Source organism: Panthera onca, chromosome E3, assembly GCF_046562875.1.
Source record: "Panthera onca isolate mPanOnc1 chromosome E3, mPanOnc1 haplotype 2, whole genome shotgun sequence".
Taxonomy (NCBI): Eukaryota; Metazoa; Chordata; class Mammalia; order Carnivora; family Felidae; genus Panthera; species Panthera onca.
In genome coordinates this window covers 16,111,318-16,253,678 of record NC_138354.1, presented here as the reverse complement: position 1 = coordinate 16,253,678, position 142,361 = coordinate 16,111,318, and the positions used below count along the sequence as shown (strand labels likewise).

At 41.7% G+C, this 142,361-nt stretch overlaps 6 protein-coding genes, 1 long non-coding RNA gene, 2 other non-coding genes and 1 pseudogene across 22 annotated transcripts; 7 read left to right on the top strand and 3 right to left on the bottom strand.

Annotated features, from left to right (window-relative positions):
- The first annotated feature begins 5,103 nt into the window (after positions 1-5,103).
- Positions 5,104-7,935, top strand: MRPS17 (mitochondrial ribosomal protein S17). Of its 2 annotated transcripts, none has more exons than XM_060649102.3 (3): positions 5,104-5,186; positions 5,801-5,940; positions 7,513-7,935. In XM_060649102.3, exons 2-3 carry the CDS (start codon positions 5,818-5,820, stop codon positions 7,780-7,782), a joined length of 393 nt encoding a protein of 130 aa, XP_060505085.3. In that variant the 5' UTR covers positions 5,104-5,186; positions 5,801-5,817; the 3' UTR covers positions 7,783-7,935. The 2 variants fall into 2 exon arrangements, with proteins under 2 accessions (XP_060505085.3, XP_060505084.3); XM_060649101.3 differs by lacking the exon at positions 5,104-5,186 and adding an exon at positions 5,375-5,487.
- Positions 7,936-11,253: 3,318 nt separating this feature from the next.
- Positions 11,254-46,797, top strand: NIPSNAP2 (nipsnap homolog 2). The gene is made up of 10 exons (XM_060649100.3): positions 11,254-11,423; positions 23,973-24,112; positions 24,195-24,240; positions 27,662-27,756; positions 28,092-28,162; positions 28,954-29,094; positions 30,123-30,154; positions 39,743-39,837; positions 44,002-44,085; positions 45,667-46,797. Exons 1-10 carry the CDS (start codon positions 11,332-11,334, stop codon positions 45,729-45,731), a joined length of 861 nt encoding a protein of 286 aa, XP_060505083.3. The 5' UTR covers positions 11,254-11,331; the 3' UTR covers positions 45,732-46,797.
- Positions 46,798-54,780: 7,983 nt separating this feature from the next.
- PSPH (phosphoserine phosphatase) lies at positions 54,781-110,926 on the bottom strand. 10 transcript variants are annotated; one of them, XM_060649111.3, is made up of 9 exons: positions 110,817-110,926; positions 74,626-74,754; positions 71,623-71,753; positions 69,700-69,823; positions 62,542-62,700; positions 61,718-61,852; positions 61,118-61,263; positions 57,689-57,837; positions 54,781-55,256 (listed from the first exon to the last, which is right to left on the bottom strand). In XM_060649111.3, exons 4-9 carry the CDS (start codon positions 69,720-69,722, stop codon positions 55,149-55,151), a joined length of 720 nt encoding a protein of 239 aa, XP_060505094.1. In that variant the 5' UTR covers positions 69,723-69,823; positions 71,623-71,753; positions 74,626-74,754; positions 110,817-110,926; the 3' UTR covers positions 54,781-55,148. The 10 variants fall into 10 exon arrangements, with proteins under 10 accessions (XP_060505094.1, XP_060505095.1, XP_060505096.1 ...); XM_060649112.3 differs by lacking the exon at positions 110,817-110,926 and adding an exon at positions 110,110-110,336; XM_060649113.3 differs by lacking the exon at positions 110,817-110,926 and adding an exon at positions 110,131-110,336.
- On the top strand, positions 59,023-59,650 carry LOC144614769 (cell division control protein 42 homolog pseudogene; annotated as a pseudogene).
- On the top strand, positions 110,437-120,596 carry CCT6A (chaperonin containing TCP1 subunit 6A). Of its 2 annotated transcripts, none has more exons than XM_060649103.2 (14): positions 110,437-110,686; positions 111,133-111,196; positions 112,785-112,919; positions 113,714-113,887; positions 114,624-114,727; positions 115,423-115,533; positions 115,801-115,960; positions 116,054-116,136; positions 117,073-117,169; positions 117,458-117,605; positions 118,022-118,155; positions 118,661-118,763; positions 119,253-119,325; positions 119,570-120,596. In XM_060649103.2, exons 1-14 carry the CDS (start codon positions 110,550-110,552, stop codon positions 119,640-119,642), a joined length of 1,596 nt encoding a protein of 531 aa, XP_060505086.1. In that variant the 5' UTR covers positions 110,437-110,549; the 3' UTR covers positions 119,643-120,596. The 2 variants fall into 2 exon arrangements, with proteins under 2 accessions (XP_060505086.1, XP_060505087.1); XM_060649104.2 differs by lacking the exon at positions 110,437-110,686 and adding an exon at positions 110,836-110,948.
- LOC132689833 (small nucleolar RNA SNORA22) lies at positions 113,467-113,600 on the top strand. The gene has a single exon (XR_009615179.1). It is a non-coding gene; the product is annotated as a small nucleolar RNA SNORA22 (small nucleolar RNA).
- Positions 117,645-117,784, top strand: LOC132689832 (small nucleolar RNA SNORA15). Its single transcript, XR_009615178.1, has one exon. It is a non-coding gene; the product is annotated as a small nucleolar RNA SNORA15 (small nucleolar RNA).
- Positions 120,597-120,883: 287 nt separating the features above from the next.
- On the top strand, positions 120,884-131,230 carry SUMF2 (sulfatase modifying factor 2). 2 transcript variants are annotated; one of them, XM_060649107.2, is made up of 9 exons: positions 120,884-120,993; positions 122,714-122,870; positions 125,505-125,619; positions 126,070-126,114; positions 126,462-126,612; positions 127,463-127,518; positions 129,412-129,496; positions 129,686-129,830; positions 131,037-131,230. In XM_060649107.2, exons 1-9 carry the CDS (start codon positions 120,930-120,932, stop codon positions 131,119-131,121), a joined length of 903 nt encoding a protein of 300 aa, XP_060505090.2. In that variant the 5' UTR covers positions 120,884-120,929; the 3' UTR covers positions 131,122-131,230. The 2 variants fall into 2 exon arrangements, with proteins under 2 accessions (XP_060505090.2, XP_060505089.2); XM_060649106.2 differs by having other exon boundaries at positions 122,714-122,879.
- LOC144614775 (uncharacterized) lies at positions 128,838-129,627 on the bottom strand. The gene is made up of 2 exons (XR_013552914.1): positions 129,532-129,627; positions 128,838-129,364 (listed from the first exon to the last, which is right to left on the bottom strand). It is a non-coding gene; the product is annotated as an uncharacterized LOC144614775 (long non-coding RNA).
- Positions 131,231-131,485: 255 nt separating the features above from the next.
- PHKG1 (phosphorylase kinase catalytic subunit gamma 1) lies at positions 131,486-140,637 on the bottom strand. 2 transcript variants are annotated; one of them, XM_060649108.2, is made up of 11 exons: positions 140,466-140,637; positions 138,078-138,182; positions 137,425-137,603; positions 136,924-136,978; positions 134,379-134,444; positions 133,940-134,103; positions 133,463-133,553; positions 133,176-133,329; positions 132,874-132,999; positions 132,243-132,504; positions 131,486-131,538 (listed from the first exon to the last, which is right to left on the bottom strand). In XM_060649108.2, exons 2-10 carry the CDS (start codon positions 138,158-138,160, stop codon positions 132,259-132,261), a joined length of 1,164 nt encoding a protein of 387 aa, XP_060505091.1. In that variant the 5' UTR covers positions 138,161-138,182; positions 140,466-140,637; the 3' UTR covers positions 131,486-131,538; positions 132,243-132,258. The 2 variants fall into 2 exon arrangements, with proteins under 2 accessions (XP_060505091.1, XP_060505092.1); XM_060649109.2 differs by having other exon boundaries at positions 132,248-132,504.
- Positions 140,638-142,361: the final 1,724 nt, after the last annotated feature.

Below are 142,361 nucleotides of genomic sequence, written 5' to 3'. Positions count from 1 at the left end.
AAGACCATGGAAATACAATGCCCCAACCCTGTTCCCTTGCCTCATGAGCATCTACCATGGCCCACTCAGTGTTTCTGGAAAACTGGATGTTTTGCAAAGATATTCATGATGGCCAGGATGAAACATCCAAATTCGAGTAGAGGAGACTGAAGGAAAGTGTGGGTGTGCACGCATTCACCCGAACGTGTACAGAGGGAAACAACGGGTGTTTCCTTATCAACCTTTTAGTTGCCTTATCAACCTTTTGTCCATCCAATACTCTGGTTAGGTATCCTCTCTCTGTTCACCTTGGACAACAAAAAGGCAACATCATTTACAATCACTTTTGTCCTCTGCTCAATGATTCTTCCCTCTCTTACCTTGTTTCTCTGGGTTTCAGGGTCATGACTGGGCCTTGTCAGGGTGTGTGTGGGAGAACTACATATTTTTTTTGTAAAAATTTGTCACTTTTATTTTTTCCCCAAAGAACTGTTCGTCTAGAGATGAGGCCTGAATCCAAACAAAAAAACACCAAAGCTCAAAACTGATCATGAAGAGACATCTCATGGTATGATAATGCAAAGACTCAGCAGGGATAATCCATACCTGGAGAATTCTAGAATGTGATGATTCATCCAGAGTCCCAAGAAAACCATGACAGATTCTGGAATCAAGTTGCCTGGATCCACAGGAAAACTCTCATGCATGAGATGGAGCATAATTAGAATGAACTTAAATGACAGTGTAGTCTAGACACAAACCTTGTGGGGGTCTTTTGTTTTGTTGTTGCTGTTTTGTTTGGCTTTGTTTTGTTTTTTTTTACAAACCTTGTTATATAAAAGAGTATGACATGAAGGAAAAGACTACAAACGAAATTCACACTTAACCCACCATAAGAAATGTTTTAATGTTAACTATACTGGAATTAAATTAAAAAAAAAAAAAAAGGACCATGGTAAGCAGTCTGCATAGATGGCCCCAGTGGACCACATCTCCTGATATTTGTGCTTTTGTGTAGCCCTATTAAATCTCGATTGGTTTCTGACTTACTTTATCCAATAGAAATGCAAAAGAAGTGATGTTCTGGACTTCTGAGTCTAGGCATTAAGGTCTAGAAGCTTATGATTTTTATCATTTTTGGAGTTCTGTAGAGGTTATACACACTCTTGGAGGCTACAAAAGCCCTTACATACCACCCATAAAGGGGTATTTGATATACCAAGGTGTTTAATAAAGGATTAACCTTACCCAAAGAAAGGTTTGGCCCTTTGGCTTGGCTCCCGGGAGATAATCTTATAAGTCCTTAGAATGTCCTTCCTGTGGGGTGCCTGGGTGGCTCAGTCAGTTGAGTGTTTGACTTCAGTTCAGGTCATGATCTCACAGTTCGTGAGTTTGAGCTCCACATCAGGCTCTGTGCTGACAGCTCAGAGCCTGGAGCCTGCTTCGGATTCTGTGTCTCCCTCTCTCTCTGCTCCTCCCCTGCTCACACGCTGTCTCTCTCTCTCTCAAAAATAAATACAGATTTTTAAAAATTAAAAAAAAAAAAGAATGTCCTACCTGATAAGAGTTAGTCATCTAGAAGTGCCTCTAATGATTTCCTGAACCCCACAGTAATCTTGGGGACATCCTGAATTCATACTAGCTTTCTCCAGTCCAAGTCTCCTAAGCGATTTCTACTATATTCTATTACATATGTTTCCTGATGTAGTCATGTTACAAATACATACTTATCTCAGGGCATTATCCAGGGCTGAAAAGAGGCCAGGAGGTTGTTTGAATGAGCTGGGGTAGAGCCAGGCTTACTAATGTGGCCACTGACTTCCATTGTTTTAGTTCAGAAAAAAGCCATTCTCTTTTCTGGGTTCTCTCCTTTTGGAACTCTTAATAGACAAATGTGAGAACTTCTTGATCTACTGTCCACATTTTCCTCTCTGCTACATTCTAAATAATTTCTTCTGGTTTCCCTTGCAGTTTACTAAGTCTCTCTTCAGCTTTATCTAATATGCCATAAACCCATCTACTGAGTTTTTTATTTCAACAGTTACTTCCTCCTGGTGTTGTTTTTTTTTTTTTTTTTTTAATTTTTTTTTTTCAACGTTTTTTATTTATTTTTGGGACAGAGAGAGACAGAGCATGAACGGGGGAGGGGCAGAGAGAGAGGGAGACACAGAATCGGAAGCAAGCTCCAGGCTCCGAGCCATCAGCCCAGAGCCTGACGCGGGGCTCGAACTCACGGACCACGAGATCGTGACCTGGCTGAAGTCGGACGCTTAACCGACTGCGCCACCCAGGCGCCCCACCTCCTGGTGTTGTTTAACTCGTTCCTCTATCTGTTGTATTCACTGTAAAATGGGTGGTTAGATCTACAAAACTGATTAGATTCAGATTACTCTTTACACATTATATTTCATAATCAGTGCTATATGCTTTCTTTCCTTTTACATCAAAAGATGTATAATGTCTAATTGACTCATTTTTACTGATGATAAAATTAATTGATGGTTCAGGTAGTATTAGCCTTCTCTTTTTATTACAAAGTTCCACATTAATCTTTCAATGATTTTGTTAACATTGTTGATATTATTCATTATCCATTAGTTGTTGCAAAAAATGTTTTCCAATTCTGTCATTCCTTATGTATCAATTATTAGGTCATTCTGAAATGCACTGAAATCTGAAATCATATTTCATGGTATATTGATTTCTTGTGTTTTTCAAATTATTGACTTGGTGCCCTAGGACTCTCCAAAAGCAACCAGAGGATTTATTTTTAAGTACCATTATGAACTCACAGATTTTTATATGTCTTATGGTTTTCAATCCATTGCATTTATAATTCTTTTTAGCCTCACATAATCTCATGTTAGTTCAGTGAATACTCCTTCAGGTTGGCTTTTGACCTGACCTCATTCATCTTTAATAGTTTCCTTGATTTCTGACACAACATGTCCCAAGTTTAACACATACAGTTCTGCTCCAGATGTGAAGTCAGTCATTTTTCAAGGACCCTTGGTTTCTTTCAGGGAATGTGCTTGGTACTGACTGCTCCTAGGTTTGTAGACTCTCTTAGAAAGACTTTTTTTGAGAAAAATAAATCATGACTTCATACAATATTTCTAAATCGAATTTAAGACTACAAGGGTTGGGGTGCCTGGGTGGCTCAGTTGGTTGGGTGTACGACTCTTGGTTTTGGCTCAGGTCATGAACTCACAGTTCGTGAGTTTGAGCCCCACGCCAGGCTCCGCAGTGATAGTGTGGAGCCCGCTTGGGATTCTCTGTCTCCCTCTCTATTTGCCCCTGTCCTGCTTGCTCTCTTCTCTCTCTAAAAATAAATAAATTTTTTAAAAGACTGAAAGGCTTTTATTTTGTTTCTTTGATTTTATTATGTTCTGAATTGTGCCCCCCACCATGTATGCATGTTGAAGCCCTAACTCCCAATGTGATGGTATTTGAAGGCAAGACCTTTAGGAGGTATTTAAGATTAAATGAGGTCATAAAAGGGTGGGGCCCCAATCCAATGAGATTAGTGTTCTTGTAGAAGAAAAAGAATACACTCTCTCTCGCTGTGCACACATACACAGAGGAAAGGCTATGTATGTGAGGACATAGCAAGAAAGTGATCATCCGCAAGCCAGGAGAAGAGCTCTTACCAGAAATTGACCCTGACAGCTCCTCAATCTTAGACTTTTAGAGAAAATAAATTAATAAATTTAAATAAAAATAAATTAATAAATTAATTAATAATTAATAAATAAAAGAACTATGAGAAAATAAATTTCTGTTGTCTATGCCATACTCACACACACACACTTACCTCCTCTCTGTCCCCTTGCTTCACATGACCAATTTCGCAATCAAATCTCCAACCCATCTTCTCTCTTCCATTCCCACTGCTCCAATTTAGGTTTTCACCATCCCCTGAAAAAGCATCCAAACTCCAATGTCTCCAACCTCTATTCTGCCTTCCACACTCCTACCACAATGATGTTGAAAGCTAGCTAAAGTATTCACATTTTTCAAAGGCTTCTTATCACTTAGAAGAAAAAGGGAGGCCCCAAACAAGAAATGCTTCCTAGATAGAGGCCTATCCCTGAGCAACTTCAATCCCTGCCTTTATTTTCCTAACCCTATATCCTGGTGGTATCAGACTCCTTCGCGTACTGTCTCTCAAACCCCAGCACCCCTGCACATGCTCTCCTTTCTGCCTCAAATGTCCTCCCCACATCCCATGTCCCTCTATTCTCAAGCTATAGACCCTGGCCAGGGGCTATGTATTGATCAAGTCTCCTCTCTCTGCAAAGTTACACACTCTTTTCTCAAGGTTCCCATTACCTATGGTTGTTTTACTCACGGTTTTGTGGGCTTTTAGAGAGTGGAGTCTTCTTCGATTCATCGTTTTTCCTAGCACAGAGTCTTAGAAGTGTTTTATAACTATTTGCTAAGAAAGAAATGAGTGTTGGACAAACTAATGTATGGGTGAATTCTTATTTTCCCAGTCTTCTCTCACCAGTTGCTAAGATGTTTCAATGGTCAAAGACAATTGACCACACCCATATTTTGGTCTTCAAATTGTCTGTGCCAGTAGCCTATTGTTTTCTGTTTCTCTTAACTTCCTAATACATTCTCAGTCCTCTTTTTATCTGAGAAGGCATTATCAAGCAGTCTGCTCGTGGCCCATCTAACTCCTTCATAATTGTCACACATAAATATGTGCTGATACTGGACTTCTCTCCGTCTCACAGATATTGAAAAATAACACCTAAAATCATATTAGGCACAAAAACCTGCCGAAGTTTATCTTAAAAGCAGCTGTGGGGGTAGAATGCACTTAGTGTCCAATGTTTCAGTTTTTGATGAATGAATGAGGTTCCTCTGATTTGGAAGACCTTGTCCAAGCCTGGGAGCTCAGCTTAAAAAGAGGAAACCGAACAGAATAGTTAAATGAAAGACCGGAATGCTCCACGTTCCAGCCGCCCACAGCATGGAGAAAGAAGATGTACGTCTCCCCGGACGACCCGGGTCTACGGTTCTCTTTAAGGGGGAGTGGGCGGAGCCCTGCCCTTACGCCCGCCTATGGCTAAGGGAACACGCGGCCAATGAGAGGAGCGGTCCGAGGCGGAGCTACTTGCAAGGGACTGACGTCATCACGTTCCGACCGGCCCTCAGTAGGACGCGCGCTGTGAAAGTAAAGCCAGGAGGAGGTCGAGGTATGGGAGCCGCTGTTGCGGAGGGTGAATCCCGGGACGTAAGGTGTCGTCGGGTTAGAGCCTGGAAGCAAGGGAAGTTGCCTGACCCCGGGGTTGTGCGGGGAGGGAGGATCAATCACCCCCAGCCTACCCCAGGCGGGTTGGACTCGGCATTAACTGATCAAGAAGGCAGCCCCAAGGCAAGGTCTCCTTAAGTGGGGAGGACACCCCGGCCGCTCCGCCAAGGCCTTGTGCGCTCGTGTGGCCAGACTGTGAGCCTCTGGGGAGACGCAAGCCAGCGGAAGGAAAGAAAGGGACGCCAGTAAGAGCCCACGTTTATTCGCGCCATTTAGCTCCTTACAGGTTAAACTTTCAAAGCACTCCTGTGAGCAGACCCTGTTGTTATTCCCGTTTTGCACAGGGGGACACGGCGACTTAGGTTAAAATGACAGCTTTGTAAATAGTATAAAGATGGGAGGTTGGGTTAAGGAAATAGTGAAACGTGTAAGTATCTCTAAAGTGGTGATTCCAGAAGGTCAACAAAAACTGTTTCTGACCTTCAGCAGTTCTAGTAACAAAATCCCTTTGGTGAGTCATAACAACCAGAATGTTAAATTTTGAAATTTGTTTTTTAGGTGATCAAAGCCACATAATGTCAGTAGTTCGTTCATCCGTCCATGCCAAATGGATCGTGGGGAAGGTGATTGGGACAGCAATGCAAAAAACAGCTAAAGTGAGGGTGACCAGGCTTGTTTTGGATCCCTACTTATTAAAGGTGAGGAATATCCCTGTTTTCAGAAGGCATTGATAAATCACCAACATGTTACAGGTTCTGAACAGAGAAACCATTCCCTGTCAGTACAGATGCACTGAGCGTCTGCTGATCTGTGTGGATAACAAAGTGAATTAATCGTGGTTCATTCTCTGAGGACACATACAGTTAATTTCAACTCAGTCTGATAACTGATACAGTACTTCTGTGTGCAAAGTACTGGGAGCAGAAAGCAGGACAGCTGATTCTTTCTTTCCACATTGCTGAAAGAGAGCATCCTCAAAGACATTTGAGCTGAATCTCAGAAAGGCTTTTATCCAAAGGACCACATTTGGGGGAGTCATTTTGGCCATGGTGAGTGGTATATGGAAGTTCTTTTAGCCATTAAAGGGCATGACATTGTACAGGAACAACAAGTAGTTTGGCATGTTTGAGCCCAGAGCTTGATCCTAAGTAGGCATTGACTGTTGTTGAGTGAATACAAGAACAGTAGGAGCTGGGCTGAGAAAGGCCTTTTATGTAGTATTTTTGGATTTCATCCTATAAGCAAAGGAAAGACACACTTGGAAACATAGAGATGAGGACAGGAGGTAAGGAAATAGGTAAGAAGGCTATTGCAAAAGTCTAGAATGGAAATGATAAGAACCTGAACAGTCCTTGAAGCAATTGCAATGCAGTGGGAAAAGTAGATTTCGGAAAGAAGGGACAGAGTCCTTGATTTGTCAGATGTGCAAGGGAGGGAGAGGAAAGTGCCAAGGACAGTTCTGCATTCAAGACTGGGCACACAGGTAGGTAGAAATGTTCTTTGTTATCTAGGATCAAAAACACAGGAGCAGAGGTAACAAGGTTAAGGGAAGGGGAGGCCAGATGAGTTGAGAAGAATAAAGTTGTCTTTTATTAACAACAACACAGGAACAAGCTGAAGAGTGACGACAGCCTGATCATTGGCCTGAGTCAGAAGACCTTAGCGTGAATATTGACTGTTGTTTACTAGCTGTGCACATTACCTAACTCCAGAGCCTGTTTTCTCATTTGTAAAATGAGAGCACCTTCTGCAGCAAGGTTGTTATGAGCATCTGTGGCTTGTTTGCAGTACTTCGAGCCAGGCATGGAGCTAAGTGTGGTGTGTATATTTAGAACATTTAATTATCTGGATAACTTTAGAGATGCAGATAGTGGAGCCTCATTTTAGGTTGTGAAAAAAACTAAGCCTGGAGTGATTCAGTGACTTGTGCCAAATGACACAGCTAGTAGTGAGAGTAGCATGTTCATAAGGCTGGAGAGAAGGCTCCACTAGGAAGGAAGAGTTTAAATAGTATAGAGAAGGATGATGATTAGTAGACAAAGATACTGAAGGTAATAGGCTGGAGAGCTCAGGCACATGATCCACTCTGGGAAAGTCATTGCTATTTTCTAGAAGTTAAGCAGTTAATTTTTGTATTGGAAGCCTCCTGAGTGTATTATCTTTTTTTTCCCAAGTCCCAGCTTGTTTTCTGTGCATTACTTTTTATATTCTATGCTGTGTTGTCAGATCACAGATGGGAACTACTGATTTGTTCCTACTTCTCTCAACAGTATTTTAATAAACGAAAAACCTACTTTGCTCATGATGCTCTTCAGCAGTGCACAGTTGGGGATATCGTGCTTCTCAAAGCTCTACCTGTCCCACGAACAAAGCATGTGAAACATGAACTGGCCGAGATCGTTTTCAAAGTTGGACAAGTCATAGATCCAGTGACCGGAAAACCCTGTGCAGGAACTACCTACCTGGAAAGCCCAGTCAGCTTGGAAACTACCCACTTAACCAAAAATCTGGAAGAACTGAATAGCTCTTTAGCACAGTGAAGGACGATTGGAAGGAGACAAAGGGAAAGATTTATAAGTTTGCTTTACAGAAAAAGAAATTTTTCTAAATTTCATTACAAACTGTCCAATTTCTCTTCTGGTATTTATGGAATAGCTAAAAGTAAATGAAGTAAAGGCCTTGTTAAAATTTTTCATGAGTGTAAGGTCATGTTTGAAATTTCCTTTTCATTGGACATACTTTCCTCTTACAGGAAGTGTACCTAGTAATCCCCTGCATTGTTTTGTAAGCTCACTTTTTTAGGTATATCTTTTTTTTTTTTTTTTTTTTCCATTCAAAGGAATCTTGAATTTATCTTAGAACCCTTATTTGGGGAGGAAAATACCTTTTGATATCTTAAAACAGAAGACTGCATTAAGTGAATATTTATTTTTGGTGGTATATATTTGAAACTAATTTGAAATTTTTCTTTTTTTTTTTTGTTTTTGTTTTTGTTTTTTAATGTTTATTACTTTTGAGAGAGAAAGACAGAGAGCAAGCAGGAGAGGGGCAGAGAGAGAGGGAGACACAGAATCCAAAGCAGGCTCCATGCTGTGAGCTGCCAGCACAGAGCCTGACCTGGGGCTTGAACTCATGAATGGTGAGATCATGACCTGAGCTGAAGTTGGCTGCTTAACCGACTGAGCCATCCCAGTGCCCCTGAAATTATTTCTTTGATTTAACCAATTACAAATGGAAATAATCAGCAGTCTGGTTGGGGTCAGACCTTATAATAAGAATGTCGACACATAGAAAATAAAACTTGAAAATTCTGTGTCACTTTTCTTTCGTCCTGTATTCTAGAGTGTATTAAATATAAATAGGAGTGGATTCATAAAATCTGATACATTGATGAAATTGTAGAGTTCCTCATACTGTGCATTTGAGTTGGAGAGTTTGAGTTCTGTTGCTGTTTATTAATAAACTATGAACCTAGATTTTGACCTGAAGAAACATTGAGTTACATATTCGTTTCCTGGCTCCTAGGAAGAGATTTGGAGCATATTTCAGTTTCAACTAATACGTGTATTATACAAGTACAGAGTTTCAGCAGTAACCACAAGCACTGCCTATCCTCTCAATGCTCATAATCTAGTAGGGGAGGTTATGTACAGCTGCCTTCATAGCAGAGAAGCACATGGGTGGGGAGAAATGACGACAACTTCCCAGAAGAGACTAGATAGTGCTAGAACTGAATCTTAAAGGAACAGTTTCCGGGCTAGTAGATACGGGTTGTGGAAAGGGCATTCCAGGTAGAGGGAAGAATGTAAAATCCCAAAACTATGAGAAGAAGAAGCATAACCAAGGGGTTCTGCAAGCCGTGAGGACTGCTGGGACACTTTGAACATGAGTGGGGCTCAGGTAAAGAAACAGGTGGAAATTATACTGTAAGTGGTGGCAGGTTACATTTTTAAAAGAGTATGATATATTTACATAATGAACTGTAAGGGGAAAGATTAGAGGGAAAGAGACCTGTTCAAAGACTGGTCCTAAGACAAACTGAGTAGGGTGAGGAAAAGAGGTTGGATAAATGATGTTCCAAAGTAGAACTCTCAGAGCTTGATACCAGGAGAGTGAGCAAAAGGGAATCATCTAAGAGTGTCTAGGTCTCTGACAGGTGGAGTTAATGTGGGTTCCACCTTGCACCTGTACAAGCCATCGCAAAAACCTCAAATATTTAAAATGCTTACATATACTCTACTTTTTTTGAGAGAGAATTTTAAGCAGGCTCCATGCTCAGCGTGGAGCCTGACGTAGGGATCAATCCCATGACCCTGAGATCATGACCTTAGCCGAAATCAACTGACTAAGCCACCCAGGCATCCCTCTTAAGATATTTTTCCTAATAATCTTGGTGTAAAACTTATGCTCCAGGAAGATGCCCAATATTTCTTCTATGACATATACACCTGTGAGATACAAGTACATGTCCCCAGTAAAAAATATTGGAAGATAACAGTGGAGAAGAAAAATGCAGAATAAGTGGCCTAATACTAAATAGCACAAAAGCAAGGTCGACCAAGAAATATTTACCAAGTTTACATTTCAGGAAAATACATTTAAAAGCATTCATCTCTTCAAAAAAAAAAAAAAAAAAGCTGAGAAGTTGGGAGAATGTGTGAGAAAGTCACAAGGGCACAATGACACCACAGGCTTAAAGAGGCTTCCCTCCTACTGTGGAGGATTGGGACATGTCCTTTCTGCCCTGGGGAGAGCTCCCTTTTGGGTCGAAGTGTCTACAGGCTCACTAATCATAAGCCTGTTGCTCAGCCACATAGCCTCTGGACTCCTGTCCCCTGTCCCTTGGCCTCCTTTCCACTGGCCTCCAAGAGACCCGTATCTCCCTGATCTGGAGCAAATCCTTGTTGTCTCTCCTCCATCCACAGGACCCCTTTTTAATCCTTCCTGGTGGTTCCTTGCCATATTAACATGTTCAAATATTCCCCCAGTCAGAAAACTGCACCCCTTAAGCTCCAATGCTTCCTTTGCCTCCAAGATTACTAGCTTCAGAGAACCCCTCAGACCAAAAGCCCAGTTGCTGCCCTCTCCCCTCCTGCCAGGGTAACAGACCTCCCAGGTACCCACCCAGTCCTGAGGACATTTCCCTCTTGGCCTCTGCAGATTCTTGCACAGTGCTCCCCTTGGTGGCTGGGGTCTCTCCTCCCTGTTTCTCCCCCTTCTCTCACTGTCTAGCTCCCTTTCTGCCTACCTTGTCTCGGTTGCAGTTTTCAAGGTTACATTTGCGGCTCTTTTACTCAGGATACACTTTCCCTAAACAGTGCCACCCGATCCACGCCTTTGTTTAAGTTGTTTTCTTGACCGGAGATATCCTCCCTTCCACTGGTCAACTCTTCCTTTGGGACCGCGCTATCGTGCCAGGAACTCGGCTCTGTCCTCCGCTTCACAGCCACCGCCGGTTACAGTCTCGCCTGTCCGTGTCCCCTTCCCGTCTGGTGAACCTCTTCATTTCAACACTTGACACACTGGAGCCAATTATTTCACATCCTGCCCCACTAGACTGAGTCGGCTTGACGACTGAGACGCGACGAGCGCCCATCAGTGTTGATATGAACAGGGAACAGGAACAATGCAGTCCCGAGACCACCAGATAACTTGAGTTATGTTTTCATCTAGAGTGTTTTTATTAAAGCGTTGCTTTGGGTTTGTTTTCGGTTTGAAAGGCAATGTATTTACATGGTACAAAGTTCAAAAGGTTTTGGGGAGAAGCCTGAACTCAGTGTTACTCTTTTCTTGTGGATCTTTCCATGTACATTAAAGCCTTGCCCATGGTCCTCTAGTGCTGGACATTCAGCTCCTTTCGCTGGTGATTGTCTCGTAAAGCAGTCCTTTTCGCCTTCGCTCCTTTCTCGCAGCTGCAGGACCTCCTCGCGCCGGGACCTTGGGCCCTACTTCCCCTGGCGGCGGCGCCTGGCGCTGCAGCGGCTGCGCGCCCCGCCCCGCCCCAGCCTCGGCGGGCCTGGCCGGGGGAGGGGTCGCGGCGGCGGCGTCAGCGGCGGCCCGGGCGGTGGGAGCCCAGGCGCCAGAGCAAGATGGCGGCGCGAGTACTGCACGCCCGCGGAGCGGCTTGGGTCGGCGGTCTCCTGCGGCGGGCCCCCCCCTGCAGCCTCCTGCCAGTGCTCCGGTGAGCAGCGCCGCCCTTTCCGGGAGCGGCCGGGGAGGGGCCGCCGCGGGGCAGAGGGCGCGGGGTCCCCGGCACGGGTCTCCGCCCCGGCCCGGCAGCGCTCCCTCGGGGCAGAGCCGCAGGGGTTGCGGGGCGGCAGGGGCCGAGGCCGCTGTCGGCCGGGCCGGGCCGGGCCAGGCGGGGGAGCCTTGGCGGAGTCGGAGCGCCTTCCCGGCGGGCCGGGCTCAAGGTCACGGCGGGGACGGCGCTCGGCGCCAAGGCCACGTCCGCCTGCCGTGCGGGCTCGGCCTTCGGGACCTTGACCCTGCGCGACCCGCGCGGTGGCGGAGGGCTGGCGCGCGGCTGAGGCTCCAGGCCCTGGACTCGGCCTCCGGCTTCTCGTGGGCTCCCAGAGAACGCTACGTGCCCGCGCAAAGCCTTGATGTCCGCATCTGCAAATGGCAGTAGAGATACTACTCACCTCTTTCTTAGGTTGTGAAGAACTAAAATAACGCGTTGTCCCGTCTGAACCTTCAGTGAAGCACAGGGGGAGTGGTGGGGAGGTCTCAGTGCTACGAACAGCCTTTGACTTGCGTTGAAAAGTAGGTAACGGATCAAAAAGTATGAACAGTTACTAGCGCTAAGTAGGCGTTGGGTTCAAGTTTACACGTTTTTTCCTAACCTCATTGGATTAAGTATTCGGTTTTCTGAATTCATGCCTTTGATGTATCCATGTCCTATATTCCATGTTCAGAAACCAAGCTCATAACTAACTTACACGTAGATTTGCTTTATTGTTTTCTTTACATTGGATAATTTAAACGTTTTCTGTTTGTGGTTAAATAATGAGCCTCTAGAAAATTCAGTTGTCAGTAAAGGAACTGCATGTTTGTTAAACTCTTACTGTGGGCCAGAGAGCTTATTTAATTTAATCCTAGTAACAATTTTAAGAAGTAGCAGGATCTGCATTTTGCAGATGAGATGGAACCTCAAAGCAGGTGAGACACCTAGCTAGAAAAGGCATTTGACCTCAAGTTTGTCAGGCTTCAGGCTCAGCACCCTTCTTAGGACTGATGCCCAACTTGTATTTCCAAATTTGATGTTTATGTTTCCAGTTTGATTAACAAATCAACGTCCTTTTTTCTGTTGCTGAGCATCTACTGTGTGTCTTTTTTTTTTCACACAGGTGATATGAGCCTGTGAAATTCATATTTTCTTCTTTCCAAAAAAGACCTTTGAGGCTGAATGTATTCACCCAAAAGACTACTCTACTACTCTTGGACACTAAAGTGCCCAAGGTCACAAAGCTAGTAAACTGGAGATTTGGACCTGGGTCTGTCCAGTACCCCCACGTCCTGCTGGGGCCGAATGCTTTTGAATCTAAAGTCCTTATCTCTGTCCAGCTTGTTGGCTCTTGGATTACTTTCTCAAGCCCCCTGTACCGTTGGACCACTGCCCCTTCCTTGGTGCTAATCTGCCTCAACTGTAGGTGTTCTTTAGGACTCAATGTAGACCCAGTTGGTTCATTTATTGTACAAATACTGAATGTAAATGATGTCTTTGAAGTCTTGTGAAACTCAACATAATAGCCATGGTCACTATCTGCAGGAGGCCATGGCAGAGGTAAAAATTCATAGAGACTTACAGATTGAGGTAGGTGGTATGAGAGAAGATCAGGGAACCTACTACATGAGATCATGGAGGGCCTCCCCAAGAATGTGACGTTAAGCTGACATTTGAAGGGTCAGTGTGCAGCAAAGCCCTGACTGGGAAGGATGAAGGCATACTGGGAAACTCCAGAAAAGTCGAGGAAGAGAAGAGCCCAGGAGTGAAGGGAAGAGTGACTAGAGGACAGGTGGCAAGGAGCAGGAGCTGGATAATTCCAGGTCTCACAAGCCATTTTAGAGAAATTGGATTTTCTTCTGGACACCATGGAAACCATTTAAAGATATAAATTCTAGTGTGACATGATCTGCTCTGTGTTTTTAAAATATTAGTCTGGGGGCGCCTGGGTGACTCAGTTGGTTAAGTGTCCGACTTGGTCTCCTGGTTCTTGAGTTCGAGCTCCGCATTGGACTCTCTGCTGACAGCTCAGAGCCTGGAGCCTGCTTCGGATTCTGTGTCTCCCTCTCTGCCCCTTCCCCACTGGCGCTCTGTCTCTCTCTCAAAAATAAACATTAAAATTTTTTAAATAAATAAATAAAAAATATCAGTCTGATTTTGGAAAGGAGACAGAATCATAGGTAATGGCTAACTGATCAGATGCTGGTGCCATTTATGGAAAGTCATTTGTTCCATAAGCATATGAGTGCCCACCGTATGCTGGGCGCTGTTGGGAAATATCAGTGAATAAGGTCCTTGCCATCTGGGAGCTTGCTCCTAATTCAGAGAAGGAAGAACAGTTGTAGGGTGTGGAGGGGGGAATCCAGAGCACTTTTGAACCTGGTAAAGTTTGAGATGGCTGTGAGCTATTCAAATGGAAAGGCAGTTGGCCTGTTTGATCTATAGGACTCCTCAAAGGAGATGTCTGGACTACAGGTTACATTTGGGAGCTGCTGGTATATAGGAATGCTAAAAGTTGATAGATCCATGGGTTTCATTATACTGTTTTGCATTTAATTGAAATTTTTCATATAGAACATTTTTTAAACCCATAGGAATGGATGAGGTTGCTTGCAGAGAGAGTGTGGATGGAGAAGGGGCTAAGAAGCAGGCCTGAGATGTGTTCACAGGCTAGATGTAGGAAGAGGCAGCAAGGGAGACTGGGAAAGAGCAGCCGGTGAGGGCACTTTGTGGCAGTGCCCAGGGGGAGGTATTTCAAGGAGGGAGCTGGCAACTGTGCCAGATGCTGCTACAAAGTTAAGATGACAGAAAACTGGCTTTGACAACGGGGGTCTGTGGGTGACCTTACAAGAGGGGTTTCAGAAGGAAAGGAGGAGTCTTCCCAGGAGACTAACTTGCCAGTACCTCTTCTCTGCTCAGTGCCAGGCCTGGGGTCTCATTTGCTTAGTGGCCATTGCACGAGTGTCCTACAGGTGCTTGGGTTGCTTTTGAACCTAAAATTGAACTCCTCTTCCTCCTGTAGAGCTTGCTCCTTCTGGGTTCTGTCTCCAGTAGTGGCACATCTTCCCTGTAGTGGCCCCAAGCCCAGCCCCTCCTGCTCTCTCCCATCTAGCCAGCTACAAGATCTGTCAGTTCTCCCTGCAGTGTGTCTTCACTCAACCTTCTCTCCCACCACTCCCCTCGCTTAACTGGTGGCAACACTTGTCTGGAGTCCTGTGAAGGAAGAGTAAGGTCTTGAACCTGTTGGTGAAAGGGACAACTGAAGAATTCCGAGCAGAACTTTTTCCTGTTAAAAGTTCTGACTTGAACCTGCACTGGATCCCAGTGCCTCTTTTTCCCATACCACCCCACCCCACCCCTGCCAAGAAAAACTGTAAAAGACATTTTGGGAACAGTTGGGGACAGTTTAATATGGAGTGGATATTAGAATTATTCTTTTCCTCAGATGTGAAAATCATATCATGGTTTTGTCTTTGTTCTTAGGAGGTGCATGCTGAAGTTTTAGGAATAAAGTGTCACAATGTCTGTACTCTACTTTCAGATGGTTTGGTAAAAATAAAAAAGCAAATATGTATAGAGAGAAACACTTAAAATTGATAAAATGTTCATCATTCTTTCATCTAAATGCAGGGTATAGAGGCCTTCATTATACTGTCCCTTCATCTCTGTTCGAAGTTTTTAAAAATGAAGAGAATGGCTCTCTGTAGCAGCAGTGTGGAAGACAGGTTTATTGGGGTGGCAGGAGGCTTGGTGGTGAGTAGAGGAGTGACATTGTTACTACTTTAATGCTCGACTCTTCTTTGAATCAAGCCCTTCAGCTTCCTCTCTCCTCTTCATCTCTGGCTATATTCACAAACTCCTGGCTTTGGCAGGTATAGGTCTGCTTCCTCTCATGGGCGTCTGTCTACCTGACAAGTGTTCCTCATCTTTCAGGGCTTCAATTCAACAAGTACTCGTTCAGAGAATTGGTTCATCTCTTCCCCCACCTCTGCCCCCACCCTTGTCACAGCCACCACCTTATGTGGCCATCAAGGAGCTTATCTCATGTTGGGCTGTGATCATGGTTGCCTGTCTGCTCCCACTGACAAGTAGCTCTGTGAAGTCAGGGCCAGGTTTATTCATCTTTATATCCTCAGCCTGGCTTGACATATGCAGCACACAGTCAATAGATATTTGGTGTTCAAATGAATGAAGTGCATTTCACCACTGCTGCCTCATCCTGTGGTCTCAGCGCTAAATGCATTTCCCATCTATGGTTTGCTCCAACCAAACCACCACACTGTCTAGATACCTAGTCAGGGCCTGTGCCTTCTCCTTTTCACCTCAGGAATATCTTTTGAAGATATTCCTTCCCCTTCATCCCCACTGCCTACATCATAACCTAGAACCATCTTTTAGGCTATCTGGTGAGTATTGAATGCCTCCTGTGTGCCTGGCACTGCTGGCCTTGATAACCAGCAGAAAGCCCAGGAGCCACGCTCCCTGCCTTTATTGCTGCAGTCCACCTGCCACACCACTGCCAGGCTGCTTTACACACCTTGATCTTTTTTTGAAAACTTGCTAGCATCTTACCTGGTAGATAAGGTAGAATTCTACCTGGTAGAATCCAGCTAATGGGCATGGTGTACAAGGGCCTAACCCCACGGCCCCGCCCTTGCCTTCCCACTCTTTCTCTCACCGTCCTCCACACCCTGTTCTCCTGCCTTACCAAGTTCTGCTGTTCCGGAAATATGTCATCCAGTTTCATGACTCCGTGCCCCTGGACATGCTGTCCCTTTTGACTGGAATTCTCGCCTGCCTCGTCCACCTGTCTGTGTGGTCCTCCAAGACAGAGCCAGAATGTCTCTACTGGAGTTCCTCCACTCCTCACAGGCCAAGCCAGAGGTTCATTCCCACAGCATGTGTGTGTGTAAATCTGCGGTATCTGAGACCAGTCTGGGTGTTTACTGTGTTTTGGCATCTGGCTCATCTTTACATCCACAGAGTCTGGCAAATAACGCTAATTCTCTTTAAAGTCTGATGTTTTGGGGGGTGCCTGGCTGGCTCAGTCAGTAGAGCTTGCAACTCCTGATCTCGAGTAATTTCCAGTACCATATTGGGTGTAGAGATTACTTAAAAATAAAATCTTTGGGAAAAAATAAAGTCTAATGTTTTGTAGAACGTGCTGCCCCTACCCCACCCTCTGTTAAATGCCACACAACAGATGTATGATGTTGTAAAGACTACTGATCGTGCAGTTTGTCATTCTCAGTAAAGAACCCTAGCCCGGATCCTATCACCCTGACAGCTGTTGGCATAGCTCCTTCTACTCCTTTCCGTGATTCAGCTTGGACAGCTAGATGGACCGGGCACACTGGGCAACTTTGGTCACCTGACACTGAAAAGATTCCCGAGTTTGACAATCAACTGGGGGTAATGGCGGACTGGACTGAACTGTTTTTCATTTGTCAAGACAGTTGCTACCCAAGCTGACAAGCAGATACCCTCAGGTTCTTGTGTGTGTCCCATGATGCTGACTATTTCTTAGGCTTATCTTTATATTACAGTGTTTTCATGTCCCTTACCTCATTTTACCCATCTTAAAGTAAATCTCTTTGGTGTTATTAAAACCTGGGAGAATGCTCAGCTGGGGAGATTTATGTTTGGGAGACATCCCTTATTAGTGAGAATATTTTGAACTTTATAGTTAGATCAGATTTTCATTTTCATATTTACATCATATTTTCATAGGTTTATATTTTCATTTTGCTACTTCTTAGCTCATGTCATTTAACCTCTCTGAGCCAAGCTTTAAAATGAGCTAATACTTACCTTGCTAGACTGTACTGAAGATTGAATGAGATGACATAGACAAGCTGCCTAATTCAGTGCCTAACAGGAAGTATGAATTTATTAATTTGTAATTCCCTTTCATTCTAAAGAAGAGGAACAAAATTATTTTGGGATTTTCCCCTTCCAGATTTAATTTGCTAATAATTCTGTATCATGCTTTCTTATTTTTAGAGTATTAAATGCCATAGAAATTAAATATCTATATGTACACATGATAATGCATGTCTATGCATTTCTGGAAGGACCCATTAAAAACTGTTAGTAGTGGTTGCTTTGGTGAATATTTGTTATTTTAAATGAAATTCCCTAATGCTGATATTTTTAGAAATTTTCATTGTACCCCTTTCTTAATTATTCATAATAGCTTTTCCTAAGCTCTTAACATTTATTTAATACCCCCAAAACTTTGTAAACACTGTTTCTGTCTAGTGAACTTAAAATCTAAAATAAAGAAAAAACAGGAATTATATAGTCTCATTAACAAATCTTAAAACTTTCTCCTTTTTGTATCACTAATTTTAATGCTAGCCATTGTATTCATGATACTATTTAGCAAATATCCCAAAATGTGATATGTTTGAAACACTTTAAACAAATTAACAAATGTTTTCATTTTTATTGACATAAGTTTTACCATGACTGTTTGGAGAATTGCCTTCTTCAGAATTTATTTATATAATCTAATAGTTTTATGTATAATTTATTGCTTTTAACTTTAGGTTTGTTTTTATTGAAAAGGTAGTTTTAAAAACTTAATTTTTTAACCTTTCACTATATATCAGGTGCCATCCTAAGTGCCTTAAACAGTTTTACTATAGGGCTAGATATGTACTTAAAAATATACAAAAGTAAGGGATGCCTGGGTGGCACAGTCAGGTTAAGCCTCCAACTCTTTGATTTCCGCTCCGGTCGTAATCTCATGGTTCATGGGTTCCAGCCCCGTGTAGGGCTCTGTGCTGACAGTGCGGACCCTGCTTGGATTTCTGTCTCTCCCTCTCTCTGCCTCTCTCCCAGTCTCTCACATGCGTATTCTCTCTCTCTCTCTCTCTCTCTCTCTCTCTCTCACTCTCTCAAAATAAACATTTATATATATACATACACACACACATAAAAGTAAAAGCACAGCATAAGGAATATAGTTAGTGATACTGCAATTGCATTGTAACAGGACAGATGGTAGCTACACTTGGTGAAAATAGCATAATGTATACATTTGTCAAATCACTAGGTTGTATAGCTGAAACTAATGTAACATTGTGTGTCAACTGTACTTAAATAATAATTATAAAATACACACATGTGAAAAACACAATACAGGTATTACATGAGTAAAGCTGTGTCTCTTCTACCTTAACTCTTCCCTCCCTGAGAGATACCACCATTAATGCTTATTAATTCTAGGACATTTTAACATACAGGAAAAGAAATGTGGAAGAAATTCCAACTTGTTTTCACAAATGCCATTTAAACTATTTAATGCCATTTAAACTATATTTTTGTCCTATGCACTTACAAGAAAAATTACATGTACAGTACTAGTATAAACTTGTTATTTTACCTGTTAAATATGAGTTTGCTGCTTTTTAATCTTTGAATAATTGAAAAAGTACTTTTATATTTCTTGATCATTATAGAAAATGTATTGTTAATATTATATTTGTGTAATATTTGTTTGCATATTTGTAAGTTTAGATCATTCAGAAGTCTTTTTATTTGGTTTTTAGCTGTTTGTTTTTACCTGGTTTTTAGCTAATATACAGTGTTTTTAAATTAAAAACATTTTATGGAAAGAAAATTGCTGTGTAATGGTTGTTGATTTTTTTAAATTCTTTTTATTCTTTTATTTTTATTCTTTTATTATTATTATTTTAATCTTTATTTATTTTTGAGAGAGAGACAGCGTGTGAGCAGGGGAGGAGCAGAGAGCGAGGGAGACATAGAATAGGAAGCAGGCTCTAGGCTCCGAGCTGTCAGCCCAGAGCCCAACGCGGGACTCAAACTCACGAACCATGAGATCATGACCTGAGCCAAAGCCGGACGCTCAACCTACTGTGCCACCTAGGTGCCCTGGTTGTTGACTTTTTAAGCAAAAAAAGAAAAAGGTTGCTAATAAACATTTGAGACTTAGAGTAGTATTATTTCTAAAGCACCATAGTTGAATAAGAATAGTAATTTAAGGGCACGTGGCTGGCTCAGTAGAAAGAGCATAGGACTCTTGATCTCAGGGTTGTGAGTTCGAGCCCCGCATTAGGTTTAGAGATTACTTAAAAATAAAATCTTTAAAAAAAATAGGAATTTGTATTATGGTTATATAGAATATTCAAGTTCATCTCATGAAGCAAGGGGGAATTTTCATCTTCTGAGAGTTTTCTTACCTCTTATTTAAATTCCAAGTCCTCTTCCTTAACACCTGAGGTCGCTCTCTTTTCCTACACTTGCTTTGTGGTGTCCGCGTCCTTAAGCAGGCCTGATAAGCAAATTGAAAATAGTCCGTAGAAAATCATGTAGTGTTTCCATAGAAATCTCCCAGAAAAGCCTCACACCAACCTGTCAACATCTTGACCTTGCTTTGAAGCATTAGATAAGATCCTAAGCATTTATAGTAGCCATTTGGAATCCCAATACATTATTGCTCCTAGCATGATCTAGCAAAGGGCAGAAAAGAGCATTTATGTGTAGATCAGTTAAAGATCAGAATTATAAGGAGTATGCCATAATAACCCTGGCCAGAGATGATGGTCATCAGTTGTAAAAGGGAGTGTGCAAGAAGAATGGGACTGGACTCAAAAGGCTATATTCTGTATCACTCCATAAATAAGACATTTTGGAAAAGGCCAAACTATAGGGATATAGAACAGAGGAATGGTTGTTAGCAGTTGGAACTGGGGAGAAGGGTTGATTACAAAAGGAGTGGGAGATAACAGACTTCCGGTTATGGAATGAATAAGCCACTAATATATAAGATACTGCATAGGGAATATAGTCAATGGTATTATAATAGCCTTGTATGGTACTTGGTGGTGGCTACACTTGGGAGCATAGAGTGACATATAGACTTGTTGAGTCACTATGTTGTACACCCGAAACTAATGTAACAATGTGTATCACCTATATTTCAATTTTTTAAAAAAAGGGAGTTTAAGGGAGTGAAGGAACTGTTCCATATGGTGGTAGTTACATGACTTTATGCATTTGCCAAACCCCTGTAGAACTATGCCAAAAAAGTAAATTTCACTGTGTGGAAATTTGAATCAAAATGAAGAAGATAAAAGCACACAGCTTGTCATTGATTGGGTTTTGTGAGATTAGGAAGAGGATAAGTCTCATCCAGGTTCTAATTTTTTTTAATTGAAGTGTAGTTGACATACAATATTATATGAGTTTCACATATAACTTAGTGATTCAACATTTATATACGTTATGAAATCACCCTAAGTCTAGTTCCCATCTCTCACCATACAAAGTTATTACAGTATTATGACTACATTCCCTATGCTGTATTTTATATCTTCTTGTTTATTTTGTTAACGGAACTTTGTACCTCTTAATCCCCTTCACCTATTTCACCGTTTCCCCACAACTCCCGCAACTACCAGTTTGTGTACTGTATTTATGAGTATGTTTTCTGTGCTCTTTTTTAATTTGTGTTTTAGATTCCACATATAAGTGAAATTGTATGTTATTTGTCTTTCTCTGACTTATTTCACTTAGCATAATACCCTCCTGATCCATCAATGTTGTCACAAGTGGTAAGATTTTATTCTTTTTTTATGGCTGAATAATATTCCTAAGCATCTGTGCGAGTGTGTCATATATGTATAATATAACACATAGTTATATATGTATACAACACATGTTGTATATGCATATGTACACCACATCTTCTTTATCTGTTTATCTACCAATGGACTTAGGTTGCTTCCATGTCTTTGCCGTTGTAAATAATGCTGCAGTGAACATAGGGGTTCATATATCTTTTCACATTAATGTTTTCATTTTCTTTGGACAAATGAAGTGGGATTGCTAAATTGTATGGTATTTATACTTTTAATTTTTTGAGGAACCTCTACACTTTTCCATGGCCGCACTAATTTGCATTCCCACCAACAGTGCACAAGGATTCCCTGTTCTCCACATCCTCACCAAACTAGCCATTCTGACTGGTATGAGGTGATATCTCATTGTGGTTTTGATATACATTTCCCTGATAATTTGTGATATTGAGCATCTTTTCATGTGTCTGTTGGCCATCTGAATGTCTTCTTTGGAAAAATGTCTATTGAGGTCCTCTGCCCATTTTTTAATCAGATTGTGGGTTTTGTTTTGTTTTGTTTTTGTGGGGTTTTTTTTGATGTTTTAGGAATTCTTTATGTAGTTTGGATATTAACCCTTTATCATATAGATCATTTGTGAATATCTTCTCCCATTCAGTAGGTTGCCTTTTCATTTTGTTGATGGTTTCCTCTCCTGTGAAAAAGCTTTTTAGTTTATGTAGTCCCACTTTCTTATTTTTGCTTTTGTTTCCCTTGCCAAAGAGACAGATCCAAAAAAATTGGTAAGACTGATGTCCAAGAGTTTACTGCCTATGTTTTCTTTTAGAAGTTTCATGGTTTCAGATCTTACATTTAGATCTTTAACTCATTTTGAGTTTATTCTTGTATGTAGTGTAAGAAAGTGGTCCAGTTTCCTCAGGACCATTTGTTGAAGACACTATCCTTTCCCCGTTGCATATTCTTGTCTCCTTTGTCATAGATTCATTGATCATATAAGCATGGGTTTATTTCTGGCCTCTCTATTCTATTCCATTGACCTATGTGCTTTTATGCCAGTAGTGGACTCTTTTTTTACTATAGCTTTGTAGGACAGTTTGAAAACCAGGAGCATGATACCTACAGCTTTGTTCTTCTTTCTCAAGATTGCTTTGGCTATTTAGGGTCCTTTTGGTTCCTAAATGGAGTTCCTCAAAAAAATTAAAAAATATTTTAGGAATATTAAATAGAATATTTTAGGATTATTTGTTCTGGTTCTGTGATAAATATTCTATTTAAAAATAGAAATGCCAAGGGAAATAGGAGGTACAAGGTTTCCAGTTATGGACTTATTCAAGTCACAAGGATGAAAGGTACAGCATAAAGAATATAGGGAAAAAGAGAAGAAATACCATATGATCCATTAATTCCACTACTGGGTATTTACCCAAAGAAAATAAAATACTAACTTAAAAGATATATGCATCCATATGTTTATTGCAGCATTATTTACCATAACCAAGATACGGAAGCAACCCAAATGTTTATCAACAGATGAATGGAAAGAAGATGTGTGTGTGTGTGTGTGTGTGTGTGTGTGTGTGTGCATATATATATATATATATATATATATATATATATATATATATAATGGAATATTACTCAGCCATAAAAACGAATGAGATCATGAGTGCTTGGGTGCCTCAGTGGGTTAAGCATCTGACTTTGGCTCAGGTCATGATCTCACAGTTTGTGGGTTCAAGCCCCACATCAGGCTCTGCACTGACAGCTCGGAGCCTGCTTTGGATTCTCTCTCTCTCTCTCTCTCTCTCTCTCTGCCACTCCCCTGCTCGTGCTCGCTCTCTTTCTCTTTCAAAAATAAATAAACATTTAAAAAAATGAATGCAGTCTTACCATTTGCGACAACATGGGTGGACCTGGAGAGTTGTGCTAAGTGAAATAAGTCAGAGAAAGACAAATTTCACTTACAGGTGGAATCTGAAAAACAAACAAATGAATGAAGAAACAAACTTTTTTTTTTTTAATTTCATTGATTTAAGTAATCTCTACACCCAATGTGGGGCTTGAGCCCACAACCCTGAGATCAAGAGTCACACGCTCCTCCAACCAAAGCTCCCAGGCTCCCCAAACTAACAGTTGTTTTTTTTAATTTTTTTTTAACATTTATTTATTTTTGAGAGACAGAGACAAAGCATGAGCAGGGGAGGGGCAGAAGAGAGAAGGAGGCACAGAGTACAAAGCAGGCTCCAGGCTCTGAGCTGTCAGCACAAAGCCCAGTACGGGGCTTGAACCCACAAACCATGAGATCATGACCTGAGCCGAAGTCAGACACTTAACCGACTGAGCCACTCAGTCACCCCAAACTGACTCCTACTAAATACGGAGAACAAACTGGTGGTTGCCAGCAGGGAGGTGGGGGTGGGGATTAAGAGGTACACACTTCCAGTTATAAAATAAATAAATCACAGAGATGGAAAGTACACCATAGGAAGTATAGTCAATAATATTGTCATAACATTGTATGGTGACAGATGGCGACTATACTTAACATGGTGAGCACTGAGTAATGTATAGAATTGTCAAATCACTATGCTGTACACCTGAAACTAATGCAACATTGTTTGTCAACTATACTTACAACTTAAAAAAAAGAGCTCTCTTAAGAGAACCACAAGTTACATCTTTTACGCTTTGCTCCTGTTGTTTAGATTGCATGCTATTATAATTGAGAGTGAATATTTTGTGGTATTCCAGGTTCTGTAACAGTGCCTAGAATAGGTACTCAAGGCATGTTTGCTGGATGGATTGATTTTATAAAAATAATGTAGTATGTGACATTACCTGAAAACACTGAAATCTTTGTACCACTGATGAGACTAAAATTTTTATATTTGTTATTCCCTAGGAGATTTACGTCCTCCAATAGTAGGCCTCGAGAAGACAGCTGGTTAAAATCCTTATTTGTCCGGAAAGTTGATCCAAGAAAAGATGCTCACTCTAATCTCCTAGCCAAAAAGGAAACAAGCAGTCTATACAAATTACAGTGTGAGTGATGGGTTTGCTACCTTCATAGTTGACTTTTTTCCCTTCGTTCATAAGTTTATCGTTGAATTTTCTTTTGTTTCAGTTCACAATGTTAAACCGGAATGCCTAGAAGCATACAACAAAATTTGGTGTGTATACCAAACTATCCTTTACTTGGGGAAAAATAACAATTTTAATATTTGTTGGTTCAGCTAACACTTGATAGCAGAGTGAGATCTTTGATCCCTCTTCTTGAAGCTGAATGATCAGAGGCTCGTAAGTTGAGCTCTGCGTGGGATTGCCAAGGGCATTTTGATTTTAAGGACTCCATGACTAACTCATCACATAAGCTCTCAGATGTTAGAATGTTCTAGACTCTTAAGGTTGGAAGGAACCTTGTAAGGCTATCTAGTCCATCTACTCGTCCATGCTTGAGTCCTTTCTGCAGACCTTCCTGATTGCCTGTGTTTAATTGCATTCCATCTGTGGAAGCTTTGAATGTTAGGAATCAGAACTCATGTCCCTGTGATCTCTATTGTTTCCAGTTTTACTTCTAAGTAAAACTGCCACATGAAAGTCCTGGATGTATTTGAATATATCTGCCATTTCTTCTCAAGTCTTCCACTCACCAGGATTCAAGTTCCTTCAGCAGATTCTCACGTGATATGAGATGCATATGCTCTTACAGAATTTGTAAACTTTAAGACTAAAGAGAGAATTAAGTGCATTTGTTCTTAAGCCAACAAATTGTATTTTAATGATCAATTGTGAGCAAGTATAATTAAAAAGCATATTTTTATCTTTATATCTGCTACTTTCATGAGAAAGAAAATGATTTTGTCACCAGAATCAGCATAATTTTCAGATACAAAAACCTTTTGTTACTTTATTTTGGGAGGTGATTCATGAAATATAATATTAGCATAGTTTCTTAATCACCTCAGCATAGTTCTCTTTATTAAAAAAAAGTTCCTAAAATAAAGCAGATGTTTATTTCTAAATCTTTTCTCATAAAATGGAATTTCTTATCTTTGCTAATGTTTCCCTGGATTATCTTCCCTGTCCTGTTTGTATCATTTCATCTCTTGTCTCAGATTTTCATCTCCTGTGTATTCATATTTCTATCTGGGTGTCTTCCTCTTCCTTCATGCTCGACATATAGAATTACCTGGCTCTTCCTTCCCACTTCCAACATGTGTCAGTCACCATAGTTTTATTTAACCTTTTCCTTAGTTCTTTGCTATTGGTTGCTAAGAACTGTGTGTTCTTCATTTGACCTGCATTTTGGTTCTATTTCATTTCCTTTCCCATCTCCCTCTCTCTTGTTGAGCCCTATTTCTAAGTAGCCTCCTTGCTGACTGCCTTCCCGGCCTCAAAGTTATACCTGTACCTTATCCCACACCCGATCCATTACTCAGAAGTTTGTCAAATTGATCTACCTGAGTTCTGCTTTCTCCTTCATCATGTTTTTTCCTTCTCTCTGAAACTTACAGTAGCTCCCTGTTTCTGGTACGTAAAGACTTAACTCCTGCCTGGTTTTTAGAGGCCCCAGTGCTAAGGTTCTGCCTGACCCATCTGAGTAAAAGTACTACCTGCCTTACAACTTTCATTCATGTAAGGCCAGGGCTTCCAAGGGCTGCTTTGGAGCTCCCAACAAAGAGGATATGACTTTGTGTTGGTAAAAAACCTAGGTCCCATTATCAGGCCCCCAGCCCCTTTCTGGATCCCACCTGGGTCATCTGTCTAGATTTTCTTCTTCTACACTGGCTCCAAATTGGGGTTGTTTACTTCCTGCTCATGTCATGTGACAAAAAGGAATCCCGTTTCCAGTAATTTTACATAATCCATGTTTCCCCACCCCTGATTTCCATCAGTCCTGTGTTATTTCTAAAAAGTCTTTTTTTGGGGCACCTGGGTGGCTCAGTCAGTTGAGTGTCCGACTTAGGCTCAGGTCATGATCTCGCGGTCTCTGAGTTCGAGCCCCTCATCGGACTCTGTGCTGACAGCTCAGAGCCTGGAGCCTGTTTCAGATTCTGTGTCTCCCTCTCTCTCTCTGACCCTCCCCTATTCATGCTCTGTCTCTCTCTGTCTCAAAAAATAAATAAATGTTAAAAAAAAAATTTTTAATAGAAAGTCTTTTTTTAATGTTTATTTATTTATTTTTGAGAGAAACAGCACAAGCAGGGGACAGGCAGAGAAAGGGGGACAGAGGATCTGCTGTGCTGACAGTAGAGACCCTGATGCAGGGCTTGAACTCACAACCCATAAGATCATGACCTGAGCCGAAGTTGGATGCTTAGCCAATGGAGCCACTCAGGTGCCCCTAAACATAAGTATTTTTGACCCACTACAATGATCACATCATGTGTATTTTTTGAAGGGTGGCATTTCAAAAATTACACATGGTGTGGTCATTGTACTGAGTCATAAAAATACATGGGTTTTCATTTAGTTAAATATAAGAACATTCTGAGATTTTCTCTGTTAACTATGCATGTATACTCCGTTCTGGTGCCCTAGCATCTGGTGGTGATCAGTAACTTAATATCACTCAGTGTTAGCAAATAGTTTGAACAGGTTCCATTTCTGACCCTTGATATCTTTTTGCATTTATTGTTGAATTTCTGTTGTACTTTTTCATCATAATTTTTCTATCAAAAAGTGTGCAGATTTTAGCTTTTCTTTTGGTGTGGCACAGTTAATGCCTGTTCCCTGTCCATTCGAATCTGTACCATAGGAAGGTTTCAGTGGATCCAAGTACTGACACCTCTGTTAAATTAATACACTGCTATGACCTGCCATGGCTTTGCTACTACTCCTGTACGATCACTGGTAATGAATTGGGGGTGTGTGTTCAACGTGGGATTATGTGATACTTCCTAAATCCCCTCCGCTGGTTGAATTGAATAGAACCTAATTTATGCTCCATGTTGTATCTTTAATTTGGATTGTTTTGCCATGTCCATGCCCTCTGAGACTGTTAGAGCTGGGTTGCTTCCAGACCGTGTTGTGTTCTAGCTCTTTCTTCTTCCTCCCTTCTTATGGCCAACTTATTCTCTGCCCCTGCTACTTCTGCCTGCTTATGCTGCTTCTGTTGTCTCCCCTGTCTTAAACATTACTTTCTTCTCTTATTTCTTCCATGCTCTTTTTCTACTGTTCGTGTTTCTCTCCTTCCTATCTCGGGAACCAGCAGAACATAGCTTTTAGAAACTTCACCGTCCCTAGGTACTTTTTTTTTTTTTTCCTGAAATAGCAAATAGTAGATCCATGTAGTTCCTGGAACCCTGGGACCTTTTGCTCTTCCTTATCCATTTTTATCACTTTCCTTGAGTTGTTTACAACGATTGTAGGTAGCTGGGTAACAGAAACCTAACCCTCCGATAAGTGGGACATTAGAGCATAGTAGAATTCAGCTAAAATGTTAATTCTGCACATTATAGTATCATAAATATTCTGAGGTCAGTTGTTGGAACAGAGTAGATGGCCTTTTTCCTATTGCTGATCATGTGTTGTCCATCTGGTATAATCTTGTCAGTTGTTTAATTGGTGTTGCTATTTCTTCTCTTTAAGTCAAGAGGTGTTGCCAAAGATACACGAAGATAAGCATTACCCTTGTACTTTGGTGGGGACTTGGAACACGTGGTATGGCGAGCAAGATCAAGCTGGTAGGAAGCAGAAGTCTTTGGAATAAACACTTGTTCCCTAAGCCTTTACTGTTAACGACATACATAATATTTAATGTTTGCTTTTAAAATCAAAGCTTTCCAAGTGTCAGTCTGGTTTTATGGCTAAAGTAGTTTCTCCAGTAATTGATTACAAAAACTACTTTTGTATTGTTTTAACGCTTGAATCTATATTGAAACTTTATGATGTACTCATAGGCTACCACATGGCATATCACAGTTTTGTACTGTGTTAACGTTGTGTGTATATAGAATATTTTCAAGGTAGGAGTGTCATAAAACTCTAAATGTATGTTATCTTTCAAAATATATTTCAGTCCACCTCTGGAGGTACGAAGGAGGCTATCCAGCCCTCACAGAGGTCATGAATAAACTCAGAGAAAATCAGGTAATGATTTTGAAAAAGGTTTATGTATTCAGACTGATACAATAAATGATAGCACAGAATTCAATGACTCTTTTCTGTCACCATTCTTTAACATTAATAAAAGTTTTACTCTTTGGATTCTTGAAGTTGTATTGAAACATAACTAACCCATTGTAATACTGTTAACATAACAGTTCTTACTATAAAATCAGTTGTACTTTGAAACTGAGAAACTGGTACTTTGATGCCAGTAAGTCAGCGCAGTAGACACAGTCAGCCCTGGATTACCTAACACATACCTGCTTCAGGAACTGTCAACCACATAGTCTTTCCTTTGGGCTGACATCCCTGTCCTCCCCACTCCCTTCAAGAATAGGTACAGGTCAATGAAGAGAATTTTAACAGCCGTCCATTATTAGGAAAGAAAACCTTTGGTGTAGATTCCCTGTCCAAATATAAGTGGCTTTGGACTATCTGGTGTTTTGTAGTCTCTATGTCACTTTTGTTAATATGTTGTCAGACACTGTTAGGAGGACTTAAAAAGGTAGGAGATTAAGTTGTTATTTCAGTAGTTAATATTGTTATTTAAGTAATTAGATGGCCGTGTAGTTTGGTGTCTAAATCTGGACACTTTTGAGAGTGAAAATGAATGCTTTAGTTATTATGCTGGTTCAATGGGATGTAAACTGGGGCTGTCTTGGGCCACCTTGGGCCCTGTTTTTGATAGTATTCTAAGAGGAACATAAGTGATACTAAAGTGGATTTATATGTAAATACTAGAAGATATAATGAGCATGTTTTTTCCCTCAAAGGCATTTGTGGAATTCCGCAAGGCAAGAAGCAACATGCTTCTCTCTAGGAAGAATCAGCTGCTGTTGGAGTTCAGTTTCTGGAATGAGCCTGTCCCACGGTCAGGACCGAATATATATGAACTCCGATCTTACCAGCTCCGAGTAAGTACAGAAATACCCACCAGCTGTCCTCCCATTCTTCTGTGAGGAAGCACTGGCAGCCCAATGCCTACCACACAAGTGGACTTTACATTTTGTGATGTGTTTGGCTTAATATTTTGATTGGCTTATTTTCTCCCCTGTCCAGTCCTTCTCTTCTTTCTTTTTTTTATCTTCTTCTCTCTCATTCCTTCTCTTTTGCTAAGATCTTTTATTTTTTATAATCTTACACATAATGTTTGTCATTTGACTTTTTTCTATATAGCATTGCTATTTTTAAGAGGAAAGACCTAAAATGCAGGACTAGCTATAATACAGAGCATCTACTGTAATTGAACTAGAGCAATACTTCTCTATATAATAAAAATGAGACTGCTGAATAAGTTAGACGGCACCATAAGAGTCAAAGGGAATAATATTTTAAAACTTTCTTGATGTTTCCCCACTAAGTGACTACTAGAAAGAAAGCCCCAACTTGTCGGGACGAACACTGGGTGTCACATGGAAGCCAATTTGACAATAAATTATATTTAAGAAAAAAAAAAAAAAGAAAACCCAGATAGCAACATAGCAATGTTGTTAAAAGGAGTACATATCAGTAGATCTTAGTAGTCTAATAACTCACCATTATACTGGAAAAAAAATAGTGATGTCCTTGTTAAATTTACTTAAATTGAATTTTTTTTCTTATTTCACCATAAAGTCTGAATGGGTACCAACAACTTAATCATCATTTCAGTACATCTGGAGGATGGGCTCAACTATGGTTTTGATAACCATAATTAGATGACTTACTATAAATATTGTCTTCGTGTATGAAATAGAATAGAATAGAATAGAATAGAATAGAATAGAATAGAATAGGACTCTCACTATGGGATAGGTATGTGCGCAGTGAATAATATTTTGTTACATTTTTTATTTTGTTACACTTCATTTTTAAGTTAGTTTTGTCATTTGATATTTTTTATACTGCTGTTCCTGTATTTCTTCACAGAACTAACAAACTCAAAATCCAAATCTCTTTTCAGCCAGGAACTATGATTGAATGGGGCAATTACTGGTGAGTATATTACCAAATGGTGACTTTGTAATCTTATTAATAGATTATTTTAGGCCATAGTGTTAATTCAGGAATAAAATCTGGGGATAAAACCATGATTTGATATTAGACTGTTTTGTTTGATGTTTCTATTACAGAATTTTTCAAACATATACAAAACTAGAGAGACTAATACCGTTGATCTCCCTGCCCCACCCACCCCCTTCCATTCCCATCGCTTAGTTTCAGTAGTTACCAACACATGGCTGGTCTTGCTTAGGTCTAACTCTCCCAACCCAGATTATTTGAAAGTAAATCCAAACAGCATGTCATGTCATCCATAAATATTTCAGTATATATCTCTAAGAGATAAGGACTCTGTTTTTTTTTTTTTTTTTAATGTTTGTTTATTTTTGAGAGAGACAGAGCATGAGCAGGAGAAGGGCAGAGAGAGAGGGAAACACAGAATCTGAAGCAGGCTCCAGGCGCTGAGCTGTCAGCACAGAGACCCACACGGGGCTCAAACTCCCAAAATGTGAGATCTTGACCTAAGCCAAAGTCGGACACTTAACCAACTGAGCCACCCAAGCACCTCTATTTTTTTTTTTTTTTTAATAAAACCCAGTGTTGCATTAAGTAATTTCATATTCTTGGATATTACCTTTTTTTGAAATGTTCTTGTCACATAAACAGCACCACAATGACACAGTTGCTCGGGGTTTTTTTCTTCACTTAAGTAGCAAACTACCAGCTTTTCCCCAAACTGATCTATAGGTTCATCACAATTCCAATCAAAATCCCGGCAGGCTTCAGAAATGCAAAGGACCCAAATAGCTAACACAACCTTAAAAAAGAACAAAGTTGGAGGACTCACAGATCTCAATTTCAAAACTGACTACAAAGCTACAGTAATCAAGACAGTGTGGTACTGGCATAAGAACAGGTATATACAAATCAGTGGAACAGAAGTGCAAGTCCATAAATAAACTCATAAATATGAGCCATTTGTACCAAGTAAATTTTCAACACATGCACCAAGTAAATTTCAACACATGCACCAAAGTAAATTCCATGGGGATAGTCTTTTCAACAAAGGGTGCTAAGACAACTCGATATCTTTGCAAAAGGATGAATTTAGACCCCTGCCTCACATTATACACAAAAATTAACCATAACATAAAGGTTTTAGAAGCAAACGTAGGAGAGAGTCTTTGTGACCTAGGTTAAGCATACAACACCAAAATCCATGAAAGAAAATGATAGATTATAATTTATCAAAATTAAAAACTTTGTAATTCAGAGGGCATCATTTAAAAAATTAAAATGCAAGTCACAAGACTGGGAGAAAATTTTACAAATCATATCTGATAAAGGACTTGTATCTAGTATATGTAAAGAAGTCCTACAACTCAGTAATAAGAAGACAAATAACCCATTTCAAAAATGGACAAAGGATTTGAATAGACGATTCTTCACAGATATACAAACAGCCAAAAAGCATATGAAAAGATGCTTAGCATCATTAATTATAAGAGAAATGCAAATCAAATGAGATTAAAAAAAACCCTAAAACAAGATATCATCTCACATCTTTTATGATGGCCATTATCAAGAGAACAGAAAGTAACAAGTATGGTGAAGATACAGAAAAATTGGAACCTTTGTGCAGTTGGTAGGAATGTAAAATGTTGTAGTAATTATGGAAAACAATACAGAGGTTCCTCAAAACATGAAAAATAGAATTACCATATGATCAACAATTCTACTTCTAAGTTTCTAATCAAAAGAATTCAAAGCAGCATCTCAGAGATATTTTCCCATTAATTTTCATTGCAAGCATTAGTCACAGTAGCCAAGAGGTGGAAGCAACCCAAATATCCATCGAGAGATGAATGGATAAAGAAAATGTGATATATACATATAAGGGAATATTATGCAGCCTTTCAAAGAAGGAAACTCTGCCATGTGCTACAATATGGATAAGCCTTGAGGATATTAAGCCATTCATAAAAGGACAAATAGTATATGATTCCACTAATAACAAAGTCTCTAAAGTAGTTAGAATCACAGTAATGGAAAATGAATAGTTGCCAGGGTCCAGGTGGAGGGGACTTGGTGTTTAGTGAGTATTGAGTTTAAATTTGACAAGATCAAAAAGTTCTGGAGATCCCTTGCACAACAATGTGAGTGTTTGGGACACTACTAAACTGTGAAATGGCTGAGGTAAGTTTAATGTTATGTGTTTTTTACCACAATAAAAAATAAATAATCATGAAATAAATTTTTAAAAAATTTTTTCAGTGGGCAAGGGATTTGAATAGACATTTCACCAAAAGAAATGTATAAATGCCTAATAAGCACGTGAAAAAGTGCTCAACACTCCCAGTCATTAAGGAAATGCAAAGTAAAATCACAAAGAGAGAAGACGTCACAAACATTCAGATGGCTTTCACTAAGAAGACAGATAATAACACGTTGGTGAAGTTGTGAATCAGTTGGGACCCTCATACCTTGCTGATGAGAATGTTAAGTGGTACAGCCACTTCGGAAAATAGGCAGTTACTCAAAATGTTAAACATGGAATTACCATATGACCTCACAGTTCTATTCCTAGGTATATACCCAAGAGAATGAAAGCATGCATTCATATAAACTCATATACAGTGATCATAGCATTTCATAATAACCAAATAGTGGAAATAGCCTAAAATGCCCATCAGCAGAGTGATGGAAAAATAGGCTGTGCTGCATCCACGTAATGGAATACTATTCAACAGTAAAAAGAAGTGAACTGCTGATATGCACTACAAATATAGGTGAACCTCAATAACATGCTATGTGAAAGAGTCCAAAGCAGCATATATTCTGTGATTCCATTTGTATGAAATATCCAGAAAAAGCAAATCTATAGAGACAGAAAGATCAGTGGTTTCCTGGGGCTAGAGGTGGGAACAGAAAATGATTGTAGATGGGCACAAGGGATCTTTTAGCACAACTGGATTGTGATGATTGCATATATATATATAAATGTATATATATTTACACCTAAGTGAATTTTACAGGATGTAAAATATACCTCAGTAAAGCTGCTAATGACGCACACACCTTACCAAAGAGAATTTATACCATGAAACCAAGAATAATTCAAAAAGAGGACATTGATAAATATAACACAATTGAGGCTGTAATAGGTGTCTGGCTTCTGCACCCCAAATACCTGGCCCCCATGCCTCTGTTAGAGCACTTGTCACCCCAGTGGAGTCTCTAGTTTCTAGTTCTACAACTCTGTCTACAAGACCTGGCACATCCTGGGTGGTTGGTAAATGTTGAACAGAGGGCAGAAACTAGTGGTTACATAAGAAGAAAAGGTCTTTGCCAAGGCCAGTTGCCAAACTTGTAAACAACTTCTGTGCCTGAGGGGAATAGATTATATATATTCATGCAGTAGAATCTACTACTACACAGGGCTCAGATCCATGACCTGCAAGATCATGACCTGAGCCAAAAGTGGACGCTTAACCAACTGAGCCACCCAGGCACGCCTCTGCAGTAGAATCTTATATGGTGGTTAAAGTAAAACAGATCTGCATATGGATAAGCATTGAAAACACCAAGTTCAAGAGAAAGAGCTAGTTAATGTGTACAACGTGATGTCTTTTAGGTAAAGTTGTTTTCATGTCTGTTTATTTTTGAGAGAGAGTGCAAATGGGGGAGGGGCAGAGAGAGGGAGACACAGAATCTAAAGCAGGCTCTAGGCTCTGAGTTGTCAGCACAGAGCTGGACGCAGGGCTTGAACTCACAAACCGTGAGATCATGACCGGAGCCAAAGTGGGAGGCTTAACCGACTGAGCCACCCAGGTGCCCCTTAGGTAAATTTTTAAATGATGTAACAAAAGAGTCCTATAAACAAGTTGTATATAACAATTATATGAAAAGATAGAACTGTTGTTCATGGATACATACATATGAAGTAGAAATACAAAACCATAGACAGGAAGACATGTTTTCAAAAGAGGTAACTGCTTCCAGAATGTAACTCATGGGGGAGGGTGGGTGGGGGTGGGGAGGAGAATGCAAAGGGAGCTTCACCTGTTTCTGTGGTGTTCAGTCTGAAACAAATACGAGAAAATGTAAAGTATTGATATTTTAAAAATCTAGGTGGCCAGAATGTTTTAAATCATAATTTAAAAGACAGTTTAAAAATCATCCTAATACATGTTCAGAAGTCATTTGAAAATATTGAATACCAGTTTTATTTTATTAGAGACACTAATTTCTTTTAAAAAAAAAAAAGTTTATTTATTTTTGAGAGCGACAGATCATGAGCAGGAGAAGGGCAGAGAGAGAGGGAGACACAGAATCTAAAGCAGGCTCCAGGCTCCGAGCTGTCAGCACAGAGCCTGACACGGGGCTCAAACCCACAAACCATGAGATCATGACCTTAGCTGAAGTCGGACGCTTAACTGACTGAGCCACCCAGGCGCCCCTAGAGACACTAATTTCTAATAAGAAACACTTTAAAAATTAGGAATAGAGAATATTTTATTTAAATCAGGTTGGTAACCTTTTCTGTAAAGGAACAAATAATAAATATTTTAGGCTTTGGTGTGCTTGGGTGGTTCAGTCAGTTAAGTGTCTGATGTCAGCTCAGGTCATATCATGGTTCACCGGTTTGAACCCTGCATCATGCTCTCTGCTGACGGCTTGGAGCCTAGAGCCTGCTTCATAGATTTTGTGTCTCCCTCGTGCTCTGTCTCTCTCTGTCTGGCTCTCTCAAAAATAAAAATAAAACATAAAAAATTAAAAAAATATATTTTAGGCTGTGTGGACTGTTCTGGGTCCATAACGATTATTTAACTCTGCTATTTTAGTGTGCAAGCAGCCGTGAACTATTTGTAAATGGGTGAGCATGGCTGTGTTCCAACAAAACTTTATTTATGGTTGCTGAAATTTGAATGTCATGATTTTCATGTATCACAAAATATTCTTTTGATTAGATTTTCGAGCATTTAAAAATGTAGAAATCATTCTTAGGTTCTGGGCCATCAAAACAAGCAACAGAGCAGGGGATTTAGTCTGAGGGTCTGCTTTGCTAGCCTTGATTTAAACGAAAGCACTATCCATTTCCTTCCATGTGTTCTTTTTTTTTTCCAGTTTTGAAATTTCTTGCTTTGAACTACATAATTTCTAAGATCTAGGTCCAAAAAATGGCTCTGTGATTCTTTTTTTTTTTTTTTTTAAGAGTTTCTTTTTAAGTAATCTCTGTACCCAACATGGGGCTTGACCCCACATCCCAGACATCAAGAGTTGCACGCTTCACCAACTGAGCCAGCCAGGTGCCCCCATGATTCATATTTCTAATAAATCTTTTCTTCTTGGGTCATCAAAGGCTACATAATGCAAGTTAGAATTTTTTTTAATTTGAAAACTAAGAAATACATATTTAATTGTATACTGTTATACAGTTAGTACCTATAGGCACCATTTTATTAAGGGACCTTTTTTAGGGAGGGGCCTTATAAATGTAATAATTTAGTTGCCCACAGAATAGGATCATTCATTATTTCTATTTTTGCATGTTACTAATTAAGACTTGCCCACCATGGGGGTGCCTGGGTGGCTCAGTCAGTTGAGCATCCAGCTCTTATTATCAGCTCAGGTCATGATCTCCTGGTTTGTGGATTTGAACCCCACAACTGTCAGCACAGCTGACAGTGTGGAGCCTGCTTAAGATTCTCTGTCTTACCCCCCACACACACACCCTCCTTCACTCATGCATTCTGCTGTCTAAATAAATAAATAAATAAATAAACAAAAAAACAAACTTAAAAAAAAAAAAAGATTTGTCCACCGTGGCCTTCACAAGGAAGTACTGAGATTTATTCTTCAGTTACTTAAAAAATTATTTATAAATCCAGCTCAGCATTCAATTTATATTTTGGCATATAGGTAACTATTTAAGATGGTGATCTCCTCTTCAGTACATGCTTCTGATTATTACGAGGCTAAGGCAAGTACGTTTTCTTTGCCTACTGTAACTGAATTAGAAAAATTCATAATGAAATTAATAATCCTGAATATTTATCACTATCAGTGAAAGACAGTTTTTCCCCACCTCTAAGTTAGAATGCACGTTAAAGTGATCTGCTTAATTTCAATAATTTACCAATCAGATTTGTAATTTTTGTGAAGCTATCAATCACTTAATTCTAGATATAAAGGTTAAACAATTTAATATCATTTAGGGGTAGCCCATGGGAGCAATAGCAAGAGATCCCTCCTTCACCACAAAAGAGCCTAAAAGCTTGGGTCACCCTCAGAGTTGAGCTTATGGGTATGAGAGCTGAGATGTACAAATTGATCTTAAGGAGGCTGGCTTTATCACTCCCACTGCGGTTGCCCTTGCTCTGATCCTATACCCCGCTGCTTCCTTGATGTTCTAATTCAGTTGCTATGAAGTTTTCCTCCAGGACAAAAATGTTCTGGTCAAGCCAACTCAGATATCTTGTCCCCCAAGAGTACTGTCTCACGGTAGATGTTAGTAGATTGATATCCTTGTTCATATGCCCCCAACTCTTCTAAATTAACTATAATGAATCTATCTTCCCAAGTCCTGTCAATTCTGACACCCTGATCACAGACTTTAGACCAAAACGTGTTGATGTAAATTTACTGGGTAGTCTGTGGTGGGTGGTCTCCAGCTGTGCTTTTCTGGGTGACCTCCCTGTATCATTCAAGCCACTTTTTTCATTTTTAAGTTTGATTCTAGAAAACTGCTTTTGGGAAACATACATTTTCTAAAAATAGTTTTAGGATTTCAGATGCATCACTAAATATCAAGTAGTTGGTACAAATATGAAAGAAGGTGTTTAAGGAACTGACACGCTTGCAGTAGGAAATTTTAAAAGGAAAGTTTAAGACAAGTGCAAATTTTTAGTCAATTTAATCACAATTTCTTTTTTTGTGTTCTGATTTTCTTTTATTTTCACAATGTTTTATAATATCCCATATACAAGACCTATAAACTTTTCATTTCTAGCCTTTCAACATTTTTTATTATATCATTAAAAGTATCATTTATAAAATCTCCATTTTTTTAAATGAGGATATAGAGATGAATTAGAATTTGTACCTTGACTCTATAAGGCAACTGATGAATTCACTTATTTTGTTTGTTTTGTTTTTCTTTTTTTGTCTTTTCAAAACTTCTTTTATTTTTTATTGTTTTAAATTTACATCCAAATTAGTTAGCATATAGTGCAACAATGATTTCAGGAGTAGATTCCTTAGTGCCCCTTACCCATTTAGCCCATCCCCCCTCCGACAACCCCTCCAGTAACCCTCAGTTTGTTCTCCATATTTATGAGTCACTTCTGTTTTGTCCCCCTCCCTGTTTTTATATTATTTTTGTTTCCTTTCCCTTATGTTCATCTGTTTTGTCTCTTAAAGTCCTCATATGAGTGAAGTCATACAATTTTTGTCTTTCTCTGACTAATTTCACTTAGCATAATACCCTCCAGTTCCATCCACATAGTTGCAAATGTCAAGATTTCATTCTTTTTGATTGCTGAATAATACTCCATTGTGTGTGTGTGTATGTATGTATATATATATATATATATATATATATATATATATATATATATACCACATCTTCTTTATCCATTCATCCATCCATGGACATGTGGGCCCTTTCCATACTTTGGCTATTGTTGATAGTGCTGCTATAAACATGGGGGTGCATGTGTCCCTTCGAAACAGCACACCTGTATCCCGTGGATAAATGCCTAGTAGTGCAATTGCTGGGTCATAGGGTAGTTCTATTTTTAGTTTTTTGAGGAACCTCCATACTGTTTTCCAGAGTGGCTGCACCAGCTTGCATTCCCACCAACAATGCAAAAGAGATCCTCTTTCTCCACATCCTTGCCAACATCTGTTGTTGCCTGGGTTGTTAATGTTAGCCATTCTGACAGGTGTGAGGTGGTGTCTCATTGTGGTTTTGATTTGTGTTTCCCTGATGATGAGTGATGTTGAGCATTTTTTCATGTGTCGGTTGGCCATCTGGATGCCTTCTTTGGAGAAGTGTCTATCCATGTCTTTTGCCCATTTCTTCACTGGATTATTTGTTTTTTAGTTGTTGAGTTTGATAAGTTCTTTATAGATTGGATACTAACCCTTTATCTGATATGTCATTTGCAAATATCTTCTCCCATTCTGTTGGTTGCCTTTTAGTTTTGCTGATTGTTTCCTTCGCTGTGCAGAAACTTTTTATTTTGATGAGGTCCCAGTAGTTCATTTTTGCTTTTGTTTCCCTTGCCTCCGGAGATGTGTTGAGTAAGAAGTTGCTACGGCCAAGGTCAAAGAGGTTTTTGCCTGCTTTCTCCTTGAGGATTTTGATGGCTTCCTGTCTTACATTTAGGTCTTTCATCCATTTTGAGTTTATTTTTGTGTCTGGTGTAAGAAAGTGGTCCAGGTTCATTTTTACGCATGTCGCTGTCCAGTTTTCCCAGCACCACTTGCTGAAGAGACTGTCTTTATTCCATTGGATATTCTTTCCTGCTTTGTCAAAGATTAGTTGGCCATACGTTTGTGGGTCCATTTCTGGGTTCTGTATTCTGTTCCATTGATCTGAGTGTCTGTTCTTGTGCCAGTACCATACTGTCTTGATGATTACAGCTTTGTAGTATAGCTTGAAGTCTAGGATTGTGATTCCTCCCGCTTTGGTTTTCTTTTTCAAGATAAGCAGAATTTCATGTTATACACAGACACATATATATATATATACATATTCTCCCACACACAGGAATGCCATTTGGTACTCATTTTCCTGATGGTTCATTCTGGTAAGGGGGAAAAAAAAAACAAGAGGCAGAATCTTTTTCTTTCATTTTTTATTGAAGTATAATTGACACACATGTTAAATTAGTTTCAGGTGTATAGCACAGTGATTGGGCAAGTGTAGCTACCTTCTGTCACCATACAACACTATTATAATACCACGAGGCAGTTCCAGTTTTGATAGTGATGGTATATCAGCAGGAAGCTCCACATTCATGTTTTTCCATGTGCTGTCCAAGAGGTTGAAGAATCTCCCTTTGAGTTTAGAAAGCTCATGTGTCTTCAGAAATCATGGTCTGCAGCTGCTTTGATGGTGTGCTCCCTTCTCCTCTGTCTTAAACCCCACTCTCCAGGGTGGCCCCTGTCTCCCTTAGCTATAGTAACTCTTGGCATCTTGAGTGTTCTAATATCCAGGTTTTTGTCGCTTTCCCTCAGCAGGTTCTTGGAGAAGCAATTCTGTTTAAGTTGACAGGTCCTATCCTCTGCCAATTTTCTTGACTTTATGTCAAGAATCAGGAGTGCAACCATGTATTCTGAAACATTGATTTTGTTTAGTCATTACTGTCCATTTCCCCTAAAAATGACTCTTCTGGTAACAGAAAAGTACATTTACATCTTATATAGGTTCTGTATATTAAAATAACATTCAATTGCATTTGGTAGTTAAAAAAACAGTCTTCATATTGAACAACTTGCTCTGAGGATAGAAAAAATCTGATTCTTTTTAATGCACCTGATTCAGTATCTGAACATTGTCATTGTCCCTTCCAGGGCTCGTGCAATTCGCTTCAGACAGGATGGTAATGAAGCAGTTGGAGGATTCTTCTCTCAGATTGGGCAGCTATATATGGTGCATCATCTTTGGGGTATGTGTTTTTTCCTTCATTTTTGTGTTACTGGGATTTCAGGGTTCATTACCAAATAAATTAAACTAGGCAATAAAGCACATCTCAAGTCAGTAACTTTAAACACCATAGCAAATCCAAACATCATAGATGGAAAGTAAATGCTGGGCTATCTACAAGGAAAGAGGTCAACAGTGATGAACTGTCTGCAAGGAAAGAGGTCAACAGTGAAAAGCCTGTAGATTTGTGGCACGTTAGCAGCTGACGTGGGAGTGGGAATAGTGGTGAAAGGAACAGGCAGCCGTGGGAGAGGGAAGATGGTAAAACTGTTGTCCCTTTCTAGACACTTCCCATGACTCCTCAGAAACAATCCTGCATTTTACCAGAGAAACACCTCCCCACACACTCACTCGCTGCCTGCCTTGTGTCTGATTACATTGTCCAGAGGCCCTTCTCTGTGTACCTTTTCCAACCCTGCCCACTTTTGTTTGGCACCATCGTTAGTATCTCTCAGGGCCTGACTCAGGTGTGCCCCCTCTCCCCCCCTAATGAGTGTCACTCTCCTCTTGAACCCCCAGAGCCCAGTATCATGTAGGTAATCACGTGTGGCTATTTGTGTCTGTCTCCCTGCTAAGAACAGGAATTAGGTCTAAGTAATAGCTTGGTACATTCTGGGCACGTCTGTATGTTTATTAAAGTTTTTGTGGGTTTTTTTCAAATGTTTGTTTATTTTGAGAGAGAGAGAGAGAGAGAATACGAGTAGAGGAAAGGCAGAGAGAGGGGAACAGAACCTGAAGCCGGCTCTGCACTGATGGCAATAAGCCCAACGTGGGGCCCGAACCCACAAACTGTGAGATCATGACCTGGGCCAAGGTCCATTGCTCAACCGACTGAGCCACCGAGGCACCCCTATTTATTAAAGTTTAAAAAATGAAAAGTGTAAATCATTTCCAGACCATATTAATAAACTGAGATGTTGGTTTGACTGCTCAGTCCCACCACGTGCTGCACCCTGAGAGCCTGCTGTGTTAGCATGGCAGGCTTACAAAGATAAGTGACAGGGCTAATGAAGGATTAAGGCAACATAAGGGATATGCCACGAGGCAATGTGTGATCAGTAACACAGTTATATTCGGGGCACTCCCAGCGCTTAAAGGGATATAAACTAACATGTAGTTGAGGAAAATCAGTGAAAGGTGAATATGAGCTAGACTTTCAGATCTAAATAGGTTGCAGGTAAAGTCAAGCAGGAAGAGCTAGAACAGTGATGGAGATACGGGAATTTTTATAAACAGTGGTCAGAAAACTGTAAATAGTGCAGACTGGCTAAATGGTAAGAGACCTGCTGAGGACCTAAGTCTGAAGTGGATAGCTTGAGGCAAGAAAAGTAGTTTTTACACCATCAGGGTCTGGGGAAGAGACCCCCGTCCTCACCTCCACCAATCACTGCTTCAACCAGTTGCTGATCTCAGCTGCACACACTGGGCCTCCCTGGTGTGTGAGCAACTGAAAACCCTGCACCAAATAATAGATGCTCCCACGAGCATCAGGTGCAACGTTGTCCTGGGGACCTTGGTTCTCTAGCTAACTGGGATTTGACTTCATAAATACCAGAGTTGTCAAATATAATAGATTTGGGAACAAATCTTCAAAACATATGTCCCTGCCTTTAGAGATTGTACTAAACATAATTTAACCTTTATGGGTTCAAGGTAGGGGTGAAGTCGTTTTGTTTTGTTTTTTTTTTTTAAATAATTATGTGGTCTGTCTGGAGGATATAAACTGAAAAGTCAGACCTCTTCCCTCACCTTCCCCTCAGGCTTGGCTCCTGCGCACCTTCCCAGACACCCTCGGTATCTGAGCACAGGAACTTGATGGTCAGGGTTGCCATGTGCTTTGACTCTCAGGCAGAGGGCAAGCCATGTACCCACTCCACTCACGTCAGGGTTTCCAGTGTGTCTGGATAGGGACTCGCGGGTGACAGAGCAGACAGGCACTGGCGGGTGTAAGTGGCAGAGCTCTCACAGAAGCTGTGGGGAGCATAGGCCCTCAACTCCGTCCCATGGGGAGGACTTAAGGCTTCACAACAGCAGTTGACAAGGAGTTCACCAAGATGCTCCTCCACGCAGAGACGCAGAAGCCAGGAAGAGTGTGGTGCTCTGGCATTGGAGAGCGGCCAGATTGCGGCATGTGTCTTTGCTTAGGCAGTACTCTTCTCTACCTTCCTTTGTTGTCCCCAGTCAGTGTCCCAGATGTCCACTACCCTATTATATAGGAAAAAGCATCGAGATATGCAGAGATGAATTCTCAGTAGCCTGCCCCAAAAACTTACCCTCACTTTTCCACATTTTTTAGAGAACCGTGTTTATCGGGCACCTCCAGCGTGTTATTTTCTGCATCATTCTCTTTAATCCTCACCACTGCAAACCACAGTGAGGTACCTGTGCCTCACAAATGATAAATCCATCACCTAGAATCGTCAGCAACTGAACCAGGCTCAGCCGTGGGCACTTCTGGCTTTTTCAAAGCAGGTCATTCTACAACACAGCACCTCTTCCTTTTACCCTCGCACTTGATGCCATTCCTTCCTCCAGGCCCTGCCCCGTCCATCTGTTCCACCACCCCCATCTATGGGCTCCCTCTCCCCAGTAATATGAACATGACCAAGTGCTTCCTGCCTTTAAAAAGCCTCAAACCCAAGTGTCCACTGATGGATAAACAGATAAGCAAAACGTGGTATGTATATATAATAGAACATTGTTTCCATAAAAAGGAACGAAATGCCAATACGTGCTTCGACATAGATGAGCCTTGAAAACATTAGATTCCGCTTACATGAGGTGCCTAGCATAGGCAGATTCATAGAGACAGAATGCAGGGTAGAGGCTCCTAGGGGCTGCCTGAGGGGAAAATGGGAAGTTAGTGTTCAGTGGATACAGAGTTTTAATTTGGGATGGTGAAAAAGTTTCAGAGATGGATAACAAAGTGGGATGATCGTGAATGTACTTAGTGCCACCTAATTGTACATTTTAAAATGGTTAAAAGTTAATTTTGCTATGCATATTTTACCAGATTAAAAAAATTTTAACTAAGAAAATTAAAAAACTGGAATTAAAAAAAAAGAACACAGCCCTCTCCAACCTGTTCCCCACACAGTGCACTGGCCATGCACCTGCCCTCAGTTGGATGCTGCTGCTTATCATATGAATGCTAAATTGTTTTGCTCTGGGTGGTAAGAGGTAAAAGATTTCTCTTCCTTCTGTTTTTCAGCCTCTTCACAATTTTAGGTACTAAATTTATAGTCTATTACTAGTTGAGGGAAATTTTATCTTTAGGTGATTAAGTTGCTATACCTACAAAGGTAGGTCTTCTCATAAGGAGAAAGAAGCCCTGTGGAGAATAGGGTGTGTGTCCCAGAATAGAGAAACTAGAAGCCCTGATTCTTGTCCTTTTAATCTTGTCTGACCCTGTCAAGAGGCATTTCCCTGGTGAGTAGTTGGAAGGATCTTGCCAGGCTGGGATTTGGCAACCAAGGCACCCAGATGAGATACCTGAATTGTACCATGTGACACCAAGGGCCGTGATACCTTTGACCATGCTCTTCTCTCCACCTGGCATGCCTTTGTCTTCTGTTACTATCCGTCAGTGACATTCTTTTCAACCTCTGAGCCCGACCCACCTGGTCAAATCACACCTTCCAGACACCTCTCTCCAGTCTCCTCCCTGTTCCTGTGGGCTCTGTTCTCGAGTATTCCACAGTGCTCAACAGTTGACCTTGTCTTTACTTGTCTTTTTGTTCTCCACTGCATTGAACACAGTCTCTCACCCAGATAATTGTAGTGCTTTGGAAATGTTGAACAAAATTGAATAGTGCTTAATTACAGTCTGACAGTTTCTGGTTATGAGTTTAACATTATTGAAGAACCTCGGTTTGAAAGGTAGGTCTTGAATCCACTAGACTGTAAAATTTAAAGAGCTGTTTATTTGCTTCTCTTACAAGGCCTAACAGAATTTTTCTCAGAATAACCAGCTCACAATTATCCCAGCTTAGTACTAAATTCCCTCAGTAGTTACTTTAAGAAAACCAGCTGAGCAGCTAAATCAGTACTTGTTGGACATAGCTAGTGGAATGCAGGACAGTGTGTTTGGATTAAGTCTTGTATCTCCCGTGTGGTTATTTTTCAGCTTACAAGGATCTTCAGACCAGGGAAGATATACGGAATGCAGCATGGCATAAACATGGCTGGGAAGAATTGGTGTATTATACAGGTAACATTTTCAAGACATAAAACTTGTCATTCTTCTCATCTTACTGTTTTATGTTCTTTCACCCTAAAGCTAATATGTTACTTTTTAATTAATTAATTTATTTATTTTTAAGTAATCTCTGCACCCAACGTGGGCCTCGAACTCACGACTCTGAGCTCAAGTGTCGCATGCTTTTCTGACTGAGCCAGTTAGGTGCCCCTTGTACTTTTTTTTTAAATAGTATGTTGCTCTAGGATGGTGAATCATAAGTTTGGGGGGATGAAGATTAGTCAGATTTTTCTTTAATAGTTGCATGACTTCTTTTCAATAAGGAATTTTCATTCTTTCAAGTATGTTTGGGGGGAGCCTGGCTGGCTCAGTCAGTGGAGCATGCAACTCTTGATCTCAGAGTTGTAAGTTCGAGCCGCACATTGGGTGCAGGAAAAAAAAAAAATCTTAAAAAAACAAACAAAAAAAAACTATGTACGTTGTCTGGTACAGTTTCAGACCCTCGCATGATGTACACTTCACATCATTACCTTTTTTTTTTGTATTTTTCTGAATATTTATTATACAATTTTTTCCTAAGCTTTCCCTTTCTCATCAAAATTATCTGTTCCCAAAAACATTATAATTTAATACAGCAATTAAAAATTTTGAAAATTGACATTTTGACTTTCTGTATGTACATGTCTGTGCATGCACATGCATACCTGCATGCATGTATGCTATGAAATCCTGGTGGTTTGATTTTTGTAAGAACAGTTGGGCTTAATACAACCCAGAAATACTGACACAGGTAATAAGTACCAATCATGTTGCATTTCAGGTACACTTAAGCTCATATACTACTAACAAAAATCAAAGAGTAGTTTGTTCTAGAAAATAAGTATTATCTTGTCTTTTAGTTCAAAACACCATATAATTGCATGTGACTTTGTTGCCTGTTCTTACACTTTCATTAGTTTCCAGAGGCCTATTTTATTCAGCAGTGACCGTTTTTGAAGTACCGCATATCTTTTCCTTTACAGAGTATAGTCAAATGCAGTATTATTTGATTTTATACAACTTTATTTAAAATTTTTCAATGTTTATATATTTTTGAGAGATACAGAGAGACAGAGTGTGAGTAGGGAAGGGCAGAGAGAGAGGGAGACAAGCAGGCTCCAGGATCTGAGCTGTCAGCACAGAGCCTGATGCAGGGCTCGAACCCACACAGGGTGAGATCGTGACCTGAGCCAAAGTTGGACGCCCAACCGACTGAGCCACCCAGGCGCCCCTATATAACTTTATTTTAGTTCAAAGTTCTCAACCTTTTGATAAAGCACCATTTTTCTTAAAACATGGACTTTCCTAATTCCCTACAAATGAAACACATCTCCAAACAGAATCTGCTTTAATTCTAATAACATCTCATAGGATGTTAATTGATCTACCATTAGCTTGTACATTTCTGCCCCTGAGATCAGTCCTATATTTTCCTCTATTCTGATTTTAAGCAACATGTCCTCTGAACGTTCTCAGCAACATATTCATTAATGTATATTTACCATAATCTGTTTAGAAAAGAACAAGCACGATAATCTTGATCCTTGTTTTCAGTCCCACTTATTCAGGAAATGGAATCCAGAATCATGATCCCACTGAAGACCTCACCCCTCCAGTAAAGCTGCAGATTTTAGATGTGCCTACAGAAATTTATGTGACAAGTATTTGTCATAAACTAATTTTAATTGTATATCAAGTGAAAAAGAAACACTGAAGTGTAAACTGCTGTATATAGCTTATGAGAGACCTCTTTTCTTTAAAATTTACATAATCACAAGAAAGGAAACTATTATAGTTTGATTGTAACAGTCCTCAAATATACCTTATACCAACCACCAGCCACCCCTCCCCACCCTCTGGGAAAAGAGGGCCCGAATTAAAATTTGAATCCTCTCCAACTAGGAATCTAACCATGAAAAAAAAAGTTAGCAATTTCTTCATAAAAAGCAAATCTGTTTTATAATTACAGATTTTTAGGCAAATTTCTTGTATCAGGAAGAAATATAAATTTTGTCATGTTACTCTAGCAGTTATTTCTGAGTCTCAGACCAGGAACCAATTCTGAGTGTCCCCAATACCTGAAAGTGTTTTAATTCTCTCTCCTGTTTAATTGGTCAGCATAGTAAATGACGTGTCATTACTAAGCTGGTAGTGGTTGCTAAGGTGCATTTCATCAGTAACTCAGTCTTTACCTAGCATATTGTGATGGCTCTATATGAGGGGAAATAATGTGTCATATGTGATTCTGAAATGAACGCCTTGAATAGCACTAATTTTTATTTGTATATTTTTCTACAACAAATTGAGTAGCATTAAGAAAAGAGGTTTTATTTTGTAAACAATCATTTGTGACCTCAGACATTCTGTAGTTAATATTTTAGTAAGCTCACAGCAGATACTTCCAAGATTACGTATGAGGGGTGGTGCATGTTGAGATTTAAATTGGAATAAAGCTGCCTACTTTGTCTAGCTCTGATTTAGTTTTTTAATACAGTGTGCCAATTTTGTGACTGTAATCATGTGCAAGTCCTGTTGAAGTGAAAAATTAGGTCTGACCCCCAAATTAAAGAATTTATGTGTAAAATAAAGTGTGGATAATTCTCATATCAAATGTCAAACTTTTACATGTGAATGGTTTTCTCCAAGAACATATAAAAGTCAATAAAACATCTTGATTTTCACATATGACATGTTTGCAGTCTTTTTTTATGAACTTGTGCTAAGAATGACCCTGTACCTCTTGAAAAATAGCTTGTCCCTGTGAAGTGGGCATATGTGAGTCTATAGAGCAAAATATTAAATAAGCTCACCAGCTTCTAACTAGCCATTGAACAAGGTGTTTTGGGAAACAGGCTTTGTGTACCAGTGCATGGAGTTTGGGAGGTTGGGGCAGCGGTCAGAAGAACAGGCCCTTTCAAGTCCATGCGCTGCTCCTTGATGAGGTGCTTCCCTCTTTGGTGTTCTGTTCCCTTAACCTATAAAATGGGGAGGTGGAACCCAATGACATTTAACGTCCCTTCAGCTCTGAATTTTGTAACTGGCTCTTCTTAATGCCACAGAAAGCAGTAGGAGAGAGAGGGCATAGTGAGCTCTGGCATAGAAAACCTGCATTTTCGGGGCCCCTGAGTGGCTCAGTCAGTTGAGCATCTGACTCTTGACTTTGGCTCAGATCATGATCTCATGGTTCAGGGGATTGAGCCCCATGTCGGGCTCTGTGCTGACAGTGTGGAGCCTGCTTGGGATTCTCTCTCTCCATTTCTCTCTTTGCCCCAACCCCCACTTTTCTAAAAAAAAAAAACAAAAAAAAAAAAACAAAAAAAAAACCTAAACTAAAAACATGCATTTTAACAATTCTACTGATTAGATGCTCAGAGCATGTTTGTAGGATGTGAGTGAAAGAACTGTTTATATGAAACTGCTTTCTAAACTGTATAAAGAAAAATGGTAGAATTAGTAATACTAGTAAAGATGATCTAGCTATTCAGAACTGGAAAAAAATTGCTGGGAACAGACTTTTCACTAACAAATTGTGTGGACTTAAAGTGAACCATGCAGAAGTCAGGAATTTTCTATCATTCACTGGGCTTATTAGGGTTCTCCAGAGAAACAGAACATAGGATATCTAGATACACACAGATACAAAAAGAGACTTACAGGAATTGGCTACTGCGGCTATGGAAGCTAAGAAGTCCCACAATCTGTCATCTGCCAGCTAGAGAACCAAGAAAACTAGGGGTATAATTCTGTCCAAGTCCAAAGGTCTGAGAATCAGGAGAGCTGATGGCTTCACTTCCAGTCCAAAGTCAGAGGGCCAAGAACCAGGAGCTCCAGTATCTGAGAGCAGAAAGTGAACATCCCAGCTCAAGCAGAGTGAATCTGCCCTTCCTTTACCTTGTTCCATTTGAGCCCCCAAAAGATTGAGTGATGCCCACCTACATTAATGAGGAGGGGTCTTTTATTCATTCTGTTGAATAAAATGCTGATCTTCCAGAAACACCCTCACAGACATACCCATAAATAATGTTTTACCAGCTATCTGGACATCCCTGAGGCCAGTCAAGCTGACACAAAATTAACCATCACAACTGAGCTCACAGTTGTGGGATGAGTTGGATGAGGCTCCCCAAATTGCCTCATCTACCCAATTCCCCATCCAGGGGCCCTTCCCCTGGTGACCACCGGAATGTGCAAGAATGACATTTTCTTTTAGAAACAGTCATTCTCTTTTTGTGTTGCTCTCTTTTTATTTTGAGAGAGAGAAAGCGCATGTGTGTGAAGGGGAAGGGGCAGAGAGGGAGGGAGGGAGAATCCCAAGCAGGCTCCGTGCTGTCAGTGCAGAGCCCGATGCAGGGCTCAAACTCCCGAACCATGAGATCGTGACCTGAGCTGAAATCAAGTGTCAGAGGCTTAACCGAGACCCAGGTGCCCCTTGTGTTGCTTTCTTAAAGGAGCTTTCTGTTCAGAAAAGCACAGAGCAACGAACTAAAATAGAGCTCTTTCAGAATACACCTACTCTGGGAAGAGGAATTCTGTCCTAATTAAGTCATTGGATTTCACAATGCAGCCTGCCTCACACTAGGCTATAGTCTTTAGTCACGTCAACAAATAGTGAGTTTCTGTTATGTGCCAAGCACCAGACACCTAAAATAATATGAACAAAACGTGACCCCTGCCCTTGTGAAGCTTCCAGTCCAGTGAAAGGAGTCTGGCAATTAAAACATAAAATACCGTAGCTTACATGATATGGTAGGAGTTGATAAATGCTATAGCAGGGGAAGGTAGAACGGGGTAATGGAGATAGGACTCTGAGGGTGGGCTGGGAGGGGCAATATGCAGTATTAAATCTGTCTGGTCAGAGTTGGCCTTGCTGAAAAGCTGAGATTTAAGCAAAAAGAGGTGATGAAATTAGCCAGTGTTTGGAAGGGGATCCCACCACGCTGAGGAAATGGCTACAGCAGAGACCCTCAGGGAGGGTCATGCCTGGCATGCACTAGAGCAGCACAGACACTGGCTGGAACAGAGGAGAGGGACTGCCTGGTGGGAGAAGTCAGAGGTCGCGGGGCTGGATCAGCAGGGTGTTAGGGGCCACTGAAAGGACCTTGGCTTTTACTCTGAGGTGGGATCCACTCAAAGGTTTTGAGCAGAGGAGGGGCATGATCTGACTTACATTTTCTATTTTTTATTTTTAACATTTATTTTTAAGAGACAGAGGCAGAGCAGGGGAGAGGGAGAGAGAGAGGGAGACAGAATCTGAAGCAGGCTCCAGCCTCTGAGCTGTCAGCACAGAGCCCGATGTGGGGCTCAAACTCACAAACTGTGACACCATGACCTGAGCTGATGTCGGACGCCCAACCAAGCCACCCAGGTGCCCCGATCTGACTGACATTTTAAATGGCGGCTTGAACTAGGGGTAGCAGTGGAGGTAGGGAGAATGGTGAGATTCTGAATGTATCTTGATGGCAGAGACAGAATGATTTCCTGAACGACCGACCGTGGAGTGTGAATGAAAGAGAAAAACCAAAAGTGACTCAAGTTTTTGGCCTCCCCAACTGAAAGGATGGGGAAGGCTGTAGGTGAAGTAGGTGCAAGAGATCTGGGGAAGTGAAGATCAGGAATCATTTTGCTTATATTGAGTTTGAGATGTCTCTGCAGATATTCAGGTGGAGATATCAGACAGGTATGTGTGTATTTGAATCTGCAGTTCAGGAGCGCAGCCTCGCCTGGAGATACGCATTTGTGAACTGTCTGAGACTCTTAAATACAGAGAACAAACTGAGGGTTGATGGGGGGGTGGAGAGGGGAGAATGGGTGATGGGCATTGAGGAGAGCCCTTGCTGGGATGAACTCTCGGTGCTGTATGTAAGCGATGAACCACAGGAATCTATCCCCAAGACCAAGAGCACACTGTACACACTGTGTGTTAACCAATTTGACAATAGATTATACTAAATAAATAAAGAGGACTTTATTGCCCGAAAAATAAATAAATAAATTCTTATGGGGAGTGAATGTAGATGAAGAAGAGGGCTAGGGTAAGGAGGAACCAGGAAGAGAGAGTGAAAAACTCTCTCAGGGAAACAGGAAGAAACTCAAGAAAGTGGCATGTCATGAAAGCTAAATGAACTAAGTCTATCAAGAATGAGATCACCTGTGTCACATGCTGCTATGAGGCCAGGTTAGATGAGATCTGGTCACTTGGTGATGTACAGGAATCTTCTATCATTATATTAATCTATCAAATAATCAGTTTAGCAATTCTAGCCCAATTTGTCAAGTCCTTTTATTAAACGTCCATAGAAGAACGAATTGTATTATTTTGTCTATGAATTTTCATTGGGAATATTTGAAATTTACAAATTCATTTTCCATATGTTGTGTGTAGGTCTGGTGAATATTACTTGCACATGCCAACTCACTTTTTTTAAATGTTTATATTTGAGAGAGACAGAGAGAGCATGAGTGGGGGGAGGGGTGGGCAGAGAGAGTGAAACACAAAATCCAAAGCAGGCTCCAGGTTCTGAGCTGTCAGCACAGAGCCCGACGTGGGGCTTGAACTCACGAACTGTGAGATCATGACCTGAGCCGAAGTCAGACACTTAACTGACTGAGCCACCCAGGAGCCCCCATGCCAACTCATTTTTAATTACCATTCATGTGATATCATCCATACTCCTTTTTAAAATTTATTTTTTTTTATTTTTTAGAGAGCACAAGCGGGGGAAAGAGGCAGAGAGAGGGAGAGAGAATCCCAAGCAGACTCCACACTCAGTGCAGAGCCTGAGGCAGGGCTCAATCCCACTGGGATCGTGACCTGAGCTGAAATTAAGAGTTGGGATGCTCAACCGAGTCACCCAGGCACCCCATCATCCTTTTTAAAAGCCTTCTCAGACCCACACTTTGCTCTCCTCCAAACCAGCACTTGAGAGAACCTGTTTCTTTTCCCCTTATTCTCACGGCTGCCTGTGAAGGAGCCTTTTCTTCAGTCTTGAATAATTATTAAACGTATGCCTTCAGTTTCTGGCTGGAACATAGATGTTCAATAACATGATGAATGGATAGAAGGAAGCAAAGGGGGAAGTAAATGGGGAGAGGGAGAAAGGGAAGGTAGGAAAAGAGAAAGTATGGAGACTATCAGTTTCAATTAGAAAACACACGGGGCAGGGTGCTTCAGTGGCTCCGTTGGTTGAGCATCAACTTTGGCTCAGGTCATGATCTTGTGGTTTGGGAGTTCAAGCCCTGCATCATGTTCTGCACTGACAGCTCAGAGCTTGCTTTGGATTCTCTGCCTCCCTCTCTCTATCCTTCCCCCACGTTCACCTTCTCCCTCTCTCTCTCAAAAATAAACATTAAAAAAATTCATGGGGCAAAAATATATACATATGTGGGGCTCTCAAAGCAGGGCAGTGTCTTAATTCATACTATTTTTGATGCAAGTGTTAGGAATCCTGGGAGTTAGGATGATATGCCTAGGTAAACTCAGTAGAACAATTCAAAAGGAAAATAATAAACATATATAGAAATATGTTCAGAGTTGGAAACTGATCAGCAAAGTACTGAACAGTCCTCTATGAATTAGTACTAAAACTAGTACTTTTTGCAGAGTTCAGTGACCATTTAAAATGAAACCACTTGAACATTTTGTAAAACACATCTTACATTCTAGGGAATAAAATTTCATCTTCTGTATTAATATACATTAACATTTGTGATCAGAGTGTTAAGTATTAGCTTACAGTATATTGTTCTGGCCCCAGTAAGTTGTTAACTCTCTTAAATGTTTATTTTTGTGAGAGAGAGAGCTCACATGAGCGGGGAAGGGGCAGAGAGAGGGAGACAGAGGATCCAAAGCAAGCTCTGTGCTGAGAGCAGACAGCCCAATGTGGAACTCAAACTCACGAACCTCGAGATCACGACCTGAGCCGAGGTCGGACGCTTAACTGAGCCACCCAGGCGTCCAATTGTCAACTCTCTAGCAATGCATAATATAAAGAACGCTGAGGAAATCACTGGCCTGAGCTCCAGCTCTGAATGTGACCCTGTAGCAGTCATCAACTCTTGTGAGCTTGCTGTCCCCTGTTAAAAAGAGGACAGCGATATCTATACTGCTGACCTCAGGGATGTGAGAATCACAAGAGGAAACGTGCAAACACCTTGGAAATGTGAAAATGAGCAGTGTGACGTGTGGTCAGATCACTCCCGACATTTCCTGCATCCAATCATAACAATTCTGAGGGTCACAGAGGCAAAAGCCATCATGCTTGTGCCAACATTTGCTGAGGCGGACCACCTGACTCTCCGGAAGCTTCCTACCCCAGGTCTGAATCTCCAGAATCTTCCAGCCCAAGGCCTAGAATGCCCTCCCCAACTCTTGGGAATGGCAGCCGGCTGGACAGGAAGAAACACTTGTCTCCAGAAGAGAGAAGAATCATAGCGGCAAACCAGAGAAGGGGGTGGGATAGGAGATAAAGGCCTTGGGTTATCTCCTTTTTTAGGCGTATAAAAGCTTTGAGGGACTTCTGTTTCAATTTAATACCATGAAAAATTTCAATTCTTAACTTCATGACCCCAGTTCTTAACTATTTTTGTTTACATAAGCAGTGTGCATCATCAGAATGAAAAATGGCATCACAAGGATAGAAAGCCACATCGCACTGCCAACACTTACTGACTCCTGTCCTACCACAACCACGTACATAGCTCCTGGGAGAGCCACTCTGTGGCTGTTTCCAGCAAATCCAGAATTCAAAAAGCAAGGAAGAGGTTAGGGCAGTTCTTGCATCATTTCAGGCTCACCCCAACACAACAAAGAAGGGATTGTGTGTGCTGCTTCTGTGCAGCTTGCTGAGAGCTGGGCAGCCTGGGGGCCCGGGGGCTTGTGCAATTGGTCTAAAAGGTTCTATGTGGGTAGACTTCTCAGCCCAGCAGACTCCCCTGAGCCAAATCCAGTGTGCACATCCTGTTCAGGACACCGCCCTGTAGAAGGCGGGCTCTGGCAGCCTGGCAGGTAGAAGCAGCAGGGGCTTCAGTCCTCCACCTCCCCGAGGACGGCTCTGCAGCTCACGCACACTGCTGGCGGCAGTTTGCAGCACCGGCAGCCCTGGCACGCCAGCCCTGGCACGCCCAGTCCTGCCCGGAGCTCAGTGCAAGTGCAAGTCCCACAAAACGGCTTCCAGGAGAGCTGCCAGCCAGCAACCTCGACCGAACAACCGCCTCGTTGTCTGGAGTCTCATGTAAATGTTGCCCAACCTACTTCACGTCTCTCCCGGGGCAACTTGGATCTGGAAGGAAATTCGATTCATCTGACTTGACTATTTGGCTAAATAATATCTGATTATTTGGCCAGATAAATTTAAATTATTGTTTTGAGGTATAAACTTTTTCTCATATAATTTCCTATATTAAACCATTCTGGCCTTTTCTACTTCATTATCTTCTTCCTACTTCCTAAACCTCTTTATCCTCTCCCAATTTTCAACCAGGGAGGGTATATAACCACATACTATTGTTTTTAATGTTTATTTATTTTGATGGGTGGGGAGAGGCAGAGAGAGAGAGGGCGAGAGAATCCCAAGCAGGCTCCACACCATCAGCACAGAACCCGATGCTGGGCTTGATCCCATGAACTGTGAGATCACGACCTGAGCCAAAATCCAGAGTCAGATGCGTAACCAACTGAGCCACCCAGGTTCCCCAATAACCACATAATTTCAAAGCATGTTCTGAAATGTCTCTTTCTTGGTACTGCCCAGAATAAACGCAAACCTGGCTTTCACGTCTTTCCGAGTCATCTGTTAAGAAAGAAATGGTGCATATAGGCTATTAGGAGGCATTTCTTAATTTATTTAAGGCAAAACTCTGATCTTCATTCGGAATGAGTAAAATGTGTAATTACTTCTTTTATTTCATGCGATTATCAAATATCCATTTTTTAAGGTCACTACTTTTGTTTAAGGCTTTTTTTTTTTTTTTTTGAGACAGAGAGAGAGAGCACACACACAAGTGAGCAGGAGAGGGGCAGAGGAGAGAGAATCTTCAGCAGGCTCCACGCCAGGCACAGAGCCCAAAGGAGAGCTCGATCCCACAACTGTGAGATCATGTCCTGAGCCAAAAACAAGTGTCAGAGGCTTAACCAACTGAGCCACCCAGGCGCTCCAAGTCTCCATTTTTTTTTTTAATTTTATTTTTTACATTTATTTGCTTTTGAGAGACAGAGAGAGAGAGAGAGAGAGAGAGAGAGCACAAGTGCGGGAGGGGAAGAGAGAGAATGAGACACAGAATCCAAAGCAGGCTCCAGGCTCCGAGCTGTCAGCACAGAGCCCGATGTGGGGCTTGAACTCACAAACCATGAGATCATGACGTGAGTCGGAGGAAGTCGGAAGCTTAACCAACTGAGCCACCCAGGCGCTCCAAGGCTCTATTTTCTTTTAAGCCTCTGTAACATTCCCTGTTTGACAAATTCCAAGAGCTAATAAAAGCGCATCCAGCCCTCTGCCCAGTGGGAGGGCTGGTGGGGGCTGAGTGGTGACAAGCACTACGCCCTGTGATCAACGGGGTCTCCAGCCCCTTGGTTCCTTGCCTGGCTGTTGTTTCTACCCAAAAACGTAAAGGTGCTTGAAATATTAGATACTGAGATACATCACAGGCAGAATGGACAATGCCACAAATCTGTTCTGATACATGGATAACTTTTATTTACCCACCACAGGGAAAACCAATAGTCACCTAAAGCTGCCTAACCCATATTTCCAACAGTGACGGTGTTTAATTTACTATCCACCTTTAAAAGGCTTCAAATAAAATACAGATAGGAAAATACATAAAGAATTAAGATTATAAAACTATCCAGGTAATTAATGGTCATAATAACACTAGGACTGCAGTTAAAAAAAGCAGTTTTCCATAGTTTACTTGAAGTACAGATAATGAGTACCAAATCTATACATTAAGTTGTAATAGGCAATTTTAGGCAAACGGTATCAAACTGTATAACTTTTAAAAATTAACCGAAGTTGTTACAAACTGTATAAAAATTGGTATTATTCTTCAAGTTCTCCTAAAAGCTCTACAAAATCAGTGATGTACCATTCAGCGTTGTCTTTTACTTGTTGTCTGATCACATTTCCTCCAAATCCAATGAAAATATCCTAAGAAAGGGGAAAAAAGGAGAGTTAAAAAAATAAAAAAAGATATAGCGGCACCCTAGGGCAGTAAGTGTTTGAAAAGAATGAACTGTTCTGCAAAGAGAGGTTAAGCCTAGCCTCGAGGGGGTGCCTCCCCAGCTCCCTGGGAGCGTCCTTGACTGAGGCAGTGCAACACCACTGTCAGTCCAATCAGGCCAGGGGACACTGCAGGCTTCCAGGAGAACTGAAGCCCTCTAAAAACCAATGCAATTGCTTACAAAGGTAAAATCCCATCTGAGTTCTAAACCAGATGCATTCACAACCAGGCCAGGCAATCTCAAAGAGGGAAGAACAAAGAGAAGCCTGTAGTGCAGTGGAGATCCCACTGGCCTAGAATCAGGACCAGAGCAGGCGCCTCCCGACAGGTGCCCTGCGTGGACCTGACAGACCTCCCTCCCAGGGAGGGTGTTATTCTGGGATGAAGCAGATGACAGTCCCAGGATCTGCTGCCAGCACTCCACCCTCCATCGTTAAAATTATTGAAGGTTATGTTGTTTCCTTAATTTCTACCAAGTGACACCTTCTTGTAGTCATTTTTAAAATAGTATTTTCTCAGGGCACCTGGGTGGCTCAATCAGTTAAGCACCAGACTCTTGGTTTCAGCTCAGATCACGATCTCACAGTTTCGTGGGTTCCAGCCGCGCATCAGGCTCTGTGCTGGCAGCGTGGAGCCTGCTTGGGATTCTCTCTCCCTCTCTGTCTTTCCCTTCCCACTCACTTTGTCGCTCTCAAATAAATACAAATTTAAAAACATAGTATTTTCTCTTTTTCCGCCAGGATATAGACACTACATACACAATTTGGAAGTTGAAAATTCTTTTACTTACCTTTCTCTTCATTTTTGTTCTCATACCACATAAGGAGGGAAACATAATGAGATTCTTACCTTCCAGTTAAGTGTAGCCTCCTAACTGAGCCTCCTTTCTGCATGCCAGCACCCGCTCGGGGTCCTAACACACCAACTCATTCCCTCTCTGTCCAGCAGCCTTCCAGGGCTTCCCATGACCTCACAGGGACACCAAAGTGCCTGACGCATAAAGTCTTCAGCGGTTGCTGAAGAGAAAGCCCATTCTTGCCAGTTCTTGTGCACTGACCAGCCCAGGTCTGTGCCTAGAACATCCTCACTCTGCTCTGCTGCCTCCCTGCCTCCTGCCCCCCACCTGGTCACTTCTCCCTTGGGTCCTTCCAGGCCTGCACACGGTGGCTGTTGCCCTTCCTTCAAATCACACATTCCTCTGACCACGTGTGCCAGCACACACTTTCCCTTGGCTTGGTCAGGCCGTGTCATCTTCCAATGACTGGAAGGGTCCTCTGGAATTATAATTTTGTCACCTCTTGACATCAGGAGGGGGAGCTCCCTGATAGAACTGGGCATATGTGACTTCTACATACTCCTCATTGGACTAGTCCAGCATTCGTGACTTAGTCAACCGCAGCCTTGATTGTAAATCATCTGAAGACATCTTCTTATCTTGAATTGACTCAAGTAAGTTAAAAGGATCCAAAGATTCTTTAACCACTTTGGGTTAATCATTTACAAAGACAACTATTTTTAGATCTCAGGAAACTAGGTAGTAAAAAGCTCACCACTACATTTTTGGTTCAGGTTTTCTTAATTTAGTATGAGCTGATAAGGGCAAAGTCCTGCGTGAAAGTGACACATTGCTGTATAGCATGTTTCCTAGTCTCAGAAAACAGCATTCATTCAGAAGAATAAAATGCTTTAATACAGGCACGTTATCAAACCTCCACCAGCCTCAGTTCCCTACTCAGTAAAAAGGAGAAGATACTTGGGGCGCCTGGGTGGCTCAGTTGGTTAAGCGTCCAACTTCGGCTCAGGTCATAATCTCACGGTCCGTGAGTTCGAGCCCCGTGTCGGGCTCTGTGCTGACAGCTTGGAGCCTGGAGCCTGCTTCCGATTCTGTGTCTCCCTCTCTCTCTGACCCTCCCCTGTTCATGCTCTGTCTCTCTCTGTCTCAAAAATAAATAAACATTAAAAAAATTAAAAAAAAAAAAAAAAAGGAGAAGATACTATATGAGGAAATAGTTCGTCAAATATAAAAAGACAGTAAAATTTTGATTACAGTTATAAGATCTGAATTATTATTTGTGGTATTATTTGGGGAATCGAAGCCAAACCTTGAGCACACACTGGGGCTAAGAGGTGGCAGCCATACCACAGGAACAGGGTGGTAAAGTTCTAGATGGTTTTTTTTCAGGTTTGCAAAAAGTCAGTTGACATATTGAGACTGAAGGTGTCTTAATTGTTTTGGTTGTTTTACAGTGACACCTGGATGTTCTTCTCTCTTATCTCACCTAAGCAATCATACCAAGTTCTAAATCAGCTGTTTAAAACAGAACCACAACCAGAGAAAACTAGTACACTTAATACCTACAGCAGGAGGACAGGCTTCCATGTCTGTGGCTCCGTCTCCAATCATGATAATTTTCTTAAAATGAAATTTTTCCTTTAAAAGTTTAATAACTTTTCCTTTCCCACCAGATTCGGCTGTTGGCTGCATCTCATCAAAACCTGCATATTCACCTTAAAAGAGCAGTTACAACAGTGTTAATGATCCACAGAATTCTATCAGTAGGGCCAGCTTTTTGCATAGATGATACCCTCACTTAAATGTCACTGAGAAAGCTAAAAATGGCCCTCAGTGAAGTGACCCGGCCTGGATTTCTACACCACAGCCCCACATAAACAACTTTGCTTCTCACTTGCAAATACTTCTTGTTGAGGTAACTCCTTTAAATCATTAATGCCTTGGGGTAAATCAGTTTTATCCTCTAAGCTTTCATAGTTGTAATTCTCAAACCTTGCTGACATGGCAGAACATCATGAAATGATAATATATTAAAATTTTTAAAAGTTAATATATAATTTCATCTAAGAGGCAATTCCAACTTATATCTGATCAATTTTATTTCTTACAGTAATTAGCACACTCACTCTCTCTTCAGACCCATCCAAAATGTTTTATTAACACATCTAAAATTTTTAAATTAATATTATTTGGTTTTAAGGATGTCAGCCAGTCCTTGACATAACTAGAGACATTATGCAATGATGGAAAACTACAGCTGCAGCTGTGATGGTACACAGAAGGGCCAGGAGGCACTTTCAAAGGAGCGACAGAGGGGCGCCTCGGTGGCTCAGTCAGTTAAGCGTCTAACTCTTGATTTTGTCCCAGGTCATGATCTCAGGGTTCTGAGATCGAGCCCCACGTTGGAGCCTGCTTAGAGTTCTCTCTGCCTCTCCCTCCCTCTCTGCCCCTTCCCATCAAGGCAGCGACAGTGCAGTGACTCACTAGCAAACTCTCCTTCCTTAGCCTGTGATTGATTTGAATACATGAGAGCTCTCATAAAACTGAAATATAATGCGAGACAGAGTAAGTCATGTGGGTATCAATGTGCAGACATTTATATACAGATAGATGATTATATGGACACTTATATATACAGATAGATGGACATATATACAGATATGGACATTTATATACAGATAGATGATTATATGGACACTAAAGCTAGGAGAGATGATGGCCCAAGTCTGTTTTGCACGGAGCAAAAGACCTCAGTCAAGAGTATCCTTTGCCTCAGTATTTAACCCTGATGCCACCTTGCTTAAGTTGCATCCCAACAGACACTACATAAGATACTGGATACTAGGCCCCGGCGGAGAAGCTGAGGTCACCATTGAATTTGAAATATTTAAAGTGGATACAAAACTGTTTCAGCAATGCAGACAATTAAGTGTGTTGTTGTGGGCGATGGTGCCGTTGGTAAAACTTGTCTCCTGATATCCTACACAACAAATAAATTTCCATCGGAGTATGTACCGACTGTTTTTGACAACTATGCAGTCACAGTTATGATTGGTGGAGAGCCATATACTCTTGGACTTTTTGATACTGCAGGGCAAGAGGATTATGACAGATTACGACCGCTGAGTTATCCACAAACAGATGTATTTCTAGTCTGTTTTTCAGTGGTCTCTCCATCCTCATTTGAAAATGTGAAGGAGAAGTGGGTGCCTGAGATAACTCACCACTGTCCAAAGACTCCTTTCTTGCTTGTTGGGACCCAAATTGATCTCCGAGATGACCCCTCTACGATTGAGAAACTTGCCAAGAACAAACAGAAGCCTATCACTCCAGAGACTGCTGAAAAGCTGGCCCGTGACCTGAAGGCGCTCAAGTATGTGGAGTGTTCTACACTCACACAGCAAGGCCTAAAGAATGTATTTGACGAAGCAATACTGGCTGCCCTGGAGCCTCCAGAACCGAAGAAGACCCACAGATGTGTGCTGCTATGAACATCTCCAGAGCCCTTTCCGCACAGCTGGTGTCAGCATCGTACTAAAAGCAATGTTAAATCAAACTAAAGATTAAAAATTAAAATTCGTTTTTGCAATAATGACAAATGCCCTGCACCTACCCACATGCACTCGTGTGAGACAAGGCCCATAGGTATGGTCCCCTTCCTCCTCTCAGTACTAGTTAATTTGAGTAATTGTGTATTGTCAGAAAGCGGTTAGTACTAGTTTTTGTTCTGTCGTTTCAAAAAAAAAATTTTTTTTTTGTTTGTTTGTTTAAAAGCAAGGCATGCTTGTGATGACTCTGTAACAGACTAATTTGGGCTGTTGAAGCTGCTCCCGGGGCTCCATCCACTCTGGAGAATAATCCGGGACATTTAGGGGTTTTGTTTTTGTTTTTGTTCTTTTTGTTTTTGTTTTTTTCTTTTTTTGGGGGGGGGGAGTGTGTGTGGGGTTTGTTTTTATTTAGTCATGTTTTTTAAATCCAGTAACCATTGGACAGCCCTTAAGGGAGGAGGATGGACTGACTCCACATTCCACTTCCTAGATCTAGTTTAGAACACTTGTCCCCCACCTGGTGCTCTTAGGAAGGAGTATAGTAAATGCCTCATTTAATAACACACTCCTTTTTGAAAGTTGCCTTTCTCTCCACCCTTGAGTAGGTCTAGTACTTGATGAAACTCATGAAAGCGGGTGGAACCTGTCTTGCCCCTCTTTTCTAGGATGCACTCTATATGTGACTGTGACTTTCAAGGAAATTTGTTTGTCATTTGCTGATTTTTTTTTTGAAGTTAATTTCTAACTTCGTTCACTGATAAATGAAGAAAAGTATTGCACCTTTTGAAATACACCAAATGGATTGAGTACGTAATTAAAAAACGTTTTTTCCCCTGTCAGTCATTGTCTTACATGCTTATCGTAGATGTCCAGCTTAACAGCGTATGATACGGTGTTCCTAGAACACAGCCGGAGACCTGGTAGATGGAGGAAGTGTGAGGGGTGGTGCTAGAAGACAGATGTCTGTGGAATGATGCACATCCTCTTTCAAGTTGGAGGATGGAGACAGACCTGCTTCATGAAGAAGCTGGGGGTGCGGGTGGTGGTGGGGAGGACATTTAACAACGTGGGGACCAGTCAGGGGAATCCCCTTATTTCTGTTTTGCATACGAGGAACCCTAGAGTAGCTAGTTAAGGCTCTCTAGTTTAGTAAAAAAAATCATGGAGTCTTATGAAGACTCTTCATAAGTGTTAATGGGGATTTTATCTGCTTATTTGGGTTGCAGTTCCCAATTTTTAAAAATGTTTAGGTAATCTTCTCCGCCTTCCCCAAATCCTAATTCTTGTAGATTCATTAGTGTTGAACCAATGCTTTCACATGTCTCAATTCTTTGTAAGTGCGTTCTTTTCAGATGTATTAAACAAACAAAAAACCCTTAAAAAAAAAAAAAAAGATACTGGATACTAAAACTGATGAGAAAGGGAAATGACACCATTAAAGTCTTACCATTGAAGTAGAATTTCAGCCTATTGGCAAATACGTTGGTTGATGGGATATTGAGCTTGGAAGCAACATGCTCCACAATGCTCCTAAAGCCACCAGATATTAGGAAAACCTGAACATTTCGCTCTTGCAGGCGACTTACCAGCTCCCTGCAAAAAAGAAATAAAATATACCAGACCCTGATTATATAAAAGAAAAAACATGAAACATGAGGAGAAAACTAAAAAACATCTTTTTCTCCCAAATGCATCTGCCCAAATATATCACATAAGGTATATCGCCTGGCGAATTATAATGTTTTATGAATGTTTTTCTGAATGCACTTAGAAATTAATAGGTAGGGCTGGACTGCTTAGGAAACCATCCCACAAGTCTCCTCAGCCCATGAACCTAGAAACGCAAAATGGAGAGGAAGCTTAGGCTCTCCCTGGGGAGCAAGGAAGGGCAGACGTGGGCAGACGTGGGCAGAGCCAACCAGCCAGACAAGACCACAGGCTGAAAGAACGAGACAGAAGGGAGCACTAGAGCAATGGTGAGAGACTCTCAAGAGGAAATGCCCCCAAACACAGGTGCTGACAGAACCCGGACCGGGGCTCCTCTTACCTTATGCCAGGAGTCAGGTGGGGGGGGTGCTCTGCTATGAGCCTTTGTACCTGTTCCCTGGAGGGCTGGATCAGCGCTAAGCGCTCTGTGAGGGCAGCCTTGAAAGGCACTGCCCCACCCATGGCTCGCCGTGTCCTAGAAGGAAGACCCAACAGTCAGGCCAGCCGAGTCAGATGTCCCCAGAGTTTACATGCCCAACCTCCCCAGCTCCTCCAAAGTCCACCCAGGAGGAAGGTGCTACCTAGAGCTCCACCATACAACACGCATGCTACGATCCGTGAGAGCGAGGCCTGGGAATAAACATATGGGAGGTTTGCTTGAGAATCATACTAAGATTTTGCAGCCACGTCTCACATCAAATGCAGCTGAACATGAAATGGTCCGTGACCTGGTGACTGTAGGCAGCAATAATACTGCAGGCATAAACTGAGAGACTCTGAACCAAAACTAGCTTTCTAGCAAACCACGGAGGCCACACTTTCAACCATGACACAAAGCACTGGACACATGGTGATCCCCCACCCCGTCATCTTCTTTGGTGAGTTATGGTCATCGTTCCTCTGACCGAGCTAAGAGCATGTCACCCATATTTATTTGTCAGGGGCAACTTTCCTTTTTCCATAAATATTTGTATAAATGGATGACTGGATAATGTACACTAGTGAATTCAGTTGTAAATGATGGAAGAAGCAGCTTACTGCCCATGATTTATAGCCAGGGACTAAAAATCAGAGAAATGTGGCTCTGGTCCTACATGTTGTTGAAACGTCACTCTCTTTTGCAATTTTTTATCATCTCATAAAGTGAATAAATACTGTTCCTACATTTCTGACACAGCATCCTCAACTCCACAGAATTTGGCTAGCTCATCAATTCCTTCTTCTCTGATGACTGTGCTATCAACATCAAAGCATACTGCATCAGCTGAACAGAAAAGTTTCCTCAACTCTGAATGGGAGACCATCCTTGGAAGAATTGTTCTCCTACAAGAGAAAAAGAATAAATATACTTAAAGGCTTATAATCATAAAAAAGATCCAATTTTGCCCATTTATGCCAATATACTTTGATTCATATCAAAGTCCGTGTATCTCTCATAAACATGGACTCACACAGACTTATTTGTTGTTTAGTACAAAATAAGCACCTTCTAAAGGTCAGGTCTCAATGAGCGGGACCAAACTCTTCTCCCAGGAACTCAGTCTAGTGAAATACCAACTTACAAATATATTTGACGTTCAACCATATTCAACTCTTTTTGCCCTAATAATTATAGCAATAAGGCCAAGTGCTAAAGTGGAAATGTGCATAAGATACTGTGGGCACACAGAGAAAATGCTTTTAACCTTGCCTATGTTATATGGATTCCAAGGGACATAGTCATTGGAGCTGAATCATGAAGAGTAAGTGGCCTGAGTAGGTTCTCAAAGGGCAGGGTATCAGCTTGGTGTGTGCTGGGCATGGGGGGCAGGGAGATAGAGGCAAGAAGAGGAAGTAATGATGGTAGAGAGAAGAGTAGGGGCAAAGGCAAGGAGAAAGAATGATGGATAGGGGTGCCTGGGTGGCTCAGTCGGTTGAGTGTTGGTTGACACTTGATTTTAGCTCAGGTCATGATCCCAAGGTTGTGGGATAAAGTCCCGCATTAGGCTTCACACTCAGCTTGGGATTCTCTCTCTCTGCCCCTCTGCCCTGTTCGCGTGCATGAGCTCGCTCTCAAAAAAAAAAAAGAAAAAAGATGATGGATAACATACTGGAAGCCTCCCAATGGAGTCCAGCTACCAGGTGGTGCACAAAGGGGGGCCCTGAGCCAGGCTAAGGAGTTTGGATTTTAACATCTAGGTAATGGAAAACCTTGAAAGGCCTTTGCCTCCACAGAGAGGTCAGAGCTAAACTACACATCGGTTAGTCACCAGAGTAGAGGTGGGAAGTGAGGGCATGGCCTGGTGAAAGTCACCAGAGAGTGGAGAGCAGGAGAAAAGAACAGGGCTGAGGACAGAGCCCACAAGGAACAGAAAAGGTTAGATCAGGAGCCTGGGAAGGAAAATGAAAAGAGATCAAGACTCACTCACAGGAAGAGCCCCGAGGACCACTGTGCTGCAGAATCTATGGGGGACAGAGTTTCAAAAGGAATTTTGCGGGTTTTTTACTTTTTAAGAAAATCACTGGACTGGGATCTTGAGGGTGAAGGGGATCCTAGAGGTCACCTAGACCAATCTCCCATCAAATACGTCATGTACTAGGCCACACAGATGATGCAAATAACCTATATTTAGAATAGATGCCGGCTAAAAACAGACTCAAAGGAACTGGCCAACCTACTTCATAACTGATTTCTAACCCAATGCATCTGTAAGAATGATCCAGGTCAAAGGTGACCTGCGGGGGAAAAAATCTTTTCAGCCAAGGGCTGGCAAACTAGAGCCAGCCCGTTTGGAACCCTTACAAACTAGTGCACCAAATAGGAAACAGGAGTTTCACTGGAGACCCAGTAAGAAGGGGAAAGAGAAGGCAAATTAATGAATCCAGTAAGACAGTAGAGTATTAAACTAAACTAACACCAGCCTCGATGTGAATGAAGTTTCCATTAAACAGGAAACTTAAAAATACATGAATACTAAACATGTATGCTATTAATTATCTATAATCTCTTTTTCTACCATCATCCTGCTCCTATTCAAGCAGATCCCTCACCTCAGAGGACTGACTTCCCAGGTTCACATATCATCCCCCCTGTGAACTGGGCTCCTTTGCTGGTTGCTTCTCTTCCGTTCTCTTACTGATGCAACGACCCATGGTCCACCCCTGGTCTTCTCTAACCCACCCACTCCCTCAATGAATTCATCCGGGCTTGTGGCTTTAAATGTCATCTCTATGACAGTAACTTCCAAATATACACCTGGACCCCAGGCCTCTCTCCCAAACTCTAAACTCCAACCACCTTCCTGACCTCATTCAGGTGTCTGGTAAACATGTCTAAAACTGAACTCCTGATCTTCTTGTCTCCCCAAAACGGCTATTCTTGCACCTTCCTTCTCTCCCCTGATGGCAACTCCATTTTTCAGTCACCCTCGACATTTTTTTTCTCTCAAAACCCATATCCCATCATTCAAGAAATTATGTTGGTTTCACCTTGAAAGCCTAACCAAAATCTGACCACTTCTCACCCTATCCACTGCTATTGGTCTAGCCTGAGTTACAAATTTTTCTTGCCAAGACTGCACCAATAGCCTCCTAAAAGGTCTCCCGTCCCAGTTTTTTGTTCTTAACATAACAGCCAAAGTAATCATTGTAAGCTATAAACCAAATTATGTCACACTTACTTCTAGCTCAAATTCCTTCAGTGGCTCCTCATTTTATTAAGAGTAAAAGCCAAAGTTCTTACAATCACCTATAAGGTCGGCCCCCCATCCTGGCACCACTACCACCACCGCTGCCTCCCCCCCATTACATCTCTGACCTCACTTCCTACTCCTCCCCCTTGCTCACTCTGCCCCAACCACACCAGTCCTCTTGCTGCTCTGGAAATACACGAGGCAGGTTTCCCACTCAGGGCCTTTGCTCCAGATGTGCCCTTGGTGGGAATGCTCTTCACTCAGATACTCACTTGGCCAAGTCCCTTATCAAGAGTAAAAAATAATGACTCTTTAAAAAAAAGTGATTGCCCAGGGGCACCTGGGTGGCTCAGTCGGTTAAGTGTCTGACTTTGGCTCAGGTCATGATCTCACAGTCTGAGTTCGAGCCCCGCATCGGGCTCTGTGCTGACAGCTCAGAGCCTGAAGCCTGCTTCGGATTCTGTGTCTCCCTCTCTCTCTGCCCCTCCCCTGCTCGCACTCTGTCCCTGTCTGTCTCTCTTTCAAAAATAAATAAACATTAAAAAAAAAAAAAAGAGTGGGGGCACCTGGGTGGCTCAGTCAGTTAGGCATCCAACTTTGGCTCAGATCATGATCTCACAGTTATGGGTTCAAGCCCTACATCGGGCTCTGTGCTGACAGCTCAGAGCTTAGAGCCTTCTTTGGATTCTGTGTCCCACTCTCTCTCTGCCACTCCCCTGCTCGCACTCTCTTTCTCTCTCTCTCTCTCAAAAATGAATAAACATTTAAAAAAAAATTTTTTTTTAAAAAGCGTTTGCCCAAATATCACCTTCTTCCATGTGCCAACCCTTGACCACCTGTTTATCACTGCAACCTCCTCTCCTTATCCTTAACCCAACCTTACTAATCTTCCTCACTATGCCTTACGTTTTCTTTTTTCTGTAACATCTATCATCTTCTAACATATGATAAAATGTACTCATGAGGCATCTGGGTGGCTCAGTTGATTAAGCATCCGACTTCAGCTCAGGTCATGATCTCACAGTTCATGAGTTTGAGCCTCACAAGGGGCTCTTCGCTGTCAGCACAGAGCCCACTTCATATCCTCTGTCCCCCCCCCCCCGCCCCCGCTCTCTGCCCCTCCCCCACTTCTCTCTCTCTTTCTCTCTCTCAAAATAAATTTAAAAAAATGTATTTATTATGTTTATTATGTATTGTCTATCTGTCCTCATTAATATGTAAATTTCATAAGAATAGGCTCTTTATCAGCTTTGTTCACTACTGGATCCTTAGGACTGAGAACAGTACCTACAGTACCTATAGTAGGGCTTAATAATATTTGTTGAATTAAGTGAAGAAATAAAGCTCAATGCCATCTTCACTATAGGGTCTTCCCAGATTCCTCCGAGCTGGAAAAGATTTCTCTCCAGAGTTTCCACAGTACTTAATGTAGACCTGTTTTCAATATATGAAATTCATAATATTCCTACTTATCTTAGACTTACTTATGTGCCTGTCACCTCCACTCCTGGATTGCAAGCTCTTTATACTAAGATCGAAAATTTTCTAAGACCCCAATTTAGGCCTCTTTTGAGTAGATGCTCAATTAATTTCTGAAGGTTGAATAAATAAATGAAATGATATAATTGTGAATTACATACCCGCAACTATTTAACTTTTTATTGTGCAGAATGTCAAACAAATACAAAAATAGAGAAAATGAATACATGAATTCCATGTATGCATCATCCTGCCTCAACAATCATAGCAAATCATGCCTCATCAACAACCCCACTAACAAGGGTTCTGTACCCCAATTCCAACATGGGTGCGTTCCCACACATTGAAGCAATTCTTAGACACCAGCATGGTGTCTCCTATAATTCAACTCTATTCTGACTTTATCCCACAGATAGCGTCAAATCCCATAGGTTCAGTCCCATAAGACTGAACCTTCCCCACCACACACACACACACACACACACTTAAGACCCCAATGCCAAGTACAGGTTGTCACCCATGCTTCTGACCAACTGCTACACACTGGAGGCTCCAACAATCCCCTCTTTGGGTTTGATTAATTTGCTACAGTGGCTCAGAGAACTCAGAGAAATATTTTATTCACTAGCTCACCAGTGTATTATAAAAGGGTAGAACTCAGATGGAAGCGATGCACAGGACAGGGTTTGTGGGAAGAAGCACAGAGCTTCCATGCCCTCTCTGAACATCCCATTCTCCCTGCATCTCCATGTGTTCACCAATCCAACCCAGAAGCTTTCAGAACTCCATCCTTTGGGTTTTTATTTGTTGTGAAGTCATGACTGATTAAATCATTGGCCGTTGATGACTGAGCTAGATCACCAGCCCTTCTCCCCTCCTTGGAGGTCAGGAGGGTGGGACTCAAAGTTCCAACTCTCCAGTCACCAAGGTTGGCTCTGATAGCAAATAGCCCCATCCTTAGGTGAGGTCCAAAATTCACCTCATTAACACAGGAAGAAATACCAGACTAAAAGTCACCTCACTAACATAAGAAGAAACACCTTTATCACTCTCATCACAGGAAATTCCAAGGGTTTTAAGAGCTGGGAGCCAGAGATGAGGACAAGAGCAAATATGTTTCTTATTATAAATCATAATATCACGCCCAAACACTTCCACCTTCCCTCATTATCTCAAAGCACATCATATCATTTCATCCAAAATATTACAGTGTATATTTCTAAAAGGTAAAGACTTTTTTTTAACATGGCTATTACATTTTAATTTTAAGTATACTACTGTACCTGACTGTACCCAGGTTTGGCTTCTGAGGAATCTAGAATCAAATCAAGTTAAGACTTAATCAAATCAGACCTAATGATGCCCTTGCTAATCCAGTCCCCATAATTAGCATATAAATTAACCTAATGTCTCTCTTATTCAATTAATTTATGCCCTTCATGATTTGGATCCTATCTATTTCACCAATCTATTCCCCATTGCTTTTCTCTCCCAAGAAATACATACACACACAAACATATACACACAACTTATGCTCAAGGTATACAGAAGATGTCTTGTTCCTTAAATGTCAGTTTTTTAAACCTCTATGCCTTTGCAAATGCCAATCCCTCTGTCTGAAATCACCTAAGTCCTCATGTCCAGTGGGCAAATTCCTATTTATTATTCAAGATGCAGATTAAATAACCTTCCCTATACTACACTATCTCCTTCCTATTCCTTCAGAGAATTAATTAATTAGTCACTCCCATTTCTCTCCTAGGATGGGAGTTCCTTCAGGGTAAGGACCTTGACTGAATTATCTTTCATCTCTGTTTCCAGGACCCACCAGGTGTAAAATAAATATTTCATGAATTAAATAGAGTTGAATCTAAGAAGTTATTGAGTACTCAGCAAGAATTGAGTAGATTATTATCCTCAATAAAACTATCCCAACTTAGAGTGCTATCAGCCTAAAATTAAAATCCTTGAGGTGACTGGGTGGCTCTGTCAGTTATGTGTCTGACTCTTGATTTTGGCTCAGATCATGATCCACGGTTTGTGAGATCAAGCCCTAAGTCATATTCTGCACAGAGCTTGCTTGGGATTCTCTTTCTCCTTTCTTTTTCTCTCTCTGCTTCTCCCCTGCTCATGCTTGCTCAATCTCTCTCTCTCTCTCTCTCTCTCTCTCTCAATAAATAAATAAACTTAAAAAAATTAAATTAGGGGCACTTGGGTAGCTCAGTTAGTTGAGCATCCAGCTCTTTTTTTTTTTTTTATAATTTTTTTAAACGTTTGTCTCTTATTATTGAGAGACAGAGACAAAGCACAAGCAGGGATGGGCGGAGAAAGAGGGGGACACAGAATCCAAAGCAGGCTCCAGGCTCTGAGTTGTCAGCACAGAGCCCAATGCGGGGCTCGAACTCACAAACCGCAAGATCATGACCTGAGCCAAAGTCCAACGCTTAACCAACTGAGCCACCCAGGTGCCCCGCGTCCAGCTCTTGATTTTGGCTCAGGTCATAATCTCCAAGTTCATGAATTTGAGCCCCACATCGGAGCCTGCTTGGGATTCTCTTTCTCCCTCTCCCTGTGCCCCTCCCCCATTCTCACTCTCTTAAAGTAAATAAAAACTTTATAAAAATTAAATCAAATCAAATCAAATCAAATCAAAATCCTTAACCAGCAATGATGACTATACTCTAACCAATAGAACAGAATGGACATCGTATATTCTGAAGCTGGAAGAAACCTCAAAGCCATCATCTGGGTCAGATCCCATGCCTTTCTGCAAGAACGATATTAATGTGTCCATTTCACAAATTAACAACTAGAGGTGTAAGATACTTAAATGCTTTACCCAAGGTCACACAGCTCCCAAGTGATGGCTAAAAAAACTAAAACTTGGATCTCAAATGCACAGAAACAACATAAAAGGTGGTGAATAAATAAGAGGTGGATAAATTGAGAAGCAGAGAAATTAAGCAGAACTAAGTAAGGTTAAACATTTGATAAGAACCTATGTGGATTCAGGAAATGTCAGAGATTTTCATCAAGAATTCAGACCAAAGTTCTGCTAGCTGGACAACACAATGGGTAATGGTTCATTAACAGTGAAAGAAGAAAGTCTGCACATTCTTTGGGAGGCCAGTAGATAGAAACAGGTTTCATAAATCATCAAATTTCCACCAACCCGGGAACATCAAGGAGCTTCATATCCCACTCTCTCTGTGGCTCAGTAACCACTCATTTGGCTCTGGTCCAGAGGGAATCGATGCAATTCATATCACATGGCTAGGCAGGCTCATTATACAAGCCTAGAAGACAGAAGTCTATCAGCAGAGGAGTGGTAGTTAATGCAGTGCAATCCCACCGAGCATAAGAGAACCAATCACATGCAAATAGAGGGAAAGCGAGGAACAGACAAATAACATAAGAAGAGCTAAAAGGAGATAAATGGGACAGGCCAAAGAACCTTTTAAGACTGTGCATGAGGCAGTACAATGTCACTAAGAACAGGCAATACTCCTGAGAATGACTGACTGGCTCCTGAAGGCTCAAAACCTGTACGACCAAAGCCAGTCCACACTACCACCCTGTGCCTAAGCCTATGACCTGAGAAGTACACAATGGGCACCATGTTCAAGAGGCTACCAGTCTCACTGAGATGATCGGACAAATCATTATTGTTCGTGTTTGAAAAGTCAGTGACTTGAGTCTCTTCTTGACCACTGATAATAGCAATAGCTTCAGCCAGACCATCAGCCTCAGATATGAAAGGAAACACACATTTCCTCAAACAAAGTAAGGACTGATTTCCATATCCCCAGATGAACACTAGTCCTGACTTACGACTCAGAAGCGCCGAAAACTGCTTCCTGGATTGTACTGTGTACCAAAGACAAAGAAAATAGGATGTTTGAGACAAAAGTCACATTGAATTTACTTGGAAGGCTGATTCTTTCTCCACGCCCTCCCTAGAAGACACAGCTGGATTATATAACCTTAACTTTGCCCCACAGAATGCTCATGTCAGGGGATATGCCCTCCAACCCCTAGGATTACACAGATTTGGCTCCCTACTTAGACCTTAGAACAAATGGCCAGCACTGTAAAATGCCCTGCCTCCTTGTTCACTTCTGGCTGCCTGTTTTTTCATGGTCTCCACCAGGAGTGGCTCACAATTCACACTTATTCAAATTTCTCATAGCTAGAGGGAGGAAAAATCTGCTAAGTTAAGGTGCTTCAAAGTAAATTGTGTACATTAGAATTTTACACACAAAAAAATCATTGCTAGAGAATGAACTCTGGATCCCTCACATCTGGCCTTTGTGGGGAGGGGAACAGCGCTGGAGGTGGAAGAAATCCTAGCAGAAGGGTATGTGCTTTGACATGGCAGCTCCCAGGCCCAGTCCTGAGCAATGAACCACTGCCCTTCTGCGGGTCAGAACAGGTCTCCTGTCCGCCTGACCCCCAGCTGGTCCATCTTGGGGAAACATGGGGCCAATGGTAAAGAAGCCTCTGCTGACAACCCCTTCTCACCCCCAGCTCCAAAAGTACAAAAGTATGTTTTCCTTCAGGGCCAGCCTTAGGAGCTCTGATTTTGGATAAGAGGGAAAAACCTCTCCACAAAAACTCTGTTTGAACTTCTTCATCTATGTATCCCATGAGAGGCACCCAAGATCACCTTCACCAACTTACTCTTTTGTTAGGATTGACCTCTTACCTTCACTTGTGTAAGAACAAATACAAGTTGGTACAGAGGTTACGGAGGTCAAGCACATCCAAGAGAACAAAACTTACTAGGCTTAAATGGATGTCACTTTTGGTAAGAGGGGTGAGTCTGTTTCAGGCCCTCTGGGCACTGCAACAATGCACCAATGGAGCCTGAGAAGCTTCTGGATCAGTGAAGAGTCAAAGGCCCTCCAGTAACTAAGCGTAGGGTTTCTGGCCAATGCATTTATGATTAAAAAAAAAAAAAAAAGGAACTGCTGTTCTGGGGAACCTGAGATTTTATGTACCCCACATACATTACAGTGCACAATTTTATTCCGGTGAAGAGGAAACTGATCACTGATAAACAAATTAACAGCAACAAAAAACAAATCAGACTCACGTTTCTCCAGTGCTGGATTCCTAGGAAATGACACTCTTCTCTTCCTGCTTCTTTACTGAATAAAAATGCAGCATAAAGTTTTGACTACAAATTTCTTTATGAGATCTTGGGAGTTCTGCAAGAGCAAGAGCCTAGAAAGAAGAAGGAAATGAACATCAAGGTTCAGACTCAAAGAAGAAAGAAACTGTCTAGCTTCACTCTCCCAGCTGGTAGGACTGGTACAAAGACAGGTCAGATGCAAAGTTCCCTAAGACTGCTTCCCTTGCAAGACCCTGGACTTCTGCCTCCTTTCAGGACTGCAGAGGAGTACACACACTTTTCTCTGGCTTTGATTCTGCAAAAGCTTCAGGTCTGACAGGAAATCACCTACACCAGATCAGCAGAACACAGAGGCAAGGGAAGAAAAGAGGATCTACTGAGAGAACAAAATGCAAAGACAGGGAAGCTGACTTAGGTACATTAACAGACTACAAAACAGACCCAGCTGTCTTCAAAACGAAGAAACAAAGTCTCCAATATTCCAAGAACAGTCACAGAAGAGTCTGGCTACCCAATAACAAGGGAACAAAGTCAGCAATTTTGAATTAAATTCCTCATAATCAAAACTGTAAATAGAAGCATCTCGGTTGAGCATCCGACTCTCGATTTTGGCTCTGGTCATGATCTCAGTTTGTAGGATGGAGCCCCCGAGTCAGGTTCTGCACTGTCTCTCTCTCTGCCCCTCCCCCATTCTCATGCGCACACGCTTGCACACACTCTCTCTCAAAATAAATAAACATTAAAAAAATAACCTCATCATTTTTTAAAAAGTAGACAACAATGCTAAATCTCAGAAGAAAAAAAAAAGATAAAAGAAATAAGATGAGTCAAGGAAAAGCAAAGAGATTGAAAGGGAAGGCTCAAAATACAGAAGGCTCAAAATACAGTCCTTACTGAACTCAAAAAAGGTTGTGTACCCTTTCTCTCATCCAAGTTTTTTAGTTAATTTCAAAAACGAAAATGAATGTGGCTTCCATCATGCCCCAGCCTCTCCCTTACTCTAAGGAAAGACAGCTGCCACATTGGTGGGGGCCTATGGTGAGGCCTGTGTGGCAGAACTTAAGGGGCCCCCAGCAAACAGCCAGAAAGGAACTGAGGCCCTCAGTCCGACAACCCTCAAGGAACTGAATCCTGCCAACAACTATGTGAGCAGGCTAGGAAGCAGATCTTCTCCAATACACCATTAGGTGAGTTCACCTTGGCCAACTGTGACCGCTTAAAAAATCCTAAACCAGAACCACCCAGCTAAGCTGCTCCCAGAATTTTAACCCCCAGAAACTGAGAAAATAAATATTTGTTGTTTTAAGCTCCCAAGTTTGGGGGTAATTTGTTATACAGCAATACATAGCTAACACAACAGCTTTGAGGTAGGCAAAACTTTCTTAACACCCCAAAAACATGAATAATGAAAGGAAAACGTGATAGAATGAACTTCATCAAGATTAAAGCTCTTCAAAAGCTTTTTCATGATAGAAAAAAAAAAAAAAAAAAAGAAAGAAAAGGAAAAGGCAAGCCACAGAATGGGAGAAAATGTTTACAGTACACATATTTGACAAAGCACTTGTACCCAGAATAAAGAACTCTTACAACACAGTAATAACACGAAAAACTTATAATAAAATATGAACAAAATATTTGAATAGACATTCCAAAAAAGAAGGTATGCAGATAAACTCAAAAGGCAAATGACTAAAACAAAAAAGACTGCACACACCAAGTATTGGTGAGGACCTGGAAAAACTGAACTCTCTAATACACTGCTGGCAGGGATAGAAAATGGTACGACCATTTTGGAAAACATTTTGGCAGTTTCTTAAAATAAAGAAACTACCTACCATAAGACTCAGCAATCCCACCCTGGAGATTTATCCAAGAGCAATCAAAGAGCGCTTTATTCGTGAAAGCCCCAAACTAGAGTGTCCATCAACAGATAAATGGATGAACAAATTGTGGTATATCCTTACAATGGAATGCTACTCAGCAACAAAAAGGAAGGAATTAGTGCTGCATGCCAAAAATGGGGATAAATATAAAAACCTTTTATACCAAAAGAAGCCTGACACAAAAGAATATAATTCCATTTATACAAAACACTAGAAAATACAAACAAATGCTACAATGACAAAAATCAGGTCAGTAGGGCTAAGGGTGGGGAGATCTGACTGCAAAATGATTTTAGGAAATTTTGAGGGGTGACGGAAGTGTTATATTGTGCTGGTGATTAAAAGTGTGTGTGCAATTGTCAAAATTAATCAAAATGTACACTTAAAGGGGGTGCATATTATTGCATTGAATTATATATCAAGAAAACATTAACTTTAAAAATTATTAGGCATGAATCAAATTATCTGAAAACTTAAAACGTCCTGACTACTTTATTTCAGCAACATGAAAGTGATAGCACTATTATTATATTGAAAACCTACCAGGTAGATGTAATAAAATCTAGAAATCTGCATTTTATCATTTTCTTCCCCGATCCTCATTCCAATACCGGTCAGTCAAATATTTAAAGAGTAACTACAATACGCAAGTCACTTATAAAGAAAACATAGTAAACAAGTTTAATGAATGAATGAATTATTTAATTCCCAGCTTGAAGTTGTACCTTTACAACATGTATCTGGTAGGTACTTACTTAAGATTCTAATTCTGATGGGAGAGAAAATGACAAAGTCAAACACTGCAACACTAAATTTCGGAGATTTTCCTAATCTTGTACTGATGACTCTCCTATGCAGGATTGCATCATTCATTCATGCCGTTTGGTAACAGTGACATAAAACAAGGGAAAACTACTCAAAAGTAAATTGAGGAAAAGAAAGTCTTGAAGTCCCATGAACCATTTTACCTACGCCGATTAAGAAAAACACACGTAGAATCAGAGGCCCTGGATGTGGAAAAGGAAGGCGGGTAAATCATAAAGTTGGGCACACGGAGAGATAAACACATGCCCAGACTCACCCGGGCGCTGCTGCTCCTTCCTGGGCCGCCGCCACCGCCTCTCTGGCTCCCGCTGCTGTAACCTTCCGACTGCAGGGGGGGCCGAGGGCCGGCTCCGACGTTCAGTCGCCGAGCTCCGAGGGAGGCGACCTGTGCAGACCCGCAGAGCTTTTACCAAACAATCATAAGAGATCTGCTGATAAGCACCTTGGCTTCTGCTAGGCTTTTCATAGGCTTTTCTAAACTGGAGACCCTGGAGATTCAGACTGCACAGCGGTGCTGGGGAGAAGCCCTTGGCCCCGCCCCCTGGGAGGGGCTCCCTGAGCCCGCCCCTCCTCACTGCGGGGGCTCAGCGCCTGCGGCCCTAGACTTGCAGCGCGAGGTGGACGTTTTCCCGCAGAGCCGCGAGCCTCGCCACCTCCACTTTGCGCGGGAGGGGCAAGAGGCTACCTTCGGGGCCCTCCGCGCCGCCGGCGCTTGGGAGGAGGGTTGTGAGAGAAGCCGGGGACCTCTGCGCTAATTTTGCAATTAATGAAATCTCCTTCGGAACCTTTTTTGAATCCGCGTTTGACCTTATGCTCTTGTAGCAATGTAGGTCTCAAGAGAATTTCGGTAACGACTTATATTCGTATTATAAGTCAACTACATTTCAATTAAAAAACATGTATTATCGGGGCGCCTGGGTGGCTCAGTCGGTTGAGCATCCGACTTCAGCTCAGGTCATGATCTCGCGGTTCGTGAGTTCGAGCGCCGCGTCCCGCTCTGTGCTGACAGCTCAGAGCCTGGAGCCTGCTTCAGATTCTGTGTCCCCCTCTCTCTCCGCCCCACCCCTGCTTGTGCTCTGTCTCTCTCTCTCTCTCTGTCTTTCAAAAATGAACAAACATAAAAAAAAATTTTTTAAACCAAAAACGTGTATTACCAAAAGCAAAACTACTTATATTCGCAACTAAAATATAAAAAATCGTAACAAAATGAGTCTTTACATTCTTTTTTCCTTGTCATCTTATTTTCTTCTAGGTGTCACTTGCCGAGCTACTTTTAAGTTGACTACAATAAATAAGGGGTGAGCACCTCCAGACATTAACCTTTGGCTCAACCCGCGGGAGCTGGGCAGTGAGGTCCCACCTTAGAACAAACACAGCCTGAAACCTCAGATGCGGACAGTTCTGCAGACTCCTTCCAAGTGGTCACTCAGGCAGAGGGGGCGCTATTGCTGGAGCGGGACACTTGGTCACGGCTTCTCTGCCGGCTGCTACAGAACCTCTCAACACAATTCTATCCAGAAGCAAGAGTGCTGCTGCTCTTTGCTCAGTTGTGCCCTTGAAGTTCAGTATTTTCAGATTTCATTTGTAAGAAACATTGTGCCAAAACAGGTTTGGGGCACACCTGGTTTAATTTCTCCCAGATCTGCCAAAGATGGTTCTGATGAAGGATGGGGAGAAGGAATTTTGATGTTTTGAAATATGAGGTAAAAAATGGGGCGCCTGGGTGGCTCAGTCGGTTAAGCATCGGACTTCGGCCGAGGTCATGATCTCACGGTTTGTGGGTTCGCGTGGGGCTCTGTGCTGACAGCCCAGAGCCTGGAGCCTGCTTCAGATTCTGTGTCTCATTCTCTCTCTGACCCAACCCCACTTGTGCTGTCTCTCTGTGCCTCTCAAAAATAAATAAATGTTGAAATATGAGGTAAAAAAATGATACAATTAATGAGGGAGGGCAAAATAAGGGGGCCTAAAAGAACGATCTAGTCAAGAACCTGTTTATATTTTGTAGTATGTAATTTAGAAATAAGTATAATAAAAGAAACAAGATGTTGAACACCAAATATTTGTTCTGTCTGTCTCTCTCAAAAATAAATACATTTTTAAAAAATTTAAAAAAAAGGGGGGGGGGGGTGCCTGGGTGGCTCAGTGGGTTGGGCGACTGACTTTGGCTCAGGTCATGATCTCCAGGTCCCTGAGTTGGAGCCCCTCGTGGGGCTCCGTGCTGACAGCTCCCAGCCTGGGGCCTGCTACTGATTCCGTGTCTCCCTCTCTCTCTCTGTCCCTCCCCTGCTCGCACTCTTTCTTTCTCTCTCTCAAAAATAAATAAACATAAATTAAAAAAAAATATATTTTAACACCAAGTATTTGTATACAAGTATAAATGGTAGTTGAGTATTTCTAGGGGAAAAGAAACCCAAGTACAATAATGTAAAAAGGTAGAATTAATTTCTGCTATTATTCATACTTCATAGATGTTTAAAATTAAACACATTTCAAATAAAATATTTGTACTGAATAAATAAAATCTGTCAGCTATTCACTGTCTCTACCTACCTCACATTCACACCTGTACTAACACTTGTGGTCATGAGGGGGCAGTGTTGTAGACAAAAACCACATTTTTAAAAAAAGAAAAAAAAAAGTCCTGAGGAAGCTAATGGGTGGTCCTAGATACATGCATGTAACAATCATGAAGTAATGTTGCTGGACAAAGCATAACTATACAAATAGATTACATTATGCTTCATTGTTGTTCTTCTGGAATAACGTTAAATAGCACATGTGAACCATTGCATTGTATATGCAATATAATAAAAACATTAGCAAATTATTTGCAAAGTTTTAATTATAATTGGTTAGTAAAAAGCAATTCAGGTAATTCTAGTAGTGTTCCTGAGAGGTTTCCTATAGATCACATTTTTATAAGCTAATATATTGTCTGATGATTAACTATGTTAGAATCATGTACTTTTTAAAAAATAATTCAATGCTACTAAAATAGGCTTCTAAAATAGAGTAAATTGGATCACTCTAGAAACAGTATGATATTGAACATGCACATTTTCTATGACCCAGAAATTCCACCTCAGAAACGTACTCAGAAGAAACTCTTGCACATAAGTAGCAGGAATCACATATAAGAATATTCACAACAATACTGTATGCATACAGACATTGACAGAAACTTAAAAAAGAGAGTATCATTTAATATCATAAGTGATAACTTACAACATAAAATTCAGGAAGGTAGTTACCTCTGGATACAGGAAAGAAAATGAGACTGAGAAGAGATTATAGAGTTACTTAATGGCAGTGAGTATACAGATTTTTATATTTGTGTGTATATATATTTTATGAGACACAATATTTTTTATCAACACATTAAATACTGATACATAAAAATATATAAATGTTTTAAAATAATATAAAGAAAATACAATTTAATGTCAACATTAAAAATAACATTCAAAATAAGTCACAGCATGGAAATGGGTCTATGATATGTCCTGTGAATGAAGCAGGTTGCAGAACAATATATATTGTTTGATTCTCATTTCTGAAAGAAGAAAAACCTCTGTGTATGTCAATAGTAATTGTGGGGAGCAATTAATCAAGGAGAGTAAAAGGAGTGAAAAATTTACCTTTCTACTTTATTTGATTTTATAGTAGTTGAGATTAGTTTAAAAACATTTATTAATTTTTTAATGATTTGCAAGTCAATTAAAACTAAATGCTTTAGGAGTGGGGGAAGGGTGAAATAGGTGGAGGTGGCCAAAAGGTACAAACATCCAGTTATAAAATAAATAAGTTATAGGTATGTAATCAAAACAGAAAAAACTCAGGGTTGTTTTTTTGGGTTTTTTTTTTTTCCTTCCTATGTAGGGAAAACCCAATTCTTTCCTCCTGTGTTGTTTTTTACTACTTGCCCTAAACAGTTGACTTCTAGTCATCAAATGCGGAAGTTTTACCCCACACCAAACAATCTCTGCAACACTAGCTGGGCACCCTATAATTTAACTCAATTCTGACACTGTCTTCTCAAAGCATAATATCCCACAGGTTAAGGACTCAGTCCCACAAGGCTGCCCTCCCCCGCCCCCACACACTTAGATACCAGCTGCAAGCTCAGGTTATCGTCTGTGCTTCTGACCAATTGGCTATAGATCAGAGGTTCCAATGCCCGCCATCCACTCCCCCCCCACCCCCGCCTCCTTAGGTTTAATTAATTTGCTAAAGCCGCTCACAGAACTCAACACTAACATTTACCAGCTTACTACAGGATACAGATGAACAACCAGATGAAGAGACACATAGTGTAACGAAGTCTGGGAGGGTCCCAAGCACAGGAGCTTCTGTTCCTATAGAGTTGGGTATATCACCCTCCCCGTGTGGATCTGTTCACCAACCTGGAAGCTCTTCAAACCCAGTACTTTGGGGATTTTATGGAGCTTTCATACATAGGCATGATCGATCATTAACACCATTTTCAGCCCTTCTCTCTTCTCAAGAGAATGAGGGACAAGGCTGAAAATTCCAAACTTCGAATCATGGATTTAAAAAGTTCTCATCATAATAAAAAAACTATAACTATGTAATGGTGATGGATATTAACTAGATTTATTCTAGTGATCATTTCACAATATATACAAATATCAAATCATTATGTTGTACACCAAAACTATATGTTATATGTTAATTATATATGTTAATTATATATTAACATATATATGTTATATATAACATATATATAACATAAGTTATATATATGTAACATATATGTTATATATAACATAAGTTATATGTTATATATAACATAAGTTATATGTATATAATATATATAAATATATATTAACATATATATATAATATATGTTAATTATAGTGCAATAAAAAAATAAATAATAAAATAAAATTTAAAATAAATAAATGCCTCATATTACTAAGATAAATGATTAAATATCAAAAAAGTTACCTAGGGGCGCCTGGGTGGCTCAACTGGTTAAGCATCCAACTTCGGCTCAGGTCACGATCTCACAGTTTGTGAGTTCGAGCCCTGTGTCAGGCTCTATGCTGACATCCTGGAGCCTGGAGCCTGCTTCAGATTGTGTCTGCCCCTCCCCTGCTTGCGCTCTGACTCTCTCTTTCTCTCTCAAAAATAAGTAAACATTAAAAAAATTTTTTTAACTTATGTGAAGTTTCTAACTAGTCAGCCAATTGTGAAATCCTGTAATCCATCTTCTCAGTTTCCCTTCAACTTAGGGTGACCATGCATTCCTGACTTGAGTAGTGAAATTCATACAGAAACATGCTGAGTGGGTTGCTGGCTTTTACTTTCCTAATATGAAGAGAACACCATTGCTGGCCTAATCCCTTTCTATTTCCTCCAGCCTCTAATATTAATGAGATTAGTGGAGGTACAGCAGTCATCTTGCAGCCACGAAGAAAAACCGAAAGAATGACAAGAACCCAGCTATGAAATGATTGCACCATGGTTCCCAATAGCAGCAGCCATCCATCCCTACATTTCTTTTAAAAAATGAATAAACTCCTATTTATTTAAGCCAGTGCAGTTGAGCCCTCTGTTATTTGCAGGTGGAAGGCTAAAAACAGCTGAACAGAGATTTCAGCTGCTGTCCACCACAGAGCAGAGTTTGTCATAAGAATCTTGTCAAAGTAGAGGGGTTTGGTCCACATCTTAAGCCTTCCACTAAAACCCCAGAAGGACCACAGTTTAGAAGTAAACATTACGTCCCAGAACAAAGTATTTGCTCTAAAACTGAGAGGTGAGAATGAAACTAAGGGACCAAGACCTCAGAGGGTTTGTTTGAGAGGTCAGAAGGGAGGAGACAGTGGGACGGACATGGGTGTTTGGCTCGTCTGGGGAGTTTAGCCCAGAGTGGCTCAGGTTCCAGTATGTCTCCTAGGTGCCTTGTAAAGCCCTCTCAGGGCCTGCTGAGACCTCACAAAGTATAATATCAAGACACCATAAGTACAAGGCAATCGGCCAGTATTTTAATTTCCTGATAGAACGAATGTAAACATTCTTTAGAAAAAAATAATGGAACCTATGTCCCTAAAATATCCAACCCCAAATGTCCAAAATATACAATATAAAATCAAAAATTAAGACTTTCTAAGACACAGGAAAATGTAACCCACAATCAAGGGGGGAAAGGCAATAGAATAGACTCCAAGATAACAGAGATGTTACAATTACCATACAAGGCTTTAAAGCAATGAAGCTAAATATATTCAAAGACCTAAAGGAAAACATTGTCATAATTGGTTGCCTAAATGAAAAACCTCAGGAGGAAATGGAAGCTTTTTAAACAAAAAATATAGGGGCGCCTGGGTGGCTCAGTTAGTTAAGCATCTGACTCTTGATTTCAGCTCAGGCCGTGGTTTCAGGGTTCCTGGGTTTGAGAGTCTGGCTCCATGTGGACAGTGCAGAGCCTGCTTGGAATTCTCTCTGCCCCTTCCTAACTCGCACTCATGCACTCTCTCTCTCTCAAAATAAATGAATAAACTTAAAAAAAAAAAGGGGGAGCACCTAGGTGGCTCAGTTGGTTAAGCCTCCAACTTTGGCTCAGGTCATCATCTCACAGTTTGCAGGTTCGAGCCCCACATCAGGCTCTCTGCTCTCAGGAAAGAGCCTACTTCGGATCCTCTGTCTCCCTCTCACTCTCTGCGCCTCCCCCACATGTGCTCTCCCTCTCTCTCAAAAATAAATAAACATCAAAAAATAAAAATAAATTGGGGTGCCTGGGTGGCTCAGTTGGCTAAACGTTCCACTTCAGCTCAGGTCATTATCTCGCAGTTTGTGGGTTCGAGCCCCCAGGTCAGGCTCTGTGCTGACAGCTCAGAGACTGGAGCCTGCTTCTGATTCTGTGTCTCCTTCTCTCTCTGCCCCTCCCCCACTCGCACTCTGTCTCTATCTCAAAAATAAATAAATTATAAATAAATAAATAGAAAATATAGAACTGAAAAAGAAAATATACTAAATAAAAATTTACTGGATTTGTTTAACAGTATATAGGAGGCTACAAAGGAAAAGATCAGTGAACTTGCAGATAGATCAATAAAGAACTAAGTCTGGAGGGGGAGGGGTAGGGACGAGGGAACAAAGAAAGAAGAGCAAAGCAAACGCAAAGCAAGCAGAGAAAAGAAATAATAAATATTAGAGCAAAAGTCAATGAAATTAAAAACAAAAAATAGAGGAAATCTATAAAACCAAATCTGGTGTTTGAAAAGATCAATAAAATTGACAAACTTCTAGCAATATTGACCAAAAAGAGAGAGAGAGAGAAAGAAAAAACACAAATTTCCAATGTAGGAATGAAAGATATACCACAGTAGACCTTACAGACATTAAAAAGATGGGAAATATTTGGAACATATTATACACATAAATTCAATTTTGATGAAATGGACTGATTCCTTTGAAAACCACAAGCTACCAAACTCACCCAATAGATAAAATATATAACCTGAATATTCCTATATTAATTTTAAAAATTTAATCTGCAGTCTTGTTTTTTTTAACGTTTATTTATTTTTGAGACAGAGAGAGACAGAGCATGAATGGGGGAGGGTCAGAGAGAGAGGGAGACACAGAATCTGAAACAGGCTCCAGGCTCTGAACTGGCAGCACAGAGCCTGACGTGGGGCTCGAACTCACGGACTGTGAGATCATGACCTGAGCCGAAGCTGGACGCTTAACCAACTGAGCCACCCATGAGCCCCAACAAGGTTCCTTTTTTATAGAACTTTTTGAAAAAAAAAATTCCAGGCCAAGATGATTTCACTGGAGAATTCTACCAAACATTTAAGAAAGAATTAACATGTATTTTACACACTGTTTTCCAGAAAACGAGAAAGGAGGAAATACTTCCCATCTCATTTAATGAGGCTTGTATTACCCTGATGCCAAAACTAGACAAGGGTAGTTTTCCCCCAAAAAGGGGGAAGCAAGAGAAGAAAAGCAAATAAGCAAGCAAGTTATAGATAGGTATCTCAGGAACTTAGGCACAAAAGTTCTCAAAAAAATATGAGCAAATCAAATGTGGCAATGTATAAAAAGAATTGTACACCATGACCAAGTGGAATTAATTCCAAATATGCAAGCCTGTTCAACATCAGAAAATCAATCAATATAACCCATTATATTAACAGTCTGAAAAAGAAAAACCACATGATCTTATTAATTGATGTAGAAAAATCATTTAACAAAATTCTACATTCATTCATGGTAAAAGCTCTTGGCAAACTAAGCACAGAAGGAAACTTCCTCAATCTGATAAAAGATATCTACATAAAACCATTGTACTTAATTAGGAAAGTGTGAATGCTTTCTTCCTGAGATGGGAATAAGGCAAGGATGTCCACTCTCACTACCACTCCTATTCAACATTATATTGGAAGTCCTAGGCAGTGCAGTAAGGCAAGAAAAAGAATAAAACTGTCCTTTTTTTCAGATGACATGATTATCTACATGGAAAATCCCAAGGTTTTTTTTTTTTTTTTATTCTCTTACAACTAGTAAGTTTAGTAAGGTTACAGGATAATAGGTTACATGGTCAACATACAAATTCAACATATTTCTGAGTACTAGCAATGAAGAATTCGAAACAAAAATTTTAAAAACAAAACCAATTAGGGGCGCCTGAGTGGCTCAGTTGGTTGGGCATCAGGCTTCGGCTCGGGTCACGGTCTTGCGGTTTGTGGGTTCAGGCCCCGCGTCAGGCTTTGTGCTGACAGCTCGAAGCCTGGAGCCTGCTTCCTATTCTGTGTCTCCTTCTCTCTCTGCCCCTCCCCCACTTATGCTCTGTCTCTATCAAAAATGAATAAATGTAAAAAAAAAATCTTTAATAAAAAATAAAAACAAAATAAAAACAAAACCAATTATAATAGTCTTTTTGAAAAGGAAATACTAAGGCATAAATTTAATAAATTTAATAAAATGTGTCCAGGTCTTAGGCAGAAAAATTTTAAATACTGATAAAAATTCAAAAACCTAAATAAACATACCATATTCATGAATTATAATACTCAATATACTAAAGACGTCAAGTCTCTCGAAATAAATCTTTAAACTTCTTGCAGTTCCAATAAAATCCCCAGTATATTCTTATTGATATAGACAAGTTGATTCTAAATTTAAATATGGGCAAAAAAACCTAGATTCATTATAACAATTCAGAAAAAAAGCGGATAAATTTGGAGGAATCACAGTACAGTACCTGATTTTAAGATTTACTATAAAGCTACAGTAAGCAAGACAGTATGGTATTAGAAAAGGACAGGCACTGGGGTACCTAGGTGGCTCAGTCCATTAAGTGTCTGACTCTTGATTTAAGCTCAGGTCAGGATCTTATGGTTTGTGAGACTGAGCCCGGCATCAGACTCCATGCTGACAGCACAGAGCCTACTTGAGATTCACTCTCCTTCTCTCTCTACCCCTTCTCCTCCTCTCTCAAAACAAATAAATAAGCTTAAAAAAAAAAAAGTAAAGCACATACATCAAGGGTGCAGAATAGAATCCACAAACAGACCCAAACAAATATCACCAATTGATTTTTTTTACAAAGGTGTTAAAGGCAATTCAGTGGAGAAAGGATGTCTTTTTTAACAAATGGTATTGGAACAATCAGGATTTAATGTGTTCAAAAAAAAAGCAAATGAATCTTCATGACCTACAGTTTACACTTTCTATAAAAATTAACTCAGGGGGCACCTGGATGGCTCAGTCAGTTGAGCATCTGACTTTGGCTCAGGTCATGATCTCATGGTGGGTTCGAGCCCCGCATTGGGCTCTGCCTGACAGTGTACAGCCTGCCTGAGACTCTCTCTACCTCTCTCTCTGCCCCTCCCCCACTTGCTTGAATGCATGCACAAGCAACCTCTCTCTCTCAAAATGAATAGACTTTAAAAATAATTGATACCTACATACAAACAAACTCAGAATGGACCATAAATCTAAAGAAAAACACTGAAGAGGGGCAGAAAAAAGATGGAGATGTAGGGAAACCAGGATTTTCCTCGTCCCTCAAACACAGCTGTATTGAGGTCAGAACACTTGGAACACCCAAGAAATCGATCTGCGGAGTGGCAGAAAGATCTCTACAGCTGGGGGGAGACAGCTTGGCGGGATAGAGGTGAGTGTACGTGAATTGGAGGAGATAAAATGGCCATGTCCGCACAGAAGGGAGGGAACCCCTTCTGTGGAAAGACAAAAGGGAGAGAAAGAGAGGGGTTGTGAAATTGTGGTATGGAGTTAACACAGGAGAAAAACCTCTCCACACCATGGACTGGGGAACGAGAAATACAGAGAGTGCCAGTTTCTATTTTGCAACCAGCCTTAGGAGCTAAAACTCAGAGGTTTCAAAAGTGTGGGACTTGCTCTGGCAAAGCCAGAGCTGTGTGCACACTCCTGGGAAGGAGGGAGCCACCCGGAGAACGGTAGTGATCTCAGGGGCACACTGAGAGAGCACAGTCCCCTTCCTCCAGAACTGTGGGAAGAAGGTTTATTGCCTCCCCAAGGGCAAAGGACCCTGCAGGTGCCAGCCAAAGGCCTTGTATCAGCAGGGCTGAGTGGTACTTCACCAGAACAGGGTCCTGATAGTGCAGGGTCCACATGGTGCAGGGTCCTTTAAGACTTCAGGTTTTGAATCCCAGCCAAGTGCCTAGAAGGCAGGAGAGAGACTGTGGAGCAGAGCAAGCTGAACTTCTAGGCTATTCTGTGAGGGCTACCTGAACAGTGTGGTTTGAGACACCAGTCAGGGGAGGAGAGATTAGGGTCTCACCATTTTTCTCCCCCACACTAACACTTCAGAGTGGGACTTCAGAGAGCAATGCAGCAGCCCCCAGTGGAAACAGGACCCACTTACACCAAACTCCGCCCCTCTGTGCCCTGGCAACTGCTTATCAGCTGGAGGAAGACTGACACTGACCCAACAACCAGCTTCTCCTCCAGATCAGCACAGCCACCGGTCCCAGGCCCCAACAGACAACTGGTTTTTTTGGTTTTGTTTGCTTGTTTGTCTGTTTGTCTTTTTCTTTGCTTTTTCTTTCTACCCTCTTGTTTTTTTCTTTTGGAATCAGGTTCATAGTGTCTGACTGTTTATTAGATAGATAAATATAAATTTGATCAGGCATTTTTACACTATTCTTTTTATACCTTGTCTATCTCTTCTTCCTTTTTTTCTTTTCTCTTTCTCTGGATTTAGCCTTATAGAGTTTTTTTGACTCTCTCTTCAGTCTTCTTTTCTCCCCTTTCACTTTTCTCTTTTCAAGGGATCAGGTTTCCCCTCCCCCCTTTCCTTATTTTCCAGGGTCACTTCAACAAACAAATCAAAGCACACATGGTTGAAGATCCAAACACTCCACCACTACAATCAAGGAGGAGCTTTGCAGAGGACTGACCAGTGGGATACAGCAGCCCAAATGCAACAACTGAGTGCATGCAACATACACCAAAAACACTTCCTGAAGTGCCAGGCCCTGGACAGTGTATGATCCTTTTTTAATATAGTAGTACTCACAGGTGCAGGACACAAAACAAGCTATCAAAACACACAAAAGACAGAAACTTAGCCAAAATGACAAAACAGAAGAATTCTCCTCAAAAGAAATTTCAGGAAGAAATCACATCCAGAGAATTGCTCAAAACAGATATAAACAATATATCTGAACAAGAATTTAGAGTAACAGTCACAAGACTAATAGCTGGGCTTAAAAGAAGCATGGAAGCAGCAGAGAATCTCTTGCTGCAGAGGCCAAAGACCTAAGAACTAGTCACAATGAATTAAGAAATGCTATAACAAGATGCAAAATAAACTAGATACAGGGACAGCAAGGATGGAAGAAGCACAGGAGAGAATAGGTGAAACAGAAGATAAAATTATGGAAAATGATGAAGCTGAAAAAAAAGAGGGAAAGGAAATTACTAGATCACGAGGGGAGAATTAGAAAGTGAAGTGATTTCATGTAATGAAACAATATGCATATCATAGGAATTCCAGAAGAGTGAGAGAAAGGGACAGAGGGTTTATATGAACAAATTACAGCTGAGAACTTCCTAATCTGGGGAAAGAAACAGACATCCAAGTCCAAGAGGCACAGAGAACCCCCTTCAAAATCAACAAAAACAGGTCAACACCATGCCATATCATAGTGTAACTGGCAAAATATAAAGAGAAAGAGAATTCTGAAAGCAGCTAGGGACAAATGGTCCTTAACCTACAAGGATAGGCACATCAGGGTAGTAGCAGACCTGTCCACTGAAACTATGCAGGCCAGAAGGAAGTGGCAGGAAATAGTCAATGTGCTGGATAGGAAAAATATGCAGCCAAGAATCCTTTATCCATCAAGGCTGTCATTCAGAATAGAAGGTGAAATAAAGGCTTTCCCAGACAAACAGAAACTAAAGTGTCGCATCCACACCACTCCTGAAACAGAATGCTACGGGCACCAGTGACAGTCACAACAAAGTTTATTGCAATGAGAGGCAAGGCCGACCGATCGGGACCAACACTCTTGATAAGAGTGCGGCCCCGAACAGCCAGGGTACAGAGTTTTTATGGCCGATCACATCGTTTTATCATCACCTGGGAACAGAACAGCGAAACAGTTCCCAGATGAGTTAGAAACAGTTGCCGGATGAGGTGATTATTTTAGACTTTCTGCCGCTAAGTTGCAACCAGTGGATCTCCTTGACCTTGCCTCTGATGCTCTTTTCTTTGAGCTTTTGTTTCCTTCATTGGTGAAGCCTGATTTACAAGAGTATGAAGCATAATTTACAAGAGTAAAGCAAGGCTGTTATCTCAGTGTCAGAACAAAGCTGTTATTTTTCAAGCTACGTGTTAGCCCTACACACAATTTAACCCTTACAAAAGAAGTTCATGACCACTACACCAGCCCCACAAGAAAGCAGAAGTTCCACTCTGTGAGTGGAAAGCAGCAAAGACTAAAAAGGACCAGTGACATCACCACAAACCCGAAATCTACAGATAACAAAATGGCACTAAATCCATATCTTTCAATAATCACTCTGAATGTAAATGGACTAAGTACCCCAATCAAAAGACACAGAATGTCAGAATGGATAAAAACCCGAGATCCATCTATCTGCTGCCTATAAGAGACTCATTTTAGAACTGAGGAGACCTGCAGATTGGAAGTCAGGGAATGGAGAACCATCTATCATGCTACTGGACATCAAAAGAAAGCCAGAGTAACCATACTTATATCAGACAAACTAGATTTTAAAACAAGGACTTTAGGGGCACCTGGGTGGCTCAGTTGGTTGAATGTCCAACTTTGGCTCAGGTCATGATCTCACGGCTCATGGGTTCGAGCCCCGTGTCAGGCTCTGTGCTGACAGCTTGCTCAGAGACTGGAGCCTGCTTTGGATTCTGTGTCTCCTTCTCTCTCTGCCCCTCCCCCGCTCGTGCTCTGTCTCTCTCTGTCTCTCACAAAAAAATAATAAATGTAAAACAAAGTTTTTTTGAGAGAGCACGAGCGGGAGAGGGTCAGAGAGACAGGGAGACACATAACCCAAAGCAGGCTCCAGGCTCTGAGGTGTCAGCACAGAGCCCGACACGGGGCTCAAACTCATAAACCATGAGATCCTGACCTGAGCTGAAGTCAGGCGCTTAAACAACTGAGCCACCGAGGAACCCGCCCCCCCGCCACAATTTTAAAACAAAGACTTTAACAAAAGATGAAGGAGGGCATAATATCATAATTAAGGGACCAAGAAGAGCTAACAATTGTAAATGTTTATGCCTAATATATAAATCAATCACAAACATAAACAAACTTATTGATAATAATACTGTAATTGTAGGTGACTTTAATACTCCACACTTATGGCAATGGACAGATCACTAGGCAGAAAATCAATAAGGAAACAGTGGCTCTGGATGACACATTGGACCAAATGGACTTAACAGATATATTCAGAACTTTTCATTCTAAAGCAGCAGAATACACATTCTTCTCTAATGCACATGGAACATTCTCCAAAATAGATAATATACTGGGTCACAAAAAGGCCCTCAATGAGTACAAAAAGATAGAGATCATACCATGCATGTTTTCAGATCACAATGTTATGAAACTTGAAATCAACTACAAGAAAAAATTTGGAAAGCCCCCAAATACATGGAGGTTAAAAAACATCCTACTAAAGAATAATGTGTCAACCAGGAAATTAAAAAAGAAATTAAAAAATATATGGAAGCAAATGAAAATGAAAACACAACAGTCTAAACCCATTGAGATGCAGCAAAGGCAGTCCTAAAAGGAAAATACATCACAATCCAGGCCTATCTCAATAAGCAAGAAAAATTCCAAATACAGAATGTAACCTCACACCTAAAAGAACTAGAAAAGCAGCAACAAATAAAACCCAAATCCAGAAAGAAGGGAAATAATAAAGATTAGAGCTGAAAAAAAAATATATAGAATCCAAAAAAAATAAAATAAAAAGTAGAACAGATCAATGAATCTAAGAGCCAGTTTTTTGAAAAAATAAACAAAATTGATAAACCCCTAGTCAGACTTCTCAAAAAGAAAAGAGAAAGGATCCAAATAGATAAAATCACGAATGAAAGAGGACAGATCACAACCAACACCACAGAAATACAAACAATTATTAGAGAATACTATGAAAAATTATATGCCAACAAACTGGAAAATCTGGAAGAAATGGACAAATTCCTCGACACCCACACATTACCAAAATTCAAATGGGAAGAAGTAGCATATTTGAACATACCCATAACCAGTGAAGAAATTGAATCGGTTATCAAAAATTTCCCAACAAATAAGAGTCCTGGGACAGAGGGCATTCCAGAGGAATTCTACCAGACATTTAAAGCAGAGTTAATACCTATTCTTTTCAAGCTACTCCAAAAATAGAAACAGAAGGAAAGCTTCCAGACTCATTCTATGAAGCCAGCATTACCTTGATTCAAAAACCAAAGACCCCACTAAAAAGAATTACAGATCAATATTCCTGATGAACTTGGATGCAAAAACTCTCAACAAGATACTAGCAAATTGAATTCAACAGTACATTGAAAGAACTATTCACCATGATCAAGTGAGATTCATTCCTGGACTGGAGGGCTAGTTCAATATTCACAAGCCAATCAGTGAGATATGTCACATTAACAGAAGGAAGAATAAGAGCCATATGATCCTGTCAACAGATGCAGAAAGAGCATTTGACAAAACATAGCATCGTTTCTTCATAAAAATCTTCAAGAAAGTTGGGATAGAAGGAACATACCTTAACATCATAAAAGCCATATATGAAAAGCCCACAGCTAATTTCATCCTTAATGGGGAGAAACTGAGAGCTTTCTCCCTAAGGTCAGGAATACAACGGGGATGTCCACTCTCACCAGTGTTGTTTAACATAGTGTTGGAAGTCCTAGCATCAGCAATCAGACAAAAAAATAAAAAATAAAAAAAATAAAAGGTATCCAAATTGGCAAAGAAAAAGTCAAACTTTCACTCTTCACAGATATGATACTCTACATGGAAAATCCAAAAGACTTTACCAAAAAACTGCTAGAGCTGACACATGAATTCATCAAAGCTGCAGGATATAAAATCAATGTACAGAAATCAGTTGCATTTCTATACACCAATAATGAAGCAACAGAAAGAGATATCAAGGAATCAATCCCACTTACAATTGCACCAAAACCCATAAAAGACCTAGGAATAAGCCTAACCGAAGAGGTAAAAGATCTATATGCTGAAAACTACAGAAATCTTATTAAATAAATTGGAGAAGACACAAAGAAATGGAAAAACATTCCATGATCATTGGTTGGAAAAACAAATACTGTTAAAATGTCAGTATTACCCAAAGAAATCTACACATTCAATGCTATCCCTATCAAAATAGCACCAGTATTCTTCATAAAGCTAAAAGTTGTATAGAACCACAAAAAGACCCAAATAGCCAAAGTAATGTTGAAAAGAAAACCAAAGTTGGAGGCATCACACTACCAGACTTTAACCTGTATTACAAAGCTGTAATCATCAAGAGAATATGGTATTGGCACAAAAGCAGACGCACAGATCAATGGAATAGAATAGAGAACCCAGAAATGGACTCACAAATATATGGTCAACTAATCTTCAACAAAGCAGGAAAGAGTATCCAATGGAAAAAAGACAGTCTCTTCAGCAAATGGTGCTGAGAGAACTGGACAGCAACATGCAGAAGAATGAAACTGAACCACTTTCTTACACCATACACACAAAGAAATTCAAAATGTTTGAAAGACCTAAATGTGAGACAGGAAACCATCAAAATCCTTCAGAGGAACACGAGCAGCAAACACCTTGACCTCAACCACAGCAACTTCTTACTTGACATATCTCCGGAGGCAAGGGAAATAAAAGCAAAAATGAAATATTGGGACTTCATCAAAACAAAAAGCTTCTGCACAGCAAGGGAAACAATCAACAAAACTAAAAGGCAACTGATGGAATGGGAGAAGATATTTGCAAATGATATATGAGATAAAGGGTTAGTATCCAAAATCTGTAAAGAACTTACCAAACTCAACACCCCCCCAAGAAAAACAAATAATCCAGTGAAGAAAAGGGCAGAAGACATGAATAGACATTTTTCCAAAGAAGACATCTAGATGTCTAACAGACACATGAAAAAATGCTCAACATCACTCATCATCAGGGAAATGCAAATCAAAACCACAATGAGATACCACCTCACAACAGTCAAAATGGCTAAAATTAACAATTCAGGAAACAACAGATATGGACAAGGATGTGGAGAATGGGGAACCCTACTGCACTGCTGATAGGAATGCAAACTGGGGCAGACACTCTGGAAAACAGTGTGGAGGTTTCTTAAAAAAAAAAAAAAAAAAAAAAAGAACTACCCTATGACCCAGCAATTGCACTACCAGGAATTTATCCAAAGATACAAAAATGCTGATTCAAAGGGGCACATGCACCCCAATGTTTATAGCAGCACTATCAACAATCGCCAAATTATGGAAAGAGCCCAAATGTCCATCAACTGATGAATGGATAAGGAAGATATGGTATATATACACAATGGAATACTACTCAGCAGTGAAAAAGAATGAAATCTTGCCATTTGCAACAACATGGATGGGACTAGAGGGTATTATGCTACGAGAAACAAGCCAGTCAGAGAAAGATAGATATCAAATGATTTCACTCATATATGGAATTTGAGAAACTTAACAGACGAACATGGCGAAGAGAAGGAAAAATAAGGAAAAACAGACATGGAGGCATACCATAAGAGACTCTTAAATACAGATAACAAACTGAGAGTTGGTGGGGGTGGGAACATGTGGGGGGTAGGTTACATGGGTGATGGGCATTAAAGAGGGCACTTGGGATGAGCACAGGATGTTATATGTAAGTGATGAATCACTGGGTTCTACTCCTGAAGGCAAGACTATACTGTATGTTAACTAACTTGAGAGAAAAATAAAATAAAATAAAATAAAATCACTAAACTACAAAACTTTTAGAAAAAAATGTAGGAGAAAATCTTATGACCCAAGGTTAGGCAAATAGTTCTTAGACATGACATTAAAAGCACAATCTAGAAAAGAATAAATAACAACAGACTTCATTAATATTAAAAGCTTATGCTCTGCAGTTATTTATTGGGTAGAGAATTTCAGATTTACAAGATGAAAAATTCTGGATACCTATTACCCACAACAATATGAATATACTTAGCATTACAGAATTATATTTAAAGTTCCAAAGAGTTAGAATGATTAAAAAAAATCATATATTTTATGGTCAGTGAAATATGCTCTCATCAATAATGCTGGTATAAAAATGCACCTACTGATAAAGATGTTCATGATATTTACTAAATGAAGAAGTAAGTTACATAAGGACATAGTTAAACTCAGTAACACCATCAACCCATTAGCTATCACTGATACCTATAGGCTATTTTACCCAACAACAGCAGAACATTCTTCTTAAGTTCACGTGTAAATTCACCAAGACAGACCACATTCTGCACTGGAAACAATAGAAATCATATGATGTCAGACCACAATGAAATTAAACTAGAAATCAATAACAAAGATAACAAAGATAATCCCAAAAAATCTGGCAATTAAACAACACACTTCTAAACAACATATGGGTCAAAGAAGAATTCTCAAGAGAAATTTTTTAATATTTTGTACTAAATGAAAATGAAAACACAATTTATCAAAATTTATGGGATGCAGTAAAAGCAGTGCTTACAGGGAAATTTCTAGTATTGAATGAATATTTTAGAATAGAAAAATAAGATTAAAAAATCAATAATCTGGGGCACCTGGGTGGCTCAGTCGGTTAAGCGGCCGACTTCGGCTCAGGTCATGATTTCGCAGTCTGTGATTTCGAGCCCCGCATCGGGCTCCGGGCTGACAGCTCAGAGCCTGGAGCCTGTTTCAGATTCTGTGTCTCCCTCTCTCTGACCCTCCCCCGTTCACGCTCTGTCTCTCTCTGTCTCAAAAATAAATTAACATTAAAAAATTTTTTTTTTAAATCAATAATCTAAGTTTCTATTTTAAGAAACTAGAAAAAGAAGAACAAATTAGACCCACAGTAAGGAGAAGAAACAAAAATCAGAGCAGAAATCAATGAAATTGAAAACAGGAAATTAATAGAGAAAAGCAACAAAATCAAAAGCTGATTCTTTGAAAAGATCAATAAAATTATTAAGACTCTACTCAGGTTAACTAAAAAGAGAGAGAGAGAGAGAGGACAAAAATTGTAAATATCAGAAATGAAAGAGGGAAATCCCATGGACACTAAAAGGATAATATAGAAATATTATAAACAACTCTACACATACAAATTTGATAACTAGATGAAACTGACCAATTCTTAGAAAAACACATCTAGCAAAACTCATACAAAAAGATGATTTGAAGGGGTGCCTGGGTGGCTCATTTGGTTAAGCATCTGACTCTTTGATTTTGACTCAGGTCATGATCTCAAGGTTTGTGGTATTGAGCCCCATGTCAGGCTCTGTGCTGACAGTGCATAGCCTGCTTGGGATTCTCTCTCTCCCTAGCTCTCTGCCCTTCTCCCCGCCCCTCAAAATAAATAAACATGAAAAAAAAATTCTTCAAAAAGATCACTTGAATCAGCCTATATCCATTAAGGAAATTGAATCAATAACTGATAACCATCTAAAACCAAAGACCAGGCCCAAATGGGATAACTGGTGAATTCCACCAAACATTTACAGAAGAAATTGTACCAACTCTCTGCAATCTCTTTTAGAGGATAGAAGAAGTAGTAATATTTACTTCATACTCATTCTATGAGGTATTACCCTAATATCAAAAACAAAGACATTTGAAGAAAAGACAATTATAGAACAATATCTCTCATGAACATAGATGCAAAAGTCCTCAACAAAATATTAGCAAACCGAATGCAACAATGTATAAAAAGAATTACATCCCACAACCAAATGGGATTTATCCAAGATATACAAGACTAGTTCAACATTTGAAAATCAGTTAGTGTAATCATTACATCAACTGGTTAAAAAATAAAAATCTCATGATGATATCAATAGATGCAGAAAAGCATTTGACAAAATGCAACAATACTCATTCATGATAAAAATTCTTGTAAACTAGGAATAGGAGAGAACTTCCAAAGTTTGATAAAGAATATCAACAAACAAACAAACAAACAAACAAACAAACTATAGCTAACACCATACTTCACAGTGTGAGAAACTAGCTTTCCCATTAAGATCAAGAACAAGGCAAGGATGTTACTACTCACCACTCCTTTTCAACACTGTACTAGAAGTCCTAACTAATGCAATAAAATAAGAAAAGGATATAAAAGGTATACTGATTAGAAAGGAAGAAATAAAATTGTCTTTGTTTAGACATGTTCATCTAATAGAAAATCTGACAAAAATTGACAACCAAAAAACTCAAACTAATAAGTAGTTATAGCAAGGTTGCTAGATACAAGGTTAATATATAAAAGTCACTTCTTGCCTATATACTAGGCATGAACAAATAGAACTTGAAATTTTATTATTTTTATTATTTTTAATGCAAATATTTATTTTTATTTTTATTTTTATTTTTACTTTTTGAGAGAGAGAGACAAAGAGATAGAATCCTAAGCAGTCTCCATGCTGTGGAGCCCAATGTGGTCATTGATTGCATGACCCTGAGATCATGACCTGAGCTGAAATCAAGAGTTGGACACTAAACCTATGGAGCCACCCAGAGGCCCCTAGAATTTGAAATTTTAAAAAATACCATTTACATTAGCACTCCCCCAAAATGAAATATTTAGGTATTAATCTAACAAAATATGTACAAGACCTATATGAGAAGAACTACAAAACTCATAAAGAAGTACTAAATAAATAAATATTCCATGTTCACATATATGAAGTCTCACTATTGTCAACATGTCAGCCCTTCCCAATTTATCTATAGATTCAGTCAAAATCCCACCATGTTATTTTGTGGGTACAGACTAAATGATTCTAAAGTTTATACGAAGAAGCAAAAGACCAGAATAACCAACACAATATTGAAGGAAAAGAACAAAGTAGTAAGACTACTTTAAGACTTACTATAAAGCTGAAGGGCGCCTGGGTGGCTCAATTGGTTGAGCATCCAACTTCAGCTCAGGTTATGATATCGCGGTCTGTGGGTTTGAGCCCCACGTTGGGCTCTGTGCTGTCAGTTCAGAGCCTGGAGTCTGCTTCGGACTCTGTGTCTCCCTCTCTCTCTGCCCCTCCCCCACTCATGCTCTGTCTCTCTGTCTCTCAAAAAATGAAAAAATATTTAAAAAAATTTTTTTAAAGACTTACTAGAAAGCTGCAATAACCAAGACAGTGTGGCATTGGGGAAAGAAAAAGCAAATAGATCAGGGAAGAACAGAGAGCCCAGAAACAGACCCACATTAATATACTCAACTAATCCTCACCAAAGGAGCTGAAGGAATACAATGGAACAGTCTGTTCAACAGTCTTTTTGACAAATGATGCTGGAACAACTGGACATCCACGTGCAAAAAAAATGAATCTAGATACAGGCCTTACACCCTTCACAAAAATTAGCTGAAAATGGATTATAGACCTAAATGTAAAATGCAAAACTATAACACTCCTAGAAGATAATGTAAGAGAAAACCTAGGTGACCTTAAGTACAGCAATGACTTCTTAAATACAACACCAAAGACATGATCCATAAAACAAATTCTTGATGAGCTAGACTTCATTAAAATTAAAAACTTCTACTCTGTGAAAGACAATGTGAAGAGAATGAGAAGACAAGCCATAGAGTAGGAGAAGATATTTGCAAAAGATATATCAGATAAAGGGCTGTTATCCAAAATATACAAAGAATTCTTAAGAGTCAACAATAAGAATCCAATTTAAAAACATGGGCCAAAGATCTTAACAGATACCTCACCAAAGATATACAGATGGCAAAAAAGCATATGAAAAGATGCTCTACATCATGTATCACCAGGGAAATGCAAATGTATTTGTTGTTACAAAATACCACTAAAGACCTATCAGAAAATCTGTAACACAACACTGAATGTGGCAAGGGCATGGAATAACAGGAAGTTTCATTCATTGCTAGGAGAAATGCAAAATGGTATAGCTATTTTGGAAAGCAGTTTGGCAGTTTCTCACAAAACTAAACATGCTCTTATCATACAATCCAGCAATTGCGCTTCCAAATGAGTTAAAAACGTATGTTCACACTAAAATTTACACATGGATGTTTATAGCAGTTTTATTCATAATTGCCCAAACTTGGAAGCAATCAAGATGTCCTTCAATAGGTAAATGGATAGGGTTGTACCTGGCTGGCTTAGTCAGTAGAGCATGCCACTCCTGATCTCAGGGTCGTGTGAGTTCAAGCCCCACACTGTGTTTAGAGCTTACTTAAAAAAAAAAAAAAAATAGGGGCACCTGGGTGGCTCAGTTGGTTGAGTGTCCGAATCTTGATTTTGGCTCAGGTCATAATCTCATAGTTCATGAGTTCGAGCCCTACATCGGGCTCTGCACTGACAGTGTGGAGCCTGCTTGGGATTCTCTCTCTCCCATTCTCTCTGCTCTTCCCCTGTGTGCATTCTCTCTCTCCCTCACTCTCTCTCTCTCACCCAGCCTCTATCTCTCTCTCAAAAATAAACACTAAAAATATGAAATAAAAGAAATATAAATAGGTAAATGGATAAATAAACGGTGTGTGGCACATGCAGACAATGGAATATTAATTACTCAACACTAAAAAGAAATAGCTATCGGGGCGCCTGGGTGGCTCAGTGGTTAAGTGTCCGACTTCGGCTCAGGTCATGATCTCACGGTTCATGGGTTCGAGCCCTGCATGGGGCTCTGTGCTGACAGCTCAGGGCCTGGAGCCTGCTTCGATTCTGTCTCCCTCTCTCTCTGCCTCTCACCTGCTCACACTCTGTCTCTCTCTCTCAAAAATAAATACACATAAAAAAAATAAAAGAAATAGCTATCAAGGCTAAAAAGACATGGGGGAAGCTTAAGTGTATATTAATAAGTGAAAGAAGCCAATATCGAATGGTTATGTATTACATGATTCCAACCATGTGACCTTCTGGAAAAGGCAAAACAATGGAGACAGTGAAAAGATCAGTAGTTGCCAAGGTTTGCAGGGGGTGGTATGGGGCAGGAGGATAAATTGAATAGGCAGAGCACAGAGGATTTTTAGGGATGTGAAAATACTCTGTATGATACTAGAAAAATCATTCATACGTCATTACATGTTTGTGCAAACCCAAAGAACATACAACACCAAGAGTGAACTCTAATGCAAACTATGGACCTGAGTGTTTAGGATGCGTAGGCTCATCAATTGCAACAACGTACCATTATGGTGAGCAACACTGATAATGGGGGAGGCCATGCATGTATGGCGGCAATATGAAAACTACACCTTCCTCTCAATTTTGCTGTGAACCTAAAACTGCTAAAAATATAAAGTCTTTATTAAAAAAGTAAGCTATGGTAAAGTTAAAACCATTCTGAGTATATACAATAAAGGGAAGTTAATAGCGCGAAACAGACATTTAATGGAAAAACTGAGATGTCTAACAGGCTCAGAGAGTAACAATTCCAAGAAACCACTGCCAACTCTGGGGAGGTGGTATTACCAGGCAGGGATCATCTGGTAGGAGCTGGAACCACAGTGGCCTTTCCAATTGGAGCAGGAGCCACAGAGGAAATACACACATTGCACCTGAGGTATAGGGGAGAAATATCCAGGTTTCTCATTTCCTCTCTTCAGGGCTTTCTCTTGACCAAATCTAGCCAAAAGCCAGCTGACACAGGAACCTGAGGGAAAATGTATTTTTCTTAAGAGTCAGTGCAGAGCAGAAGAATAGCAAGGAATAGATGTGACAAAGACAGGACAAGGATCAGCAGAGATTACTACAAAGAAGGCCTACAAGTAAGTAAGAAAAAAACTAATTCCAGTAGAAAAATGGGCAAAGGACATGAGTATGTGACTCACTAAAGGCCAATAAAGAGAATTTGAATTAAACTCGTAAAGAAATTCAAAGAAAAGTAATGAGTTACAAATTTTTTTCACAGATGTGCAAAGATAATAAACATTGATAAGGATGTGGGAAAATGGGCACTTATTGGTAGTATGAATACAAATCCATGCAATTTTTCAACTTCTAGTTACCTATCCCAAAAAGCTTAATCAATGCATAAATATTTCTCTTCTAGGATGTTCATTAGATAAGTTAAATTATGGTATATACATATGTTGTACAATAGAACACAGCATAACCATTAAAAAGGATGGTCTGTACCTAAATTTATTGACAAAGAACTTGTGGATATATTATTGAATAAAAATGCAGAATACAAAACAATATATACAGTATAAACTTATTCATATAAATCTGTATGTGACATTTTGAAATGTTTACCAAAATGCTGAATGTCTGCCTCTCAATGATTTTCAGTCTTCCTTGTGCTCTTTTGTATCACTTGAATTTCCTACATGGTAATGCATTATGTATTATGTTTGTCATTAGGGAAAATATAAATGGAGAAAAATGGGAAAATTTACATTATAAAGCAATATGATTACGATATAATAAGTGCAGCAATTTAACACTGAATCTTCCCCTTCCTCCTCCTAGAAATTAAACAAAGCAACAAAAAGATAATGGGGGTGAGGAGGACCTGAAAATCCAGTATTCTGCAATATGAGGAGACGAAAAGCAACTAGAGACTCGAAAGCCTGAGTAAGGGTTACCAACAGCCCCTGAGATTCAGCAGTGGCTGCACTGAGTGGGAAGTGGCACTTGGGAGTGTGTAAGGTAACCAGCAGCAGCAGGTCCCACAAAACACCAGAAAGTAGACTCACTCCCTAAGGATGAGAAGTTTATGTGAAAATCAAAAAACTTATTGTTCAAAACAAGTAGAGCATACATAGAGAGAAGTGAGGTTGCATTAAAACTATAAGGAACACAGTAGAGAAGGTACAGTGTTCAAAACAATGTCTTTGTGGGGGGCACCTGGGTGGCTCAGTCAGTTGAGCATCTGACTTCAGCTTTGGTTCGTTCAGGTCATGATCTTGTGGTTTGTGAGTTCAAGCCCCGCATCCGGCTCACTTGCTTTCAGCGCAGAGCCCACTTCAGATCCTGTCCCCCTCTCTCTCTGCTCCTCCCCTCAAAAATGAATAAAAATTAAAAAAAAAAAAAAAAAAGAATGGCTTGGAAACTCGGATGTGTTAATCTCAGAAAGTAGATAAAGAGCTCACCTGAAATGCAGGCACTATGTTCCTTGTGTGCGATGACTAGTGATGATGCCAGGGAGCACAAGTCTGACAGCAGAAGCCCTACGGGGTCAGTTTAGAAGAGAGAAGCAAAGGAAGAGGGGCTACTCAAAAAGCACAAAGAAGTGCCATATTGAATGAGGCAGTCTAACTGTGGCAGCTGAAAACTTTGGCATTGTGCAGCCTGGAAAACTACCGTGGCCCCTCTTGCCCTTCCTTCACAGGAGATCCTTGAAAATGGTGGGTCCTAGAAAATACAACTCATTTAAAAATGGATTAAAAAGTAAAAGAAAGAAGAACAAAGTGACAAATATCTTTGTTATGAGTTGAAACTGTGTACCCCCCAAATTCATATGTTTAAGTTCTAACCTCTAGTACCTCAGAATGTGACAACAGAGTTAAGGCTTTCCAAGAGGTGGTTAAGTTAAAATGAGGTCTTCAGACTGCACTCTAATCCAATCCAACTGGGCTCCTAATACAAAAAGGAAAATCGGATGCATGGAGAGACACCAGAAATGTTGAGTGCACACAGAACAAAGACCATGTGAGGACACTGCAAGAAAGCAGCCATCTGCAAGCCAAAAAGAGGCCTCAGAAGAAACCAAACCTGCTGAAACCTTTGTCTTGGGACTCCCAGCTTGCAGAACAGTGAGAAAATAAATTTCTATTGTTTAAGCCCTCCAGTCTGTGGTATTCTGCTATACAAACTATTACAAACTTCCATATGAAATTACTGTTAAAATGGTAGAAAAGGGCATCAAATCTTACCCATAAATATACACACCAGAAAACTCTTAGTCACAGAAAAGATGAAAATCAAGAATGACTATACATTCTGTCTTGATATTAAAAACACAACGAGGGGTGCCTTGGTGGCTCAGTCGGTTAAGCATCTGACTTCAGCTCAGGTCACGATCTCATGGTTGTTGAGTTCGAGTCCCACATCTGGTCAGCTCAAGCCCTGCTTTGGGTGAGCCCCGCTTCTTTCTCTCTCTCTCTCTCTCTCTCTCTCTCTCTCTCTCTCTCCCTCTGCCCCTCTCCCCTGCTCACGCTCTCTCTAAAAAAAAAGTAAATGAAAAAATAATAAATAAAATAATGAAAGAGTTAAAGAGAAAATGATTGCTATAGAAGATAGGCAAGGGAGACCCAACACATGCACAGCTGAACTTCCCAAAGATAACCAAAACATTATAACAAAATAAATATTTAAAGATATATAAATAAAAGCTACTGGATTTAAAAATAAATTTCATTTAAATGAAAAGGGAACCCACTGAATGGGAGAAGATACTGTAAATCATACATCCCGTAAGAGGTTAATATCCAAAATATATAAAGAACTTACAAAACCTTATATCAAAAAAATCTGATTAAAAAATGAGCAGAGGGACACCTGGATGGCTCAGTCGGTTGGGCTGCCGACTTCGGCTCGGGTCATGATATCGCGGCCTGTGAGTTCAAGCCCCACGTCCGGCTCTGAGCTGACAGCTAGATGGCACTGTAACTGAGTCTGAAAGGCCATTCTGCCATTCTACCAAGCTAGCTACTCAGGATGGTGGGGAACAGTGTAAGACCAGTGAATTTCATGAGCATGGGGCCACTGCCACACTTCATCTGCTGTAAAGTGAGTTCCTTCACCAGAAGCAATGCTGTGTGGGATACCATGATTGTGGGTAAGGCATTCTGTAAGTCCATGGATGGTAGTTTTGGCAAAAGCATTGTGTGCAGGGAAGGCGATTCCATGTCCAGAGTAAGTGTCAATTCAATAAAAACAAAATGTTGCTCCTTCCATGACAGAAGTGGTCCTATGTAATCAACTTGCCATAGGTAGCTAGCTCATCACCCTGAGGAATAATGTCATATCAGAGACTCAGTGTTGGTCTCTGCTGCTGGCAGACTGGGCACTTGACAGTGGCTGTAGCCAGGTCAGCCTTGGTGAATATAAGTCCACACTGTTGATCCCATCATAACCTCCATCCCTAATACGACGGCCACTTTGAAAATAAACTCAATTGGGGTGCACTTTGGTGACTCAGTTGGTTAAGCATTGACTTTGGCTCAGGTCATTATCTCATGGTTCATGGGTTCAAGCCCCACATCAGACTCTCAGCTGTCACTGCAGAGCCTGCTTCAGATCTTTGGTCTTCCTCTCTCTCTGCTCCACTCCTCCTTGTGCTTTCTCTCTCAAAAATAATAAATAATATTAAAAAATAAAATAAATTGGGGCGCCTGGGTGGCGCAGTCGGTTAAGCGTCCGACTTCAGCCAGGTCACGATCTCGCGGTCCGTGAGTTCGAGCCCCGCGTCAGGCTCTGGGCTGATGGCTCGGAGCCTGGAGCCTGTTTCCGATTCTGTGTCTCCCTCTCTCTCTGCCCCTCCCCCGTTCATGTTCTGTCTCTCTCTGTCCCAAAAATAAAATAAAAAAAAATAAAATAAAAAAAAAATAAAATAAATTCACTGGGCAATAACAGGGGTGGCTAAAGAAAGAGGCCAATTTGCTAACCACTTATTAAAATTCTCTTCTGCTGAGGTCACCTTTCGGTGAGTATTTATAAGGGACACAAATATCTTCACATTTTTCACCCAGAGAGGTCAAGCTATGTATCTCTTTCCCAGACTTCCTTGTCACCAATTTTCTAATCATGTTCCTTCCAAGTCCCTGACGTCCAGCCAAACTATCAGCCACAGCCCATGAGTTGGTATATAATCATTCATCATGCCTATTTCTCCTTCCAAGCAAAATGAACAACCAGATGTGAAGTTCTGCCCATGGAGAGGATCTCCCTTTATCACTGCCCTTGGGGAATGTCCCAGAAAGGGGCTGTAATACACAGCTGCCCACTTTTCGGTAGTGCCTGCATATCCTGCAGAACCATTTGTAAACCAGGCCCAAGTTTTCTCTTCCTCTGTCAACTGATCACAAGGAACTTCCTCTGAGGCCACAGGTGCAGGCTGAGAGAGAGAAGGCAGAATAGCAGGAGTTGGGACCATGCATATTTGGGCTGCTTCTTCATGTAACTTATTTGTGCTTTCAGGGCCTCCTGGGATATTAACCTAGTTATAGTTCTAGAAGCAAAGAGGGGTGGTAGGAGTGGGTCCTGAAGACAATCAGCAGTGTCTTTCAAGACAACTGCCTTGGGGGAAACTATTAGTTTCCTAGTGTAATGCAGGGTGTATCTCCTCAGACAGGGGTGGACAAGCTGCTTCTACTGGCAAAGAAAGTGCAACAGGATTTACAGGCTCAATGTCCCCATCTTCATCAGAGTATTCTCATACATCCCATTCCAAATATCAGGATCCCATTCCTTCCTCATCAATGCCCTCTTTTCAATTTGCATTGTAATTCAGCTACTCACATGATGAGATTTTTGGGTTTGGTTTTCAGCAATCTCAGCTCTGCAGCTACCAGAGTTAAGTATCTTTTTCAGGAGAGACACAGAAGATTTCAATCGTTTATACAGTGCTTGAGCTGAGAATTTGAATCCCTGAACTCATTTTTTCCCCCACTTTATTCAGTGACATTAGGAGCAACAACCAATCTCATTATACTCATTAGTTTGACAGAAATGTTTGAAGGTGTCACATACATGGTAATCCAGTTCCTGACTCTTATAAGTGTTTAAGAATATCCAGTGGTAATTTTGCATATTTCTATTTTCGTATCATGTCACAGACTATATCATTACTTTTACTCTCTTTACTACTGGAAACAGAATCATTAGTGTCTTTAAATCTAATCATATCAGAGAGCCAATTCTAGAAAACCCGGAACCAATTTAGAGAATTCATCCGTAAGATTCTGCTCCTTTAGAACCACTCTCAGTATCAAAATCTGTATTAGTCAGGATTCTCCAAACAGAACGAACAAGGTGTGTATCTCAATGTATATATAGATATAGCCTCCCAGGGTGTCTACTGTTAAAGTGAGGGCACTATCTACTGTTGAGAGAGATAGAAATTTACTTTAAGGAAGTATCTCATGATTGTGGAGGCTTGATAAGTCCAAAACATGCAGCAAAGACTGGCAGACTGGAGACCCAAGGAAGAGTTGTGGTTTGCATCCAAAGGCAGTCTACTGGCAGAATTTCTTCCTGCTATAGGGAGGTCAGTCTTTAGTTTATTAAGGCCTTCAACTGATTGAATGAGGCACACCCCTATTATGTAAAATCATCTGCTTTACTCAAAGTCCACCAATTTAAATTGTTAACCTCACCCAAAAAACACTATCACAGAAATTTTCAGAATAACATTTGACCAAGTATCTGGGCACCAACGTGGCCCAGCCAAGGTGACACATAAAATTTATCATCACAAATGGTTACCTCTGAGTGGTAAGTTTATGAATTTATTTAAAACGGTTTTTGCTTTTTCTGTAATTGTTATGTATTATCTTTGTAATAAGAAAAAGTAAATATATTTTTAAATATTTTTTAAAAGATTTGCTTTTGGAAGTCTTCCCTAGTAGCATGACACTGAGAATATACCATTATAGCTGTTCAGTATATCATGTATATTGTGTATACTGTTGTATGTTTGTCTCTCTAATAGACTAGGAAGGCTCTGAAGGAAAGAGACTTCTCTTATCATGTGCATATGTTTAACCCAAGCATAGTACTCTGCCACAAAGTACACACTCAAAGAATCAATGGCCAATAACAGAAAAAATATTACCCTAAATCAATATACTATTATTCCACATACTCATCCTAAACCTGTCCCACTTCTGGGAATTCTTTGACCTCTTCAGACTCCTAAATTAGAAATCACATGTTTCAAAATTCTTTAAATTTTATGTCAAAAATGCCTGTAGCCCCTGGCCTTTTGCGATCTGTATGTCCACTGCTTTAACTTGACTATCCCACTTATAAAACACGCCTTATTTAAAAAGTAATACATGCTTATTTTTTACTGTTTTTTCTTTTGCAGTACTGAACATGTTGGTTTTTTAAAGCAAAGGTCAAAACAATCGTTTTTTTTTTTTTTTAACTAGATAATTCTGTACTTCCTTTGGAAAGAAAAACAAACATACAACATAGCCAGAAAACTTCTGAAAAAAAGATTGATGAAGAGGATCTAGCCCTACCGAATTTTGAAACATAAAACTACAACAAATCAAACAATATGGTGTCGCTACTTACAAAGACATAGCTATGGAATATAGACCAAAGTAGATCCAGATACATCTGAGAATGTAGCACATACGTCTGAGAACTATACTACATATTAATAGTAGAAAATGAATTATTCCGGAAAAAAATTAAATTAGATTCTGTGTGATCTTTTTCCAAACACCAATAACCAATTCGGTTCTCAGACACCAACTTTCTTGGTTCTCCAACACCAACTGGGTGTCCAGTAACTTAATTCAATTCTAACTCTATCCAGAATTAGTACAGACCCTGCAGTTAAGGGCTCAGTCGCAGAAGACTGCCTCCACTTCAGATACCAGTTACAAGTCCTAGGTCTCCAAGCTGCCTGCATTTCTATCTGATTTACCTGTCAACTTGTGGGTTCCACAATTCCTTCCTCAGGTTTGAACATTTTGGAGACTGACTCAGAGGTCAGGAAATCACTTCCCTTAGGTTTATGGTTTATTATAACTCAGGAAGAGGCAAATGGAAGAGATGCACAAGACAAGGTATCGGGGAAGCAACAGAGCTTCCACACCCTCTAGGTACACTACCCTACCACAATATCAATGTGTTCACCCACCCTGGCTATTCAAGCATTTTTATAACCTATCTGCTGCCACCTCCACTCCCCAGAGGATGGGGACATGGGACTGAGAGTCCCCACCCTCTAATCAGTGTGTTTGGTCTTTCTAGTGACCAGCTCCCATCCTGAGGCTATCTAGGGTTCCCATCTTTACTCACATCATTCGCACAGACTCAGGCTTATTCTAAAAGGGATCATTATGGATAACAAAAGATACTCGTATCACTCAAAAATGGTTTAGGAGTTCTGTGCCAGGAACCGGGGACAAAGGCCAAATGTACGTTTATAACACCACAGATTATCTTATTCCTTATCAAAATAAATTCCAAATGAAGCAAGGATTAAAATGAAAAATAAAATATCGGGGCGTCTGGGTGTCTCAGTCGGTTAAGTGTCCAACTTCAGCTCAGGTCATGATCTTGAGGTTCACAAATTCAAGCCCTGCATCAGACTCTGAGTGCTGAGAGCTCAGACCCTAGAGCTTGCTTCGGATTCTGTGTCTCCCTCTCTCTCTGTACCTCCCCCACTCCTACTCTGTCTCTCTCTCAAAAAAAAAACCATGAAAATGAAAAATAAAACCTTAAAAATAAAAAAGAAAGCATGGAGGAAATTTAAGAATAGTTTTTTTTTTAAGTTTATTTATTTATTTTGAGAGGCAGAGATAGTATGAGTGGGGAAGGGGCAGAAAGAAAGGGAGAGAGAGAATCCCAAGCAGGCTATGAGCTGCTAGCACAGAGCCTGACTTGAGGCTCGAACATACGAAAGCTCAAGATCATGACCTGAGCCAAAACCAAGAGCCAGATGCTTAACTGACTGAGCCACCCAGGAACCCCAAGAATACTTTTTAAGAGTGTTAAGGCCTCTTTTACACAGTATAGCACAAAATCCAAATGCCCATAAAAGGGGGAAAAAAGGATACATCTGACTGCATGGAAAGAATTTTTTAAATTTTTAATAGGAAAAAAGACATAAATACAAAATACTGAACAAACAGTAGTGAGACAAGTAAATTGCAACACAGAAAACATAAAGAGATCCTACAAATCCACAAGTAACCAAAGACAACAGTCAAAAGACATGAATAGACAGTTTACAAAGAACTACAAATGGCTCTTACATATAAGATATATGCTCAATTCTCAATAAACAAATCTAAGATACCATTTTTCACCTATACGATTGGCAAACATAGAAACAAAATGTTAAACATGTTGATGTATATTCTCCTGGTTCTACACACACAAACACACACACACACACTTGAGGGACTTAATTAAAAAATGCTTTATATTTTATATTAAATATATAAATATTTATATTTATAAAATATAAAATATTTTATATTTTCACGTATATACTTCTCCTTTTGTGGATACATAAATTTGGGAAGGTTTGCAAAAATGAAAACATTCTGAATTTTTAAATATGTTAATATTTTGATGCATATCCTTGTTTTTGTATAGATGCATGTGGGGAGTGGTTACAAAAATGAGAACATATAATACATGCTGTTTAAAACATGTTTTTCCCTCTTATCAAGAATACCTCTTTATGTCATTAAATACGTCTTCATCATCTTCTGCATGGGCTTTTCAATACCCTTTTTCTGACTACCCTATCCTTAGTCTTCTCTTAGTTCATCCTCCATTTCACCTCCAGAGTAATCTTTACAAGTTCTTTGGGTTCCCACTGCTGACCCAGATGCCTTAACCAAAACATAACAGAACATGCTACTTCTCCAGATTTAGCTCTTGCAACCTTCTTCCCTCCATCTTACATATACATCTTCCATTGGGTGCGCCAGGCACTCCCACTGTTGCTCAGCCTGGAATCACTCTCCTAAGTCCTCTTCTTCAGAAATAATCTATGTGTCTTTCTTTTTTTTTTTTTTTTTTTTTTTTAATTTTTTTTTTAACGTTTATTTATTTTTGAGGCAGAGAGAGACAGAGCATGAACAGGGGAGAAGCAGAGAGAGAGGGAGACACAGAATCTGAAGCAGGCTCCAGGCTCTGAGCTGTCAGCACAGAGCCCGACGCGGGGCTCGAACTCACGGACCGTGAGATCATGACCTGAGCCGAAGTCGGACGCTTAAGCGACCGAGCCACCCAGGCGCCCCCTATGTGTCTTTCAAAATTCCATTAAAGACACCTCCTCCAAGAAACCATCCTTGGTGCTCAAAGTTAATACTTTTGTGCTCACAGCACTTCATTCATCTCTTAACTATAACATTCTACACTTTATGGTCATTTACCTGTTCACCAGTTTATCTCCCTAACTAGGCTACGTGCTTCTTGAGGATTAGGGATTTTATTTATTTCTATACCCACTGGATGGGGACTGGGATGGGGATGAAAATGAGACTAGTGGTCCTTGAAGAGTGTTTCAGGCTGAAGGCAAGTAGAAGGTTCTAAGCACTGAAAAGTTCAGAATGACAAGAGCATGAAGTGAGTGAGAAAGAAGAGAGAGGGGAGAGGGGAGAGGGGACAGAAGAGACAGGGGAGACAGAGGGGAGAGGGGAGGGAGAGACAGAAAGAAAGAGAGAGAGGTAGGCACAAGACGTGGTTGATCCTGGAAGCAAATTAAGGCATTTAGATTTCAGTCTAAGGTCCTGGGGATAACAGGGATTATAAACAGAGCTGTGGTTTGTAGATTTACTTTTGATAGATTGCTCCATTAGCAACATGGGGAATAAAGATGGAGCAATTACTTAGGGCACTACAGTAGTTGTACAAGAAATGATCATGGCTTAAACCTGAGTGGGGATAGAGAAGAGTGAATAGAGTGTAGAGAGGGGGATCTAGAAAATGAAAATGTTCAGGGAGTAAGTAGATGTGGGAGACTGGCAAAGGAAGGAGTCAAGGGTGAAATCTAGATTTCCGGACTTCTCTGCATATAACACAGAGTGTCCTTGTTGGTCATTTAACCTCTGTGTATTTAATCATCGGTGAAACTGGTTTATGACACTGATCTACTAAACTTCAAAGGATTCATATTAGGATCAAGTGAAACACTATATGTGAAGGTGCTATGAAAACTATATAGTTTAATTACATTAATGCAGAAGTGGCAATTACTTAACACCCTCCATGTCTGGCACAATACAAAGCATGTTATACGTGCAATTGTATTTAATTTTCTCTAAGATCTCACTTACCCCTACTTTATAGATTAGGAAACAGAGTCAAAAAAGCTTAGTAACTTGTCCAAAGTCACCTACTGGTAAATACTGCAAAACTAGAATTCAAACTCAAATTGTTGGACTCTGGGATTCTAATATACCACCTTGCCTCACTAGAGTTCTTTCCTTAAAATTTTATTCTTTATTGAAATCCCTCCTGTATCAAATAGCTAAACATCTGTTGACATTTCTTCCATGAAGTATTGAAATGGATCTGCTCCCACAACATGACCTCTTGTTTGAAATTCTCCAGACATTCTAAAGTTCTCCTATTCTAGGAGGATCTCTGCTGTCAGCACAGAACCCAATTCGGATCCTCTCTCTCAAAAATGAATAAACATTAAAAATAAAAAAATATTAAAGTTCTCTTTTGTATCATATAATGAAAATAATTGTCTGAAAGTGTGATAACGGAGACTAGAATGACACATACAAATAGATTCCCTCTACAGAGATCATGTGGATTCTTCTGTTTTGCTGAGACTTTGTCTAAGGCCTGGTATGATGTTAGTGGAGATGCCTAATTAAGATTCCAGTATTTCTTCATTGTGGATTTCTTGCATTCATAGTGACTTTAAAAATACCGCATTAGGGGCGCCTGGGTGGCGCAGTCGGTTAAGCGTCCGACTTCAGCCAGGTCACGATCTCACGGTCTGTGAGTTCGAGCCCCGCGTCAGGCTCTGGGCTGATGGCTCAGAGCCTGGAGCCTGTTTCCGATTCTGTGTCTCCCTCTCTCTCTGTCCCTCCCCCGTTCATGCTCTGTCTCTCTCTGTCCCAAAAATAAATAAACGTTGAAAAAAAAAAAAAATTATCTAAAAAAAAAAAAAAAAAAAAAAAAAAATACCGCATTAAAATACTGTTGATCTCAATTACTGAGTGTTTGGTGCCCCCTTCAATTTTATCTCGGGAGACCCACTCCCTTTCCCTACCTACAACCACATGCCTGAAATTACACAATCTTCAGCTCTGCTTATGTCTCCCCGCACATCTCCAACACTGGTTAAATAAATCTGCATGCAAGTAAACACAAGTCTCCTGTGTAATGCTATTACTCAAATTTATATATATGCTTTTATGATTCTCAAATATACAAACCCACTTAAAAGCATTATATACCAGGATACTCACTGCAGCTTCAGTAGCAGAAGACTGGGAACAACCTAAATATCAAACAGTAGATGGCTAGTTGATGTTGCCACTCTTACAAAGAATATGATTCAGCTACTAACAACGAGGAATCCCTATACATATTGCCATGGTACCATCACCAAGATACTTTAAGTATAATATACACCAACAGTGTGTATTATAAATTGACATTTTGTGTGGGGAAAATGCTTGTATTTATATGCATATGAATTTGTAAGTTCAGAAAACCTCTCGGAAATTCAGAGTATATAATGGTAATTGTGCTTGTCTATAAAGCAAGTTGAACTAGAGGGAGGAGGGCATACTTTTCACCAGATACCCTTTGGCACCTCTGAGTTCTAACAAGTTTCGTTACTACTTATAAAAATGAAACACAAGGCATTACTGAATACCTAATATGGGGGGGGGGGGTACTGGATACTAGAAAACAATGGGCAGAAATGTTTCAGGGTTTTTTTGTCTTAAAAAGGAGTCCTCTCAAAAAACGAACACGACTCACTACTCCATCAACTTTAAGTTTTAAAACCTGCCTTGCGAGCCTGAAGCCTCAGCAGTGTCCGGAGCCCAAAAGGTGGACTGACATGCTTCTCGCATGGCACCAATCCTGCAGCTTGGTAAAAAGGCATCGAGCATTTTCTACCTTGCATTCTATCTCATCTTCTCTAGGCTTAAAACATTGGGCGAGGGCCCTTATCGGATTCGCTTCTGCATCGCCACAGCACCTAGAAGCCCTACAGGCACACAGTATCAAGTCAAGAAAACGCTAGTGACGGGGAGCAGAGAAGCACGGGGTGGAAGCAGGGCAAACCGCGCGAGTGGGGGAGGGAGAAGCCCACCCTACACCGGCGGCCTGAGACCTCCAGGAAAGAGCGGCCCACACTGCAATCATGCCGGGTGGCGCGCCGCCCACAGGCCCAGCCTGGCGCCAGAGCGGCCGCGCGCCCCACCCCGCCTCCGTCCTCAGGTCCCGGGACGGCCAAGCTGGGCCAAGACGGCGGCGAAACCGGAACGCTGCGAGCCCTTTCTGCCTGGGAACAGGGTCTTCTCGTGAGCAATGGCGCCGGGGCCCGGCCGCGAGGGGCGGAACCGCAGGCGCCGCGAGCCAATGAGCGGCGCTGGCCGACTCGCGGCCCAATGGCAGCAGCGCGGGCACGCTGGGGACGGTCCGGGCGCGCCCGACTTTTCCAGAAGACCCGGGTAGCGCCTCCAGGCCACACTGAGCCGGCTTTAGGCACTCCGCACGCCGGGTCTCCTCCTCTTCCTGTGGTGGTTAGCTATGGCGGCCGTGAAGACCCTGAACCCCAAGGCCGAGGTAGCCAGAGCCCAGGCGGCGCTGGCGGTCAACATCAGCGCGGCCCGGGGACTGCAGGACGTGCTGAGGACCAACTTGGGGCCTAAAGGCACCATGAAGATGTAAGGCGGGGCCGGCGGGTAGGGTAGGGCGGACACCACGCACCTCGCGCCGTCGCGGGCATGGCGGCGGGGGCCAGGGCCTTGAGCTCGCCGCCCCCGGGCCTCTGCTCGCGGCTACGGCCCTACTTACCCGCATACTCCCGGGTCGCGCCTGTTTCCTGCCCCGGCCGTTTCCTCTTGTAATCGATGCTGTCTCTGCGGAGAACAAAGCTGCCCGCGTGCGCGGCGCTCCCCCGCGCCCTGGGCTCCAGCAACCCTAAGGGTTCGGCCGACTGTTTCTCTGAAGGGAGGGGGTGGGCACTGCATCATTCCTATTGCTGGGTAGAGAGAACCAGCCGCGTGGCCCCAGCTCCCTGGGTTCTGGGTAAAGCCGGATTTGAATGGGACTCTTAATTTGGTGCCCGTTGAAAAAGTCACACTGTGGTTCATTTCTGCCCATTGAACAGGCTTGTTTCTGGTGCTGGAGACATCAAGCTTACTAAAGATGGCAATGTGCTGCTTCATGAAATGGTGAGAGACTGCTATACTAGGTCAAAAATGTCTTGGTTTTCCGTATTACGTGTAATTTGCAAGAGGATTTTTAATGTTCATTTTCAAAATAGGAGAAATCACTATTAGCCCTCAGCAGGTCTGGAGGAAGTAGAAGAGGATTATTATTGGTAACAGTACTGACAGTACAGTGCCAGGAGGAACCCTGGGGAGTCTGATAACTTATTTTTGAATCCCTACTCTTGCCATGTAAGTCCTTGGTTAAAGGATTGTAGTTACTAAAATTTATTAAAATTTGGAAAACTAAGCGGTTGACCCAGGTAGGTGCAAAATGTGATAACACGGCTATACTTTATTATTATTGTTATCATTATTATTATTATTCATATGCTATTTTTTCTCTTTATAAAACCGCAGTTTCTGTCTGGTCCATCTCCACCTCCAGCTGAAGGGGAGACAAAACTCTTTGCTTTACCGTTTTTAAGTCTCACTGTCCCAAGAATATAAGACTGTTGAGAGGAGCAATTGTTTTACTCTTCCCTAAGTTTCCAAAACCTGGCACTTAAAATCCAAGAAAGGAAATGACTTGCCTGTGTTTTGAATTCAGAATAAAATTTAGGGTTTTGATATTAGTGTACCATGCCTTCAGTTTGCAGATATTTGTAAACATCTTCAGTAAGGATTAGCTAACCTAGAAGGTTAGTTTTAGTTTGTTTTTAGTTGGCTAAGTGGTGACCTGTGCTAGCAGACAAACTGTCAGTGTCCCCAGAGACAAAAGGCTGCACTAGGTTAGTGGAGAATAGGAAATTTAAAAATCAAAAGCAGTACAGGAGCATTGTTTGGATCTTTTGTAATTAAGAATTTGTGGGTGATGTTGGAGACATAATGAATATCTTGTTCTCCCAAAACCTTTCTTTGGTGATGTAGCATTCACCGATGATCTTTGCTAAAGAAACTTTTTTTCTTTTTAATTATTTGTTCCGTTCCAACTGAACTGGAGGCTGCTGGGGTTTAATTTTAGAAGGAACCTGGTTTAGGGGCGCCTGGATGGCTCAGTTGGTTAAGTGTCCACCTTTGGCTCAGGTCATGATCTCACAGTTCATGGATTTGAGCCCCACATAGGGCTCTGTGCTGACAGCTCAGAGCGGAGCCTGCGGTAGATTATGTGTCCTTCTCTTTCTGCCCCTCCCCTGTTCGCATTCTGTCTCTCTCAAAAATAAACAAACGTAAAAAATATGTATTAAAAAAGAAAAAAGAAGGAACCTGGTTTATTGTCACAAGAGTCCTAGATTTGTCATAAAGAAGCATGCATGGATTTGAAATTATATCTTACTTGTAACTCACACCCTCAATAAACCTTAACTAAGCCTCACATTTCCTCATCAGTAAAGTGGAGATAATCCACTCAAATCTATATGTGAATGTTTTTATTACCATAAATTGATGTGTAAAATAATTAATGGTGAGTTTTAAATCAGCGCCACATGTAGCTGAACATTTGGGCAATTTATGCAAATAGATGCTCTTAAAGGAGTCCCTTCAGATATTTTAAGGTATATTTATTTGGACTGTTTGAATTTAAGTAATTTTCTTCTTTTTCTACTTCCAGCAAATTCAACACCCAACAGCCTCCTTAATAGCCAAAGTAGCAACAGCCCAGGATGACATAACTGGTGATGGTACCACTTCCAATGTCCTAATCATTGGAGAACTACTGAAACAGGCGGATCTCTACATTTCTGAAGTATACATGATTCTTGTGTTTCTGTGATAGTTATGTAAACATGAAATAATCTGAATTTTATTTATATAAATTTATGTGTTAATAGTAGCTGAGGCAGTATAGTAGAATGTAAAGAGCAGGGGGCTTAAATCTTGGAACCAGAGCCTGGTCTTATACAAGTTTATTGTGATCCTGGACAGATTAAAGAACCTTCCTTGGCCTGCAGGATTTTTTTTTTTTTTTTTTTTTTTATCAAGTGGCATTGCATATGATTTATATGTCTATAACATAGATTGGTAGTTGAGATCTAGAAACCGGATATTCAGGACTAGGCATATTTATAAAGAAAAAGCCAACTAAAATGTAAATTTAAATAAGAATTCACAACTTTTTTTTAGTCCTGAGTAGTTTGAAAGTTAAAGCAAACCATAGTAGTGATCTAATGCCAAGAAATTCCTGGGAAGAGAGGAAAATCAGACCCTTGGTTTCCCTGTTTTTGTTCGTAAAAGATGTGAATAAATGGTCCCCCTGAGCACAGTTTTGAGTTTGGGGCGTTATTCCTTGTGGTTTGCACAGTGAAAACCCAAGTGTGCTTTATAGTTCCCTTGGTTTTGACTCTGTGCTACAGCAATGTCTGTTCTTTTCCTCTGCATTGAAAGGACTATCTATCCTTTTAAATGTATTCAGAAGGTCAGCACATTTTATTGTATTAAAGCATATAAATGGTCCAGAATATTCGTTTAAACATTTACTTTGTCATCTAATTGAAGAACTCCAGTGTTAGAGATGATGGTTATATGATTATATGTTTGTAGGGTCTTCATCCCAGAATAATAACAGAAGGATTTGAAGCTGCAAAAGAAAAGGCACTTCAGTTTTTGGAACAAGTCAAAGTAAGCAAAGAAATGGACAGAGAAACACTTATAGATGTGGCCAGAACATCTCTACGTACTAAAGTGCATGCTGAACTTGCTGATGTCTTAACAGAGGTATGTTAAATGTGGCATTTGGTACAGTACACCTGTGTTGAAGACCCTTGATATACTTCCTGGTTTCGGTTACAGGATGCTATCTGAAACCTTCATCGTGTCAGGGCTCCTGGGTGCCTCAGTCCATTGAGTGTCCCAACTCTAGATTTTGGCTCGGGTTATGATCTCATGGTTGTAAGATGGAGCCGTGCATCGACAGTGGGAGTCTGCTTGGGATTCTCTCTCCACCCCACCGCTCTTCTTTCACTCACCCACCCCCCCCAGGCAAAAAAAAAAAAAATTTTTTTTTAACATTAAAAAAAAAAACATTCACAGTGTTATACCATGTGAAATAAGTAGTTTCCTTTTTGTGGTAGTGAGAGTAGCTGATGTGTGTTCCTAAAATGTAAAATGAGAAAATCAAATGATAGTATACCTGACCAGGTTATAAAGATATAATCAGAGTTTCCATTAAAGGTTTATAAAATGGAAATTTTATTATGAAAAAAACTTGTGTCGTCAATATTTTTAATAAAATAGTGGGGATGTCAGTGATTCTTTACCTAATTATAAATTGAGATGTCAGGAATGTGAATGACTTCAATCCTTTACAAATAATGTATTCTGTTAGCTCATAGAGAAGGGCTTAGATCAGTTCGGAGATTTTAAAGAAACTACACTTCTCTGTAGAACAAGCAGCATAAGTGTCTGGACTTCTGCAAATCAAATTCATCTAATGGTTATGCTCCTATTGTAGGCTGTGGTGGATTCGATTTTGGCCATTAAAAAACAAGATGAACCTGTTGACCTCTTCATGGTTGAGATTATGGAGATGAAACATAAATCTGAAACCGATACAAGGTACGTGGTAGGATGCTAGGAAATCCTTATGGTAGGTTTCCAAATTTACAGGCACTTTTTACAGTACATCTGTTTCGACTTTTTTTTTTTTTTTTTTGTCTCTGAATTCCTGTGTGTATTCCTAGGTGAATATTTAGTTTGCTCAGTAGTGTTTCCTCTTGAAGTTACTGGTATGATGTGTTTATAGTCAGAGTGATTCTGAAAAGTGAGCTACATCAGTGATTTATTGAATTGTGGGATACAAAGCATAATAGACTGGTGGGGAATTTAAAATATATATTTCAATGACCAAGTTAAAAAATATTTTTAGGGGCACCTGGGTGGCTCAGCATTCAACTCTTAGTTTCAGTTCAGGTTATGATCACTCTCCTCTCTCTCAAAATGAATAAACAAACTTTAAGAGAAATAGGTTTTAAAGGAGGTAATCACAATTTGATAGCCAGCCATTTGCAACTATTTCTCTGCAGTTTCCTGTATAAGATAAGGGTTGTTACTTTTGTTTGAATGGGTCGTGTCTGTTATGTTCTGGATATTGTTTTTTCATAATTGAACCTGCCTGGTTTCACCCAAAAGTCTTGTTCAAAAACTCCTAAAGTTGTGTGAAAATTATCGATACAGTCTCAATTTAGTGTTTGAATTTCATTAATATATGTTATGTATCATTTAGAAATCAATAACTATATGTATTTTAACAGCTTAATCAGAGGTCTTGTTTTAGACCATGGGGCTCGGCATCCTGATATGAAGAAAAGAGTAGAAGATGCATACATCCTCACGTGCAATGTGTCATTAGAATATGAAAAAACGTGAGTCTATAGCCCCTTACAAATGGAGTGGAGAGGTGGAGCAGCTTGTATTTTGGGCAAGTCACTTGTGAGATTACTCTAAGGATACTAATGCCTCAGTTGGGTTTGGGTGAATTATAGAAAATAACTTCTGAAAACATTCCAGGGATAAGGACTGGAGTTAACTATTTGTTAAATCTCAAGACTAACCCAATTTCTTCGGCTGGTTTATCTTCTTAAAAAATAAACATTTCCCTCCCCCCCGACCCCCAACTTTTTTTTAAATAGAGAAGTGAATTCTGGCTTTTTTTACAAGAGTGCAGAAGAGAGAGAGAAGCTTGTAAAAGCTGAAAGAAAATTCATTGAAGATAGAGTTAAAAAAATAATAGAACTGAAAAAGAAAGTCTGTGGTGATTCAGATAAAGGATTCGTGGTTATTAATCAAAAGGTGAGAATGAAGTTTTACTTTATAAATGAGCCTGTATCATTCATTGTTATTTTTAAGGTGACTTCTATTAAAACTAACTTGTTTTTGCCACAGGGAATTGACCCCTTTTCCTTAGATGCTCTTGCAAAAGAAGGCATAGTAGCTCTGCGGAGGGCTAAAAGGAGAAATATGGAAAGGTACAGATATCAGATTATCTTGGTGATGTAAATTTTATTTATTTTGCAAGTTAACTGGGATTGCTTTTTCTCCTGTAATTACATTTTTCCTTTTTTATTGTGATAAAATACACATAATATAAAACTTAACATTTTACTCATTTTTTCTAATTATAATCCAGTGGCATTAAATTGCATTCATGTTATCATGCAGCCATTACATCATTCATCTCTAGAACTTTTCCATCTTCCCAAACTGAAATTCTACTCATTAAATAATAACTTTGTTTCTCCCACTTCTGGTAAATACTATTCTACTTTGTCTCTAAATTCAGTACCTCCTGTAAGGGAATCATGCAGTATTTGTCCTTTTGTGTCTGGCTTCTTCACTTAGCATGATAGTTTCAAAGTTAATCCATGTTGTATAGCATATGTTAGAATCTCATTTCCCTTTCAAGGATGAACAATACTCCATTGTATGAATATATCACATTTTATTTATACATTTATCAGTGGACATTTGAGTTTCTTCCTCAAATGTCCTGTTGTGAATAATGTTGTTGTGAATAATGCTGCTGTGAACTTTGGTATATGCTTGTTTTAATTTTAAACCATGAAATGTGTATGTATGTAACCATGTCGAGAGACAGCATCAAGGGGTTTCAAAGAACTACTTTTTCCTCAGAGCTCACCACAATAAAGAGCTCTTGTTCGCCTTTAGATTTCTTATCAAAGGAGTATTTCCTAACTTTGAAAGCCTGGTTTAAATGATGAGTTAGGAGAAAAGACTGGTTTTTAGCTGGTTGGTGGTGAATGGAAAGGCTTGAGTTAAAATACATTTCAGAATATCTAATTTCAGTATGTAATTCTGAAAGATCGCTTCCTAAAAATTATTAATCTCTTCAAACATAACAAAGCCACTTACAGGTCTCCCTTAAAACACTTCCAATATTTCAGGCTGACTCTTGCTTGTGGTGGAGTAGCTCTAAATTCTTTTGATGACCTAAATCCTGATTGTTTGGGACATGCAGGACTTGTCTATGAATATACATTGGTGAGTGTATTTTCTTTCTGAAGATGATAATACAATGATGTTTCGTTCATGAATTCATTCAAACCCAGAATCATATTTTTGATTTGTTTACATACATTTTGATGCTTATGTATAGTAATGATAAGCCATTGATGGGAAAAGTCACATTTCTTTTATATGAAGTAGTTTATTTGCTTTAATGTGATTGGTATGTTGTTTTCTTATTAATAAACTACTTATTCTTCCATAAACCCCTCTTCATTCTTTGTATAACCATATCCTGTTTTTGAAAATATCTTTTTCACATAGGGAGAAGAGAAATTCACCTTTATTGAGAAATGTAACAACCCTCGCTCTGTCACATTATTGGTCAAAGGACCAAATAAGCACACACTCACTCAAATCAAAGATGCAATAAGAGATGGCTTGAGGGCTGTTAAAAATGCTATTGATGATGGTAAGATCCTTATTGTATATTCTTTTGCTAGTGTGAAAGGCATGGCTGAATACTGTGTTCTTTTTATCAGTAATTTACACAGCCAGACACCATGCAAAAGTAAAGTCTTCCCTTTAAAATGCCTGTGATGGTATGCGAGGCTTTTTTATAGCATATCATGATTAAAAGTGGATACAAATAAATGAACTAATGCTAAGACCTTGCAAGAGCTTCCAAGTACTAGTTAAATTAGGCCATTTTGCTATTTGATGTGTTGCTTGTATTGCTTTCAAGTGCAGTATTAACACTGTGGTGGTTATGCCAAATTCTCAAGAAATGGATGGCTTTTGTGTGTGTTTTAATTTTCTTAAAAATGATTCTACAGTTTTGTTTTCTCTGCAACTTAGCATTTCTCTCCGTCCCCCCGCCCCCAACAGGCTGTGTAGTTCCAGGTGCTGGTGCAGTGGAAGTGGCAATGGCAGAAGCCTTGATTAAATATAAGCCCAGTGTAAAGGGCAGGGCCCAGCTTGGAGTGCAAGCATTTGCTGATGCATTGCTCATTATTCCCAAGGTATGAATACTTTAACAGTTTTCTTAACTACATCAAAATGATTTAGCTGATGAAAGCTTTTTGATAATGGCATTTTTATAATGTAGACTTTGAGTGAACAAGTTTTATTCATTTTCTCCCTAACATAACTAGAGCCAGGTATCTCTTATCCAAATGTATTTGGTTCCTGTGGAAGGGAGTTGAATAACTGAGGTTTCAGATGGCAGGAGATAAACTGTTTTAAGAGTTTGCAGTGTAGGAGTTATACTAGAATACAAGCTTGCTCTTTTGTTTTCTCTTGCATGCTATTTTAGGGATATAGTTTATGACCAGTGTATTGCTGGGCTTGGGGTGGGTTAATGAGTTGGTTAGTAATAAATGTTCTATTTAGTTATTCTCTGATATGAACATAAATACTGGTCTATCTTAAGGGTTTTTTTTTTTTTTTTGTTTTTACTAATTGGAATTATGGTTCTTATCACTTCTTAGGGTTCTGTCTTTTAAAGGATTAAATTTGTTTATTTAGGTTCTTGCTCAGAATTCTGGTTTTGACCTTCAAGAAACACTAGTTAAAGTTCAAGCAGAACATTCGGAATCAGGTCAACTTGTAGGTGTGGACTTGAACACAGGTAAGAGAACACAGCTATTTGTAGGGGGAGAACTAGATTCAGGTGAGGTAAAATCAGGGAGGATAAAAAATGGAAACAAAAGAATGTTGGAGAAAAGTAGAGTGGAAGAAAGATAACAGAATCCTGCAGTATTTGTAAGACCTGTTACTGTCAACAGCATCATACATTCACATTAGTAGAAAGGGTTTCTGGAATGAGGGAAATGGTAGGCCCATTTTGGCCAGTCAAGTGCTCAACTTTAATATGAACAAACAAGAATGCATCTGGAAAAATAGAGATGTTCAAACATTTGGTAACCAAATAGCGCATTACTATTACTGGATGTCTTCTGAGTAGAGATCGTAGTTTGGAGCAAAATTGGACTAATTGAGGAACTTTGGATAATGAGAATAATCAGTGATGAGCAAATCACAAAATACTCTGTTTTCTTTGCATTCTGATCTTCCAACTTTCTGTGTGTGATTTTAAGAATACTGGGTTACTTTACAGGTGAGCCAATGGTAGCTGCTGAAGTAGGCATATGGGATAACTATTGTGTAAAGAAACAGCTTCTTCACTCCTGGTAAGTTTGAGACAGCCAAAACTAAAATAACCTTTAGAGAATCCTCATACTCTTACTTGGTATGTTTAATTACGTGGGGTTTTTTGTTTTTATTTTCATAAAAATGTAATCAGCTGAAAGTATAAAAACTAAACTAGCCTTCTATGTTTTTGAGGGGAAAGGAGAAAGTTAATTGGATATAATTTGCACAGTTTGGGGTTCATGTGTCACATCTGAGCCATCTGATTTTTCCTTCCCCTTTCAGCACTGTGATTGCCACCAACATTCTCCTGGTTGATGAGATCATGCGAGCTGGAATGTCTTCTCTAAAAGGTTGAATTGAAGCTTCCCTTGTGTCATCTGTATCATGAAGACTACAGAGTGATCCTAAGAATATAGCCATGGAATTTTCGTCCAAGCTTCAAATGATTTTCAAAAGCGTTTTCCTTTCCCATACGAAAAAGAGAACACTGACACTCAAATTTTGAAGTTCTGAAATTATAATTACAGTATTTTTTTAAATGTCACTGCAGTGTACACCATTAAGCAGGCTGTTTTCACCCAATGAACAGGATGTTTTGCTTTAGCTTCCATGATCTAAAAGTACCATGTTAGACAAGTATGTTACCTACCTTGTTATTAAATGTTCCTTGAAAAGCAAATTTAATGGTTTAATAATTTCTTCTAATGGATGTATTTTAATATATCCACTGGTTCTCCACTGTCAGGCTTGTAGGTTTTTATGCAAATATAAATAATACTTAAAGTAACTTAAGATTTTGAAAGCATCCCTGTTTCTTTAGTATTAATTCCTGAGTAAAACTGTTGGAATCATTTGTTTGGACTTTTAATGCTTTTAAGTACTTTTGCTAAAATGCTCCCCAGGAAAGTTGTACTGGGCAGAAAGATGGGTGAAGTAGAGGCAAGGGAGTTGATCATTATATATAAATAAACTGAAAGTATGAAGAGAGAAAACTAGAAATAGAGGAGACGGAAAAACACCCTTAAAGGCATGGGGGCTAAGGGAAAGGAGATTTTCACATGGACCATATTTTTACACCCCTGTCTGTACCTGTGCTTATGCTGGAGGACCTGCCCAACCATTCCAAACTCTGTAGTGTCGTCTTTCACCCAAGTTACTGTTCTCTCCCACCCGCTTCCACAAAATTGTTTTTATAGTTGGTGGATCTCATTCACAGCCCTTGAGAGTGAAGTTATGTGCTGCAAAGCTTTGTGTTTTTGAGGACTTGGCAGTTGCCCACGGTGTGCAATAAATATTAAATTGAAACCTTTTCTGTGATCTTGAAATGGTATTCCAGGGCCCAAAAGGAATTTGAATATAAATGGGTAGAAAATCCGTGGAAATGTTCTGTTCACAGTGTAATGGAGGAGCTTGTGGAACGCCAGGGCCCCTGGACACTAATCTCTTCTCTGGCTCCACAAGTTCTATACCCAGCCACAGCCTGGGACTAACCAAGCCCTTTCGACCAAAGGGGGTTGTAAGGGAAACGCTAAGGAGGCGTTGCCAGCGATACGGTGGCCGAAGCGGTGCCCTCCGAAGCGGTGCACGCAGGGCGCAGGCGCAGAAGGGCTTTACGGTGCGGCGTGCTGCTCCTGTTACCGGCATGGGCCCCTCGCCACCGCTGCTGATTCTGCCGCTGCTCCTGTCTGGCCCGTGGCTCGAGCTAGGTCAGTGTGCTGGCCTGTCCCCTGACCCTGTGTGCCCCAGGAAACATCAGGGAAGGGGTGGGTGCCCTGCCAGGTCGGGAAAGAGACCGTGGCCCCTCCGCCCGCTTCCGGGATGGGCTTGGAGCAGCCAGAGGCAGCCAACTTGGCAAGATGGTTAATGCTCATATCCTATCAAACTGCTTTTTCACTTTTAATTTATTTTGGAATCTTTCGAACATAGTGTAAAAGAATATAAAAACACCTCCTCCTATGAACCGGTAACCCAGCTTAAAAACAGGCGCCAGTTTATAACTAATCTTGCTATTTTGGTATATCACTTTCTCCTTCCCTGGGGCCTTTTTGAAGTGAATCCAGACACGACACAATTTTATTTGTAAATACACAGCATGAATAGCCAAAAAGACAAGAAGTCATGAAAAAAACCCACCATACTCTTTCTCTACCTTAAAAAACTAACAGTTGTCATTAATATCCTTAAACATACAGTTAGTGTTCAAATTCATCTACTGTGTTTGTTATGGTTTACTTACTGAGTTAATGTCAGAGTTCATACATTGCAGTTATATGTTGTTTCTTAATTCCCTTTTAATCTGAGATTTCCCTGTAAAATTTTTTCTCCCTTGAAGTAGATGAAATCATCAGTGTGTGTCAGAATGAGAATAAGAAGGCTAAAGACAGAGAAACATGAAAAATGGTAGACTCGGCCATTGAGGAACTTATAATACTTAGACATCCTTAGGCAGAAACATAACACCCCAAAGTGTGAAGACAAGTGTAGCAGGTTGGAAATAGTGCTGACCTGGAAGTAAGGAGACCTGGATCTAGTGCTGTCCCTGCTAACTAGTTCTTTAAGTGGTTTCTCTTTTTTGGGTCTTGGTTTTTTCCTGTTAAATAAGGGGGTTGAATTAAAGATCCTTTTGAGGCGCCTGGGTGGCTCAGTCAGATCATGGGTTCGAGCCCCGTATTGGACTCTGTGCTGACAGCTGAGAGCCTGGAGCCTGCTTTAGATTCTGTGCCTCCCTCTCTCTCTGCCCTTCCCCCACTCGTGCTCTCAGTCTCTCAACAACAACAACAACAAAAGTTAAAAAAATAAACAATAAAGATACCTTTAATTCTGATTTTCTGAGGTGTTCAAACAGTAGCTATGAAGGACCTCATTCAGTTATTTGCTAATTATCGTGCTCTTGTGCTAGATGCCAGGAATACACTGGCAAAATAAGTGTAGTCCTTTTCTTTCTGGAGCATATGATATAATAGTGAAAATCATTCAGAAATGGGGAGGAAGAGGCAGAGAAACAACTTGAGCAGAAGTGTGGGTAGAGAGGTGCTAGATGTATTTCAGGGTATAGTGTCTAGATTTACCTAGCCGGGACAAAGAGTTGTGTACAGAAATAGAGCAGTAAGAAAGAAAATAAACATTTGTTGAATAATTAGAATGCACTCACAACATTTCACACATGTTAATTTTAATTTATACAGCCACACCTATGAAATAGCTAGATGTTATCTCCATCTTGTAGGTGAAGAAACCAAAACTCAGACTGACTTATTTGCGTAAGGTCACCCAACAAATTAAGTGGCAGAACAAAAATTTAAAGCCAAATTTCTAAGCCGCCTTTTTTTTTCATTACATCATTATGAATATTATGTATGATCCAAATATTGTCACTTGTTTTATATATATTCATGTATTACTGATGATGCTCCTTTTTCTCTGCAGGGAATGGGCAGGCTACCAGCATGGTCCAGCTACCAGGTGGGAGATTCCAGATGGGAACAAATTCACCAGATGGCAGAGATGGTGAAGGGCCTGTCCGGGAGGTGACAGTAAAACCCTTTGCCATTGATGTATTTCCTGTCACCAACAAAGATTTCAGGTACATCAGGTATTCTAGGAGCGGTAAAGGCTCTTTCTGATTTTCGTTCCTGATAGCTAAAAGGAAACTAGCTTGTTCACTATTACATATCATCTTTGCAATAGTAATATGGGATAAGTGCTGTCTCCGTTTTTCAGGTGAAGAATCTAAAGTCTGGAGACTCTGTTTATGGCAGAGCTGGACCTGGAACTCAAACCCTCTGACCCTTGAGCCAGTGGATTTTCCATTACACTGGATATAACACTGAGAAATAGGGGCAGAAGTCAAACACTTAACAAAAACCTCTTCCACAGGGAAAAGGGATTGGGAGAAGGGTCATGGTAGCTGGGAGTCTTTAAATATCCTTTATATTTACTTATGGAACTGGCATTGTTTTAGGACAAGCATTGTGATTCCAACTCAGTCTAGGAAGCCTCGTTGAGCTGCCTCACTTTCCTCAAGGTGGTATGTTTTGCAAAGGCTGAAGTGGGGAATGATCCAGGTGATACCTGTAACTTACCTTCAAATGATACAGGGAGAATAGAGAGAGGGAGGAGTGGGAAAAGGAAGAGGAGGGAACAGGAAGACAAAGCAAATGTGGGAAATGACTTATGTGTTGCATTGTGGCCTTAAAACTCTTTAAGATAAAAATTTACAGGGAAAATTTACTCAGGAGACAGAGTAAGCGTAAGAATTATTGGTGTATTTGTGGCACCTGGGTGGCTCAGTCGGTTACGTGTCCAACTTCGCTCAGGTCATGGTCTCACAGTTCGTGAGTTTGAGCCCCGCGTTGGACTCTGTGCTGACAGCTTGGAGCCTGGAGCCTGCTTTGGATTCTGTGTCTCCCTCTCTCTCTGCCCCTCACCCGCTCACACTCTGTCTCTCTCTGTCTCTCAAACATAGATAAACATTAAAAAAATTAAAAAAAAAAAAAGAACTGGGAGATGCAGCATTGTGTTAGTTTACAGATTTTGCCCATGTTTTTGTGACTTCCAAATGAAAATAATTCCAGGGAAGCACCTTATTAAAGGTATTTAAAAATCCTTCCGGGGGTGGGGGGGGTGGCAGGACAGGGAACACTATGTAAGGGATATATATATATATCTTAGTTGGTCTGATAATGGATGATTTCAGTTTTTTTTCTTTTCATATACTTGTGCTTTCTCATTTTTCTATAATACAATGTGCATTACACATATGTGCTTTTTTGTTAAGTATTTATTTATTTTGAGAGTGAGAGAGAGAATGAGTGCAAGGGAGAAGAAGAGAAAGGCGGGGAGAAAGACAGACAAGCAGGCTGCATACAGCCGGTGCAGGGTTCGAACTCACGAACTGTAAGATCATGACTTGAGCCAAAACCAAGAGTCAGACGCTTAACTGACTGAGCCAACCAGCACTCTATGCTTATATGTGCTTTTTAAAAGTATTTTTAAACAGAAAAGTTATTAAAATTGAAGGAGAAATCACTTTTGATCAGGTTTGCACCACATCATGACAACCAGAAATAGCTAGCTAGATAGATGAACAGTGTGTGTTCTTTTATATTTCAAATTATGACCTATTTTTATTTATTTATTTATTTATTTATTTATTTATTTGTTATTTTTAATGACCTATTTTATGATAGACCTCCAGCAAGCCCCTAAACTTTGCTTAGAACCCCCATGATTTGTCTCTGCCTCTCTGGTGAAAGATTTTCAAACTACTCAGATGCTCTGAGGTTGGTGAATAGCTGTTGCTACCACATGTGATCACCTCCTCCATTCTCAATGCCCCTTTGATGGGTGAACAATGTCTCCTCATGTCAGAGGGCTGGCACAGATGGGGTACTATTAGCCCAGTGAAAACAATCCATCTTACGCTGGAAATTTTACGTGCTAAAATTTGCTAAACCATACCAAACTGTGTGAAAATCCATTCTAAAATTTCAGTACATCATTTTTATTTGATTCCGGTTTTTTTTTCATTTGTTAGATGGAGATAATCACGTTCTGCCTCCCTCTCATGATTGTTGTGAGAGTGGGGATGTGATGAAGACCTTTCAGAAAACAGACCTGTTCCCCACCCTTAAATCTTCTCAGCTGTTTTATTCATAATCTCCAAAAGCTGGAGATAACCCAAATGACCCGCAAGTGGTGAATGGATAAGCAAAATACAGAACCTCCACACAATAAAATGGTACTCTGTAAACAGAGGAACAAACTAATACTGGCAACGAAGCATTATGCTAAATGGAAGAAGCCAGACTCTAAAGCTACATACTGTATGATTCGACGTATGTGAATTTATATTCTGGGAAAGGCAAAACTAGGGACAAAAAACAGCAATGGTTGCAGAGGCAATGAGGGAATTTTTGGAGGTGGTTGATAGATTTGCTCTATATCTTGATTGTGATAATGACTATAAGTTTTGTCAAAACTCACAAAACTGCACTAAAAAGAGTGAATTTTACTCTACATGAATTACACATACAGCAACAGATTTTAAAGGAAAATCTCCTACTCAGACTTCAATGTCAATTCCTTGTTGTTGATGGGAACTCTGTGATGTGTGACTTAAAGGTGAAGGATATATGAGGTTTTCTGGAACAGGAGGGGGTGACAGTGGGACCTGGAACTGTAGCAGCTTAACCAAGTGAAATATCTCTCTTTTCAGGGAGTTTGTCAGGGAAAAAAAGTACCGGACAGAGGCTGAGAAGTTTGGATGGAGTTTTGTCTTTGAGGACTTTGTCTCGGATGAGCTTAGAAACAAAGTGGCCCATCAGATGGAGGTGAGAGAACCTGGGCTTTCAGCTGAAGGAGTGGGCCCTGGACAGAGAATCCTGTGGGTTATGGGGTCACCTGGGCCACAAGAAAGAATCACCCCTGAGAGCCGCAGGCAGGGAGGAAGCAAGAGAGATCCTCCCTGGAAGAGTCAGATGAACACACACTCCCGAGACGTTAACCTTGTGCTGGTTTCTGCATAGAGAGACTTTGTAAAAAGTCTGGTGATCTGGTCACATGTAGGGTTCAAGTTACTCCATGAACTGACAAGAGAACATCTCAACATCCCCTCCAATAACGGTCATGAGATGTCCTGCTTTAAAGGTTCCAGAAACAGCCCCACTTGGACCACCCGAGTCTCAGCCTAAAGTGTCTGCTCTGCCTCCTGTGTGTCAGTCAGGAAGGTGACCTTGCTGGGTCAGAGCATCTTGCAGTCATGCCTTTTCCTTTTTTTGCAGTCTGTTCTCTGGTGGCTTCCAGTGGAAAGGGCATTCTGGAGACAGGTAAGGGTTGGTTCCTCTGCCTTGTTTTCTGCCCCTGTTGACTCTTATTCTGGAGGCCTGGCTTCCCTAGACCCCTTGCCCATCTAGAAATATGGAATCAAAACGGATAACCATAAATTTTGAGGACACAGCCAAGCAACCCTATTTCCTGTGCCCTGATCTTTTTTCCCATCGCCCACCCCACTTTTCCCTTTCTGACTCTGGGCCTCTCCGCGCTCACCAGGCTGTCTCCTCCAACTTCCTTGCTCCATCTAGTGGTAAAAGCTGAACTCAGGCACCTTAAGCCTAGCCTTCCTCAGACTTCCATGAGCTCCCAGAAGTCTGTCTCACTTCATCCTGGCTGTCAGCCTGCAGGTCCTGGCTCTGGCATCCGAGAGAGACTGGAGCTCCCAGTGGTACACGTGAGCTGGAATGACGCTCGTGCCTACTGTGCTTGGCGGGGGAAACGGCTGCCCACCGAGGAAGAGTGGGAGTTTGCTGCCCGAGGGGGCTTGACGGGTATAGAGTCGGCAGCGCGACTCCCCTTTATTCTTCTCCCATACTGCCCTGCATGGGGGGCTTTGAAGGGTGGGAAGGGTCCATAACCCCGAGAGCAGTCTTCTAAACTGTGTGGCAAAGGGTCGGTTGTTCTGTTTTCAATTCTCATCCATCTCACACCCATACTAATGTACAATGCCATAAAAATTACTAACTGGAAAAACGGAATGAAGGAACAGACAGAAAATTTGTCAGTTTTGGAGATTGCACCCAGACATGTTACATTTCAGTAAATGATCAGAACACCATAGCAAGGGGGAAAGAAAAGCACTACCTAGACTGCCTTTTCCATAGGTGTAAAGGGACTAAAGAATCACTATTTGGTCATAACTCTGTTGTTCTGCAATCCCAACTAAACAAAAAGTTAGGAGCAGGAAGCAGCAACTCCCCGTGTTCAATACCTCTGCTACTCTTTGAATGAACACCAGCTATCCCAGTAGTCAAAATTATTAATGTGAATAATAAGGCTGCTTGTTTGTTTATCCAATTTAAGTCTAGTTGACAAGTTTCTTCATTCTTACCCCCAGTTTCTGTACTTAATCTGGACATGATCCAGTAACAGTTAGTTTACAGACTGGCATGAGTCAGCACCACAATTGGGACTGCACTGTCCTGGAGCAGATCAGGGGGCCAGGGGCTCTGAGTGCAGTACAGTGAGGGGAAGGGACAGGCCTGGGAAATAAAAGTAATCTCTCTCTTCTTTTCTCATCACCTTCTGACTTCCTTTTGGTTCCCTCACTATTTCTGTCTTTCCCTTGTTCCACAACCCTTCACCTCTCCCACCCCTGCTATCTCCTTGCTCTCTTGGCAGGTCAGGTTTACCCATGGGGAAACCAGTTCCAGCCAAACCGCACCAACCTATGGCAGGTAAGACATACATTCCTCACCCCTCTCCCTTCTCAAAGCCTTGATCGAAACCTGCTGTAGGCTAGGCGGCACATTGGGCTGTGGGACTCAGAGGGCTTTGTGTTCTAATGGGATTGATAAACTACTAAACTGGTAAAGCAAAAGACAGTGTGGTAGGGCTACATACTGAAGAGTTGCAGGAGTAAATGACTGCCTGAGAGAGCTGGGGGTGACTTCACAGAGAAGATGACATTGAACCTGATGGAGATTGGAATTTGCCAAGTGAAAAGTGTAGGAAAGGGCATTATCAGCTGAAGGAACAACATGAGTGCAAGCATTGTATTAGGAAAGGGTACTGTGTGTTCAGAGATGGGACAAATTCAGAGAGGCTGGAGCACAGTGAAATGGGGGGTGTAGGAGATGATGTAGGCAGTGGGTTGTAAGCAGATTATGAAGGACCAGGTGTGCCAAGATACGGGTATATCTTACCCTGTAGGCAGTGGGGAGTCAACAGAGGGGACTAAAAGCATCTTTGATTTAGGGAGTATGCTAGTTGCTAATTTGCGCAGGACCCAATGAAGTACAGCTGCAATGGTGGCAGTGCGGGGGGGGGGGGGTGGTTCTCTGAATTTGAGGCTGTGGCAATGGCACAGGGGATTTTGAGCATGTGAATTAAGTAGCAGCAGGATGGAGAGGAAGCCAAATGGAAGAGGCGTGCCTGAGAAGATAGACAGGGTTTGGTAATTAATCAGATGTGGAGAGGTGAAAGAGAGTTGGGTTCGAGCATGAATCTAAGCTTGGGCAACAGGATGATGGTGTACCATTATCCAGAATAGATGGTATGCATTTGGGGTCAGAGGGCTAGAACTTGATCACTGTAGGATCAGCTTAGTTTAAGGTGCCTTTGGGTCATTTATATGCTGAGAGTCAAAAATATGAGTCTGGAACTTAGGGCAGAGATCTGGGTCAGAGCAAGTGGTTTGGGAGTCATCAGCATACATCTTGGGCAAGAATGTCATCTCCCAGGGAGACTCTGTAGAGTGAGGTGGTACAGCGTCAGCGTTTCAGGGGGTAGTATTAAAAAGGACCTGAGGGATAAACTGATCTTAGATGATCTTTGGATCAGAGCTTTGCAAAAAGACAGATCTGACTTCTTCACTGTAATCTTTGATAAGTTAGCCATTTTGAGCCTCAGTTGCCAGTTTTTTAAAGGGAGAAAATACTTGCCTCACAACCTTGTAAGTATTAAATTAAAAGTGATAAATGTAGCAGCCCTAGCACGTAGTAGCTATTGCCCCTTCTATCTCCCCTTTAGTAAGAGCAGCTTCCATAGACTAGTGGAAGATGAATCCCAGTTTTAATGAGAAGAATGAACACATTGGACACATCGCATCAGCAAATATAGGGTCCTTTTTTTCAGGAATTTTGGTGGTAAGAACAGATGAGGATAGAGTCAGGGCAGACGAGGGAGAGTTACACCTGTTGGTGGTAGAAGGGGAAGAGGCGTTACAGGAGAGCACAGGGTGGGCATTGGTTGTTCTGCAGATGGCAGGTGGTGCTGACCACAGAGGAGGGGAGGAGAGCCTTTCTTCCCAAGGCACCGAAGCGCATGGGGTCCAAGGCAGAGGAGTGGGAGCTGCTGAGAGTGGAGAAAGTGGGAGTGGGGTAGGCTTGTTCTAGACCCCTGTGGGCACAGGGGAAAGCATACCCGTCCTAATCCAGCCAGGAGGTGATGGTGGAGGACATGAGGTGACTAGTTTGGGAGCTCAGGATGGGTATCTCAGAACACTGCCCCATACCCCTCACCCCACCCCCGATGACACAGCAAGTGACCTTGGTTTTCCTCTGGGTAGACAGGGACACCTGCCTTGGAACAGGATGGTAAATACTTTAGTCTAAATTTCTCCTTCTCAGGGAAAGTTCCCCAAGGGTGACAAAGCTGAGGATGGCTTCCATGGAGTCTCCCCAGTGAATGCTTTCCCCCCACAGAATAACTATGGTAAGATTTCCTATCACATTGCTGTCAACACTCACAAATTGTTTGGTGGGATCATTCTGTTGATCAATGAGGCAGAAAGAAACACCACCAGAGAAGCATTTCCTCCCCTAAAGACTTCATAAGTGGGGGCGGGGGGGGGGGGCGGGTACTAGCCAGCCTGGGACTGACCCCCACCCTGCTGTGCTGTAGGGCTCTATGACCTCATGGGCAACGTGTGGGAGTGGACGGCATCACCGTACCCGGCCACTGACCAGGACATGCGTGTCCTCCGGGGGGCATCCTGGATCGACACAGCTGATGGCTCCGCCAACCACCGGGCCCGGGTCACCACCAGGTAAGAAGCCTGGGATCTGGGGGCTGAGGGTCAGGTCCTGGTCTCCCAGAGCACAGACAGCGCCAGAGCTGGTGTTGGCACTGCTTCCACACCTCCGTCCGCACCCAGAGTTGGGCACAGAAAAGAGAACCAGCAGCACTTGCCATGAGAAGCAAAAGAGCCCAGGGCAACTTGTGCCTTTTCTTGCCAGCTCTTAGCACCCAGAAAGACTTTGTGTCCCAAACCATAAGGTTTTCTTTCTGTTCTTGTCCTCCTAACTGGGTGTGCGGAGACAGGGGGTAGAATGGCCACATAAATAGGTTATGGCCTGGGGTCATGGAAATATTGACCCTTCAAACTGGAAAGCACATGAAGAGTCGTTTTCTGTAACCATTTTGTTTTACCGTCAAGGAAAATTAGGCTCAGGGAGGTGCTGGGACCTGCTCATTTCACACAGATGATTAGTGCTAGCACCTGAGTCTCCTGCTGGGACTGTCTCTACACTCTCATCTGTACATTTATTTTGATTGATCTCCCTGTGATTCCTCCCATTCCGGGTTCCATAAGGATTAAAAAGAGACCACAGTTTCTGTGGCCTCGGGAAGTCAGGTTTGCAGACGTTTCTTTGACACATTGAGGCCCAAGACTTTCTCTCGCCTCCTTTTTTTAGGACAAAGTAATGGAGAAGATACTAGCCTGGGAACCAGGAAGCTGGGTTTGCCACTGAATCTCTTGTGCCCATGAAGCAGTAGTTGGCTCTGGGCAGGATATTTACATCTTTCTAGTATCTGCTGGGTCTCTAAAATGCTGAACAGACCCTCCCTTCCAGAGCTATTGAGAAATGGCAAATGAAGGAGCATATGTGAAAGTTCATTAAAAAGTATGAAGTACTCACTGGCACTACAACATTTTGCTTCTTACTGACAGGACTTTTTGTTTGTTTTGACTGAGTTATTCTAAACCACCAGCAGCTAAAGTTACTAGTCATTGCCCTTCCTGCCTTCCAGAGCAGATTCTCAGGGCTATTCACTCACACTTCCTCCACCCTGTCCCAGGGCCCTTCTCCCCATTGCCCCAGGAGCGCCCTCACCCCAGGCTTCTTTCTAGACTATGTCCTCCCGTACCCTGGACCACAGCAGGCCCTAGGAGGTAGAGCAGGAAAGTGGAGTAAGACTCCAGGCCCCTTTTCAACAAATGTCCATTCTTTCTCCTCTTCTCTGGTGCCAGGATGGGCAACACTCCAGATTCAGCCTCAGACAACCTTGGCTTCCGTTGTGCATCCAGTGCAGGCCGACTGCCTGGGGAGTTGTGAACAGCTATGCAGAGCCAAAGAGAAGAGCCCCATGGTGCCCGTGTCACTCCCTGGCCACGTTCCAGACACAGCCAAACTCCAGACTCTTAAACTTCAGCCTCAGGAATGACCTCCTACCCCTCTTCCATTCCTCTGTGGCAGGCATCTCTCACCAGGCCAGGAGAGGACTCTAACCTCAGAGGAGGGGTGCCACTGTCTCCTGGAGAAGGGGCCCAGCTTATTGATTGTGGCCAAGAGCTGGATGTTTCTCTTAGAGGTCAGATATTAACTGTATAGGGCCCAGTACTCAAACAATTGGGCCAGAGTGCTCTGAAAGGCACTTTGTTAAAAATTTTAAATCAATGTTTGATTCAGGGATCCAACATTGTTTTCTCAAGGCAGAATTTCCCCATTTCTCTTTGTTTTCCAAGCAAATTGCTGTAGAAGGAAAATACTTCTTTCATTCACCTCATTTGTAGTGTTTCACATGCCTCTGAAGGAACCTAATTTCTGCTAACTGTACATAGAATGCAGTAACCAGGCTCTTTAAAGCACAATGTCAGCCTTAAAAGGGTCTAGGGGAGCCGAATTATTTACCAGACAGAACTGTATTGTGCGAGTCACAAAGTAAATGATATTCCAGACAGACAAATACCGGAACCTTCCCTTTCTATTGTTAATCAGATCAGGACTCCCATATGCCTCTAAACATATGTCCCTAGAAAAGAACCTGCTCCCATGGTGTCACTGGATGTTGTGAGGTCAGTAAAACCTCTTGTGATTGTGTATCTCAGACTATTCTCTTTTATCCTCACCCTGGGACCCTAAGAGAAGGGCACGCAAGCATCTGGAACTCTGGGCCTCCCATGAGAAGAACCTGAGATGGTGCTTACAGCTGGGAAGTAGAGAAGCAGTTCCCCTCTATGGGGACAGGCCCTGACCACACTCACCAACATGTGATGACGTGTGATGGGAGCGCCCTGCCCTTGTGCAGAGCCTCTGAGAGGGGATAGGGGCCTCGGGTGCAGGGGTTCTGGCCAGGCCCAAGTACCCCGCTCTGGACAGAGGCTTGGACATGATCTCACTCCTTCAGCTTCTGTTTCTGTGGCTTTCCCTCCTTGCCCGCCCCCCGCCCCACCTACCCCACCTGCTGGCCCCTCAGTAGTCTTCCTCAGCCAGGGAGAGGAGCACAGCTTTGGGTGTGTTCTCAAAGAGGGCAGCCCGGTTCTGCTGCTGCCCCTTCTTCACCCAGTGGCCATAGATGCGGAAAGCATAGGCATCGATGAGTCGGCGCAGAGGACGGAGGGCATAAGGGTCACGGATGACGATCTCCCGGGTCACCGGCTTCACCCGGCGGTACTGGTAGTAGATCCGCACTGAAGCCAGTACTGTTAGAGCAATCACCTGTGGAAAGCCAGAACTGAGAAGCTGGACCCCGTCCCTGCCGGCCTGTCTCCTTCCCCTTCCAGTGCAGGGAGTCCCTGAGCGTGATTGCTATGAAGCCTTGTGTGCCTACCGCTGGGCCTTTCCTAGTGTTCCCCCTATCATTCCCACCCCTCCGGCATCTGCAGAGATGTGGGCTTTTGGAGCCAGATGGGTGACATCTGTCCTCTCTGATGTCAGAAATTGAGCTGGAGCCATCACAGGGATGGGTGGGAGGGGAAGGACAGGTGCTCTGGAAACCCTGTGGGTGAAAGGAGTCCCTGGGGGAAGGAAAGGGACTTAGGGGCTTGGACTCGAGTCCTGCCCTGGGTGGGAGGGGAGCTTCAGTACCTTGAACTTGCCCCGGGGGCTGAAGTGACGCACTTCTTCCACCACATACTGCTGGAAGAACGGGTGTGCTAAGGCCTCTTCTGCTGAGCAGCGGCCCCGGGGGTTCACCACCAAGAAGCGAGAAACCTGAGAGAATAAGGAAGGGGGAGCTGAAAACATCAAGGCAGGGTCCCCTCCAGCACTTCAGAAGACATAAGGTCTTTCTCAGTAGGGTCCTCCATTTTGTAGCATGATATGCTTCTCTCCCCCGTGGTGGACTCCCGCTCTGTTGAGCAGAGGAGCCAGAAGGATTGGTCTCTCACCAAGTCCTTCACTGTGTCTGAATAATCATCCCATTCAGGTGAGCCAAACTGGTAGTTGCCACTCATGATCATCCTCAGCATCAGCATCTGTTTCCGGTGCCAGAAGGGTGGGGAGCCAGCCAGCAAGGTGTACATGATGACGCCTGTGCTCCACCTGGTATCAGGTGGAACAGGGAGGAAGGCAGGAGGACTGGCTGTAGCTCCTGCCATTTCCTCCCCTCCCCAGCCAGGTGCTCTTAGCCACGGGGGCATCCCTGTCCTTCTGGGTCACTTCCCAACATACTTACATGTCCACTTCCTTCCCATAACCTGGGTGGTCATCATTCATGGAGCATTCAATGATCTCAGGGGCCAGGTAACTGGGGGTCCCACAGACCTCTGCGGAAATAGTTACATTCAGGACAGGTCAGCAGGGGGCACTTGGAAGGGGAAGATCCAAAGAAAAAAAACGGAGACAAAAGCAAAATGGTGCTTGGGCTGGGACTCTTCTAACACTGGCCAGCTTCAGAGCCAAGGGCAGGGCCTGGGTGCTGGGTCTGTTGCTTCCTCGGTCACTTCTAGCCATCCCGGCCTGGAACTCAGGCAGTGGGAACCTGGCTCAGCCCTGGGAGGAGGCTTACCTGAAGAGACACCTAGCCCTGAAATGGTAGGATTTTTATTCTGGGAGCGAAAATCAGGGGAGAAATCCAGGCAATCCCTGTTCCTGGGAGCGTGGATGAGAGAGACCTGAGCCCCTGACATGGGCCAAGGCCACGTTACCAGACCTCGCAGCTTCTCTCCTGGCTCCAGCTGGCAGGAAAAACCAAAGTCTGTGAGCTTGATGTTCATGTCATCATCCAGGAGGATGTTCTCGGGCTTCAGATCCCGATGCACAATGTTGAGTTTGTGCAAATTGCAGATTACCTCCAGCAGGGCTCTCATGATCTTTCTGGGGTGGGACAGGCACATGTCACTCTTATCTCCTATTCCACAGGGCCCGGTAGCAAGCAGGGAGACCAAAGCCCGTATACCCACCAGACTGCCAGTGCGGGAGGACAGGCTGAGACCATCTAGGCTGAGCCAAAGAGGGAGGGAGGCTACAAAAGCCAGCAGCGCATGCCCCCAGCCCAGACAAATGCATGCTGCTCTCACTCCAAGAGCTTGGTGCCAGTATCACTAGGAGTCTGGGGCAGGGAGTGGCAATAGGGGCAAATGGATCCTTACCTGGTTTCCTTCTCACTCAGAGTGACCTTCTCAGTGAGGTAATCAAAGAGCTCCCCTCTCTTCATCCTGTGGGGATGGCGGGTTTGCATCTGGATGGGTCCCAAGAGCACCCCCTCCTTACCCTACTCCCAGAGACCTGTTTCCTCCCCTCATATCTCCAGAGGCAGAGTGGACCACTCCCCACGAAGGACCAAGGGCTGCAGGAAGAAGCTGGGGAAGTGAGCAGAGGGGTTGTCTAGGGAGATTAGAAGAACAGTGGAAACCGAAAGGGTGGGATAGCACGAGGGTGAGTGTCTCCCCCACTGGGGGTGGGATGGCACCAGCCTGAAGGTCCCCCCACCTGTGGAAGTGACACACTGACTGGGATCTATCAGGGCCAAAATCAGGGCTGGGAGGTGAAAGAGGGACCCTGAGCCACTGGCCCAAGGCCCCAGATCCAGATCAGGACAAGAGTGTCCTGATTTTTCCCAGGAATGGACAGTAGAGGCAACAGTGCAGGTGCTGCGAGAGCAAAGTTTGCCTGTTTTAGGAGTAAGAATTACAGTTCAATCTTCCCACTTCTTGGAATGATGTAGAAAGAGGTCACTGCTAAAACAATCTAGTTGTACCCTGGAGGGCAACTCAGGGCAGCATTAAAAATAGCTTCCCTAAGCAACTTCTTCAAAGGTTAGGGATATTTGAGCTGCCCACAAGAGCTCTACAGGGCAGTGCTACCGAGCAGAGCTGGGGACAGCTGCAGCTGGTTAAGTCTTGGGCAGCCCTGGGAAAGTCTCCCCTGGTTAAAGAGGAAAGGTACATCCTGCTCTCCTCACCCACCCCTCCAGGGAAAGCAGCAGGATTCCTGGGACACAAAGGAATTTGGCCACTGTCATAGAGGCAAGAAAACCTTTGAGCTTAGCTGGTATGGCAGGGAGGGGGGTTCTGTTTGAGGAGACAACTTAGAATTTACAGAGGTGAGCCTTATCTGTACAATATCTACACTGTGTTCCAGAAAGGCCATGTGTGAATCCAGTTTTTATTATTCTAATTCCATTTTAAAGACACTAGAATAACTAACTGTTAGCAACATAAGAAAGATTAACCAGTAAACACTGGGGACTGGGCAAGATACAGCAGGCTGCTGCCTCATGGACCTGGCAGTTTAATTGTACACACAGGCCAGGTTATACTGTGTCTGGAAGAAAATAACCCTACACATGTTCAGCATGGCTACAGTATGAAACTTTCTAACAAGACAAAACCTATTTGAATAATTTTCTCAAGTAAATCCAGTCCCTAAAATTAGCTATTATGTATGGAGGAATCAAGACAGCACACAATGGTGGTGGTTCATGCAGCCTTTAGTGAGGACTCAATGGAGTGGGGCGACAAGGAGCTGGACAGTTCCCTTCCCTGGGAAGCCTTTCTGATGAAAATGATAAGTCTGAAAACATTGTTCACAGACCACTTTGTGTCGTCGAATTCAATACTTAGAGCCTGGTGAGATGGGCACAGTGGTTGTTATCATTTTTCCTTTCTTGAGAAAACAGAGGCTCTCAGAGCTGAAAGGCCCACTGTGGGCAGTGGACCCTGTGACAAGGAGCTTGTCTCAGTAGCCCTGTTGGTGCAGAAGCAGGGGAATAGTGACATTGAGCCACACCCCAAATACATCCTTTACTGCTTGCCTCCCTGGTGGGCCTCTTGCCTCAATACTGCTGGCCTCCTCCTTTCCACTCTTGCCTCCTTATAGTCAGTAGTATGCTTTTCAAAAGTAAGAGGGATGTGTTCATGCCTCCAAAGTCCTTGCCATGGCTGACATGCCTGCAAAATCCGGTCTTCAGTACAGACTGGCCTCACATTCTGCCAACTCCACAAGCTTGCCCCACTCCACCCTGGTTTCCTTGCCAATCCTGGAATATATGAAGCCCATCCGGTGGGGCCCTTGCTCTGGCTCTTCCTTCTGTCCTTCTGCTGGAAGGGTCCTTCTCCAGGTCTTGGTTCTGATCCCTCCCTCACTTCATCTGGGCCTCTGCTCAGGTCACCTTCTGGAGAGCATTCCCTGACAGCCCCATCTAAAGAAGCCCCACCTCTCTCTAACTCCTGCTCTGCTTTATGCATCTGTACATGTACATAACTGTGTGTATGTATCATTGCTTTCTGTTCACTCTCTGTGAAAATTATTACATGAAGTTGGGACTTTGTCTTGTTCATTGCTATAGCCTCAATGTCCAGAATGAGTATTGAATGACCACCTTCGTCATCGACATTGTAGTTGATAATTAATAGCATTTACATTGTGCCATTTGCTGTGCTATTATTACTTCTGTAATGCCCATGAGAAAACAGATACTTAAAGAAACCATCTAGCTCATAAGTGGTGGCCCCAGGATTCGAGATCTGGCAGCCTGACCCCGGGGCTGATTGACCTGAAGCATTGGTGATCCTATTTGGCCTCCACAGTGTAGGGAGCTGGCTGTTGGTCTCCAGGAAGCACTGGGTAGGGACCACACTAGGAGGTTCTCCGACAGGCCCCAGGGTGTGTCTGGCTCCAGGACTGGGTACTTACAGATCAAACACCAAGAAGAAGAAAGTGTTGGTCTCATATGTGTCCTTCAGCTGTACTGAAATGGAAATGACTAACTCGTCTCAGGTAGCAGAGGAGCCTGGGCAGAGGCAGCGGGGGGGCACAGGGGTGAGGGTACTAAAGCTGCTCCGACTGACTTCAAGAGCCGGAAGGGGTATCAGAACAGTGTTCAAAGGAGTCCCACTAAGGGAGGGGCCAGCCCGGGACCTTACACCCCCATTCCCTGACCCGCAACCACCGCCAGTTCTGCTTGCAAACCTCTGGCTGGCTGGAAGAGGAGGCTTAGAGCTGAGTCTCCAGGGTGGTGAGGGTGCGGCTGGGAACCTCAAGCCTCAGGGTGCTGGGCTGGCAAGGTCTCCGGGGCAGGAGACACTCTGGGGATCCTGGCTAGCTGCACGGTGGGACCTCACGCACTCCCTGACTTGGGTTATTAGAGCAGAATCATGGTGGAGCACCCTGCTGGGGCCCAGAGCCATTACTCACTGATGTTGGGGAGCCCCGAGACCTTGCGCAGGATGTCCACCTCCTTCAGTGTCGCCTCCCGCAGCTCCTGCACCTCCGCAGAGCTGAAGCTGCCCCCGCCGGTGATGTCAATGATCTTCACAGCATACTCCTGGCACGTGGGCTTGTGGATGCAGCGCCTGACGACACTGCTAACTCCTCTGCGGGTGCAGAGTACAGGTGGTCCAGGGGCCCCTCACCCCAGGGAGAATCCCAGGTCCAAGGCACAACAGAGATGTCTTGCCTTATCCACCAACTCCCTAGGAGCTTTTGGGGATGGGGGGATGAAGATGGCAGAGGGAGGGTGATTTGTCTGGAGCTGATGAGTAACAAGCCTGGTGTTAGGACTCTTGACTCCTAGTTTAGTGCTCTTTCTCGGCATCGAGGGCCATCACCTTCCCTCTGACCCCTGATCTCTGACCCTGGTGCAAAGTGGGTTTGGAAGTGCTTGTCAACAGCACTGGGAGAATTCCGCTGGGAGAGGTATATACCCTTCTCATTTGTCCCGGTTCAGGAGAGCAGGACTCCAAACTGAGGGTTTCTCCAAGTGGACAGTGCTTTGGGGATGGGCCCATGGGCCCATGGAACTGGCTGGAGCCTAAGACAGCACTTCCTGGGGCAGGTCTAGGCCTTACCTGCCCAGGATCTCCTTGGGCTCATAGTTCTCATAGAAGCCCTGTGCTGAATACGAGTCTGGCAGTGCCTCGTCCCGGGTCATGCTCAGCTCCTCCGGGGTGATTCTGAGGGGCTCTGAGGGGAGAGATGGAAAGAAGCTGGCAGCCGTCCTGATCTAAGGGATGTGCTCTTTGAGGACTGGAAGGAACCCTTTCTCACTCATCTTTGTATCTGCTGGCACAGAACAGGCCTATAGTGGACGTTCAAAATAAATGTGAGTTGAAAAACCCTTTGGAAAGAGCCCAGCTTGCGTCTTCCTGCTGGCTGCAAACTTTTGTGAACCCCAGGCAACCCTGTGGCTCCCCAGATGTTCTCGCTGTAAGTTGCCGCCCCCTGGTAGAAGCAGCTGACAACAGGCCAGGCCTAAGCCCAGGCCAGAGGCAGGAGGCTGGGCCATCAGCCCCAGGGTTAGCTCTGATGAGGCCAGCACACCCTTGATTTTAGAAAGAACCCCAGAGGAACTTTGCAGAGGACAAATTAAAGGGCTGTCTCTTCTCTCTGAGGAGATGAGGCTAGTCCTGCTTTTCCTCTGCTTGTTCTCTGTGCTTGTGGAAAGGTGAGAAGCTTCATGATTTCATCTTCTCAATATGGGGCTCCTAGAGCCTCTCTGTCACCTCCCCCAGTGTAACTGTCCTTCCATGAAAACAGCCCTCCTTCCGGAACACACTTCCAGTGCTTCCCACTGTTCCTTCCTTACTCATTCTGCTCTCAACCAGGACTTTCCTAACCTTTCTTTCCTCCTTCCTTCCTTCCTTCCTTTCTCTCCTTCTTTCTTTTCTCTTCTTTCTCTCATGCTTTTTGAGAAGCACTCTGCCAGGTGCTCAGAGGGATGCAGAGCTTAATGGGCCCTGCTTCTGCTATCACCTGTCAGTGTGTGGTGTCACCTCCTCCATTAGCCTGATCTCTGGGGTGTCCCAGCCATTCCTCCCTGCCGTGCCCAGTGCTGCTCCCTGGATGTGAGTCAACAGTTGGAGGTATCCCTTTGGCTCAGGGTTCTGATGGCAGGTCGGTTCTATCCTCGGAATGCCCCATGTCCTACCAAATGATGGCCGGTGAGCCCTGAGTGGTCCCGCCACAGTGTGGGGCAGTACAAAGCCAGGATACTCAGGCCTGGACACAGGAGCTGAGCTGGCCAGCTTTGCCTGAGGAATAGAAATGTTTATTTATTTTTGAGAGAGAGTGTGAGTGGGGGAAGTACAAGGGGTAGGGTGGGGTGGGGACAGAGAATCCGAGTGGGCTTGGCGCCGACAGCAGAGAGCTTGACACAGGGCTTAAATCCACGAACCATGAGATGAGCCGAAGCTGGACACTCAACCGACTGAGCCACCCAGGCGCCCCTGCCTGAGGAATATAGAGGCCGCCATAGTACTAAACTCCTACCTCAGATATAGGATTTGAGGAACAGAGAAAATCATCTACCAACAGGAAGAGGGGCAGATAGAAAATGGGCACAAGTTAACATTCAGCAGGGCCAAAGCTGCCTCTAGCCCCACTTCTACTGCCCTTTCTGGGCCCAGGAAGGCCTGGCCTATCAAATGGGCCAATTTGCTGACCAGCCAAGTAGGGCTAGCTGTTCCAGGAAGCCTGGTGTCCCCACTGCTGGGTGCCTGGTTACCAGAGGAATAATTAGAATAACAACAATCTCTGCCAACAGCAGGCGCCTGGGCTGCTTGCTCACAGGCTTCCCAGTCAGCAGCCCCAACTGAGCACAGAAATGTCTGTTCCTGTAAAAACAAGCCCATTTCCTTGCAGGTCCTTTTAAGTTCCCAAGATGGGTGTCTGTGTCCCCCACCTCCCAAAGCTGGGTAGTGCAAGTTCTCTCCCTTCCCCCAGCCCTCTACAGGCAGAGGATGTGGTGGACCCGTTCCAGGAAGCCATCCCAGCTGGGGGCTCCATTCCCTGGCCTGACCAGCTTCACACACTTCTGGCTGCATTCACCTGTCCTGGGGTGGGGCAGGGGGACCACTCCCTTGCTCTAGGCCTGATTGAGCCACATTTGTGCTTCTGTCCACTACCTCCCTACCTGCCCTCCCACCCCCGACTCCCCACCTTTCCCAAGACTCCTTTGGAAAGGGTCCCCAGATGGGAGTAGGGAACCTGGTCCTTTTTGGAACAAAACATCCCTCCCCAAAACACAAAGTCTGAAAATACAATAACAGAGAACCCCCTTTCTGTAGGCAAATACCCTGAGGGGGGCTTCAAGAGTCAATGCTTCCACTCTGCATCCAGCTGCCTTCGGAAGGGAAAAGTGGGTCTAATGGCTCTGGATGTTTCTATCTTTTCTGCCCACAGCCTCTCCCTCTCTGCCTGTTGCCTGGCTTTTGTCCATCACCAGCCCAGCTACTCACTGTTAGGTCCTCTCAGGCCCTTGAGTGAATGTGACAGGAATCCCAAAGGTCTCAGAGCCCCTTGGGGAGAGGGGACAACTGAAGGCTGAAGCAGGTCCTCAGCAGACACTCGTGGCCACAGTAGGATATCTTGCTGCTCGTCCTCCGGGCTTTGCTACTTGGTGACGGAAGCCTGACGTGCCAGAAATAAATCACAACTGCAAATCTGGGATGCAGGCCAAGACTCAGCAGGGGCCAAGTCTCACCAGGAGGTGACCTCTGCTGGACGGTGAGGGAAACTCTGGTGGCCTGAGAGCAGGCAGGAACAGCATGAGGTGACCAGTCTTCCCTCTGGAGCTCCTTTGGCCTCCAGGCCCAGAGGAGATAAAGCCAGCCTTGACGGGAACACATTCACTTCTCTGGGAGCAGTGTCTCTATATGCTGAGAGCAGGGACCTGAGGAAACCCCAGGAGAAACTGGCGCACCCACACTGTAGCCCCAGTGTCCACAGGGGCCCACTCAGGAACGGTTTTTGTGGCTGACCTGCAGAATGCAGACCTTAAAGGTTAAGGAACATCCCCTTCAGGAATCCATCTCTGATCTGCCTCCATGATTTCATCCTTAACCCATTTAGTTTTCAGCCTGTGGTCTATTGGGAGGAGGTCCGTGTGCCAGGAAAAGCATATGAGCTCTGACAGGGTGCCCCTTTGGGCTCTTTGAGTGAGGGCCCTCATCAGTATGATTCTACCTTAAGAGGTTGACAGAATTGGAAATAATGTATGCAACATGCTGACACTGACGTATTGCTCTCTCTCATTCTAAAGCTACCTTTTTTCTTTTTTTTTTATTAAAAAAATTTTTTTTAATGTTTATTTATTTTTGAGAGAGAGACAGAATGTGAGCGGGGAGGGGGCAGAGAGAGGGAGACACAGAATCCAAAGCAGACTCCAGACTCTGAGCTGTCAGCACAGAGCCCAATGCGGGGCTCGAACCCCCAACCAAGAGATCATGACCTGAGCCGAAGTCAGATGCTTAACCAACTGAGCCACCCAGGTGCCCTTAAAGCTACCTTTTTTCAAACCCCTAATTCTAATATACCAAATGAAGGGAGGGCTAACTAATACAGTGCTTCACACAGAGGCTGAGCCCACAAGCACCCATTTGATTAGCATTTCACAAAGCACTTGCACATTCTCACTTGGACCCCAAAACTCTGGTATTAAGGCAATTTTAAAGAGAATGTGACTTGCTCAAGGTCATGAAGTAGGTAAGGAAGGCCTAGATGAACCCCAGGTATGGGCCCAAGAGCTCTTTCCTTTATTCATGCTGACCATCTATTTCTTTCACTCCTGGGAAACACTGCTTGATTTCTATATAAACGGGCACTGGGAAGGACTTTGGGTCTACTACGCATTAAGGCCTCTGCTTAACTGAGATGCAACATCTGGCTCCAATGATGAAAACACCTCAATTTCCTTTCACTTACTGTAAGCTCCCACCTCCTCTTTTTGTGGTCCTGATGCAAAGCTGTAGAGTGGACTTGTGCTTTATACTTTCAATGCTTAACAAAATCCCTTCTGAACTCAGGGCAAAGGGCCAGTGCATCTAGTGGATTATTCCCTGTGCCCATCTCTGGGTAGCCCTGGCTCCTACAAGGGAGAGGCCAGGCCAGCCAGACTCTCGCATTTTATTGATGTCAATGGTTCATTTTCCTTTGGTTCATTGATTCAACAATAAACTATTTGGCTAGTCACCATACGCCATCGGCCCTTGGACATAAGGGGCATTAACACTATGAACTCACATACTTCCAGGGAAAATGGACAAAGGAGCCCACAGATGAATCCAGAAGCAAATATGCTGGGGTCTTGCCGGTTGTGAACTGTCTGTGGTAATTCAGGCAAGGTGGTCTTGGTC

Excerpts from the sequence above, each read along its gene's own strand:
- PSPH (XM_060649111.3), bottom strand. The coding sequence starts at position 69,722 with ATGAAGCTCCTTGATGTTCCCGG. Across the intron at positions 57,838-61,117 it reads GCTGAAATTCTACTTCAATG|GTGAATATGCAGGTTTTGAT; the intron begins GTAAGACTTTAA and ends TGCTCTTTTAAG. Across the intron at positions 55,257-57,688 it reads TGGAAGCCTGTCCTCCTGCT|GATATTTTCATTGGATTTGG; the intron begins GTAGGTATTAAG and ends CCCCTTTCTTAG.
- NIPSNAP2 (XM_060649100.3), top strand. The coding sequence starts at position 11,332 with ATGGCGGCGCGAGTACTGCACGCCCGCGGAGCGGCTTGGGTCGGCGGT. Across the intron at positions 27,757-28,091 it reads TGGCGAGCAAGATCAAGCTG|TCCACCTCTGGAGGTACGAA; the intron begins GTAGGAAGCAGA and ends AATATATTTCAG. Across the intron at positions 29,095-30,122 it reads TCCGATCTTACCAGCTCCGA|CCAGGAACTATGATTGAATG; the intron begins GTAAGTACAGAA and ends ATCTCTTTTCAG.
- CCT6A (XM_060649103.2), top strand. The coding sequence starts at position 110,550 with ATGGCGGCCGTGAAGACCCTGAACCCCAAGGCCGAGGTAGCCAGAGCC. Across the intron at positions 111,197-112,784 it reads ATGTGCTGCTTCATGAAATG|CAAATTCAACACCCAACAGC; the intron begins GTGAGAGACTGC and ends TTCTACTTCCAG. Across the intron at positions 112,920-113,713 it reads CGGATCTCTACATTTCTGAA|GGTCTTCATCCCAGAATAAT; the intron begins GTATACATGATT and ends ATATGTTTGTAG.
- SUMF2 (XM_060649106.2), top strand. The coding sequence starts at position 120,930 with ATGGGCCCCTCGCCACCGCTGCTGATTCTGCCGCTGCTCCTGTCTGGC. Across the intron at positions 122,880-125,504 it reads AAAGATTTCAGGTACATCAG|GGAGTTTGTCAGGGAAAAAA; the intron begins GTATTCTAGGAG and ends CTCTCTTTTCAG. Across the intron at positions 129,497-129,685 it reads CCCCCCACAGAATAACTATG|GGCTCTATGACCTCATGGGC; the intron begins GTAAGATTTCCT and ends GCTGTGCTGTAG.
- MRPS17 (XM_060649102.3), top strand. The coding sequence starts at position 5,818 with ATGTCAGTAGTTCGTTCATCCGTCCATGCCAAATGGATCGTGGGGAAG. Across the intron at positions 5,941-7,512 it reads TGGATCCCTACTTATTAAAG|TATTTTAATAAACGAAAAAC; the intron begins GTGAGGAATATC and ends TTCTCTCAACAG.
- PHKG1 (XM_060649108.2), bottom strand. The coding sequence starts at position 138,160 with ATGACCCGGGACGAGGCACTGCCAGACTCGTATTCAGCACAGGGCTTC. Across the intron at positions 133,554-133,939 it reads GCCAGGAGAGAAGCTGCGAG|AGGTCTGTGGGACCCCCAGT; the intron begins GTCTGGTAACGT and ends CTATTTCCGCAG. Across the intron at positions 132,505-132,873 it reads GCCCCCGGGGCAAGTTCAAG|GTGATTGCTCTAACAGTACT; the intron begins GTACTGAAGCTC and ends GGCTTTCCACAG.